Here is a 144179-nt window from a genome sequence, read left to right as displayed (position 1 = left end):
CTCGAGATAACACAGAAGTATTCACAGGATCGAACCACATACATTGCCACGCACATACGCACTCAAACATTTTAACAAATTCAATACTAAGAACATGGCATGTAACTCAAATTATATCTTGTAATCTATATCAAATCATAGTGAATCTCTTGAGGTTGGGTACACAATCCCACTAGCGGTTTTTCCCTATTTACGGGTTTTACGCGTCACCAATCTCTTGTGTCATTAATATTTTTCGTTCTTATTAGTTTAGCTATATTAAATTAATTTATCCTAATAGTCTTTAGCAATTAACCTACTAAATTTGATTATAACAAATTTCTCTTCCAAACATATCCTTACATGCATGGTAGCACAATGCATATGATTTATTCATCTAGTTTGCAGTCTTGGCAGAAAACTTTGTTGGGAAATTGGATTCAAACCTTTTTCATGAACATGATTATTGGATCAATCCACATTTTTAAGCTAAAAGTTCATGAGTTTAATTGAGTACCTTGATATGAAAAAATATTCAAAATTTATGAAACATATTTTTCATGTTATTATTGTAATTTATGAACTTGGTAAGGAGTATATATCTTTTTTTACAAGTTTATTCATAAAATGGTCATTCTCTTAAGCTGTATATAAGTTATGAGCATGCACAAAAATGGTAAAACAAAATTGGTTCCTAAATTTAATTGACGTCATTGGTGAGTTTTATTTTCATTTAACAATATAAAATTCGAAAAATAAAACTTTATAATTAATTTAGTAGCTAATAGTATGCAATTTCTTTTGACATATAAAAATATATTATATATTACATCATTTTAAGTAACACTTTTTTTAAAAACTATTTTAGAAATAATATAGTTACTAGCTTATATCTCACTAGTAACTTTTATATATTTTTGTGTATTTCTGTATTTTTCTCGGTGTCATTTATATATTCTAATTTCAGTATATTTTAAAATAAAAATTCTTATTAAGATTGATTTTAATATAAGTAGGCCCTTGTTTACATTAATATCAATATATTTCAAATCAATTTATTTTAAATTTAACTTTAGTAAAGTATTACACTACATAGTTTTGTTTTGTGTTAGCCTAAACTCATTGTTAGGCCCAAGTTGGGCTTATCCCATTGAATTTTAGTTAGGTTTTAGTATTATAAAACCAATAATATCAATCATTGATTTTATCTTGAGTTTAAGTTCACCCAATGAATTTGTATCTAATAAATAGGTTTTAAAATAGTAGTATAGATAGATATATAAATTAAATATATAGTTAGGTGTTAAAAACCACGGGTGGGACGAGACCCACTCGAAATAATTCTACTATAATGATGTCAAGATGATTACATGTATTTAAACCCAATGGAATAATTAGAAAACATGGCGGAAAACTCTTTCTTAGGGTGCGCAGCTTGAACATGTCGAATGTGTTGTTTGCACATATCGAGTGTGCACCTTCTACTCATCATCTGTACATGTACTTATCGGCTATATAGACCTACTCGTCCGTTGTGTAGACGTACTCGTCGGATGAGAGAGAATATAATATATGTGGTGTTGATAATGATTATAATCAATAAGATACTAGGGAAAATGGTGTAAAACTTCTCGTTTGAGTGTGCAAATTTGATATGAATAGAGAGAGCTTTTTGGAGCTAGCCGTATATAGTATGGGGTAATATTGTGTATAAATATATATAAAGAAATTGAGTAGTAGATTTTTTTAAAGGTGGAAGTATGTAGGTTATGTGCATATAATGATAATAATTATGTATTAATTACACATGAACATAGAAAAGACGAATGGTGTAATTAATAGTGAGAGTGAGTCAATGTAAAAGATGAATTAAAATTATAATCTAAGTAGAAGTAATGTATGTTGCTATCGGCCATGGATGAATTATATAGAATCATCTATAAATTAGAGTGGTTAGGTTGGTAATAAAGAGATTAGTGTAGAAGATGAAGTAGTAGAATCTTAGTCTAGGTTGAAGTGTGTGAGTGTAATTGAAGATAATCAATTAATAGTGTTTTTTTCCTCTCCACCACTTATGTAAAATTTTTATTGTTCTCTCATGTTCTTCACTCATTCCTATAGTTTAGGGATAAGGAATAACCCCCTCCTAGCTTTTAGAACATTTTAAGACTAATTCTTCATGCAGTTCTATTCCTGTCGAGTACCTTCACGTCATGTCTTAACTAAGGCGTCGATCATCAGCTTTGTGTATAGCTTAAATATATCATGTAGAGAATGATTAATTAGCTTATAATATAGTGATATATTACTCCACTAACTTCCATAAGCACGTGCCTTAATTATAGGAGTCATATTCTTTATGATCTAATCTTTTAGGGATAAAATTATTATCACATCCTATTTTTTAGGATGTTTGATGACCAATTCTTGAAGCTGTTACGTTCACGTCCACGAGCTCTGCTTCTATCATGTCCACTGAAGTTGATGTCGAGTATTAACATTTGTGTCCCTTGTGTCAGCAACAACTCTTCATGTCGATTATGTAGTCGTCATGTCTAGAAATCTATATGTCATGACTGATGAAAATCTGGCCACAACAATTGCCCCTAGTTTTATTGGGAGTACTCAACACCCAATGAAATTATATTCATTGTATGTTCATGTGAATTCTGATTTTTATAACATCATCTTCAATGGATAGTTCACTCACAAACATATTTTAGTGGATTTGAATTCAGATTTACTCATTGTCTTACCGGGACGCAAAACACTGCATGTCAAGTCACTTTGAGGTTGACGCGTACAACTTCTATACTTGCTGATTCATAGAGGAATGATGTATTAACTTATTTGGAGGATTCTTGTCTGATCTTGATATTCCATCTATTCGGATTATGGCTCAAGTTGTATGCATTTTTTCTCTATCTATAGTTATAATGCATTGATCTTCTTAGGTCGTGCAGTTGTTGTCTTGATGTACCTTAGTATTAACCTTTTATCCTGATGAAGTAATCGAATCTTGCCGAGTAGATGTGCTTGTTGTTATCTAGTTCATCGTACACAAATTATCCCGCCATTGTACATGTCTCGCTACGATGTGAACATTCTCGGTTGTTTGGAGTTACAAAAAGTTGAATCCAAGTTGTTGTCATATTGCGATGTTTATAAAATCACCATATGTGTGTACTCTTCGGTTCTTCATTTATCACAAATTTTTGGGCATTATACTTGTGGCCTCACTATTATAGTCTGCATGATGTGGTTGATTAATTGTGCTCGTTTTTAGCTTATATATGTATGTTATTCAAGATACTTTACTTGCTCTCCAAGTTCATTAAACTCGTTTGATGGAAGTCATTGCTCTTAAGGTCTAATGTCATTATTGCTGCAACCCAAAGTAGTAAACAATCCTGATAAGATTCGTGTAGTACAAGAGCATGCTTCTTCAATATTGAAGTCAAAAAGAGGAATGGAGATCCTTCTAAATTACACATTGCGCACTTATGATGAAGAGGTCAATGTTATTCCATGAACCATAGCTAGCTTAATTCTCAATTGCAGTCATTATTTTTCCGCATTAGTTTGTCATGTCTTGTTTTTGTTCATTTGTCAAGTCAAAACTTTGTTATACTATTTAACACGTTTACCAGACATAGTATTGTAGTATGATTTAAAGTCCTTGTGGATGTAAGTCAGTTGCAATGTATATGATCTTCAGATTACATACAAACATGGTTTACCAAGAGAAAATACATTTTCATCTAATGGGTATTTTATCGGTATATTCGATTGAATAATTATATCTTAATCAAGTTATCATCTCAAGATAGTGAAATAATTTTCATAGTGAGTCTTGTCTGCTCACTTATGTCGATTGAATTATTATTATGAAGTGTCCTTATTTTCTGTTTTTTCTCATTATGTATTACAACACGTGTCACAAACTGTATGTCAGTTGTATAGTTTGTTACAATATGTCGGTGCATGCCCTCGTGAAGTGGCTAAGAGGCCTTTTCCTCTTGCAGCTCACCTATTATTCATAGTTTCTATGTCAAAAATAAATAAATCAGGATGTTATATCACTTGTTATATTGTATGTAGGTAAGGGTTTGCCCCTGTCAATATATCATTGTAGGATGATCAGTCCTTTATAATAGTAGAGTGAAGATATGATGACCTTCATTTACTATCTGGGGTGTAGTCATATGCGTCATATTCATTCTGTACATAGAGTACTAGACATACTATATTGATATGCAATGCATATTAATTAACTAAATACGACATGTAAAGGAGAAACAATAAGTCTAGCATAAGTATAAAGGTGATGCAGATAAGCTTATCAGACACGTATTATAACAAACACACATAATCAAGCATACTATCACATAAGTCATGAAAACCATATATTTACTTGTAAAGAGGACATCATATAGTATTCGCAAAAATACAATCACGTCGCATACTTATACAAATAAAAACATAGATGAAAATAGTTTAAAGAGGAACATACCATATTAGAGTTATTGAAAAGATGGTGTCACAAGGACATTAAACATCATATGCCTTCAACTAGATCGCATTTCATCTTCCCGTAATTTGGTTCCCGACCATTATTATAAGGTAGTAAGCCCCTATTTTGTTATGGTGTCAATGATGTATGATCCTGTGTGGCTGTGAATTCTTTAACACTTCTGTTGACTATATCTAGGAATACATTTTTTAGGATAAGGTATTCTTGTTGAATCTTCTAATTCGTAAGTTACTGTTGTAAGTTTTTGATACTTGTTGTAGGTACAAGGCCTCTCGTACTTTTTCCATGTCGCAGCATTTGTCAATTACGTCCAAGTTATGGACTAGTTTTACTTTACTATTGTCATCTTTTGTCATGGGGTCATAATAATAAGCTTGTTTTATTTTTAAACATCTTTGTAGGAATTCCGTAGTTGATTTTATTCTTACCACACTTGTTTCATCTTTGTTGATAGGTTGGATGTCATATGTAAAGTAATCTTTGAATTATTGTATTCAAGTTGTCATGTCTTGTAACTTTTTTAATTTCTTCTACGGTGTCATCTCTCTCAACGGTTGGTTTGGAGACGTCTATAGTCGGAATTTTGAACATTTTGAGACGTCTAAATATTTTCCCTATTCCAGATTAGGCATCAAATTGTACGTTAGAACTCTCTTGGAACTTGTCGTATGTCAAATATATGATAATCAACTTGTAGAAAATTAATCTTTTAATTAAGCTAGCTTCTTCCCATCTTTTGTTCTTCACATTTGTTGGAATGATTTATATTTAGTGAAAGATCGTGACTGCGTGTTGTCAACTTTCTGGACTCTTACGGTTCGCAAGCTGATTTTCAAAGTTTCATACATGTCCATGTTGTTCTTCACCTTAAAGTCATGATATATAGAGTTTAATTTGATGTCCCTTGTGGCAAATTTAAGACAAATCTCAATCATGTCCATTGACATTGGCAGCTCTCATGTATTACTTTACTTTTTCATTCAATTGTGTCAAAAGACTTGGATTAAAATGAGCCACGAAATCATCAGGGCTTGTGAGATCATAATTGTCAAGTATTCCTTTAATTGTGTGAAGGCTTCTTCATGTTGCTCCATCCGATGGAATATTTTGTTATGTTGTAGTATATTGTGGAAAAGCCCGCACTTATTTAATAACTTTAAAATAAGTTTTCTCCAAGAAGTTAGTCAACATGTCAATATTTGGACGTCTTTAAATGATGTTGGAGATGTCAACTCAAGAGCTTCAATCAATTATTCAACGTGATCAAACATGTTCCTATAGTTCATGTCTTCATTAACACAACAAGTCATCAAAAAGGTTTGTATGCACTCTTTAGCTTAGATGTTATGGCCATGTGAACATGAACATTTTTATTTGATGTAGTTTAAGACTTCTTTTAGCGAGAAGGTCTCCAAGAAAAATGCCTATCTGCGACCAACTCTATCAGCGACCGCAAATGCGGTAGCTAATGTTTTGAATCAACGACCGCTTGCAGCGACCGAATGCAATATAATCACTAATTAAGAATTAGCGACCGCGCCCCATCACTAAGAAGTTGGGAAAAATATTTTTGCCCAAAAAAAATCGCGGAAATATTGGCGCCAAAGTATTTGCTACTAAATTTTATCAGCGACCGATAGTGGTAGCTAAAAGTTCCATACAGCACTAAAATCAGTGACCGTATCACGTCACTAAACCAGCGACTAAAAATAACCCGGCCACTAAAGGGTATCTGTGACCGCCTGTGGTCGCAGATATGATCTTTTAATTTTCAATCAAATTTAAAACTTTGGTGCTCTTTTGTTAGTGACTAAAGAGTATCTGCGACCGACGCCGTCACAAATACTAAGTTTTAAAAAATACTAATTTTAAATTAAGTTATAAATTGTCTACAAAATTCTCAAAAAACTTGTTTCAGTAGAATGTTCTCTTAATATTCATTTCCTTAATTGGTTATGAAATTTTGGTAATCATTTTAGAACGACCAAATTATAGCAGTAATGGCCGAATCAGTTACAAATGTTATATTTTAAAATTATTAACTTTTTATTCAAAACATTTTTTATTTTAATATAATATTTTTTAATAAATTATTATCATTAATTATTGAAAAACACAAATACTATGTATACTACGTATACTGAATTGATTTATCTACTACGTATACTGAATGTCGTCACATATACTATGTATTAAAAACACAAATTTTTACTGAAAAGTAGTTTATTTTGAAAATTGATTTTTTTAATTAAATGTTAATGTAAATAATTTCTATTTTATTTTAAATATTATATTTGTTAGATATATTTGATAATGTCCTGACTATTATGATTTGTGTTTAGTTTTCAGATCTTACTTAACAGGATAAATCAGTACTTAACTGGAAATCAGTACTTATACTGAAGTCATAACTTAAGATTTCAGAACTTAAGTTGTCAGAACTTAAGTTATCAGGAGATATTTATCAGGAGATAATATCAGGACTTAATGAGACTTTCAGATAAGGAAGGCGGCTGATTGAAAGGAATGAAGATCAAGACAAACGCAAGAAGAGATATGCATGAAAAAGGAATTCTATGAATAATAGAATACTTGGAAGAAAAGATAACTGGTTGATATATTTTAGGAAGCAGAATTATATTCCATATCAATTAGAATTTATCTTGTAAATGTGTAGTATATAAACACAGAAATAGGGTTTACACTATATGTGTTATCATAATCGAAGTTATTATTCATTGTAACCCTAACAGCTCTCGTGATAAGTTGTTCATCACTGAGAGAGGACAGTTCCATATTGTAACAGAGTTTGTTGTGTTAAATAAAATCTATTTTATGTGTTCTTCTATTCGATTTAATTGTGATAAACACTGTATTCAACCCCCTTCTATAGTGTGTGAGACCTAACAAGTGGTATCAGAGTAGATCCGTTAACACACAAACAGTTTAAGATCGAAAAATAATTATGTCTGAAAAAGAACAAACTTCAACCAAGCCCACCAAAACTGAAGAACCTCCAAAGACTCAAATCCATAATCGATATGAGACTATTAGAGTTCCCATACTGAAACCATCTGAATATCCTAAATGGAAGGTGAGGATGTCTATGTTTCTGGAAGCTACAGATCCAGAATACCTTGACAGAATTAATGAATGACCACACAAGCCAACCAAACTCTCTTTTGTAGATGCAGGTGAGCCAGCAAAGTCTGTTCCAAAGGAGAAGAGTGATTACACTGCTGAAGATATCTCATCGATTGCTAATGATGCTATGGTATGACACTTGCTGCATAGTGCCATTGATAATGTCATGTCAAATAGGGTAATTAACTGCAAGAATGCAAAAGAGATATGGGATGCTTTGGAGACAAGATGCCAGGGAACTGATTCAATTAAGAAGAACAGGAAGACTATACTCACTCAAGAGTATGAGCACTTTGACTCAAAACCTGATGAGTCATTGACTAGTTTATATGACAAATTTGTCAAACTCTTGAATGATTCGTCACTAGTTGACAAGGAATATGATCTCGAAGCTTCAAATCTTAAATTCCTGTTAGCTCTTCCTGAAAGTTGGGATTTGAAGGCCACCACTACAAGAGACAACTATAATCTTGAAGAAACAACTCTTGATGAAATTTATGGGATGCTCAAGACTCATGAACTTGATATGGAACAAAGAAGCAAGAGGAATGGAAGAAAATCAAGGACAGTTGCTCTAAAGGCTGAGGAGGAATCCCCCAAAGCAGCTTCCTCAAGAAAAGGCAAAGAAAAAGCTCTCACACAAAGTCTGATACTGAGTCATCAAGTTCTGATAGTGATGATGACTCAGAAACTGAAAGCTTACCTGAGATGGATGCTGAAGAGATGATGAAGCTCTGTGCTCTTATGGTGAAAGGAATCACAAGGATTGTATACAGGAAATTCAGAAAGGGAAAGAAATTTTCCAGGAAAGGTGCAAGTTCTGATAAGAAGGGTTTCAGAAAATCTGAAGGCAAAGGAGGAAAGTCTGACAGAGGAGATTACTCAAATGTCAAGTACTACAACTGTGGTGAGAAAGGCCACATATCTCCTGATTGCAAGAAAGTGAAGAGTGACAAAGGCAAGGCCCTTGTCACAAAGAAGAAAATTTGGACAGACACTTCAGATTCTGAAAGTGAGGTGAACTATGCCTTGATGGCAAATACTGATAGCAGTTCTGATAATGCTGAGTTAAAGGTACCTCAAACTACTTATACCTTTCATACTAATGATATACTGAGTTGAGAAGATATCTTAAAACCAAGTTCATTAGTTATAGAGATCAAACTTTAACATGTGAAAGATTAACTTCTGAAAATTTTGTTTTATAAAAAGAGGAATGATTATTTAGAAAAAGAATTAGTCATGTTCCATCAAACTCAGAAAGATAAAGATGATTCCCTTTATGTTAGGGATGAAGTACTTAAAATAAATAAATCTCTAAAAACTGAGTTAGAAAAGGAAAGAGAGATTATCAGTACTTGGACTAACTCTGGCAGAACAACTCAGAATTTGTTAAGTAGTGGAAACTGGAAAGAAAGCTTAGGTTATGGAGATGATAAGAATGATAAGAGAATTGTAGAAATTGAGCCTATAGTTGTTAAACAAAAGCCAAAGGTAAATCCTGTTAAGTTTGTAGCTGTAGAGTCTAATATTGATAAATCAGAAGTTAAAGAGAAATTAACTTCTGACAAACCAAAACAGGATAAGCCAACTGAAGTTAACATAGGCTTAATGACAAAGAAGCAGCTTAAGCATAAGCTGGAAGATGTTAAGAATATAAACAAGGTAAAGCTCCCTAGGAAAAATAGGAAGGAAAAGGAAGGTGTGAATAAAATTAATGATTATAAGCCTGTTCCTAATGCTCCTAGAAAGAAATGTTATAACTGTGGAAATTCTACCCATCTGGCTTCTTTTTGTAGGAAAAATAAGAACATAAACTCCTTACCTTCAAAGTCAGGAGTTAAGAGTCAGTTTGTTAGATATAGGCCACAAAATCCTTGTTTTCATTGTGGTAGTTTATGGCATTCCATTTATACTTGTAAGGAATATCATAGTTTGTACTATGATTATTATCAAATAAAACCTTCTTTAAAGAAAGTTAGCATTATTCCTTCTAGTGTAAGTTCTGATGCAAAGTCTGATAGTGTAAATGCTGATAAGAAAAATGTTAACATAAACTTTGATGCTAAATCCCCTGCAAATGTTAACAAACTTAATAAGGCCAAAGGATCCAAGCAAATTTGGGTCCTTAAAACTAATCATTAGTGGTCTTTGTGATTGCAGGGCAACAGGAAAAACATCCTAGTTCTGGACAGTGGATGTTCAGGACATATGACTGGAAGTAAAGCCCTGCTATCAGAATTTATGGAGAAAGCTGACCCAAGTGTTTCTTATGGAGATGGCAACATGGGAAAAACTTTGGGATATGGCAATATCAATCTGGGGAATGTCATCATTGAAAAAGTAGCTCTAGTCTCAGGACATAAACACAATTTGCTGAGTGTTAGTCAAATATGTGACAGAGGTTATCATGTGGATTTCTTTAAAGAACACTGTGAAGTTGTTGAAGGGTTTTTAGCACATAAATGCAGCGAAAACATAAACTTAAATCTTAAAAAAATGAAACCCTCCGTAGGATCCATGCGAAAAATAATATTTAATTCGTAGTTCAGTATGTTTACCTTAAAAGCTTTACGTAAATGGAAAGATGGAGGTCTTTAATGGAGCTCCAAAAAATGATGAACGGAGATCCTTAGCAGCCGCTCCTCAAGTGTGAAGCACTCCACCGGTATCCACCAAGAAAACGATGTAATGAAGGAGGAGGAGATGGAGAGAATTAGGGTTTTGTAAATCTTTTTGGTTGAGGCAAAAATAGGGTCTATAATAGTATATTTATAGGCAAAATTTTTAGCTGAAAATTTTTCCATAAAATATTATTATTATTAACCCTTTATTATTCTCACTAATAATTAAAACACCTTTTAATTATTAATCCTTTTTATAACCTCTTTAGAAATAATTCTCTCACTTGATTTAATTTCCAAAAATTAAATTCTTAATTAATAATATTAAGAACCTTTTCTTAATTAATTTATAATCAATTAAATCTCATTTAATCAATTATTAAATTTGTCAATTAATTATTTATTTCATAAATAAATAATTATCAGCCATTATTAATTAATTCATCCACCATTAAATCATTCTCTTTTATGGTGTGACCATGTAGGTTCAATATTAAGCCGGTAGTAGAAATAAATAATAATAAAACTATTTTATCATTATTTATATAAATTCTCTAATTCATTAAATATGATTAATTAATTAATCGTATTTATTCTACATCGTGAGGGATACTTCTCAGCATATCGCGACTATCCGGATAATACGAATTCACTGCTTAGAATACCAAGAACCTATTCACCGAGTAGTTACCGTACAATCAATTCCTTCTACCCTGCAATGTCACGATTAAATACAATGCATGAAACTTGTGTCAAGCCTATCTTATTTAATCACTTGCTTTCCCATTCACTATGCTTAGTTCTATTTAATGTAAATTAGAAACTCCTCTCTAATTTCATTCACTCTGGCCAGAGATTCCTGAACTAGCATAAGTGGATCAGCATTGAACATTCTCTTCCTTCACTGGAAGGGGTAGATCCTTTATTGATCATACACTATCTTCGTGTACAAATTCCTATACCCAGTAGAGCCCTTATAATTGTCCCTTGAGACTAAGAACTAAACCAAAGCAACTAGCATAAGTGGATCAGCATTGAACATTCTCTTCCTTCACTGGAAGGGGTAGATCCTTTATTGATCATACACTATCTTCGTGTACAAATTCCTATACCCAGTAGAGCCCTTATAATTGTCCCTTGAGACAAAGAACTAAACTAAAGCATAGTTCAGTGTAAACAAGATGATTATGATGACCTCAAGTTTAAGGATACTTGTATAACTATCACTATGTGAACAACTGCTGACACATGAGTGAACTCCATCAGTTGTTAATCTATGTGAGTCATGTTCAATGAACTTATTCTATAATAAGCACCTGCATACTAGCTATAGTGTCACCACACAAATGTCTATGAGAACAGATATCCTTCATAATGAAGCAAGCATAGTATGTACCGATCTTTACGGATTATTAATTACTAGTTAGTAATCCTACGACCAGGAACTATTTAAGTTTAGAGTTATCATCTTTTAGGTCTCATTATTATGATCTCATCACAATCCATAAAAAGCTTTACTCTAAACTGTGGTATATCTTATTTAAACATGTAAATAGATAGAGCCCACAATAAAAACAAAACAATTCTTTTATTAATATCAATAAAATCAAAACATATTACATAAAAGTTATTCCTAAATTCTTATACATGATTGGACTTAGGACATATCTCTTTCAATCTCCCACTTGTAGTAAAGCCAATCACTGTTGTATCTAATACCCATCTTGTCTTTATGATGATCAAAGTGACTCTAAAAAAGTGGCTTTGTGAGTGGGTCTGCTACGTTATTATGTGTGTCAACTCTCTCGACGTTGACATCTCCTCTATTTTCAACTCAGATTCACCACCAAAAACATGAAAAATGTCCTGAGTCCTTCGCAAGTACTTAAGGATGTTTTTCACTGCTTTCCAGTGGTCTTCACCTAGATTGGACTGTTATCTGCTCGTCACACTAACTGAATAAGTAACATCAGGCCTTGTACACAATATCACGTACATGATAGATCATATTGCTGAAGCATAAGGAATCTTACTCATACGCTCTCTTTCCTCGAGTGTCTTAGGAGACATTTTTTCAGAAAGGGACACTCCATGGCTCATCGGTATGAGATCTCTTTTGGAGTTTTCCATGCTAAACCTTTTAAGCACTTACAGGATGTATGTACCCTGGGTAAGACCTATCATTCTTCTAGATCTATCTCTATAGATCTTCATACTGAGAATGTAGGATGCTTCTCCCAAGTCCTTCATGGTGAAGTTCTTTGATAGCCATACTTTGACTGATTGTAGCATCGGTATATCATTTCCTATAAGAAGTATGTCATCCCCATACAATACAAGAAATGTTACCGCGCTCCCACTAACCTTCTTGTAGACACATGGTTTATCTATATTTTTGATAAAACCAAACTCTTTGATTGTCTCATCAAAATGGATGTTCCATCTACGAGAAGCTTGCCTTAAACCATATATGGTTCGTAGCAGCTTACACACTAGGTGTTCATTTCCCTTGGAAAGAAAACCCTCTGGCTGTGTCATATACACTTCCTCCTCAAGTTCCCCATTGAGGAAGGCCGTTTTCACGTCCATTTGCCAGATCTCATAGTCGTAGTAAGCAACAATCGCAAGCAAAATCCGAATTGATTTTAACAGGGCTACGGGCGAAAAAGTTTCATCAAAGTCAATCCCTTGTCTTTGTTTAAATCCTTTTGCCACGAGCCTGGCCTTACAGGTCTCCACCTGGCCATCTGCTCTAATCTTTCTCTTGTATACCCACTTGCACCCAATAGGCTTAACACCTTCAGGCGCCTCAACCAGAGTCCATACTTGGTTGGTATACATAGATTCCATTTCGGATTTCATGGCACTATGCCATTTCTCCGAGTCAACACTACTCATAGCCTCATTATAGGTCACAGGGTTGTCATCATGAATGATTGACAACTCATTGTCATTCTCAATGACAAGGCCATAATACCTCTTAGGTTTGCGAGACACTCTCCCTGTCCTATAAATGGGCTGTTCCACAGAAGGTTGTTCAGTCTGAACAGGTGTTTCCACTTGATCCGTAGTAGTTTGTGCTTCTTGAACCTCATCAAGTTCAATTTTGCTCCCACTGTTTCCTTCAAGGATAAACTCCTTTTCCAAGAAGGTAGCATGTCTGGAGACAAATACCCGATGATCGGTGTAAAAGTAATACCCCAAAGTCTCTTTAGGATATCCCATAAAATTACATTTTACGGATTGAGATTCCAGCTTATCTGGGTCAACTTTCTTGACATAAGCTGGACATCCCCAAATCTTAACGTGTTTAAGACTTGGTTTTCTTTCTTTCCATATCTCATATGGTGTTTGAGGAAAAGATTTGGAAGGCACCTTATTCAGTAAATATGCTGAGGTTTCCAATGCATAACCCCATAGGAATACTGGAAGATTCGCATAGCTCATCATGGACCGAATCATGTCTAACAAAGTTTGATTTCTCCTTTCAGATACCCCATTTAACTGTGGAGTATATAGAGGAGTCCACTGGGAGACTATACCATTTTCTTTGAGATAATCTAGAAACTCTCCATTCAAGTACTCACCACCTCGATCTGATCGAAGAGTTATAATACTGTGTTTGGTTTGTTTCTCCACTTCATGTTTATATTCTTTGAACTTTTCAAAGGCTTTAGACTTGTGTTTCATCAAAGACACATATCTGAATCTAGATCTATCATCTATGAAAGTAATGAAGTACGAAAATCCACCCTTGGCTTGCGTAGACATTAGTCCACATACATCTGTGTGTACCAATCCTAGCAAATCTGCAGCCCTCTCTCCATCTCCACTAAATGGAGATTTGGTCATTTTACCCAATAGACAAGACTCGCATGTAGGATATGATTCAAAATCAAAGGGGTCAAGTAACCCTTCCTTATACAATGTCCGCAATCTATTTTCACTTATATGACCTAGCCTACAGTGCCATAAATAGGTCAGATTTTCATCATCTCATTTTCTTTTATTAGTTTGTTCAATCTGAAGTAAATCATGCTCTTTGTCACATACATACAGACCATTATTTAAAAATGCCACGTCCAAAAAGAACATTATCTCTAAGGATAGAACATTCATTATTCTTAATAATAAATGAAAAACCATCAACATCCAACATAGGAATAAAAACAATATTCCTCATAATAGAGGGAAAGTAATAAAAATTATTCAAAATAATAGTCTTGCCCGTAGGCATATGTAAACTAAATGATCCTACAGATATGGCCGCAACCCTTGCTCCATTGCCCATACGTAGAATCACCTCATCTTTTTCAAGAGTCCTACTTCCCTTTAGTCCTTGTAACGAATTGCAAATATGAGAACCACAGGCGGTATCTAATATCCAAGTAGAAATTTGACCTAGTGACATATTAACTTCGATCATGAACATGCCTGAATCAGAAGCGGTAGTCTCACTACCCTGTTTCTTCAATTCTATAAGGTAAATCTTGTAGTTCCTCTTCCAGTGCCCCAACTTGTTATAGTGAAAACAAACAGCTAAATTAGGACCAGTCAACTTGTGAGCATCTAGTATGCTCTGGAGTGATAGTGTAGAAGACATGACGAATATAGTAAATCTGTAAATGATAAACACATAACAACACTTAGCAAATATTCAATTTCATTTCAAAACACTATATGAATCGGGTCTTTATTCATAAGTGTCTCCCACTAGTTTATCTAATTTATTCAACCCTCTAAGTGAAAATTAAGCATTCATAATGCTAGTGGGAATAGGGATCCTACATTCCATCACACAACCTCGGTTGTGGCACGAAACGTCATGTGATGTTCAATAGGAAGACAACTCTTGTCAATTACATCTTATATTATTCCCTAATATAAGTTTAGTCTCTTAAATAATTGAGTCACGGCTGTGGCACGACAAACTCAATATTCTAAGTCAAGTCTAACCCAACATTTCGTACAATTGAATCAGTCTCCAACGACCCACGGCTATAGCACGTACCGACCTTTAGATTCTAATTCAATGTACACATCTCTATGTAATAGACAAGTATTTCTTATTTCGAAATCAAAGCCCTCTGTTGTAGCATGAAACAACAATGATTTAAAAATAAGAACCACTTTCTACCATGTTGGAAGGCTATGACCGACACAAGCCCGTTATGTCATTGGCCAATTACTACTTGATATTATGTAATTTTAGAGGGATTATATTAAATCATAATCATATTATAAAGATATTCTTCCTTTTAAATTAAATATTTCAAATCAATAATCGATAATCAGATGATTCTCAGATCGGGTGGAGCATTGTCAAGAGGCGTCACTTAATAACCCTTTCTTACAAATAGAAATCTGTTGTTGACAGAATCATCCTTTCTCTCAATATTGAAAATTCATATTCAATTACGTGTTTCATAAACACAAGAATCTCATGATCGTATTCATAATATTTATTGTTAAGGCAAGAAACGATTCCTATTCTAGATTTTCTAGAGCACGCCTTATATTGATTTAAGTTCACCTAAATCTATCATCACATGGTAAACATAGGCATATATCTCATATATAAAATTAAATAAACAAGTAAATGTAAAGTGCAATAGAGTAAATATGTTTGGTTATGGCCCCATCCTATGTGATCTTTACCAAACTCATGATAAAGATCAAGGTCAATCTAATATGGTGATGGAAATAAATACAATTACTTATTACATAAGTCTTCTTCATTGTTTAGACTTCTTGTATGCCTCATCTTCTTCTTTGTATCACTTTCATTGGATAGCCTTCTTGAGTCTTCAATTACATTACATGATTGAAAGTAAAACTAATCTAATGAACTTATAAGAATACCTCGAGTTACATTCGAGATTTATGATTACAAAGATTGACGACATGCAAGTCGTATTTAAAACCAAAACCAAAACCATTACACTAAGGTCGAAAGGCCATAACCATCCACCATGCTCATACAACACATAAAAGCATGTTAAAACACATAATCTGATGTTAACATATCATATTATCCATGATCTAATCATAAAAAGAAAATATGACAAAAATCAGAAAAATCATAATCAAATCAGAAAAATAAGAATTACTATTTACGGGCAGTAAACGACGTCAAACGCCTTACAGACGAGTCGTTGATAGCTTTAACTATCAGTTTTGTTCAGACGCTCGTTTACCAATGGAATAGGATATTCGTTTGCGTAAATCGGACACCAGACCCAGATTTCAGCAAATATGCAGCAGCCAATTCATAATCCGTATCTAATATGATTCTCATAATTAGAAAAAATATAAATCATGTATATATCAGTATATATATATCAGTATATATACAGATTACATAATCATCTTATGATTATACAACTCACATGAATATCATATATTAAAAACCATACATATATAAGCATATTATATCAACATCAAATAATGGCGAATCACGTACATGCTCATATATCGAAAATAGTTAAACACATAAACAAATTAAAAACTTTTTGTAAGTAGCTCTGATGCCATTGAAGGGTTTTTAGCACATAAACGCAGCAAAAACGTAAATTTAAATCTTAAAAAAAATGAAACCCTCCGCAGGATCCATGCGAAAAATAATATTTAATTCGTAGTTCAGTATGTTTACCTTAAGAAGTTTTACGTTATTGGAAAGATGGAGGTCTTTAATGGAGATCCAAAAATGATGAACAGAGATCCTTAGCAGCTGCTCCTCAAGTGTGAAGCACTCCACCGGTATCCACCAAGAAAACGATGTAATGACGGAGGAGGAGATGGAGAGAATTAGGGTTTTGTAAATCTTTTTGGTTGAGGCAAAAATAGGGTCTATAATAGTATATTTATAGGCAAAATTTTCAGCTGAAAATTTTCCCATAAAATATTATTATTATTAACCCTTTATTATTCTCACTAATAATTAAAACACCTTTTAATTATTAAGCCTTTTTCAAAACTCTTAATTTCCAATAATTAAATTCTTAATTAATAATATTAAGTACCTTTTCTTAATTAATATATAATCAATTAAATCTCATTTAATCAATTATTAAATTTGCCAATTAATTATTTATTTCATAAATAAATAATTATCAGCCATTATTAATTAATTCCTCCACCATTAAATCATTCTCTTTTATGGTGTGACCCTGTAGGTTTAATATTAAGCCGGTAGTAGAAATAAATAATAATAAAACTATTTTATCAATATTTATATAAATTCTCTAATTCATTAAATATGATTAAATAATTAATCATATTTATTCTACATCGTGAGGGATACTTCTCAGCATATCGCGACTATACGGATAATACGAATTCACTGCTTAGAATACCAAGAACCTATTCAGTGAGTAGTTACCGTATAATCAATTCCTTCTACACTGCAATGTCATGATTAAATACAAGGCATGGAACTTGTGTCAAGCCTATCTTATTTAATCACTTGCTTTCCCATTCACTATGCTTAGTTCTATTTAATGTAAATTAGAAACTCCTTTCTAATTTCATTCACTCTGGCCAGAGATTCCTGAACTAGCATAAGTGGATCAATATTGAACATTCTCTTCCTTCACTGGAAGGGGTAGATCCTTTATTGATCATACACTATCTTCGTGTACAAATTTCTATACCCAGTAGAGCGCTTATAATTGTCCCTTGAGACTAAGAACTAAACCAAAGCATAGTTCAGTGTACACAAGATGACTATGATGACCTCAAGTCTAAGGATACTTGTACAACTATCACTATGTGAACAACTGCCGACACGTGAGTGAACTCCATCAGTTGTTCATCTATGTGAGTCATGTTTAGTAAACTTATTCTATAATAAGCACCTACATACTAGCTATAGTGTCACCACATAAATGTCTATGAGAACAGACATCCTTCATAATGAAGCAAGCATAGTATGTACCGATCTTTGATGATTATTAATTACCAGTTAGTAATCCTACGACCAGGAACTATTTAAGTTTAGAGTTATCATCTTTTAGGTCTCATTATTATGATCTCATCACAATCTATAAAAAGCTTTACTCTAAACTCTGGTATATCTTATTTAAACATTTAAATAGATAGAGCCCGCAATAAAAACAAAACAAGTCTTTTATTAATATCAATGAAATCAAAACAGATTACATAAAAGTTATTCCTAAATTCTCATACATGATTGGACTTAGGACATATCTCTTTCAGTTGTAAGCAAATCTACAGGCAAAGTTGTTCTGAAAGGATATAGGCATGGTAACATTTATGAAGCCAAGCTTTCAACAAGTACTGATGGTTCTGCAATCTGTCTGTTAAGTAGAGCATCAATTGAAGAAAGCTGGAATTGGCACAAGAAACTCTCTCATTTAAATTTCAACAGTATAAATGAACTAGTCAAGAAAGATCTTGTGAGAGGTTTGCCAAAATCAGTATTTGCTCCTGATGGCCTTTGTGATTCCTGTCAAAAGGCAAAAGTAAGAAAATCTTCATTCAAGAGCAAGACTGAATCTTCAATTCTTGAGCCTTATCACCTACTACATGTTGATCTATTTGGTTCAGCGAATGTCATGTCTATTGCAAAGAAAAAATATGTTATGGTCATAGTGGATGAGTTCACCAGATACACATGGGTGTATTTCTTGCACACAAAAATTGAAACTGCATCTATCTTGATTGATCATGTCAAACAACTGGATAAAGTGGTTAAAGACTCTGTGGAAATCATAAGAAGTGATAATGGCACTGAGTTCAAGAATTTGATAATAGAACAGTTCTGCAAAGACCAAGGAATCAAGCAGGAATTCTCTGCCCCTGGAACTCCACAACAAAATGGAGTGGTTGAAAGAAATAATAGAACTCTCATTGAAGCTGCATGAACTATGCTTGATGAGGCAAAGTTACCAACCTATATTTGGGCTGAAGCTGTGCAGACTGCTTGTTTTACTCAAAATGCAACACTCATTAAAAAACATGGGAAAACACCATATGAGATGGTGAAGAAAAAGAAGCCAAATCTGAAGTATTTTCATGTATTTTGATGCAAGTGTTTTGTTCTTAAGACTCATCCTGAACAGCTATCCAAATTTGATCTAAAAGTTGATGAAGGAATTTTTGTTGGATATCCACTTTCCACAATATCCTTCAGTGTCTACAATTTAAGAACAAGGGTTGTCATGAAATCTATCAATATCTCTTTTGATGATAAGAAGATTACAGGACTTGAAGATTTCAATGATCAAGATCAGCTGAGATTTGAGAATGAAGTTTTAAATTCTGATACTGTAAATCCTGACAGTCTAAATCCTGATATTGCAAACTCTGATGGATTAAACTCTGATGTTATTGAAACTGTGGTGACTACGCCAAAGGAAGATGCACCTGTGCAGGGGGAACATATTGAAGATACAACCACATCTCAAGAAGCATCAGAACCTACAACTGGATCTTCAAGTTCTGATTCATCAAGTTTTGATGGGCCAAGTTCTAATAATTCTAGGAACTCCAATTTTGAAGGATCCAACTCAGAGAGCATAATTTCAGGGGGAGCATCAGAAAAGGTTGATGAAGACAACATGGATCATGGGGGAGCATCCAGTTCTAGAGAAAACTTCCCATCTGCAAGGAAGTGGACTAAAGTACATACACCTGACTTAATTATTGGAAATCCTGATGTGGGTGTCACAACTAGAACATCTACATCAAATTAATGTCTCTATCACTCTTTTCTTTCTCATATTGAACCAAAGAAAGTGGAAGAAGCTCTTCAAGATGTTGATTGGGTGCAAGCAATGTAGGAAGAGTTAAATGAATTTGAAAGAAATAAAGTCTGGACCCTAGTGCCAAGTCCAAGGAACAGATCTGTAGTTGGTTCAAAGTGGGTGTTCAGAAACAAAATTGATAGTGATGGCATAATTACAAGGAATAAAGCAAGGCTGGTTGTAAAAGGATATTCTCAACAGAAGGGAATTTATTATGATGAAACATTTGCACCAATTGCTAGATTGGAAGCCATAAGTATTTTTTTTGCTTATGCTGCTCACAAAAAGTTTACAGTCTTTCAAATGGATGTAAAAAGTGCTTTTCTTAATGGAGAATTGGAAGAAGAAGTATATGTTGAACAACCTCCAGGTTTTGTAGATTCAAAATTTGCTAATCATGTCTACAGACTTGACAAAACACTTTATAGCCTTAAGCAAGCTCCAAGAGCATGGTATGAAACATTATCTCAGTTTCTTTTGGAAAGTGGATTTAACAGAGGGACTATTGAAAAAATACTATTTTATCTCAAGCATGGAAAGGACTTACTTTTGGTGCAGATATATGTTGATGATATCATTTTTGGTTCTATAAATGATAGACTTTGTAAAAGGTTTGCCAAGCTAATGCAGTCAAGATATCAAATGAGTATGATGGGAGAACTTAGCTATTTTCTGGGCCTTCAAGTCAAGCAGAATGAAGAAGGAACTTTTATTTGTCAATCTAAGCACACCATAAATTTGTTGAAGAAATTTGGAATGCAAAATTGTTCAAGTGCATCCACTCCTATGGCCACTGCAACAAAATTGGGTAAGGATACTGATACATCAGTAGATATTACTGATTATAGAGGTATGATTGGCTCACTACTCTATCTAACTACAAGGAGACCTGATATCATGTATGCTACATGTCTTTGTGCAAGATTTCAAGAAGATCCAAGAGAACCTCACTTAACAGCTGTGAAAAGAATTTTCAAATACCTTAAGGGTACAGCTGATCTAGGATTGTGTTATCCTAGAGAATCAGACTTTAAGCTAATAGGTTACTCAGATGCAGATTTTGCAGGATGCAAAATTGACAGGAAAAGCACAAGTGGAAGCTGCCAATTTCTTGGAGGCAGATTAGTTTATTGGTTTAGCAAGAAACAGATGTCAATTTCCACATCAACTGCAGAAGCAGAGTACATTGCTGTAGGAAGCTGTTGTGCACACATTCTTTGGATGAAGAATTAGTTACTGGATTATGGGTTAATATATTCTAAAATCTCAATTTACTGTGATAATCAAAGTGTTATCGCTATGACAGGTAATCCAGTTCAACACTCAATAACAAAGCACATCAGCATTAGGTACCATTTCATAAGGGAACATGTGGATGAAGGTACAGTGGAATTGCATTTTGTTCCAACAGATCAACAACTAGTAGATATCTTCACAAACCCGCTATGTGAAGCAACCTTTACAAGATTGGTAAATGAACTTGGAATGGTTTTAGGTTCTTTCTCTAAATCTGCTTAGTTTATGTTCTGATACATCAGACTTTATGATCAGTATTTACAGATATTACTATCTTTGTGAATTATGTGCCTAAATTGAAAATTTGCTTAAATGCTGATTGTTGTCTGAAGTGAATTTCTAAACTCTGATAGTGATATGAATATTTCTGTGACTATTCAATCCAATGAGGATAATTGTGCTAGATGCTGAACTAGTAGTCTTTAATATACTAAAGATCCCATGTCTGAAGTAATTGTTTAGGTGGAAATCTCTTAACACAAGCAAATTGTGATATTGAGCTTAGTTGAAGTTTACTTTGTGTATCTTATTACTAAGTCAAAAACTAGAATAGTGATTCTTATCTGTTAAGTTCTGATGTTAGTAAATCTGATGGATGTACTAAATGCTGATAAGCCTCACTTATCAGTAGAAAAGAAAAGAAATAAAAACCAGGTACTCCTTTGAGATCTAGAGTAAAAAATATGGAAGGGAAGACCCAAGTGCATTGCTGGTATTAAGTAGTATGCATTAGAAAAGCAAAATGAAGTTTTCTTGGTGACTTTTCACATTCTCTGATTACTGGAGAAATACTCTGATAATAGCATAAATTCTGATAAGCAGTTGTGACTCACTTACACTAAGAAGCCACTGTAAAAAAGAATTTCAAAAGATGCATAAAATGAGCACAAAACAGTTGAGGTGGACTCGTGCATGAATTCATTCTATAGTAAACTTTAGAATAATGAAAGATTTTAAGCAAAGTTCTTAGTTATGCCTTATTTCTAAGATCTACTGAAGTGAATCAGACTTTACTCTTTGTCTGATATTTAGCTTAATGCACACACATACACTCCATATGAATGATGAAAATTACCGTGGTGATAAATGTAATTTTGGATGAACAGTTTAAGTGTTAGTTGCATAAATTCTTAGGACAAGTTCTGATAGAAGTTCTGATGATTAAGTTTTGATGTACCCATATCAGTATTTGTGTGAAGAATTACAGGAAGAAAAACATTCACTTTTCGAGTTAAGAAGCCATATCTGATAACTTTTAAATTCTGATAATAATTAAGTTCTGATGCTGACGTGGCAGTATTTATTTACTTGGTTTATTTTTGGTCATTACCTCAATGGTCATATTTTTTTTTCAGAATATTGGTTTATGTGAGATAAAGCCGTACCAATCATTTGTTTAGTGGGAACAGTTTTTTTAAAACTGAACGTGCAAAGTCATAATTGCTTATTTACCGTGCCCATTAACTTTTGCCTTAACTGCTGCATGTTTGACAGGTGTAAAGGTCTGTTCCACTCCTCATTTACTGCTATAACGTGGGTTGTCTAAGTAAAAGAGATAAAAGATTTTCAAATCTTTTATTCATATTTTTATTCTATTTCACTCTCTCTCTTTTCTTATTCTCTCACATTTTCTGACGGTTCACTATACAGACATTTCAACAAACACCTTTCAGGAAAACAAGTTTCTCACTTATTTCTGATGGCGCCCAAGGATTTAATTGTTGATGGAGCCAAGTTTGTACCAAATAACTATGCTGCAATCTTGAACAAGGCTGAAGCTCTATCAGATTTGCACTTTGTGCAAGATTTCTTAGCAAATAGTGAGATTGGGTATGCTTTTACCCAACCTCAAACCATTTCAACCCAACAAGTATTGACATTTTGGCGGACTGGGATTTTTGATGATGGTGGTGCTACTGGTACTCCAAGCATCGTATTTGAAGTAAATAATGTTGAACATGTACTTACTCCTGGGGCAGTTCGCAAAGCTCTCCTGTAACGACCGGGAAATTTACGTTGTATTATATCATATTTATAATAAAATATGTGTATTAGTATGTCATTTATGTGTGATTATCTGTTAAACCCTAATGGTTATGTGTAACGTGTATCCCGTGTCATTTCTGTATTTTTAAGGTATTTTTCAGATATTTTATTTCACATTCATATCTTTCATTTCAAACGTTTTATGACCCAAACAATGGTTTTAAAACCAGTTTTTAAAATATAATAACGGGCCTTATTTTTCATCAAACGGCTTTTACAATCGCATTATTCTGAACATCTAGATATTTTATAAATTTTCCTGGTTTTACGAAAAATGACATTTTTGGGCCCATTGGGTGTTAAAAACCCCACAAAAATCACATTTTTATTTTTATAAAATTATAGGACTTTTATTTATACCATTTCTTTGTATTTTTGTATTATTCACAATTTTTGGGAAATTTTGGCATATATATTGTATATATAAAATATTTATAAATTAAATTTTAATACCCAAATATTATAAAAATTAGGGCCAAATATTTTTATTAGATGTACAATTAGCCCCTTAATTTTATTTACGAGTATTATTTTTCACACTATAAATAGCTTAATTATCAATTAATTAAAATTAATTAATTATTAAAAATTCTGCAATTTTCTGGAAATTCTCTGAAGAACAAGTCGGGTCGGATTTCGGGTCGAGAATCAATCACTGATTTTGAACGTTTCTGAGCACCAAATCGATCGATGTAAGTATCCAAATCGATCCTCTCGAGTTGTTCTTTCGGTTTCTGGTATCAAAAACATGTTTTGGTGTGTTAATTTTCGATTTTAATTTCTAGGGTTTGTACCCGAATTGGTACTTTTTGATTCTGGGATTATTTGTTGAAATTGATGTTATGAATAGCTTTATTTGATTGTTTATGATTGATTCTTGCTAATTAATTTGACTGACGATTGCTAGAATCGATAAATCGATATCTAGGGTTTATGTATTTTTTTAATTGATCATTTTTTATTATACAGATATCTGAGGTATATAGTGATATAGGGGTTTGATTTTGTATGTTTCAAGCTTTATTTTAAGCTATAGAACGTAATTTTTGATGTACAAACTCGTGATTTCGACTTTTGATCGGAAAATCTGGAAATTTGGCCGGAGAATTTGATTCCGGGATTATTAGGAATTCTGGTTCCTGGAATTAGAATGGTGAAGTGATAAGGAATGATTTGGCATCAAAAACCCTGTCAAACGATACCTGGTTAGCCGATATCGGAGCATCGCCGGAGTCCGGGTACTCGCCGGATTCTGGGTTGATTCCGGCAAGTTCATCCCGAACCGGGATGTTCATCCCCAACCCGTTTGACCCGGTTTTTAAACCCGGGTTTGATCCTCTGATACCCAAATCCATTTTCTGAATTGTGTTTTTGACTTTTTAATTATTTATTTATATTTTATAAAATCAAAATCAGTTTTTATTAATTCTGAAAATCAACTAAAAATTAGTTTTAAATACTGTAAAATAATATTATTAATTCCTAAATTATTTTCTTAATTTATAAATTCGAATTTAGTGATTTAATTAAGTATTTAATTATTTATTTAATCATTTATCTATTTATTTATTGATAATTAAGTAATTAATTAGTAGTTAAAGATTAAAAATTATTATCGAGTATTATGAGAAACGATTCGATAAATATGGGAATAAAACGGATAACTCGTAATTATACGGGTAAATAATCGATAAGTTCGGTTATTATAATTAGAACGATAGTTAATTATTCATATAATATAGTAATAATGATTCGTAATAAATAATTAAATACAGATAATTGATTTAAATCATAATGTGTAACAATAATAGTAATGTTTCGATAATTATATGAGAAATAACTCGTAGAAATACGAGTAGCGGATCGTTGAATTGAATTCTGATTCGGATAATAGTTTATTTATTCGATAGTTATTCTATCAGTTGATTGTATCAATTATTTATTTGTAAATAATCGATCTAATCGAATAAATAATGATAAGTGGTAAATATTTGTAATAAATTGTGATTAATCCTAATAATTAGGGATTAATTATTTAAAATTATTAAATAATTATTTATTAATTATTTATTCGTTATTTATTTATATTATATTTAAAAGTGATTAACTATTTCGATAATTAATCACAAAATTTTCAATAAACCATAACTTATTCATTTTAACTCCAAAAATTATAAAAAAATTATTTTTGACTTTGATTTTCCTTAAATAATTATTTAAAAATTATTTTAGGAATTAAAAATTAGCAATAATTATTTATATTAAATTATAAATTGTATTAACAGTGTTTAATTAATAGTAATTAGACCGTTAGTCCGATTTGAGCGAAATGAAAGCCATTTTACTCAGAAAAATGAATTTTTTTCATTAAATATAATATAAAGACCTAATTTCTTCTTGAAATTAGTTGACCTTATTGATTGCTTGATTATCAGTCCAAATACGTGCCGAGACGCATCCGAAAAATTCTAAAAAATTGGGAAATGAAGCAGAAGGTGATCAACGGAGCAATCAACGAGTTTATTTTGTTTCCAAAAATTATTTTAACTATAAAAATGATTATATGCTTATGCGCTTATGTGTATTATGTGGTTAATCGAGTCTTACTTGCTTATATGTAATATACAAGTCGGTCATAAGCGTATGGGTAGATAATAGGAATGAAATGAAGTCGATTTAAGATGCAACTGAAGTACAAAATGACTTAACCGGTCTATTTTGCTAACAGAAGCTAAGCCAGCAAGGCAGGTCGAGTAGGTGATAGACGAAAGTGATTTAATTGCAGTAAGTCGCGCAGAAGGCAAGTTTTTTCCCCTATTCTACTTTCAGAATAGTATGATTCATTTCGAATTCTTATTACGTTTGTACTCCTTTAATTCCTTTATTCATATTTCAGTTCGATTCTTGAATTATTCTCTTCATTTGAATTCATTATTCATATTCCAATTGTTACTCACAATTATTGATATATTCTAGTGATTAGAATATATCAAAGCATACTGATTTGTTCCGGTTGCTATTCCGGGGATTGGATAATACTACTTTTAGGATTAAGTCTACTTAATCCTAAGGACCGGGACATAACCGGATCGTTGAGATGAGACGTAGTACCTGGGTGCCCGACGGGATCTATATAGTAAGATATAGATCTGCACTGTATCATGGCTGATCAGCAGGGTATAGCTGCGAACTTGAGTCCAGTTTAGTTCGTTTGAATTCGTCAGCAATGGCTTTCTTTCTATTCTTGTGTGGTTATATCTTTGCAGATATACCTGGGTTACAGATTCATTTAAATTGATTTAACACTATTTATATGTTGTGGACTTGTTGAGCAATTTTTGGCTCACCCCTTTCGTTGTTATTTACCTTATTGTTTTCAGTTAAAAAGGAATATGAAACCCATCAGGACATTAGTGGTAAAGAAGCGGGTCAATCCTCAGGATCCTCTCATACCCAAGGTGTTGATCCCAATCCAGGAAGAAAGGTTTGAGTTACCCGAGCAGGTGGAATATTGATAGATAGTGTGTGTGTTTGAATAAAAGATGAACTTAGTTTAAAATGAATTAGACAATGGTTTGTAATAAAGAGAGTTTGTGAGATTGTAAAGGTTGGTTTGTAATAAAAGTAGTTAGTGGTTCTTGTTTTCATACTTCAACCTAAAAAGGTCCTGGTTAGTATTAAAGGGGTTTACTTTCATTTTTTTATTATTTATTAATAAGATTGTACAGGTTTGGTGATTAGCTCATAACCCCCAGACTTATACCCCGGGTTTGGAGGGCGTTACATCTCCACTTACCAGAAGGCTGTACATTCTCAACAGTGGAGGACCCTGTTCTACAACAGCTTATGGCCAGTTTGGGTTATGAGAAAAGTTTGGGAAAGCTTGGACAACTGAAAAGAGCAAATATAAGGAAAGAATGGAGCTTTTTCTTTGATTGCATCACTAAGGCATTCGCCAATAAATGCTTCAACTTTGATGTTATTCCAATCATGAGTCATCCAATCGGGTATGCTCTTATTCATCAAACTCACTTTGATTTTGCAAGTGTTGTGCTAGATTTCATAGAGGATAGGATGACAGAGGATAGAAATGTTGTATACTTTGCTAGATTCTGTCAGCTTATATATACTTTTTGTTGTACTGATGAACCCCAACCTACCACTGCTAGATTCTGTCAGCTTATATATACTTTTTGTCAGCTTATTTTTAATTAATTCTGAAAATCAATTAAAAATTAGGTTTAAATACTGTAAAATAATATTATTAATTCCTAAATTATTTTCTTAATTTATAAATTCGAATTTAGTGATTTAATTAAGTATTTAATTATTTATTTAATCATTTATCTATTTATTTATTGATAATTAAGTAATTAATTAGTAGTTAAAGATTAAAAATTATTATCGAATATTATGAGAAACGATTCGATAAATAAGGGAATAAAACGGATAACTCGTAATTATACGGGTAAATAAACGATAAGTTCGGTTATTATAATTCGAACGATAGTTAATTATTCATATAATATAGTAATAATGATTCGTAATAAATAATTAAATACAGATAATTGATTTAAATCGTAACGTGTAATAATAACAGTAATGTTTCGATAATTATATGAGAAATAACTCGTAAATACGAGTAGCGGATCGTTGAATTGAATTCTGATTCGGATAATAGTTTATTTATTCGATAGTTATCATATCAGTTGATTGTATCAATTATTTATTTGTAAATAATCGATCTAATCGAATAAATAATGATAAGTTGTAAATATTTATAATAAATTGTGATTAATCCTAATAATTAGGGATTAATTAATTTAAATTATTAAATGTTTATTTATTAATTATTTATTAGTTATTTATTTATTAAATATGTAAAAGTGATTAACTATTTCGATAATTAATCACATAATTTTCAATAAACCATAACTTATTCATTTTAACTCCAAAAATTATAAAAAAATTATTTTTGACTTTGATTTTCCTTAAATAATTATTTAAAAATTATTTTAGGAATTAAAAATTAGCAATAATTATTTATATTAAATTATAAATTGTATTAACAGTGTTTAATTAATAGTAATTAGACCGTTAGTCCGATTTGAGCGAAATGAAAGCCATTTTACTCAGAAAAATGAATTTTTTTCATTAAATATAATATAAAGACCTAATTTCTTCTTGAAATTAGTTGACCTTATTGATTGCTTGATTATCAGTCCAAATACGTGCCGAGACGCATCCGAAAAATTCTAAAAAATTGGGAAATGAAGCAGAAGGTGATCAACGGAGCAATCAACGAGTTTATTTTGTTTCCAAAAATTATTTTAACTATAAAAATGATTATATGCTTATGCGCTTATGTGTATTATGTGGTTAATCGAGTCTTACTTGCTTATATGTAATATACAAGTCGGTCATAAGCGTATGGGTAGATAATAGGAATGAAATGAAGTCGATTTAAGATGCAACTGAAGTACAAAATGACTTAACCGGTCTATTTTGCTAACAGAAGCTAAGCCAGCAAGGCAGGTCGAGTAGGTGATAGACGAAAGTGATTTAATTGCAGTAAGTCGCGCAGAAGGCAAGTTTTTTCCCCTATTCTACTTTCAGAATAGTATGATTCATTTCGAATTCTTATTACGTTTGTACTCCTTTAATTCCTTTATTCATATTTCAGTTCGATTCTTAAATTATTCTCTTCATTTGAATTCATTATTCATATTCCAATTGTTACTCACAATTATTGATATATTATAGTGATTAGAATATATCAAAGCATACTGATTTGTTCCGGTTGCTATTCCGGGGATTGGATAATACTACTTTTAGGATTAAGTCTACTTAATCCTAAGGACCGGGACATAACCGGATCGTTGAGATGAGACGTAGTACCTGGGTGCCCGACGGGATCTATATAGTAAGATATAGATCCGCACTGTATCATGGCTGATCAGCAGGGTATAGCTGCGAACTTGAGTCCAGTTTAGTTCGTTTGAATTCGTCAGCAATGGCTTTCTTTCTATTCTTGTGTGGTTATATCTTTGCAGATATACCTGGGTTACAGATTCATTTAAATTGATTTAACACTATTTATATGTTGTGGACTTGTTGAGCAATTTTTGGCTCACCCCTTTCGTTGTTATTTACCTTATTGTTTTCAGTTAAAAAGGAATATGAAACCCATCAGGACATTAGTGGTAAAGAAGCGGGTCAATCCTCGGGATCCTCTCATACCCAAGGTGTTGATCCCAATCCAGGAAGAAAGGTTTGAGTTACCCGAGCAGGTGGAATATTGATAGATAGTGTGTGTGTTTGAATAAAAGATGAACTTAGTTTAAAATGAATTAGACAATGGTTTGTAATAAAGAGAGTTTGTGAGATTGTAAAGGTTGGTTTGTAATAAAAGTAGTTAGTGGTTCTTGTTTTCATACTTCAACCTAAAAAGGTCCTGGTTAGTATTAAAGGGGTTTACTTTCATTTTTTTATTATTTATTAATAAGATTGTACAGGTTTGGTGATTAGCTCATAACCCCCAGACTTATACCCCGGGTTTGGAGGGCGTTACATCTCCACTTACCAGAAGGCTGTACATTCTCAACAGTGGAGGACCCTGTTCTACAACAGCTTATGGCCAGTTTGGGTTATGAGAAAAGTTTGGGAAAGCTTGGACAACTGAAAAGAGCAAATATAAGGAAAGAATGGAGCTTTTTCTTTGATTGCATCACTAAGGCATTCGCCAATAAATGCTTCAACTTTGATGTTATTCCAATCATGAGTCATCCAATCGGGTATGCTCTTATTCATCAAACTCACTTTGATTTTGCAAGTGTTGTGCTAGATTTCATAGAGGATAGGATGACAGAGGATAGAAATGTTGTATACTTTGCTAGATTCTGTCAGCTTATATATACTTTTTGTTGTACTGATGAACCCCAACCTACCACTGCTAGATTCTGTCAGCTTATATATACTTTTTGTCAGCTTATTTTTAATTAATTCTGAAAATCAATTAAAAATTAGGTTTAAATACTGTAAAATAATATTATTAATTCCTAAATTATTTTCTTAATTTATAAATTCGAATTTAGTGATTTAATTAAGTATTTAATTATTTATTTAATCATTTATCTATTTATTTATTGATAATTAAGTAATTAATTAGTAGTTAAAGATTAAAAATTATTATCGAATATTATGAGAAACGATTCGATAAATAAGGGAATAAAACGGATAACTCGTAATTATACGGGTAAATAAACGATAAGTTCGGTTATTATAATTCGAACGATAGTTAATTATTCATATAATATAGTAATAATGATTCGTAATAAATAATTAAATACAGATAATTGATTTAAATCGTAACGTGTAATAATAACAGTAATGTTTCGATAATTATATGAGAAATAACTCGTATAAATACGAGTAGCGGATCGTTGAATTGAATTCTGATTCGGATAATAGTTTATTTATTCGATAGTTATCATATCAGTTGATTGTATCAATTATTTATTTGTAAATAATCGATCTAATCGAATAAATAATGATAAGTTGTAAATATTTATAATAAATTGTGATTAATCCTAATAATTAGGGATTAATTAATTTAAATTATTAAATGTTTATTTATTAATTATTTATTAGTTATTTATTTATTAAATATGTAAAAGTGATTAACTATTTCGATAATTAATCACATAATTTTCAATAAACCATAACTTATTCATTTTAACTCCAAAAATTATAAAAAAATTATTTTTGACTTTGATTTTCCTTAAATAATTATTTAAAAATTATTTTAGGAATTAAAAATTAGCAATAATTATTTATATTAAATTATAAATTGTATTAACAGTGTTTAATTAATAGTAATTAGACCGTTAGTCCGATTTGAGCGAAATGAAAGCCATTTTACTCAGAAAAATGAATTTTTTTCATTAAATATAATATAAAGACCTAATTTCTTCTTGAAATTAGTTGACCTTATTGATTGCTTGATTATCAGTCCAAATACGTGCCGAGACGCATCCGAAAAATTCTAAAAAATTGGGAAATGAAGCAGAAGGTGATCAACGGAGCAATCAACGAGTTTATTTTGTTTCCAAAAATTATTTTAACTATAAAAATGATTATATGCTTATGCGCTTATGTGTATTATGTGGTTAATCGAGTCTTACTTGCTTATATGTAATATACAAGTCGGTCATAAGCGTATGGGTAGATAATAGGAATGAAATGAAGTCGATTTAAGATGCAACTGAAGTACAAAATGACTTAACCGGTCTATTTTGCTAACAGAAGCTAAGCCAGCAAGGCAGGTCGAGTAGGTGATAGACGAAAGTGATTTAATTGCAGTAAGTCACGCAGAAGGCAAGTTTTTTCCCCTATTCTACTTTCAGAATAGTATGATTCATTTCGAATTCTTATTACGTTTGTACTCCTTTAATTCCTTTATTCATATTTCAGTTCGATTCTTGAATTATTCTCTTCATTTGAATTCATTATTCATATTCCAATTGTTACTCACAATTATTGATATATTCTAGTGATTAGAATATATCAAAGCATACTGATTTGTTCCGGTTGCTATTCCGGGGATTGGATAATACTACTTTTAGGATTAAGTCTACTTAATCCTAAGGACCGGGACATAACCGGATCGTTGAGATGAGACGTAGTACCTGGGTGCCCGACGGGATCTATATAGTAAGATATAGATCTGCACTGTATCATGGCTGATCAGCAGGGTATAGCTGCGAACTTGAGTCCAGTTTAGTTCGTTTGAATTCGTCAGCAATGGCTTTCTTTCTATTCTTGTGTGGTTATATCTTTGCAGATATACCTGGGTTACAGATTCATTTAAATTGATTTAACACTATTTATATGTTGTGGACTTGTTGAGCAATTTTTGGCTCACCCCTTTCGTTGTTATTTACCTTATTGTTTTCAGTTAAAAAGGAATATGAAACCCATCAGGACATTAGTGGTAAAGAAGCGTCAATCCTCAGGATCCTCTCATACCCAAGGTGTTGATCCCAATCCAGGAAGAAAGGTTTGAGTTACCCGAGCAGGTGGAATATTGATAGATAGTGTGTGTGTTTGAATAAAAGATGAACTTAGTTTAAAATGAATTAGACAATGGTTTGTAATAAAGAGAGTTTGTGAGATTGTAAAGGTTGGTTTGTAATAAAAGTAGTTAGTGGTTCTTGTTTTCATACTTCAACCTAAAAAGGTCCTGGTTAGTATTAAAGGGGTTTACTTTCATTTTTTTATTATTTATTAATAAGATTGTACAGGTTTGGTGATTAGCTCATAACCCCCAGACTTATACCCCGGGTTTGGAGGGCGTTACATCTCCACTTACCAGAAGGCTGTACATTCTCAACAGTGGAGGACCCTGTTCTACAACAGCTTATGGCCAGTTTGGGTTATGAGAAAAGTTTGGGAAAGCTTGGACAACTGAAAAGAGCAAATATAAGGAAAGAATGGAGCTTTTTCTTTGATTGCATCACTAAGGCATTCGCCAATAAATGCTTCAACTTTGATGTTATTCCAATCATGAGTCATCCAATCGGGTATGCTCTTATTCATCAAACTCACTTTGATTTTGCAAGTGTTGTGCTAGATTTCATAGAGGATAGGATGACAGAGGATAGAAATGTTGTATACTTTGCTAGATTATGTCAGCTTATATATACTTTTTGTTGTACTGATGAACCTCAACCTACCACTGCTAGATTCTGTCAGCTTATATATACTTTTTGTCAGCTTATTTTTAATTAATTCTGAAAATCAATTAAAAATTAGGTTTAAATACTGTAAAATAATATTATTAATTCCTAAATTATTTTCTTAATTTATAAATTCGAATTTAGTGATTTAATTAAGTATTTAATTATTTATTTAATCATTTATCTATTTATTTATTGATAATTAAGTAATTAATTAGTAGTTATAGATTAAAAATTATTATCGAATATTATGAGAAACGATTCGATAAATAAGGGAATAAAACGGATAACTCGTAATTATACGGGTAAATAAACGATAAGTTCGGTTATTATAATTCGAACGATAGTTAATTATTCATATAATATAGTAATAATGATTCGTAATAAATAATTAAATACAGATAATTGATTTAAATCGTAACGTGTAATAATAACAGTAATGTTTCTATAATTATATGAGAAATAACTCGTATAAATACGAGTAGCGGATCGTTGAATTGAATTCTGATTCGGATAATAGTTTATTTATTCGATAGTTATCATATCAGTTGATTGTATCAATTATTTATTTGTAAATAATCGATCTAATCGAATAAATAATGATAAGTTGTAAATATTTATAATAAATTGTGATTAATCCTAATAATTAGGGATTAATTATTTTAAATTATTAAATGTTTATTTATTAATTATTTATTAGTTATTTATTTATTAAATATGTAAAAGTGATTAACTATTTCGATAATTAATCACATAATTTTCAATAAACCATAACTTATTCATTTTAACTCCAAAAATTATAAAAAAATTATTTTTGACTTTGATTTTTCTTAAATAATTATTTAAAAATTATTTTAGGATTTAAAAATTAGCAATAATTATTTATATTAAATAATAAATTGGATTACCAGTGTTTAATTAATAGTAATTAGACCGTTAGTCCGATTTGAGCGAAACGAAAGCCATTTTACTCAGAAAAATGAATTCTTTTCATTAAAAATAATATAAAGACCGAATTTCTTCTAGAAATTAGTTGACTTTATTGATTTCTTGATTATCAGTCGAAATACGTGCCGAGACGAATCCGAAAAATTCTGGAAAAATGGGAAACGAAGCAAAAGGTGATCAATGAAGCAATCAGCGAGTCGATTTTGATTTTAAAAATTATTTTAACTATAAAAATGATTATGTGCATATGTGCTTATGTGTATTATATGGTTAATCGAGTCTTACTTGCTTATATATAATATACGAGTCAGTCATAAGGGTATGGGTAGATAATAGGAATGAAATAAAGTCGATTCAAGATACAACTGAAGTACAAAATGACTTAACCAGTCTATTTTGCTAACAGAAGCTAAGCCAGCAAGGCAGGTCGAGTAGGTGATAGACGAAAGTGATTTAATTACAGTAAGTCGCGCAGAAGGCAAGTTTTTTCCCCTATTCTACTTTCAGAATAGTAATATTCATTTCGAATTCTTATTACGTTTGTACTCCTTTAATTCCTTTATTCATATTTCAGTTCGATTCTTGAATTATTCTCTTCATTTGAATTCATTATTCATATTCCAATTGTCACTCACAATTATTGATATATTCTGGTGATTAGAATATATCAAAGCATACTGATTTGTTCCGGTTGCTATTCCGGGGACTGGATAATACTACTTTTAGGATTAAGTCTACTTAATCCTAAGGACCGGGACATAACCGGATCGTTGAGATGGGACGTAGTACCTGGGTGCCCGACGGGATCTATATAGTAAGATATAGATATGCACTGTATCATGGCTGATCAGCAGGGTATAGCTGCGAACTTGAGTCCAGTTTAGTTCATTTGTATTCGTCAGCAATGGCTTTCTTTCTATTCTTGTGAGGTTATATCTTTGCAGATATACCTGGGTTACAGATTCATTTAAATTGATTTAACACTATTTATATGTTGTGGACTTGTTGAGCAATTTTTTGGCTCACCCCTTTTGTTTTTATTTACCTTATTGTTTTCAGTTAAAAAGGAATATGAAACCCATCAGGACACGAGTGGTAAAGAAGCGGGTCAAGCCTCTGGATCCTCTCATACCCAAGATGTTGATCCCAATCCAGGAAGAAAGGTTTGAGTTACCCGAGCAGGTGGAATATTGATAGATAGTGTGTGTGTTTGAATAAAAGATGAACTTAGTTTAAAATGAATTAGACAATGGTTTGTAATAAAGAGAGTTTGTGAGATTTTAAAGGTTGGTTTGTAATAAAAGTAGTTAGTGGTTCTTGTTTTCATACTTCAACCTAAAAAGGTCCTGGTTAGTATTAAAGGGGTTTACTTTCATTTTTTTATTATTTATTAATAAGATTGTACAGGTTTGGTGATTAGCTCGTAACCCCCAGACTTATACCCCGGGTTTGGAGGGCATTACATCTCCACTTACCAGAAGGCTGTATATTCTCAACAGTGGAGGACCCTGTTCTACAACAGCTTATGGCCAGTTTGGGTTATGAGAAAAGTTTGGGAAAGCTTGGAAAACTGAAAAGAGCAAATATAAGGAAAGAATGGAGCTTTTTCTTTGATTGCATCACTAAGGCATTCGTCAATAAATGCTCCAACTTTGATGTTATTCCAATCATGAGTCAGCCAATCGGGTATGCTCTTATTCATCAAACTCACTTTGATTTTGTAAGTGTTGTGCTAGATTTCATAGATGATAGGATGATAGAGGATATGAATGTAGTATACTTTGCTAGATTCTGTAAGCTTATATATACTTTTTGTTGTACTGATGAACCCCAACCTACCACTGCTAGATTCTGTCAGCTTATATATGAAAGGAATATGTCCTAAGTCCAATCATGTATTAGGATTTAGGAATAACTTTTATGTAATCTGTTTTGATTTCATTGATATTAATATAGACTTGTTTTGTTTTTTATTACGGGCTTTATCTGTTTAAGTGTTTAAATAAGATATACCATAGTTTAGAGTAAAGCTTTTTATGGATTATGATGAGATCATAATAGTGAGACCTAAAAAGATGATAACTCTAAACATAAATAGTTCCTGGTTATAGGATTACTAACTGGTAATTAATAATCCGCAAAGATCGGTACATACTATGCTTGCTTCATTATGAAGGATGTCTGTTCTCATAGACATTTGTGTGGTGACACTATAGCTAGTATGTAGGTGCTTATTATGGAATAAGTTTACTGAACATGACTCGCACAGCTGAACAACTGATGGAGTTCAGTCACGTGTCAGCGGTTGTTCGCAGAGTGATAGTTGTACAAGTATCCTTAGACTTGAGGTCATCATAGTCATCTTGTGTACACTGAACTATGCTTTGGTTTAGTTCTTAGTCTCCAGGGACAATTATTAGGGCTCTTCTGGGTATAGGAATTTGTACACGAAGATAGTGTATGATCAATAAAGGATCTACCCCTTCCAGTGAAGGAAGCAAATGTTCAAGGCTGATCCACTTATGATAGTTCAGGAATCTCTGGCCAGAGTGAATGAAATTAGAAAGGAGTTTCTAATTTGCATAGAACTACGCATAGTAAATGGTAAGCAAGTGATTAAATTAGATAGGCTTGACACGAGATCCATGCCTTGTATTTAATCGTGACATTGTAGGGTAGAAGGAGTTTATTGTACAGTAATTATTCACTGACAGGTTCTTGGTATTCTAAGCAGTGAATTCATATTATCCGGATAGTCGTGATATGTTGAGAAGCATCACTCACGATGTAGAATAAATGTGATTAATTAATTAATCATATTTAATAAATTAGAGAATTTATATAAATAATGATAAAATAGTTTTATTATTATTTATTTCTACTACCAGCTTAATATTGAACCTACATGGTCACACCATAAAAAGAGAATGATTTAATGGTGGAGGAATTAATTAATAATGGCTAATAATTATTTATTTGTGAAATAAATAATTAATTGGAAAATTTAATAATTGATTAAATGATATTTAATTGATTAGAAATTAATTAAGAAAAGTTCTTAATATTATTAATTAAAAGATTTAATTTTTGGAAATTAAATCAAGAGAGAGAATTATTTCTAAAGTGTTTAGAAAAAAGATTAATAATTAAAAGGTATTTTAATTATTTTTAAAGGTTAGATTCTATCCCTCGAATTTTTATTCGCGATTTATATGCTTTTATTTGGCTTTTGTATGTGTAAAAGTGTTTTTCCATGACCCCGCTGCGCTAAAAATCCAACAGTGGTATCAGAGCATAGGTTGTATGCATATAGATCTGTGGTAAAAATTTCAGAATTTTTTGTGCTTGTATGAATTAATTATGATTTTTACAAGTTATATCATGGATTAATTTTGTTTGATGAGAAATCGTTTCTCAGAATAATTTTGAATGTTGATCTGGGTTCTACTAGTGTTGTAGATCGTCTGGATATTTTTTTCATATTTTTAGGATGTATAGATTTTTTATTATGAATTTTTGAAGTTCTTACAATTAAATTCGTAAATAAATAAGTAAATATATGTATATATAGTATATATATATATATATATATATATGTTTATATACATCTGCTATGTTTGTACTGCACTTCTGTTTGTCTGCTGCTACACAGAAAGATCGAGAATGTCAGGCTGTCAGGTCTGACTTGCACGAAATTCGAGAAAGGGCGGCGGCGGCTGCTGAAAAAAAAATAGGGGTGTAACGCATTCTGGAAATGCGTTACACACCTGTGGCGCATTCAAGGAATGCCTTACACCCTTTAATGGCTTAAAAGGGGTGTAACGCATCACCGGAATGCGTTACAGGGCTTGTAACGCATTCCTATAATGCGTTACAGCCCGTCTGTTGATTTTAAAATTGATTTTCTGGGAGTTTCGTAACTCCGTTTTGGGCGTGCAATATACCGTTGAATTCGTTTTTCCGAGACGGATCTAATCGAGTGATCAATTTTAGTTTATATAAAAGTTTTGAACTATTTATATTTCCATGAAGTGTTTTAAAGATGTTTTTGACTGTTTTAATTGCTTTTAAATGCTTCATGTGATACATAGAGATGTATAATGCTTAGACTAATGTGCTAGATGATATAACATGCCTACCTTGATGTTTATTCATGTTTATATATATATGATATATGCTTTGTTTATCATGCGATGATAGATTTAGGTGAACTTAAATAAACATAAGGCGTTTGTTAGACAACCTAGTATAGTGAAATTGTTTCATAACCTTAATAATAATATTATGAATACAATCATGAGATTCTTGTGTTTATGAAACACGTAATTGAATATGAATTTTTGATATGAGAGAAAGGATGATTCTGTCAACAACAGATTTCTATCTGTAAGAAAGGGTTATTAAGTGACGCCTCTTGACAATGCTCCACCCGATCTGGGAATCATCTGATTATTGATTATTGATTTGAAATATTTAATTTAAAAGGAAGAATTTCTTTATAATATGATTATGATTGTAATGTAATATAATCCCTCTAAAATTAAATAATATCAAGTAGTAATTGGACAATGATACAACGGGCTTGTGTCGGTCATAGCCTTCCAACATGATAGAAAGTAGTTCTTATTTTTGAATCATTGTCGTTTCATGCCACAGCCAAGGGCTTTGATTTAGAAATAAGAAATACTTGTCTATTACATAGAGATGTATACATTGAATAAGAATCTAAAGGTCGTTACGTGCCACAGCCGTGGGCCTTTGGGGACTGATTCAATTGTACGGAATGTTGGGTTAGACTTGACTTAGAATATTGAGTTTGTCGTGCCACAACCGTGACTCAATTATTCAAGAGGCTAAAGTTTGATTAGGGAATAACATTAGATGTAATTGACAAGAGTTGTCTGCCTATTGAACATTACATGGCGTTTCGTGCCACAGCTGGGGTTGTGTAATGGAATGTAGGATCCCTATTCCCACTAGCATTATGAATGCTTAATTTTTCACGTAGGGGGTTGAATAAATTAGGAAAACTAGTGGGAGCCACTTATGAATAAAGACCCGATTCATATAGTATTTTAAAATGAAATCGAATATTTGCTAAGTGTTGTTATGTGTTTATCATTTACAGATTTACAATATACATTATGTCTTATGCACTATCACTCAGGAGCATACTAGATGCTCACAAATTGAATGGTCCTAATTATGCTGACTGGCTTCGAAACTTGAGAATTGTTCTCAGGATTGAGAAGCTGGAATACGTGATTGACTCACCTAAGCCTACTGAACCTGCTAGTGATGCACATAATGATGAACATGTTGTGTATCGTAAGTGGATAGATGATGCAAATGTTGCTCAATGCATCATGCTAGCTTCCATGAACATTGAGCTACAGAAGAAACATGAGCATATGGATGCTCATACTATCCTCATGCATCTACAAGAGTTGTATGATGTGGAGGGGAGGACAGCTCGATATGAGATATCGAAGGAGCTGTTCGGGTGTAGGATGTCTGAGGGATCATCTGTGAATGACCATGTACTTAAGATGATCAATTTGATTGAACATCTTGGACAACTTGGTTTTGCCATGGATGGGGAGCTGAGCCAAGAATTGGTCTTGCAATCGCTTCCGAGTTCATTCTCGGAGTTTGTTGTGAACTTTCACATGAATAAGTTGGATGTCAGCCTGCCTGAACTCCACAACATGTTGAAGACTGCGGAATCGAATTTTTCGCCTAAGAAGAGTTCTGTTCTTCTAATTGGTGAAGGTTCCAATCCTAAGAAAAGGAAGAGGAACTCTTCCAAGAAGAAGAAAGTAGGTGAGAAAATGCCGGTTCCACCAAAAGCTGAAGACCCCAAGAGCAAAGTTGTTTGCTTTCACTGTAACAAGGTGGGGCACTGGAAGAGGAACTGCAAGGTTTACCTTACAGAATTGAAGAAGAAGAAGGGTTGTGAGACTACCGCTTCTGATTCAGGTATGTTCATGATAGAAGTGAATATGTCATTAAATCAAATTTCTACTTGGGTATTAGATACCGCCTGTGGTTCTCATATCTGCAATTGTTGCAGGGACCAAGGAGAAGTAGGACTCTTGAGGAAGAGGAGGTGATTCTACTGATGGGAAATGGAGCAAGAGTTGCTGCTGAAGATGTAGAATCATTTCATTTATATAGGCCTACGGGCAAGACTATTGTTTGAAATAATTGTTATTTTATTCCCTCGATTGTGAGGAATATTAGTCCCATGTTAGACTTGGATGGATTTTCATTTATTATTGAGAATAATGAATGTTCTATTCTTAGAGATAATATTCTTTATGGACGTGGTACTTTAAATAATGGTCTGTATATATGTGACATAATTTACTTCAGATTGAACAAACTAATAAAAGAAAAGGGATGATGAAAATCTCAATTTATAGTGGCATTGCAGTCTCCATTTAGTAGACATGGAGAGAGGGCTGCAAATTTGCTAGGAATGGTACACACAGATGTATGTGGACCAATGTCTACACAAGCCATGGGTGGATTTTCATACTTTATTACTTTCATAGATGATAGATCTGGATTCGGATATGTGTTTGATGAAACACAAGTCTGAGGCCTTTGAAAAGTTCAAAGAATATAAGTATGAAGTGGAGAAACAACCAAACATAGTATTATAACTCTTCGATCAGATCGAGGTGGTGAATACTTTAATGGAGTGTTTCTAGATTATCTCAAAATAAATGGTATAGTCTCCCAGTGGACTCCTCCAGATTGGTATCTGAAAGGAGAAATCGAACTTTGTTAGACATAGTTCGGTCCATGATGAGCTATGCAAATCTTCCAGTATTCCTATGGGGTTATGCATTGGAAACCTCAGCATATTTACTGAATAAGGTGCCTTCCAAATTTGTTCCTCAAACTCCGTATGAGATATGGAAAGTAAGGAAACCGAGTCTTAAACACGTTATGATTTAGGGATGTCTAGCTTATGTCAAGAAAGTTGACCCAGATAAGCTGGAATATCGATCCGTAAAATGTAGTTTTGTGGGATATCCTAAAGAGACTTTAGGGTATTACTTTTACACCGATCATCGGGTGTTTGTCTCTAGACATGCTACCTTCTTGGAAAAGGAGTTTATCCTTGAAGGAAACAGTGGGAGCAAAATTGAACTTGATGAAGTTCAAGAAGCACAAACTACTACGGATCAAGTGGAAACACCTGTTCTGACTGAACAACCTTTTGTGGAACAGCCCATTCATAGGTCAGGGAGAGTGTCTCGCCAACCTGAGAGGTAATATGGCCTTGTCATTGAGAATGACAATGAGTTGTCGATCATTGATGATGACGACCCTGTGACCTATGAGTAGTGTTGACTCAGAGAAATGGAAAAGTGCCATGAAATCCGGAATGGAATCTATGTATACGGTATACGAAAGAATGATTAGAGCAGATGGCCAGGTGGAGACCTTTAAGGCCAGGCTTGTGGCAAAAGGATTCTAACAAAGGCAATGTATTGAATTTGATGAAACCTTTTACCTATAGCCCTGTTATAATCAGTTCGGATTTTGCTTGCGATTGCTGCTTACTACGACTATGAGATCTGGAAAATAGCCAGATGGTTTTCTTTCCAAGAGAAATGAAAACCTAGTGTGTAAGATACTGCGAACCATATATGGTTTAAAGCAAGATTCTCGAAAGATGGAACATTCGTTTTGATGAGACAATCAAAAAGTTTGAATTTATCAAAAACGAAGATGAACCATGCGTCTACAAAAGGGTTACTGGGAGCGCGGTAACATTTCTTGTATTGTATTGAAATAGAGTTGACACACATAACAACATAGCAGACCCACTCACAAAGCTACTTTCTGAAGTCACTTTGATCGTCATAAAGACAAGATGGGTATTAGATACCAGAGTGATTGGCTTTAGTACAAGTGGGAGATTGAAAGGAATATGTCATAAGTCCAATCATGTATTAGGATTTAGGAATAACTTTTATGTAATCTGTTTTGATTTCATTGATATTAATATAGACTTGTTTTGTTTTTTATTACGGGCTTTATCTATTTAAGTGCTAAATAAGATATACCATAGTTTAGAGTAAAGCTTTTTATGGTTTATGATGAGATCATAATAGTTAGACCTAAAAAGATGATAACTCTAAACTTAAATAGTTCCTGGTCATAGGATTACTAACTGGTAATTAATAATCCGCAAAGATCGGTACATACTATGCTTGCTTCATTATGAAGGATGTCTGTTCTCATAGACATTTGTGTGGTGACACTATAGCTAGTATGTAGGTGCTTATTATGGAATAAGTTCACTGAACATGACTCGCACAGCTGAACAACTGATGGAGTTCACTCACGTGTACAAGTATCCTTAGACTTGAGGTCATCATAGTCATCTTGTGTACACTGAACTATGCTTTGGTTTAGTTCTTAGTCTCCAGGGACAATTATTAGGGCTCTTCTGGGTATAGGAATTTGTACACGAAGATAGTGTATGATCAATAAAGGATCAACCCCTTCCAGTGAAGGAAGCGAATGTTCAAGGCTGATCCACTTATGCTAGTTCAGGAATTTCTGGCCAGAGTGAATGAAATTAGAAAGGAGTTTCTAATTTGCATAGAACTACGCATAGTAAATGGTAAGCAAGTGATTGAATTAGATATGCTTGACACGAGATCCATGCCTTATATTTAATCGGGATATTGTAGGGTAGAAGGAGTTTATTGTACGGTAACTATTCACTGACAGGTTCTTGGTATTCTAAGCAGTGAATTCATATTATCCGGATAGTCGCGATATGTTGAGAAGCATCACTCACGATGTAGAATAAATGTGATTAATTAATTAATCATATTTAATAAATTAGAGAATTTATATAAATAATGATAAAATAGTTTTATTATTATTTATTTCTACTACCGGCTTAATATTGAACCTACAGGGTCACACCATAAAAAGAGAATGATTTAATGGTGGAGGATTTAATTAATAATGGCTAATAATTATTTATTTGTGAAATAAATAATTAATTGGCAAATTTAATAATTGATTAAATGAGATTTAATTGATTATAAATTAATTAATAAAAGTTCTTAATATTATTAATTAAAGGATTTAATTTTTAGAAATTAAATCAAGAGAGGGAATTATTTCTAAAGTGTTTAGAAAAAAGATTAATAATTAAAAGGTATTTTAATTATTAATGAGAATAATAAATGGGATAATAATAATATTATTTATGGGAAAATTTCAGCTGAAAATTTTGCCTATAAATACACTATTATAGACCCTATTTTATTTTAACCCACATCAAACCCGAAAACCCAAAAAGTTTGGAAAACCCAATTCTCTCCACCTCCTTCCTCCTCCTTAACATCGTTTTCTTGGTGGATACCGGTGGAGTGCTTTACACTTGAGGAACATCTGTTAAGGATCTCTGATCGTTGTCTCCGAATTATTTTTAAAGGTTAGATTCGATCCTTCGAATTTTTATTCACGATTTATATGCTTTTATTTGGATTTTGTATGTGTAAAAGTGTTTTGCCATGACCCCGCTGCGTTCAAAATCCAACAATATATACTTTTGTCAGCTTATTTTTAATTAATTCTGATAAAAATTAGTTTTAAATACTATAAAATAATATTATTAATTCCTAAATTATTTTTTTTAATTTATAAATTCGAATTTAGTGATTTAATTAAGTATTTAATTATTTATTTAATCATTTATCTATTTATTTATTGATAATTAAGTAATTAATTAGTAGTTAAAGATTAAAAATTATTATCGAATATTATGAGAAACGATTCGATAAATAAGGGAATAAAACGGATAACTCGTAATTATACGGGTAAATAATCGATAAGTTCGGTTATTATAATTCTAACGATAGTTAATTATTCATATAATATAGTAATAATGATTCGTAATAAATAATTAAATACAGATAATTGATTTAAATCGTAACGTGTAATAATAACAGTAATGTTTCGATAATTATATGAGAAATAACTCGTATAAATACGAGTAGCGGATCGTTGAATTGAATTCTGATTCGAATAATAGTTTATTTATTCGATAGTTATCATATGAGTTGATTGTATCAATTATTTATTTGTAAATAATTGATCTAATCGAATAAATAATGATAAGTGGTAAATATTTGTAATAAATTGTGATTAATCCTAATAATTAGGGATTAATTATTTTAAATTATTAAATATTTATTTATTAATTATTTATTAGTTATTTATTTATTAAATATGTAAAAGTGATTAACTATTTCGATAATTAATCACATAATTTTCAATAAACCATAACTTATTCATTTTAACTCCAAAAATTATAAAAACATTATTTTTGACTTTGATTTTTCTTAAATAATTATTTAAAAATTATTTTAGGATTTACAAATTAGCTATAATTATTTATATTAAATAATAAATTGGATTAACAATGTTTAATTAATAGTAATTAGACCGTTAGTCCGATTTGAGCAAAACGAAAGCCATTTTACTCAGAAAAATGAATTCTTTTCATTAAAAATAATATAAAGACCTATTTTCTTCTAGAAATTAGTTGACTTTATTGATTTCTTGATTATCAGTCAAAATACGTGTCGAGACGAATCCGAAAAATTCCGGAAAAATGGGAAACGAAGTAGAAGGTGATCAACGGAGCAATCAGCGAGTCGATTTTGATTCTAAAAATTATTTTAACTATAAAAATGATTATGTGCATATGTGCTTATGTGTATTATGTGGTTAATCGAGTCTTACTTGCTTATATGTAATGTACGAGTCGGTCATAAGTGTATGGGTACATAATAAGAACGAAATGAAGTCGATTCAAGATACAACTGAAGTACAAAATGACTTAACCAGTCTATTTTGCTAACAGAAGCTAAGCTAGCAAGACAGGTCGAGTAGGTGATAGACGAAAGTGATTTAATTGCAGTAAGTCGCGCAGAAGGCAAGTTTTTTCCCCTATTCTACTTTCAGAATAGTAATATTCATTTCGAATTCTTATTACGTTTGTACTCCTTTAATTCCTTTATTCATATTTCAGTTCGATTCTTGAATTATTTTCTTCATTTGAATTTATTATTCATATTCCAATTGTTACTCACAATTATTGATATATTCTGGTGATTAGAATATATCAAAGCATACCGATTTGTTCCGGTTGCTATTCCAGGGACTGGATAACACTACTTTTGGGATTAAGTCTACTTAATCCTAAGGACCGGGACATAATTGGATCCTTGAGATGGGCCGTAGTGCTTGGGTGCCTGACGGGATCTATATAGTAAGATATAGAGTTGCACTGTATCCTGGTTGATCAGCAGGGCTGATCTGCACTTTAGTTCGTTTGTATTCACCAGCAATGACCTTCTTTCTATTCTTGTGAGGTTATATCTTTGCAGATATACCTGGGTTACAGATTCATTTAAATTGATTTAACACTATTTATATGTTTTGGACTTGTTGAGCAATTTTTGGCTCACCCCTTTTGTTGTTATTCACCTTATTGTTTTCAGTTAAGAAGGAATATGAAACCCATCAGGACATGAGTGGTAAAGAACCGGGTCAAGCCTCCGGATCCTCTCATACCCAAGGTGTTGATCTCAATCCAGGAAGAAAGCATTGAGTTACCCGAGCAGGTGGAATATTGATAGACAGTGTGTCTGTTTGAATAAAAGATGAACTTAGTTTAAAATGAATTAGACAATGGTTTGTAATAAAGAGAGTTTGTGAGATTTTAAAGGTCGGTTTGTAATAAAAGTAGTTAGTGATTCTTGTTTTCATACTTCAACCTAAAAAGGTCATGGTTAGTATTAAAGGAGTTTACTTTTATTTCTTTATTATTTATTAATAAGATTGTACATGTTTGGTGATTAGCTCGTAACCCCCAGACTTATACCCCGGGTTTGGAGGGCGTTACAGTTTGGTATCAGAGCTGTAAGTTTGGTCCCTGAAAACAAGAACATTAGGATTAAGATAAGATAGGGAGATCACATAGGATAGGAATAGTAAATAGGGAGACACTGTTAGGATTTAGGTCAGGTTAGAATAGGGAAATATAAATCTTAAGATTGTCTGGTGACCTTTTCTTTTCTTTGGTATATTATCAGATGGCATCTTCTGGTTATTCTGCATCTTTCGAGAGGACAGTCACTGGGCCAGCAACACCCCTCCAGTATCTGAGTATATGTTTCCTCCTCTACCACCTCCACCACCATTGCCACAGGAGCCGGTACCACAAGTTCAGGGGATAGTTCATGACCCAATAGAGATGTTTGATCCATTTAATTTCTTCGAGCTGATGGTTCCTTTACCAGTTGAGCATCAGTTTATACCGGGTATTGAGCAGGAGTTACCACCACCACCATTGTTACCTCCTATACCAGTGCATGCCCTAGAGCTGGACATAGTTCAGATGATTCCAGTCGGGGGGATGGGAGAGCATAATATGGATCTACAGTTAGGTTTACCACAACAGGGTGCAGGTATTCCGAGGGTTCCTTCACATGAGTCAGTAGGTCAGGTTGCTCAGCCGTATAGGGTACCATACGATGAGTATAGAGTTATGAGGAATGATGTGTAGTATTGGCAGGCACAGTGTCGAGAGATTATGCATCTGTTTGATCAGAGGGACAGAGGACCATTAGCGGCCCTACAGCCAGATTACTATATGAGATAGCGATTGCAGTCAGTTTTGATGAGTGCCACTTGGGAGCTTGATGATTTAACCTATGATGGACCTCCTTCTTTTGCAGAGTTCTATCGGATATTTCGCTTGGCACAGACTTTGGTCCAGGCACTTAGGGATGAGCTTAGGCATATTCCGCCTGGGTTCTGATATAGTGACAATTGAGATAGTAACTCCAGGGTACAGATGTATATAGAGGCAGCATAGTATAACCTAGTGAGTAGTGTATATGCATGTATTAGTAGATTAACCTGTATTAGGATTTTGACCTGTAGCGATAGTATGACTTGTAGCCCCGATGATTTCCAGCAGAGCGAGACTTTTTGTATCAAGCATTTATACTTGAGGCTGGTGTCATATATATAAACTGAACTTTTCAAATTTCTTTTATTTAAATTTCAGTCTTTACAGTTTTACAGCATTTACTTTCAATTTATTGTTTTACAGCTTTCCATATTATAATTCCTGTTGAAAAAAAAGAACAACCATTTTATTTAACTATTTACATTTCCAGTTTTTACATTTAACAACTGTTTTCTTTATATAAATTATGTTAGTAATATAGGATAAATTGTTTTTCTTACATATTGTCAATTATTTATTAAACTGTTAAAAAATATCATTTGTTTTATTATCAGAAGAAGATGGCACCAAAAAGAAAGACTAGGGTTGAGACCTCTAACAACAATTCTGAAGGTCAGACTAATGAGACCATGAACCAAATATTCCATCTGATATAATAACAGATGGAAATGATGCAGCAGCAGATGCAGCATCAACAATAGCAAATCCAACAACAAATGTTACAACAACCACCTCGTCTTGAGCCTCAATTACCACCAGCATTACCTGTTGTTACTTTTAAGCAGTTTCAGGCAGTTAAACCTCCAGAATTTGATGGGTCTACTGATCCTATTAAAGCTACCACCTGGTTAAAAGAAATAGAGAAAGCGTTTGCACTAGTGAAGATAGGTGAGGACCAAAAGATTGATTTTGCTAGTTACTTATTGGAGGGAGAGGCAAATTATTGGTGGGAATCTAAAAAGGCTTTAGAGGGTGAAGATGTTATTGCTTGGGATAGGTTTAAACAGTTGTTTTTAGAGAAGCATTTTCCTCGCTACGTAAGAAATCAGATGTAGATAAAGTTTATAGAGCTGAAGCAGGGAAGTATGTCTGTAACAGAATATGAAGCCAAATTTAATGAATTGGCTAAGTTTGTTCCGGAACAGGTGGACACTGAAGAGAAACGAGTTCAGAGGTTTCAAGAGGGATTACGACCATGGATACGTGGACAAGTTGCAGTTTTTAAATTAACAACATATATCGTTGTAGTTCAGAAAGCCTTGATCATCGAAGGAGAAAGTGAAAGATCTCAACGAGACAGAGGACAATGAAGTTTCCAAGACTGTTCCAACAGGATGCCGGGATTTCAAGCCCGGGCAAATTTGAATTTCAAAAGGATAGGATAAGGTACACAAAAAGTAGGTAATCGTTTCCAAGCCTCCAAACAACAGGGAATTGTTATGGTTCCAGTGCCGTATTGCAAAACTTGTGGACGCAAACATACCGGCGTATGTATTAAAACAGATGTGACATGTTTTATATGCAAGCAGAAAGGTAACTACTATAACGAATGTCCAACAGGAAAAATAGCAGAAATCAATTGCTACCAATGCGGAAAGAAAGGGCATATGGCTATGAATTGTAAAGGACCAGCAATGGCAGCCAGTATCCCAAAAGTATTGGCATTACCTCCGCCACCGCCGCCGAATCAACCCAAAGCAAGGACTTTCAACATGACAATGAAAGAAGCAGTGCAGAGTCCAAGTGTGATCGCATGTACGCTTCTGGTGAATTCCGTAGATTCAAAAGTATTAATTGATTCTAGAGCTACCCGTTCATTTATTTCTGAAAAATTTCTTGATAAATTACATTATGAAATCGAATGGTTGGACGAGACGTTAATTATAAAATTAGGGAATGACGATCATGTTCCAGTAGATCGAGTGTGTCCTGCGTGTGATATAGAAATAGTTGGACATCATTTTTCTGTAGACTTAATTCCTTTTAAGTTAGGAGAATTCGATATTATTTTGGGAATGGATTGGTTAGCATGTCATAATGCTCAGATAGATTGCACGAATAAGAAAAAGTCAAATTGCGAACTACGGAAAATGCAACGGTAATATTCAAGGGCGAAAAACAGCGGAAGAAATTTCTCACCATGATGCAGACCAAACGATTGCTTCGACAAGGTTGTGAAGTGTACATAACTTACGTCTTAGATACTGAAAAAGGAAGTCCTAGAATAGAAGACATTCCAGTTGTATGTGATTTTCCGGACGTCTTTCCAGACGAGCTTCCAAGGTTACCGCCAGATCGAGAAATCGAGTTCATGATTGATCTAGCACCAGGTACAGAACCAGTTTCGAAAGATCCATAACGAATGACTCCAGTTGAAATAAAAGAATTATCAACGCAACTGCAAGATCTGTTAGACCGAGGCATCATACGACCTACTGTATCCCCATGGGGTGCACCAGTATTATTTGTGAAGAAGAAGGACGACAACATGCGATTATGCATCGACTATCGAGAGTTGAATAAGCTCCCTATTAAGAACAATTATCATTTACGAGAATTGACGATTTGTTTGACCAACTAAAAGGAGCTGCATGGTTTTCAAAGATAGATTTGCGATCAGGCTATCATCAATTGAAGATTAAAGCTGAAGATATTCCCAAGACTGCGTTTCGTACGAGATATGGGCATTACGAGTTTCTTGTAATGGCATTCAGTTTGACAAACGTGCCAGCAGCATTCATGGATCTGATGAAAAGAATATTCAAGAAATATTTGGACAAATTCGTGATTATATTCATTGATGACATATTGATTTATTCCAAGACGGAAGGAGAGCATGCAGAACACTTGAGGATAGCTTTGGAAATTCTAAGGAAAGAGCAATTATATACAAAATTCTCAAAATGTGAATTCTGGTTAAGGGAAGTACAATTTCTAGGGCATATCATCAGTAGAGAAGGCATCCAAGTCGATCCGGCGAAGATTAAAGCTGTATTAAATTGGGAACGACCAAAGACACCGACAGAAGTTCGAAATTTCTTGGGATTTGCAGGGTATTATAGAAGATTTGTCAAAGATTTTGCGAAAATAGCAACGCCACTGACCAAATTAACTCGAAAAAGTAAAAAGTTTGTATTGAATGATAAATATGAAGAAAGTTTCCAAGAGTTGAAGAATGTGTTAGTAACCGCACCGGTACTAGTATTGCCAGACGAGCAAGGGAATTTCGTTATTTTCAGCGACGCTTCGTATCGCGGGCTAGGATGTGTATTGATGCAGCACAATAATGTCATCGCATATGCTTCAAGACAACTTAAACACCATGAGCAGAAATATCCTACGCATGATCTGGATTGGCAGCAATCGTATTTGCTTTGAAGCTTTGGAGACATTATCTCTACGGTGAAAAATGTGAAATTTATACAGATCATAAAAGTCTGAAGTATATCTTTACGCAAAAAGAATTGAACATGCGTCAACGTCGATGGCTAGAATTGATAAAGGATTATGATGTCACAATCAGTTATCATCCAGGGAAAGTAAATGTTGTAGCGGATGCGTTGATCAAGAAAGAAAGATTGAATTGGTTAACTTCATACGAAGAATTGGCCAAGGAATTCGACAAATTGGAAATCGAGATTCGTATTCCCAATGAATCTGCAGGAGCTATCTACGTTATGACTTTCCAACCGGAGTTGCTAGAGAAGATTCGTCGTTGTCAAGATGAAATGATGAGTCAAGATGATGACCTAACGGGAGAAGAGATCACAACTCAGAAAGATAATGAAGGAATTTTACGCTTTACATCGAGAATCTGGATCCCTAATATTACAGAATTAAAAGAAGAAATAATGCGAGATGCGCACAGTTTAAAGTATTCCATTCATCCAGGAAGCACAAAAATGTATCGCGATCTGAAGGAAAACTTTTGGTGGCCGAACATGAAGAAGGAAATAGCAGAATGGGTAAGTAAATGCTACACATGCCAGCGAGTTAAAGCGGAACATCAACGTCCGAGCGGATTATTACAACCGTTAGACATTCCAAAATGGAAATGGGAACATCTAGCGATGGATTTTGTAGTAGGACTACCCAGGACTTGGGCAAATTATGATGCGGTATGGGTAATCACTGACAGACTCACGAAGTCGGCACATTTTCTACCAATTAATGAAAGATTTTCACTTGACAAGCTAGTGCATTTGTATCTCAAGGAAATTGTGATGCGACATGGAGTTCCAATATCTATCGTGTCTGATCAAGATCCTCGTTTCAACTCAAGATTTTGGAGACAATTTCAAGAATGCCTTGGAATAAAATTAAACATGAGGACCGCTTATCATCTGCAAACTGACGGGCAAAGTGAAAGAACTATCCAAACGATTGAAGAAATGGTACGAGTTTGTGCGATCGATTTTGAAGGCAGATGGGATGAGCATTTACCTCTAGTGGAATTTTCTTATAATAACAGCTATCACGCCAACATTGGAATGCCACCGTATGAAGCAATATATGGGAGAAAATGCAGATCACCGGTACATTGGGATGAAGTTGGAGAACGCAAGATTTTGGGTCCAGAATTAATCCAACAGACTAAAGAAAAGGTTGAACTTATTCGGAAACGACTCGATGCAGCACAAAACAGACAACGCAAACATGCAGACCAAGCAAGAAAAGATATGGACTATCAGGAAGGAGAACACATATTACTCAAAATTTCGCCATGTAAAGGATTGACCAGATTTAGTAATAAAGGTAAATTGAAGCCACGATACTTCGGACCATTTGAAATTTTGAAGAAAGTAGGAAAAGTTGCGTACGAATTAGCTTTACCGCCTCATATACAGCATATTCATAATGTGTTTCACGTGTCGATGCTTAAGCGATATAATCCTGATTCTAGGCATGTAATAGAGTATGAACCGATAGATATCCAACCTGATTTGACTTTTGTAGAACAGTCGGTAAGAATTCTTGATCGGCGAGAGAAAGTGTTGAGAAATAAGTCTGAATATTTAGTACGAGTGTTGTGGAGAAATCCTATGGTTGAATAATCAACCTGGAAACTTGAAAGTGAGATGTTAGAAAAATACCCTCATTTGTTTTCATAAAAGATTCTGAGGACAGAATCCTATTAAGGGGGGAGAATGTAACGTCCGGGAAATTTACGTTGTATTATATCATATATATAATAAAATTTGTGTATTAGTATGTCATTTATGTGTGATTATCTGTTAGACCCTAATGGTTATGTGTTACGTGTATCCCGTGTCATTTCTGTATTTTTAGGTATTTTTCAGATATTTTATTTCACATTCATAGCTTTCATTTCAAACGTTTTACGACCCAAACAATGGTTTTAAAACCAGTATTTCAAATAAAATAATGGGCCTTATTCATCAAACGGCTTTTACAATCGTATTATTCTGAACATCTAGATATTTTAAAAAAATTCTTGTTTTACGGAAAATGACATTTCTGGGCCCCATTGGGTATTAAAAACCCCACAAAAATCACATTTTTATTTTTATAAAATTATAGGACTTTTATTTATACCATTTCTTTGTATTTTTGCATTATTCACAATTTTTTGGAAATTTTGGCATAAATATTGTATATATAAAATATTTATAAATTAAGTTTTAATACCCAAAAATTATAAAAATTAGGGCCAAATATTTTTATTAGATGTACAATTAGCCCCTTCATTTTATTTAGAAGTATTATTTTTCACACTATAAAAAGCTTAATTATCAGTTAATTAAAATTAATTAATTATTAAAAAATTTGCAATTTTCTGGAAATTCTCTGAAGAACAACTCGGGTCGGATTTCGGGTCAGGAATCAATCACTGATTTTGAACGTTTCTGAGCACCAAATCGATCGATGTAAGTATCCAAATCGATCCTCTCGAATTATTCTTTCGGTTTCTGGTATCAAAAACATGTTTTGATGTGTTAATTTTCGATTTTAATTTCTAGGGTTTATACCCGAATTGGTACTTTTTGATTCTGGGAATATTTGTTGAAATTGATGTTATGAATAGCTTTATTTGATTGTTTATGATTGATTCTTGCTAATTAATTTGACTGACGATTGCTGGAATCGATAAATCGATATCTAGGGTTTATGTATTTTTTAATTGATCGTTTTTTATTATACAAATATCTGAGGTATATAGTGATATAGGGGTTTGATTGTGTATCTTTCAAGCTTTATTTTAAGCTATAGAACGTAATTTTTGATGTACAAACTCGTGATTTCGACTTTTGATCAGAAAATCTGGAAATTTGGCTGGAGAATTTGATTCCGGGATGATTAGGAGTTGTGGTTGCCAGAATTAGAATGGTGAAATGATAAGGAATGATTTGGCATCAAAAAACCTGTCAAACGATACCTGGTTAGCCGATATCGGAGCATCGCCGGAGTCCGGGTACTCGCCGGATTCTGGGTTGATTCCGGCAAGTTCATCCCGACCCGGGATGTTCTTCCCCAACCCGTTTGACCCGGTTTTTAAACCCGGGTTTGATCCCCATTTTCTGAATTGTGTTTTTGACTTTTAATTATTTATTTATATTTTATAAAATCAAAATTAGTTTTTATTAATTCTGAAAATCAATTAAAAATTAGTTTTAAATTCTGTAAAATAATATTAATAATTCCTAAATTATTTTCTTAATTTATAAATTCGAATTTAGTCATTTAATTAAGTATTTAATTATTTATTTAATCATTTATCTATTTATTTATTGATAATTAAGTAATTAATTAGTAGTTAAAGATTAAAAATTATTATCGAATATTACGAGAAATGATTCGATAAGTAAGGGAATAAAACGGATAACTCGTAATTATACGGGTAACTTAATGATAAGTTCGGTTATTATTATTCGGACGATAGTTAATTATTCGTATAATATAGTAATAATGATTCGTAATAAATAATGAAATACAGATAATTGATTTAAATCGTAACTTGTAATAATAACAGTAATGTTCCGATAATTATATGAGAAATAACTCGTAGAAATACGAGGATCGGATCTTTGAATTGAATTCTGATTCGGATAATAGTTTATTTATTCGATAGTTATCATATCAGTTGATTGTATCGATTATTTATCAATTATTTATTTGTAAATAATCGATCTAATCGAATAAATAATTATAAGTTGTAAATATTTGTAATAAATTGTGATTAATCCTAATAATTAGGGATTAATTATTTAAAATTATTAAATGATTATTTATTAATTATTTATTAGTTATTTATTTATATTATATTTAAAAGTGATTAACTATTTCGTTAATTAATCACATAATTTTCAATAAACCATAACTTATTCATTTTAACTCCAAAAATTATAAAAAAATTATTTTTGACTTTGATTTTTCTTAAATAATTATTTAAAAATTATTTTAGGAATTAAAAATTAGCAATAATTATTTATATTAAATAATAAATTGTATTAACAGTGTTTAATTAATAGTAATTAGACCGTTAGTCCGATTTGAGCGAAACGAAAGCCATTTTACTCAGAAAAATGAATTATTTTCATTAAAAATAATATAAAGACCTAATTTCTTCTAGAAATTAGTTGACCTTATTGATTGCTTGATTATCAGTCCAAATACGTGCGGAGACGCATCCGAAAAATTCCGAAAAAATGGGAAATGAAGCAGAAGGTGATCAACGGAGCAATCAACAAGTTTATTTTAATTCTAAAAATTATTTTAACTATAAAAATGGTTATGTGTTTATGCGCTTATGTGTATTATGTGGTTAATCGAGTCTTACTTGCTTATATGTAATATACGAGTCGGTCATAAGCGCATGGGTAGATAATAGGAACGAAATGAAGTCGATTGAAGATGCAACTGAAGTACAAAATGACTTAACCAGTGATAGACGAAAGTGATTTAATTGCAGTAAGTCGCGCAAAAGGCAAGTTTTTTCCCCTATTCTACTTTCAGAATAGTAATATTCATTTCGAATTCTTATTACGTTTGTACTCCTTTAATTCCTTTATTCATATTTCAGTTCGATTCTTGAATTATTCTCTTCATTTGAATTCATTATTCATATTCCAATTGTCACTCACAATTATTGATATATTCTGGTAATTAGAATATATCAAAGCATACTGATTTGTTCCGGTTGCTATTCTGGGGACTGGATAATACTACTTTTAGGATTAAGTCTACTTAATCCTAAGGACCGAGATATAACCGGATCGTTGAGATGGGACGTATTACCTGGGTGCCCGACGGGATCTATATAGTAAGATATAGATATGCACTGTATCATGGCTGATCAGCAGGGTATAACTGCGAACTTGAGTCCAGTTTAGTTCGTTTGTATTCGTCAACAATGGCTTTCTTTCTATTCTTGTGAGGTTATATCTTTGCAGATATACCTGGGTTATAGATTCATTTAAATTGATTTAACACTATTTATATGTTGTGGACTTGTTGAGCAATTTTTGGCTCACCCCTTTTGTTGTTATTTACCTTATTGTTTTCAGTTAAAAAGGAATATGAAACCCATCAGGACACGAGTGGTAAAGAAGCGGGTCAAGCCTCGGGATCCTCTCATACCCAAGGTGTTGATCCCAATCCAGGAAGAAAGGTTTGAGTTACCCGAGCAGGTGGAATATTGATAGATAGTGTGTGTGTTTGAATAAAAGATGAACTTAGTTTAAAATGAATTAGACAATGGTTTGTAATAAAGAGAGTTTGTGAGATTTTAAAGGTTGGTTTGTATTAAAAGTAGTTAGTGGTTCTTGTTTTTATACTTCAACCTAAAAAGGTCCTGGTTTGTATTAAAGGGGTTTACTTTCATTTCTTTATTATTTATTAATAAGATTGTACAGGTTTGGTGATTAGCTCGTAACCCCCAGACTTATATCCCGGGTTTGGAGGGCGTTACATCTCCACTTACCAGAAGGCTGTACATTCTCAACAGTGGAGGACCCTGTTCTACAACAGCTTATGGCCAGTTTGGGTTATGAGAAAAGTTTGGGAAAGCTTGGACAACTAAAAAGAGCAAATATAAGGAAAAAATGGAGCTTTTTCTTTGTTTGCATCACTAAGGCATTCACCAATAAATGCTCCAACTTTGATGTTATTCCAATCATGAGTCAGCCAATCAGGTATGCTCTTATTCATCAAACTCACTTTGATTTTGCAAGTATTGTGCTAGATTTCATAGAGGATTGGATGACAGAGGATAGGAATGTAGTATACTTTGCTAGATTCTGTCAGCTTATATATACTTTTTGTTGTACTGATGAACCCCAACCTACCACTAATTTAATTCCACCCTCTAAGCTTACAAAAGGGCTTTTAATGATTTGTTAAATGCTGACAATAAGAAACAAGTGGTTATACCCTTCCAAATACCTCAGTTAGTGAAACAGATACTGGTTAATGCTGATCCTCAAACCTACACATCTATTTAACCTGATGTTCAACCCACATCCCAGCCACCACAACAGCCATCAGAACATACCACATCTACACAAACACCTCAAACTTCTCAACCTCAACCTACTCAACCCTCAATCAGGACATATTTCAAACCATCACAGTCATCTCAATCTCAACCTTCAGCACATCATGTAAAGCCTTCATCTTCCAAACCCAAGAGGACTAAGACAGTACCTCAGACTGAACAGAAGAGAAGGAAACTTGTTCTGAGAGATGAGTCAGATAATGAGGAATAGGTTCGCATGTCTGAACCTGTTGTAGTAGAAGCTGAGAAAATCTCTTCTCAGAAACACACTATAACTGGGAGTTCCAGGCCTCTCAAAAGGCTTAGAAAGCTAAATCCTGATGATAAAGCTCCTACAGTATCTCCACCCTTGAGGAAAATCAAAAAGCAAAGAGCTCACAGGGACACAGTTGAGTCAGAATCAGAAGATGAGGAAGCAGCTAAGGAAGGGGGTCAGGAATATCTGATCCCAACAGAACCAATTATTATTGAATTACTTCCTTCAACAAAACCAGAAATTGTTCAAGACAGAGTGCCTACTCATCCTATATCACCTATAATTGAACAAGTACATACTGATGACCCAGGTACAAGTGCTGAGTTTGATATTCATAACTTGATTGTGTCTGAGGTTTTGTACTTAGAAGCTCCACCAACTTAAATCACTCCACCAACAACACCAATTTCAGATGCTGATTTTAATGAAGATATTCCTACTACACCAATTCTGAATCTGGATGATGAAAATCAGATTTTAGGTGGGCATCAAGGTTTGGCTGTTGATCAAAACTTAGTTGGAGATCTGCACTTAGAGGATGATGTTGAAGCCTCAATAGCCTCTCATACTATTCTTTTGTCAGAGGATGCTGAGGATGCTGATTATATAAGTTCTGATGCTGCTAATGCTGAACTTACTGGTGAAGCTGCTGGCAATGTAGATGCTCATGCAGCTGGTCCATCAGGACATGCACCTCAACAAGCTCCAAACAAAGCTGAATTAATCAAGAAGTTTGTTAGAGAAGATGCACCAGTACCTTGGAGTGAAACTCCTAAAGGAAGGGAGTGGACTAAGGAATGGAACAAAGTTGATTTTGTTCCTTCTTCAACCATACTTGCTGAGCACTTGACCAAAGCTGATGAGATGCTAGTCAATGATGATTTCAAGACACATCTCAGAGTTACTGCACTAAGTATAAGTCACCTTCAAGGTCAACAATCTGTAACATAGTCCAAGGTAGACAAGATTCAAGAATTCATAAATCAGCAAGATATGCTTGTCAAGCTGGACAAGAAAAGGTTTTTCAAACCTACCTTTGACAAAATTGAGTACACTGAGAAAACTCAGGAGAAGCAACAGGCTCAGATTGATGAAATTTTCAAGAATCAAGCTTCTCATCAAAATCAACTCAATGAGATCCAATCCTCAGTGGAATTGCTTGTCTCTCTTCTTTTACCTACTGATGCCAAAAGGGGGAGAAAGTAATTAAGTCCAAATGCAAAACTGTTAAGACACTGAGGGGAAATGATGATGAAAAAGATGACCAGGGAAACTTTGGAATGGGTGGAGGTCATGGTCAAGGTAAAGGTTTTTCATCAAGCAAAGCTGGAACTACAAGTCAAAGAACAAGTTCTGATACTAGGAGAAGAATAAGTTCTGATACTGGTAAAAGGATAAGTTTTTATGAACATCTGGAACTTGATGAGGAAATTTCAAGACAGTTATATCTAAAAGAAAATCCAGGAATGGACTTTGAGAGTCTAAAGGAAGAAGAAACTAGACTTAAGTTAGAAAAAGTCAACTCTAAACCTAAAGCTTATGTTGTTGAAAAGAAACTTTCTAAGGCTAAAGGCATTATGATAAAAGAAAGGACAAATCCTGAGGCAACTAAATCCAAATCACAAGAGGAGATAGATCCAAGGTCCAAGGGCAAAGAAAAGGTTGATGAACCTGTAAAGGTTTATATGCCATTCGTGGATGAAGAAATATCTGATGAAGATGCTAGTCTTACTTTGATAAAAAGGAAGATTTCTCAAACAACCTCTGACATGGCTCATGTTGTTCAGAGTCAAGATATAGTAAGTTCTGATATGACAGTGAAGCAATCAACCTCTGACTTAGCTCAAGTTGGCTTGATAATAGAAGATAAGGATAAGGAAACCTCTGATATTGCTCATGTTAAACCTTCAAAGTTACTCCTACCAGGATTCACCAAAGCTAAACAGACTCAATCTTTGAAGACTGTAACAAGTGGTTTTGAAGCAAGAGTTGTTACAGGAAAAGAAGCCAGAGATAAATCTGGATTGGGTAGTGCTGATGAAAGAAGAATATATAACACAACCAATGATCCAACTTCTTTAAGTGAACCAGGTGTTGGAGCAACTCCTGAAAGATTGAATCAGCTTGAATCTGTACATATCGTTTACCATACATTTCTGAAAGAACACATATTGTTATATTTTATGATAGATGGAAGGGTATACTATATTAGGCAGAATGCTATACCACTAAAGTATTTTGAGGAACTAGAACATGTTCTATTCTTACTTCAAGTGAAGAACAGATTGACAGATAGTGTTGCAAATTATTTGAAGACTCAAATTCAAAGAAAAAAGAAGCTTTACTCTGTAAAGTCTGATAGCACATACTGTCCCAATTACAGAGATTACAAAGGTGATATTGTCGAGATGAAGCTTAACTCTGCTAAGATTATAACTACTTTTCTGGGTTATAAGGCTGTGAAATTCAATCTTGAGTCTGACAATGCATATTTAATCAGACTAGATCAAGATATAAGGAAAGCTAGAATAAATGATCTCAGGGCTCCTATCTTTCAAATTGGTGAAGATACAGTTGAATTGAAGAATGCTAAAAGGAGGATGGTTTATGAACTTGAATATGCTGAGAGATGTTTGTTAAAGAACTATCTCAGAACAACTCCTGGTATCAAATAGATCAGTAATTGAAGCCAAGTCAAAGATCTACAACTGCTTAGATTCTGATGTGTATACAGACTGAAGCTGTTATCAGACCATGAGGATGGTAAAGCTACAAGGACTGTAAGTTATAGTTATCTAGTCAAATTTTCATGCATTTGTACTTAATGTTTTTGACATCATCAAATATCTGTTAAACTTGTATATTATGCTAATTTACAAGTTGGGGGATATTGTTAGATATATTTGATAATGTCATGACTAATATGATTTATGTTTAGTTTTCAGATCTTACTTAACAGGACAAATCAGTACTTACCTGGAAATCAGTACTTATACTAAAGTCAGTACTTAAGATATCAAAACTTAAGTTGTTAGAACTTAAGTTATCAGGAGAAATTTATCAGGAGATAATATCAGGACTTAAGGAGACTTTTAGATAAGGAAGGCGGCTGATTGAAAGGAATGAAGATCAAGACAAACGCAAGAAGAGATATGCATGAAGAAGGAATTCTATGAAGAATAGAATACTTGGAAGAAAAGATAACTGGTTGACATATTTTAGGAAGTAGAATTGTATTCGATATCAATTATAATTTATCTTGTAACTGTGTAGTATATAAACACATACATAGGGTTTACACTATATGTGTTATCACAAACACCTCAAACTTCTCAACCTCAACCTACTCAACCCTCAATCAAGACATATTTCAAACCATCACAGTCATTTCAATCTCAACCTTCAGCACATCATGTGAAGCCTTCATCTTCCAAACCCAAGAGGACGAAGACAGTAACCCAGACTCAACAGAAGAGAAGGAAACTTGTTCTGAGAGATGAGTCAGACAATGAGGAATAGGTTCCCAAATCTGAACCTGTTGTAGTAGAAGTTGAGAAAATCTCTTCTCAGAAAAACACTGTAACTGGGAGTTATAGGCCTCTCAAAAGGCTTAGATAGCTAAATCCTGATGATAAAGCTCCTACAGTATCTCCACCCTTGAAGAAAATGAAAAAGCAAAGAGCTCACAGGAACACAGTTGAGTCAGAATCATAAGATGGGGAAGCAGCTAAGGAAGGGGGTCAGGAATCTCTGATCCCAACAGAACCAATTGTTATTGAATTACTTCTTTCAACACAACCAGAAACTGCTCAAGATAGAGTGCCTACTCATCATGTGTCACCTATAATTGAACAAGTACATACTGATGACCCAGGTACAAGTGCTAAAATTGATATTCATAACTTGATTGTGCCTGAGGTTTTGTACTTAGAAGCTCCACCAACTCAAATCACTCCACCAACAACACCAATTCTAGATGTTGATTTTAATGCAGATATTCCTACTACACCAATTCTGAATCTAGATGATGAAAATCAGATTTTAGGTGGGCATCAAGGTTTGGTTGTTGATCAGAACTTAGTTGGAGATCAGCACTTAGAGGATGATGTTGAAGCCTCAATAGCCTCTCATACTATTCTTTTGTCAGAGGATGCTGACGATGCTGATTTTATAAGTTCTGATGCTGCTAATGCTGAACTTACTGGTGAAGCTACTGCCAATGTAGATGCTCATGCAGCTGGTCCATCAGGACATGCACCTCAACAAGCTCCAAACAAAGCTGAATTAATCAAGAAGTTTGTTAAAGAAGATGCACCAGTACCTTGGAGTGAAACTCCTAAAGGAAGGGAGTGGACTAAGGAATGGAACAAAGTTGATTTTGTTCCTTCTTCAACCATACTTGCTGAGCACTTGACCAAAGCTGATGAGATGCTAGTCAATGATGATTTCAAGACACATCTCAGAGTTACTGCACTAAGTATAAGTCACCTTCAAGGTCAACAATCTGTAACATAGTCCAAGGTAGACAAGATTCAAGAATCCATAAATCAGCAAGATATGCTTGTCCAGCTGGACAAGAAAAGGTTTTTCAAACCTACCTTTGACAAAATTGAGTACACTGAGAAAACTCAGGAGAAGCAACAGGCTCAGATTGATGAAATTTTGAAGAATCAAGCTTCTCATCAAAATCAACTCAATGTGATCCAATCCTCACTAGAATTGCTTGTCTCTCTTCTTTTACTTGCTGATGCCAAAAAGGGGGAGAAAGTAATTAAGTCCAAATGCAAAACTGTTAAGACACTAAAGGGAAAGGATGACCAGGGAAACTTTAGAATGGGTGGAGGTCATGGTCAAGGTAAAGGTTTTTCATCAAGCAAAGCTGGAACTACAAGTCAAAGAACAAGTTCTGGTAGTGGGAGAAGAATAAGTTCTGATATTGGTAAAAGGATAAGTTCTTATGAACATCTGGAATTTGATGAGGAAATTTCAAGACAGTTATTTCTAAAAGAAAATCCAGGAATGGACTTTGAGAGTCTAAAGGAAGAAGAAGCTAGACTTAAGTTAGAAAAAGTCAACTCCAAATCTAAAGCTTATGTTTTTGAAAAGAAACTTTTTAAGGCTAAAGGCATTGTGATAATAGAAAGGACAAATCCTGAGGCAACTAAATCCAAATCACAAGTGGAGATAGATCCAAGGTCCAAGGGCAAAGAAAAGGTTGATGAACCTGTAAAGGTTTATGTGCCATTCGTGGATGAAGAAAAATCTAATGAAGATGCTAGTCTTACTCTGATAAAAAGGAAGATTTCTCAAACAACCTCTGACATGGCTCATGTTGTTCAGAGTCAAGATATAGTAAGTTCTGATATGAAAGTGAAGCAAGCAACCTCTGACTTAGCTCAAGTTGGCTTGATATTAGAAGATAAGGAAAAGGAAACCTCTGAGATAAATCTGGATTGGGTAGTGCTGATGAAAGAAGAATACATAACACAACCAATGATCCAACTTCTTTAAGTGAACCAGGTGTTGAAGCAATTCTTGAAAGATTGAATCAGCTTGAATCTGTACATATGGTTTACCATACATTTTTGAAAGAACACATATTGTTATATTTTATGATAGATGGAAGGGTATACCATATTAGGCAGAATGATATACCACTGAAGTATTTTGAGGAACTGGAACATGTTCTATTCTTACTTCAAGTGAAGAACAGATTGACAGATAGTGCTGAAATTACTTGAAGACTCAAATTCAAAGACAGAAGAAGCTTTACTCTGTAAAGTCTAATAGCACATACTGTCCCAAGTACAAAGATCATAAAGGTGATATTGTCAAGATAAAGCTTAACTCTGCTAAAATTATAACTACTTTTCTGGTTTATAAGGCTGTGGAATTCAATCTTGAGTCTGACAAGGCATATTTAATCAGACTATATCAGGATATAAGGAAAGCTAGAATAAATGATATCAGGGCTGCTATCTTTCAAATTGGTGAAGATACAGTTGAATTGAAGAATGCTAAAAGGAGGATGGTTAATGAACTTGAATATGCTGTGAGATATTTGGTAAAGAACTATCTCAGAACAACTCCTGATATCAAAGAGATCAGTAATTGAAGCCAAGTCAAAGATCTACAACTGCTTAGATTCTGATGTGTATGCAGACTGAAGCTGTTATCAGACCTTCAGGATGGTAAAGCTACAAGGACTGTAAGTTGTAGTTATCTAGTCAAATTTTCATGCATTTGTACTTAATGTTTTTGACATCATCAAATATCTGTTAAACTTGTACATTATGCTAATTTAGAAGTTGGGGGATATTGTTAGATATATTTGATAATGTCATGACTAATATGATTTGTGTTTAGTTTTCAGATCTTACTTAACAGGACAAATCAGTACTTAACTGGAAATCAGTACTTATACTGAAGTCAAAACTTAAGATATCAAGACTTAAGTTATCAGGAGATATTTATCAGGAGATAATATCAGGAATTAAGGAGACTTTCAGATAAGGAAGACTGCTGATTGAAAGGAATGAAGATCAAGACAAGCGCAAGAAGAAATATGCATGAAGAAGGAATTCTATGAAGAATAGAATACTTGGAAGAAAAGATAACTGGTTGATATATTTTAGGAAGCATAATTATATTCCATATTAATTAGAATTTATCTTGTAACTGTGTAGTATATAAACACAGACATAGGGTTTACACTATATGTGTTATCATAATCGAAGTTATTATTCATTATAACCCTAGCAGCTCTCGTGATAAGTTGTTCATCACTCAGAGAGGACAGTTCCATATTTTGACAGAGTTTGTTGTGTTAAATAAAATCTGTTTTCTATGTTCTTATATTCGATTTGATTGTGATAAACACTGTATTCAACCCCCTTCTACAGTGTGTGAGACCTAACAATATTATTGTAGTGGTGAGGGTAGTCATTTAGGATGTGTCATCTCCCTCTTGTCACACTTGTCCTCACGCCTCGATATGTTCTCTATCAAGTGATAAGTGGCATTTTATACCACTTAGAACGTCTTAAAATGGCTTAAATTGGTGTCTTGAAATCAAGTATTTTGTGTATTTGATGCATTTTTCTAGTGTTTATGCATTTCAGGGTATTAGTTGCATTTCGGAGGAGGAATCATCAAGAATAAGCCTTGGCATGTGTTCACCATTGCGAGAGGAAAAGAACGGGCAGATTACGGCGAAGAAACGGAGCAAACCTGGAAATTTTCTAGTAGGGTCCTGCGTGCCCGCGCAGCAATGCTGAGCGGCCGCACAGCAGCCTTGCGCGGCCGCGCAGAAATGCTGAGCGGCCGCGCAGGGTCGGGGAAAATAATATATTGTTTTAGACTTCTACTTCTGTTTGGCTTCCAACTTCTATGTAATCTGAGTTTTATGGGACTATTATATAAGTAGATTTGAGACATTTTTCACAGAGTATTAAGAGGGGATTATGTTTTAGATTGTGTTTTGCAAGAAGCGAAGGAGATAAGGAAGAAGACCGATTTAGCACACAACAACGAAGAGGAAGCGTATATTCTTGTGATTCTTGTTTCGTTGTAACGTTGGATGCTAGTTTTCTTGCTTTGACTTATTTACTCTTGTGACGTACTCTGTTTTAATATAATTAGTTTAGTTGTTATTTTCTTGTGTTCGTTTATCATAATTTCATATGAACCCATGATGGCGATAAGTTCTATTATGGGCTAATCGTGATCATGGGGTTGCAACGGATTTATTATGGAATTCTTTAGTTAATTGTTTAATACTTTAGTGTGTGATGATTGCATGATATCTAGTATTGGTTGTGCGTATTCGTCTTATGTGCGTCGCGAACATATAAGATATGGTGTTAATCTCTTGTGAAGCGACAGTGGATCTTGAGATTTAGAACTTGCCATGCTAGCATAGGTTCATGTACGTTGTGCATGATTAGTGGGTAACTCTAACAGTTTTATTTGCCCTATGTAATCAAAAGGAATAACTTGTGCTTAAATCGTTGTGTTGTCAATTTCTGTAGACATATAGGAACTCAACATAATTGATGACTATTCAATTTCTATCTTAATTGTGGATGTTTGGTAGAATGATATTAGTACAATGAAAGTTGGCTTTTATCAGTTTTGTGTTATTCGATTAATATCATCACTGTCACATGCTAAAGGTAATAACTATTGCTATAGAAGGAAGTAATAATGAAGTTGTGATCTCATGAGTGTTTTATTATTGATAAATTGCAGTGTTAGTTAAGTGGTTAATTAAGTAGTTAATTATAGTTAATATTTAATCAACAATTTTAAGTGTTATTATCTTAACATTGAGAAGTACTCATACATTGGTGAGTGAGTTAAATTAGACAATAACTTAGTCTGAGTCTCTGAGGGAACGAACTATAAAGTATTCTATATTACTTGCGAACGCGTATACTTGCGTGAATATTAGTGAGTGATTTCGCCCTAACAAGTTTTTGGCGCCGCTGCCGGGGACTCGGCGTATTTGTTTAGTTTATGTACTTACCATCATTGGTCATTAGGACTCAGTGATTAGGACGTAGTAGTTAATTACTCTTTTCGGTTGTGTTTCAGGTACTTTAGTGCGTTTATGCAAACTCGTTCTCGTGCTCGCAAGAGGACCTTAGATACAACTGAGGAGAAAGACGAAGTTCTTGATACACCGGAGAAGTTAGATTTTGAGGATTCGGATTCAGGAACTGAGCAGAAAGAACCAGTAAACATGGGAGATCATATTGTTCAAGCTGATCCAGCTCTTATGGATTTTTCTCGGCCTAAAATTGATGACATTCAGTCAAGCATCCTTCATCCGGCCATTCAAGCTAACACCTTTGAAATCAAGCCGGGCACTATTCAGATGGTGCAGAATTCTGTTTCTTTTGGAGGAGCGGAAACTGAAGACCCCAACATGCACATAAGGAATTTTGTCGAGATCTGCAGCACTTTTAAGTATAATGGCGTGACTGATGAGGCTATCAAGTTGAGGCTTTTCCCATTCTCACTGAGGGATAAGGCTAAAGACTGGTTACATTCTGAACCAGCTGGGTCAATCACTACGTGGCAAGATCTTGCGTAAAAGTTTCTGGTGAAGTTTTATCCAATGGCAAAGACTGCTGCTATGAGGAGTGCTCTTACTCAGTTTGCGCAGCAACCTACAGAATCTATGTGCGAGGCTTGGGAACGCTACAAGGAAATGTTGAGAAAATGTCCACATCATGGAATGCCGGATTGGATGGTAATCACTGGTTTTTATAATGGTTTGGGGGCTCAATCTCGGCCCATGCTCGATGCAGCAGCTGGAGGCGCCTTATGGGCTAAAAGCTATACTGAGGCGTACAATCTTATTGAGACGATGGCTGCAAATGAGCATCAAAACCCAACTTAGAGGATGACATCAGGCAAGGTAGCAGGTATTCTGGAAGTTGACGCAGCCACCGCTATTGCAGCCCAGCTCCAAGCGCTATCAATGAAGGTTGATTCTTTGGCTACGTATGGAGTTAATCAAATAGCTATGGTTTGTGAGCTTTGTGCAGGTTCTCATGCTACGGATCAGTGTTCTCTTGTCAACGAATCTGTTCAGTATGTGAATAATTATCAGCGACAACAGCAGCCTGTGCCAGCGACCTATCATCCTAACAACAGAAATCATCCAAATTTCAGCTGGGGAAATAATCAGAATGCTATTCAGCCACCATATCAGCAAGGAGTGAGTAAACAGTTTAACCCACCTGGATTCCAGCAACCATAGCAGTATGCTACAAGACAATCATATCCTCAACAGGGAAGTGCAGCTGCACCTACTAGTGCTGATTTTGAGGAACTTAAGCTGTTGTGCAAGAGTCAGGCGGTTTCTATCAAGACCTTGGAAAATCAAATCGGTCAATTAGCCAATGCAGTGCTCAATCGTCAACCTGGCACTCTTCCCAGTGACACGAAAGTACCAGGCAGGAAGGAAGCTAAAGAGCAAGTCAAGGTTATTACCTTAAGGTCTGGAAAAGTAGCTGATGCTGAAAAGGCAAAAGAAGTCGAAGCTGAAGTTCGAGATGAAGAATCTAAGCAAAGGGAGAAAGCGGCGGAACCAAGGAAGACTACTGTTGAACACACTCTGCCTGAGGCTAATACAGGGGAGAAACAGCTCTATCCTCCACCACCTTTTCCTAAGAGATTGCAGCAACAAAAGCTGGATAGACAGTTCGGGAAGTTTCTGGAGGTGTTCAAGAAACTTCACATCAATATACCTTTCGCTGAGGCTCTGGAATAAATGCCTAGTTATGCGAAGTTTATGAAGACTATTCTTTCAAGAAAGGTGAAACTGGATGACCTTGAAACCGTTGCTCTCACGGAAGAATGTAGCGCGGTTCTACAACAAAAGTTACCACCAAAACTGAAAGATCCAGGAAGCTTCACCATTCCTTGCACCATTGGCAATCTAACTTTTGACAAGTGCCTTTGTGATTTGGGAGCAAGCATTAATCTGATGCCCTTGTCGATCTTTAAAAAGCTGGACCTACCTGATCCAAAACCCACATACATGTCTCTACAATTGGCGGACCGTTCCATTACTTACCCAAGGGGCATAGTTGAGGATGTGCTCGTCAAGGTGGATAAGCTCTTCTTTCCTGCTGATTTTATTATTCTGGATTTTGAGGAAGATAAAAAGATTCCCATAATCTTGGGGAGGCCTTTCTTGGCAACTGGCCGTACCTTGATAGATGTGCAAAAAGGAGAACTTACTATGCGGGTTCAAGATCAGGATGTGACCTTCAACGTATTCAAGGCAATGAAATTCCCTACAGAAGATGAGGAGTGCTTAAAAGTGGATGTGATTGAATTTGCGGTTACTTCGGTACTCGATCACATGCTAATGTCTGATGCATTGGAAAAGGCCTTAGTGGGGGAATTTGACAGTGATGATGAAGATAGCAACGAGCAATTACAATATCTGAACGCTTCTCCCTGGAAGCGAAAGCTAGATATACCCTTTGAATCTCTTGGTACTTCTGACCTCAAGAATGCTGAAGGGAAGCTCAAACCATCAATAGAGGAAGCGCCTACCTTAAAGCTCAAACCATTACCCGAACACTTGAGGTATGCCTTTTTAGGTGATTCATCTACGTTACCTGTTATTATTTCAGCTGACCTATCAGGTAGTCAGGAAGACAAGCTCTTAAGGATTTTGAGAGAATTCAAATCGGCTATAGGATGGACTATAGCAGACATCAAGGGGATAAGTCCCTCATATTGTATGCATAAAATTCTGTTAGAGGAAGGTAGCAAGCCAGCTGTGGAACAGCAGCGAAGACTGAACCCAATCATGAAGGAGGTGGTGAAGAAAGAAATTCTGAAATGGCTAGATGCAGGCATCATTTATCCTATTTCTGACAGCTCGTGGGTGAGCCCTGTACAATGTGTTCCTAAGAAGGGAGGTATCACTGTGGTCGCAAATGAAAAGAATGAGCTCATCCCTACTCGAACAGTTACAGGATGGAGAGTATGCATGGATTATAGAAAATTGAACAAAGCCACAAGAAAGGATCACTTCCCTCTCCCATTCATTGATCAAATGCTTGACAGATTGGCGGGACAGGAGTATTTTTGTCTTCTGGATGGGTATTCCGGGTATAATCAGATTTGTATTGCACCAGAGGATCAGGAAAAGACTACCTTCACTTGTCCATTTGGCACATTTGCTTTTCGTAGAGTTTTCGTTTGGGTTATGTGGCGCCCCGGCCACCTTTCAGAGATGTATGATGGCTATATTCTCTGACATGATTGGAAATAACATCGAAGTATTCATGGATGATTTCTCCGTCTTTGGACACTCATATGATGAATGCTTACTCAAAAGATGCGTGGAAACTAATTTGGTGCTTAATTGGGAGAAATGTCATTTTATGGTGAAGGCATTATCCTTGGGCATAAGGTCTCTAGCAAAGGTCTGGAGGTGGACAAGGCCAAGGTGGGAGTCATTGAAAATCTTCCCCCACCTAATTCAGTGAAAGGAATCCGTAGTTTTCTCGGTCATGCGGGTTTTTATCGGCGATTCATTAAGGACTTTTCAAAGATATCTAAGCCGTTGTGCAATTTACTTGAGAAAGATGTGCCTTTTAAATTTGATGATGAATGTTTGGCAGCATTCGAGACTCTCAAGGAGAGTTTGATCACGGCACCAGTTATTACAGCACCAGATTGGACAGAACCGTTTGAGATGATGTGTGATGTGAGTGACTATGCGGTAGGTGCAGTTCTAGGACAGCGCAAGAAAAATCTCTTCCATGTGGTCTACTATGCGAGTAAGACTTTAAATGGGGCCCAATTGAACTACACCACTACTGAGAAGGAGCTGTTGGCTATAGTCTTTGGCTTTGAGAAATTTCGATCTTATCTGCTTGGTACGAAAGTGACAGTATTCACTGATCATGCAGCTATTCGCTATCTGGTTTCTAAGAAGGATTCGAAGCCGAGACTCATTCGTTGGGTGCTTTTACTTCAGGAATTTGAGTTAGAGATCAAAGATAGAAAAGGTACCGAGAATCAAGTAGCTGACCATCTCTCTAGGTTGGAGAATCCCGATTCTACTTCACAAGATAGGACGTTAATCAATGAATCTTTTCCGGATGAGCAGTTGTTTGTAATTCAGGAGGAAGAACCATGGTTTGCAGATATTGTAAACTATCTTGTCAGCAATATAATGCCTCCCGATTTGACATCCACGCAAAAGAAGAAGTTTCTGCATGAGGTGAAGTGGTATATGTGGGATGAACCATATTTGTTTAGACAGGGAGCTGACCAGATCATCAGGAGATGTATCCCGTTCTGTGAGACGGAGGGGATATTACGAGACTGTCATTCCACGGTTTATGGTGGACACTATGGAGGTGAGAAAACGGCAGCTCGTATTCTGCAAGCAGGTTTTTTCTGGCCCACCTTGTTCAAGGATGCTCATCAGTTTATTTTAAGGTGTGATCGTTGCCAAAGAGTGGGAAATTTGTCAAGGAAGGATGAGATGCCATTAAATTGATGCTTAAAGTCGAGGTCTTTGATGTATGGGGAATCGATTTCATGGGGCCTTTTATCTCGTCTTGCAATAATCAGTACATTTTGCTGGCAGTCGATTATGTCTCAAAATGGGTCGAAGTTAAAGCTTTACCAACAAATGATGCAAAGGCAGTGCTAAATTTTCTTCATAAGCAAATTTTCACAAGGTTTGGAACACCTCGGGTAATCATAAGTGATGAAGGATTGCATTTTTGCAACCGTAAGTTCACTTCTATGATGCAGCGTTATAATGTGAATCATCGAGTAGCTACTGCCTATCATCCGCAAACAAATGGTCAAGCGAAAGTGTCTAACAGAGAGATAAAGCGCATTCTAGAGAAGGTTGTTTGTCCATCAAGGAAGGATTGGTCTTTAAAGCTCGATGAAGCTGTTTGGGCTTACAGAACAGCATACAAAACTCCACTTGGGATGTCACCGTTTCAGTTGGTGTACGGTAAGGGATGTCATCTACCGGCGGAGCTTGAGCATAAGGCCTACTGGGCATTGAAAAATTGAACCTGAATTTAGATGCAGCTGGTAAGAAAAGAATGCTTCAGCTTAATGAACTTGATGAATTTCGACTTCAAGCGTACGAGAATAACAAAATGTATAAGGAAAAGGTGAAAAGGTGGCATGATAGGAAGCTGCATCCTAAGTTGTTTGTGCCAGGGCAACAAGTTCTGTTATTCAACTCTCGGCTCCGACTTTTTCCTGGGAAGTTGAAATCAAGGTGGTCTGGACCTTTTATTGTCAAAACTGTGTTTCCACATGGAGCGGTGGAAATTTTTGGGAATGATTCGGACCAAGCATTCAAGGTTAACGGTCAGCGGTTGAAGCACTACTATGGGGACATGGTAAACCGAGAGGTGGTTAGTGCCATTTTGTTGACTACGTGAGAAAGGAACGGAACGTCAAGCTAATGACGAAAAAGAAGCGCTGCGTGGGAGGCAACCCATGAATTGTTGTTACAGGAACCCTTAGAAGTTAATAACCTATCCAAAAACACAAAAAAATCAGAAAACAAGGGCTGGAAAATTTTTTTTCCAGAGACCCTCTGCGCGCCCGCGCAGAAATGCTTAGCGGCCGCGCAGGGGTCGAGTTCCAGAAATTTTTTTTACAGTTCAGAAAAAAAAAAACAAAAACACAAAAACCCATTACAGCCCATAAACCCACGAATTCTTTTCCCATTACCCCATGATTTTATCCCTCAACCCCACTCCTAATCTAATTTAACCTACTCCACACCCTATATATACATACACCTTTCCTACATATCTTCCACAACTTCGTACACTTAAACCCTCTCATAAACATCAAAAATCAGTTCTTACACACTTTTATTCACAAATCAATGGCACCCAAGAGAGCACACACTATTGACAGCAGCAGCACAGTGCCTACTGCTGATTCATCAAGGGGTACTGCTGCGAGGCCTCGGTTAACTGACAGAGCCGCGGAGGAGGAGTACACTAGGCTGTTGGGGAAGCCGATTCTGAAGGAGAGGGGGTTTTTACCATCAGGGAGGGATGGTGAGTTGTTGCCCATGATTGCAGAGAAGGGGTAGATAGCTTTTTGTGAGTCACCTGAAGCAGTACCGATGAGTGTTGTTCGCGAGTTCTACGTGAACGCGAAGGCTGAAAAGAATGGGTTTTCTGTAGTTCGGGGGCTGACGGTTGATTATCATCCTGCGGCGATTCGCCGAGTGATTGGCCAGCGAGAGAGGAAGCCCGAGGAGGAGAACTGGAATGAAAAGACTGCTGAGGATTTTGACTTGGATTTGATTTGTGCGACTCTCTGTCGACCGGGCACAGTTTGGAACCGCAGTCCAGCCAATAATGAGTATCGTCACTTTCCGGCGATCGCCATGAACAGGTATGCCCGTGCATGAAACGTATTTATATGTGCTAATATTTTGCCTTCTTCACATGCACACGAGGTCATAGTTGAGAGAGCACAGTTGTTGTGGGGAATTCTGAATGAGGAATACTATGTGGACCTTGGTGAGTTTATCTACCAAGGAATTCTGAAGTTTTTGAGGGGAGCAAAGCATATGAACATCCCTTATGCATCCACGGTTACAAAGCTATGCCGTGCAGTAGGAGTGAACTGGCCGGCTCATGAGCAGTTGCAGTTGCCAGCAGCTCCAATAGATTCTGGCACTCTGAATGGGATGCAGGAGTGGACCGGTGGTGAGCCTGAGGAGCATGGGCTGGGTTATCGTCTTCCAGGAGGGCGTCCAGCACGAGGTGCTACTATGGCCAGGCCAGGGCGTGGTGAGGCTAGTTCTTCGAGAGCTCAGGAGGGTGCTGGGATGGGTGATGCCCAGTATAGGAGGCTTTCACGGCAGATGGATGCCATGTATGAGACGCAGATCAGGTTTGCTCAGGAGCTCACCCTTGCGTTAGGGACTGCTTTTCGAGGCCTTGGAGCTGATATCCAGTGGCCAGTTTTTGGTGAGGACTCTGCATACCCGCCGCCTGATACTCCACCCACTGAGGGTGATGATGATGATGACTTCGAGTAGGTATACCCTGTGTTCCTTTCTACTACCTTCACTGGGGACAGTGAAGATTTTAAGTTTGGGGGTGGTACTTAAGGAATATTTTGTGTGTGTCATATAGTTGCATATTCATGATAGTTAGTTCATATAGTTGCATAATTTTTGCCATATAGTTTTTTTTATATAGCTTTATTTATTGTCATATCATATAGCTCATGCATATACCATGATCCCTTTTGCAATGATTTATCGACTGAATTGTGATATTGATGCGAGTGTAGTGATAGCATTAAAGTGATATTAAGTTGTGTAGGTTGATATGCATGCTAGAAGCACTTGTATTATCACTAAGTCTTAGAGAATGCTGAAGGACTAGATTGTTGTTATGATCTGATTATTTTTTAGGATAATCTATTTATTATGCTTAGAATTTGATAATAGGTTCTTAGTGGTAAAGGCATGAAAAAGAAAAAAAAATGGAGTAAAAATGGAATTTGTTGCTAGTTGTGGCTAGGCGTCAAATGGCTAGTAGCCGGCTCGCATGTTATGCGAGTAGTCTAGGTTTGAGCAAGATGGAGCGAAACGCACTTGCTCAGAGTTAAAAAAAAAAAAAAAATTGGCGTAATTGATCAAGAGTAGGCTCTTTGGTATTCGAGTTATTAAGTTCTTAGGGGACTTTGTGCCTAGTGACCTAAGGCTTTTAGAGTCTGGGATCCGCTAACCTAACGCTCGTTACATGGATACCATTGTATAAGTCTTTTGTGGACCTCACTCACTGCACGGTCAAATAAGCATTTGCGTTGTAAATAAAAAGCACGATTCCGTAGTAAGCTCTAAAGTTCTTGTAGTGTTGTATATCACTTTGTGCCTAGAATTTTTATTCTTTGTATAATCGTAGGATTTCCTTGAGGAAAGTCTAGTCATAGTAATTGGTCTAGTTCCGAAGCATATCTGTTAAGCATTTCCACACACCACGTTTCTGGCGGTATGTCCGTTTGCATGAGTTTCTTGATCTTTAGTGTCTAACTGCATTCGTTGAGACGTGACAATTTGGTTGGTTAATTGTAGTAAGGGGGATCGTTGCATTTTCATATAGATTGCATTCATGTATATTTTTATTTGTTTTTGAGTCTGTGACGCTTGAGGACAAGCATCGATTTAAGTTTGGGGGTGTGATAAGTGGCATTTTATACCACTTAGAACGTCTTAAAATGGCTTAAATTGGTGTCTTGAAATCAAGTATTTTGTGTATTTGATGTGTTTTTCTAGTGTTTATGCATTTCAGGGTATTAGTTGCATTTCGGAGGAGGAATCATCAAGAATAAGCCTTGGCATGTGTTCACCATTGCGAGAGGAAAAGAACGGGCAGATTACGGCGAAGAAACGGAGCAAACCTGGAAATTTTCCAGTAGGGTCCTGCGCGCCCGCGCAGCAATACTGAGCGGCCGCGCAGCAGCCTTGCGCGCCCGCGCAGAGATGCTGAGCGGCCGCGCAGGGTCGGGGAAAATAATATATTGTTTTAGACTTCTACTTCTGTTTGGCTTCCAACTTCTATGTAATCTGAGTTTTATGGGACTATTATATAAGTAGATTTGAGACATTTTTCACAGAGTATTAAGAGGGGATTATGTTTTAGATTGTGTTTTGCAAGAAGCGAAGGAGATAAGGAAGAAGACCGATTTAGCACACAGCAACGAAGAGGAAGCATATATTCTTGTGATTCTTGTTTCGTTGTAACGTTGGATGCTAGTTTTCTTGCTTTGACTTATTTACTCTTGTGACGTACTCTGTTTTAATATAATTAGTTTAGTTGTTATTTTCTTGTGTTCGTTTATCATGATTTCATATGAACCCATGATGGCGATAAGTTCTATTATGGGCTAATCGTGATCATGGGGTTGCAACGGATTTATTATGGAATTCTTTAGTTAATTGTTTAATACTTTAGTGTGTGATGATTGCATGATATCTAGTATTGGTTGTGCGTATTCGTCTTATGTGCGTCGCGAACATATAAGATAGGGTGTTAATCTCTTGTGAAGCGACAGTGGATCTTGAGATTTAGAACTTGCCATGCTAGCATAGGTTCATGTACGTTGTGCATGATTAGTGGGTAACTCTAACAGTTTTATTTGCCCTATGTAATCAAAAGGAATAACTTGTGCTTAAATCGTTGTGTTGTCAATTTCTGTAGACATATAGGAACTCAACATAATTGATGACTATTCAATTTCTATCTTAATTGTGGATGTTTGGTAGAATGGTATTAGTACAATGAAAGTTGGCTTTTATCAGTTTTGTGTTATTCGATTAATATCATCACTGTCACATGCTAAAGGTAATAACTATGGTTATAGAAGGAAGTAATAATAAAGTTGTGATCTTATGAGTGTTTTATTATTGATAAATTGCAGTGTTAGTTAAGTGGTTAATTAAGTAGTTAATTATAGTTAATATTTAATCAACAATTTTAAGTGTTATTATCTTAACATTGAGAAGTAATCATACATTGGTGAGTGAGTTAAATTAGACAATAACTTAGTCTGAGTCTCTGAGGGAACGAACTAGAAAGTATTCTATATTACTTGCGAACGCGTATACTTGCGTGAATATTAGTGCGTGATTTCGCCCTAACATCAAGTAGCCTTTCTTGACGAGTACTTGCATTTTCCTCCTCAATTTTGTGCATTCATGTGTCTAATGTTCATAGTCATCATGATATTAATACTATATTTTGTATTTTGTGTAGGCTCGTGGGTTGTCACTTTTCGGTGACCTCGCACACATCTGACTCATACTTTCTCATATTATTTTATTTAACTACTTGACATTTTGCATGCATTAATTATGCATAGAAACACCATGATGAATTCGTTATAAACACAATATATGTTCGAAGGCATATTACTCATGATAAAACTATTATGCATTGATCGTAAAACAAGTACATTTTGATATGACAAAATAAAGATAACGAAAATGAGAGTAAAAATAATATACAAACATGAAATATGTTCAATCATAATTTGCTTTGATTTGTCAAGTACAAACTAACTTACGTACAGACATAAGGTATTGATTGATTAATACGACAACATTCAATAGCTATTACGTAGTAACAAGAAATTGGGATCGTATGACGTAGACATGACTGTACAACAACTACTTATAAATATAAGGTACAATTGATGTATATTAGATATAAATATTTATGTCACGTTATGTCATGAACATTTAAAATCCTAATACAAGGTTGCACAGTTTGAAGGGAAAAATAACACGAATCAATATGGCATCATGATATGTGAAAAACATTCATGAATGAAATATTTGAAATATAAGTATGTGTACGATATCATGTCAAAATAAAGTAACGAATTCCTCACTCTGTACGAGTGAAACATGAATCAATATATCATAGGAATACATCAACCAAACATCTAACGAAGTTCTTAAAGGAAATAACATGATGACATTATAGGCATCAAATGTATTATATTTAATTCAACATAAAAGATAGTAATTGAAAGTAAGTCTGGGAATTAAAGATAACTAGCATGATTTTTTAATGATTTATCCAAAAGTAACTAAGAATAAAAAAGAAATGACATAAAAGTATGAAAAGAGATTACTTGCAGCATGCTTTCAAATGGAGAAAAATCCGATTTTTTGGAACGTGTTTGCCGTCAATTCTGGAGAACTTGTAGGTCTTTCATCCAATGACATTCATCGATCAAAATGAGTAAGATGACATAATTTTCTTGAATGTGTCCAATTTTAAATCTCTAGGAGTTGTCCCATTGTAGGTCCAATTTCAGTTTTAAACATCTTGTTGACAAGACATTTAAATCTCGCATCGAAATTCATTAGGCCAAACAACATGGCCAAGTAGCAATAGATGCCCTTATTCATTATGAAAGTTATCTTCTCTTCATCTAAAGGATGGACTTGAATCTATTTATAACCATTTATGCATCCAGAAAATATCAAATGTCTGTATGCAGTCGTCGGTCAATCATAATGTCAAGAGTTCATGTCTAGCCGTCATGTCGATCATCATGTCAAAAGTTCGTGTCTAGCCGTCATGTCGATCATCATGTTAAAAGTTCATGTCCAACTGTCACGTTTATCATAACGTCAATTCTATGTGATCTATACAAATCTCCATTTTCCTCATATTTTCCATAGCTTTATTGATTAACTAATCTATGTTCAGTTCCTATTTGACATGTACATCATTTGAATTGTCATGTGTGATCACATTATGGTTGGTACACTTCATGCCGTCATGTTCCAAAATGAAGGCGTCCATTATTTTCGTCAGAAAATCAATCAAGTTGAACTCTATCATTGGTGTCCCACCCTTTCTAATAACGACATTCATGTCCCCCATCATCAAGCAGAAATTGACCAAGTTTTCTAGAATCATCGTAACAAACAGTGGGTGTTTTAAATTTTGTCGTCGAGTTGTTGGTTTCTTCACATGTCAAAGTTGTATTTGAGACAGGTTGGAGCCGTTGGACACCTCCAGAAATGTCACCAAATTATACTCGGTCGTCATATTAATCTTCATTTCAATAAATTGAGGATGTTGGACATCATCTTTGGATGTACATCATGTCAGTATTCGGACATGTCATCAACATATGTTGGATTTGTATAATATTGATATTTCCATCTTATTGTTTGTCACTAAAATAGCATCACTCCCATACTCACAAAAGATAACAACCTTTCGACTTGTGCATTTTCGACGCCTTACCAAAATGATAACAATTTTTAGAATCTTCATGTCCACCTTCTTTAAATCTTATTTGTACATTAGACTTCGCTTGTATGTTGTTCATTGTCGTCATTCCATTTTTGCACTCTCATCTTTTATAGGTTAGGATTCTCAAGATCGTTGATAAGAGTTTCCTCCTCATGGTATTATTTTTCGTCATCATAGATGTCGTCAACGTCTAGTCATTGTACCATACTTTGTATTATCAACCTTTCCATTTTTGATGATTTTATGGAGCCAAGCTTCCTCTTGAGTGCCTCCTTTTCTGAATAAATAAATTCTATGTCATATTGAATCAATTCAATATATGAAACCATGTCCCAATTCATATCCATGTCATCACATTAATTTGTCACTATACCTTAATGTATGGAATTATCATCCATGTTGAAAATCATATTGACTTTTAGCTAATTTCCCACAGATGGTGCCAATTGTTTTTACCAAAATTTGTGGGTTAAAAGCTAACTCTAATAGATTTAATCATGAAAAAATTATAAAATGAAATGTGATCAACATGTACAAAAATTAAATGGACACAAATAATTGGTAACGTGGAAAACCCCATAAAAGGGAAAAAACCGCGGGTGGGATGAAACCCAGCCGAAATAATTCCACTATAATAATGTCAAGATGATTACAAGTAATAAAACAAATGGAATAATAACAAAATATAGTGGAAAACTCCTTTTTAGGGCGTGCTGCTTGAATATGTCGAATGTGTTGTTTGCACGTGTCGAGTGTGCACCTTCTACTCGTCATCTATGCATGTACTTGTTGGCTATGTAGACCTACTCGTCCGCTGTGTAGACCTATTCATCGGCTGAGAGAAAATATAATGTATGTGGTGTTGCTAATGATTATAATCAATAAGATACTAGGGAAAAATGGTGTAAAACTTCTCGTTTTAGTGTGCAAATTTTATATGAATAGAGAGAACTTTTTGGAGGTAGCCGTATATAGTATGGGGTAATATTATGTTTAAATATTTATATATAAAAGTTGAGTAGTAGATTTTTTTGTATAGATGGAAGTATGTAGGTTATGTGTATATATTGATAATAATTTTGTATGAATTACACGTGAATATAGAAAAGGTGAATGGTGTAATAGAGAGAGTGAGTGAGTGTAGAAGATGAATTAGAATTGTAACGACCGAGAAATTACGTTTGTATTACATTTTAATAAAGATAACTTATGTATATTATTATGTGATTAAGAGTGTTAAGTCGTAAAATCCTAACTGTTATGTGCTACGTGTTATCTGTTTTGATCGGAATGTAATTCGAGTAATAGGTTTTATATCAAAATCCGTACAGCTCAAACATTGTTTTAAAAGGCCGTATTTGAAACAAAAGCATTGGCCCTATTTTTCCAAGAACGGCCTATACCATATCGTACTCTGAACATCTAGACGTTTTACAAATTTACCTCTTTCGCGAAAAACAACTTTTCCGGAACCCTTCGGGAGTCAAAAACCCCACAAAAATCACATTTTTATTTTTTATATGATCATGAAATTATTAAACATCTTTTTTTTTGCATTTTTGTAATATTCACATTTTTTGGGAATTTTTGGTATATATTTTGTATTTATTGGATATTTAAAAATTCATAATTAATACCCAAAAATTATAAAAAATTGGGACGAAATATTTTTATTAGATGTGTAATTAGACCTTTAATTTTATTTATAAGTATTATTTTCCATAGTATAAATAGATGGATTATTATTAATTTTTAGTTAATTAATTATTAAAAATCACAATATTCAAGAAATTGAGTTTGTTGGTGAAGAACAATCGGAGAATTAAACTGCAGATTTGAAGGTGATTCTGTTATCCAAATTAATCATGTGAGTAACCAAAATGATCCACTTGATCTCTACTTTCTATTCTTATCATCAATTTCATGTTTCAGTTGTTTGATTTTCAATTTGTTTTCTAGGGTTTATGCTCGAATTAGGGGTTTATGATCGGGGAATCGTTTGATTGTTTTAATGATTTGTATAGCTTTATTTTGAGTTTCGGAATGATTTTACATATTTAATTTGTTCGTATAACCCCTGAAAGATGGTTCCCGAGTTCTTAGCTTTTAATAAATTTTGAATTCATTTTCGTTAATTTACGGATGTTTTTTATTGTTATGGACAGTTGAGTTTGATTAAGGAACTCTATAGCTTCGATTTGATACCGGTTTTGTGAAGTTTCAATTCGTTTTCGGGGGAGGAGTTATTTTCCGATCAACCCACCGGAGAAGGCCGGGTTTTGGCCGGAAATGGTGAAGCAACAGTTGTTGCTGGTTGTTGTTGACGGGGATGAAGTGTGGGAATTGGAATGGAATGGAGACGAAAACCCGAAGAAACCATGCACAAGGACTCTGTTTTTGAATCACCGGATTTTGGTCAGAAATCCCCGCCGGCGCCGATTTCTGGGCAGCCATGGCGGCATTCTTCGCGACCTAGGTTCGACCCGGTTTCAACCCCGCGTAAGACCCGGGTTTGATCTTCAAAACCCTGAACCCATTTCTTAATTCTTGTTTCTGAATGTTTAATTATTTAGTTTTTTTTATAATGTTAGGTCACACACACTGTAGAAGGGGGTTGAATATAGTGTATAATACAATCAAATCGAATTAAGAACACAAGTATGTAACAAAAAATAATCTTATTAATAAAACAGTATTGCAATGGAACCGTTCTCTCTCAGTGATGAACAAATATCACGAGAGCTGCTAGGGTTACAATGAATAATATTCTCGATAATGATAACACTTCTAGTGTCAACCCTATGCTGTGTTTATATACCACACAGTTATAAGATAATCTCTAATTGATATCGAATATAATTTTGTATCCTAAAATATATCAATTAGTTATCTTTTCCTCCAAGTCTTCTATTCTTCATAGAATTCTTCTCCTTGCATATCTCTTATTGTTTTAGTCTTGATCCTCTTTCCCTTCAATCAGCCACCTTCCTTATCTGAAAGTCTTCTTAAGTCCTGATATTATCTCCTGATGAATATCTTCCTATATCTTAAGTTCTGATAACTTAAGTTCTGATATCTTAAGTTCTGACTTTAGTATAAGTACTGATTTCCAGTTAAGTCCTGATTTGTCCTGTTAGTCAAGATCTGAAAACTAAACACAAATCATTATTAGACATGACATCACAAATATATCTAACAATCTCCCCCAACTTGTAAATTAGCATAATATACAAGTTCAATAGATATTTGATGATGTCAAAAACATTCAATACAAATGCATATGAGAATTTGACTAGATAACTACAACTCACAGTCCTTGTAGCTTTTACAATCCTTAAAGTTTGATATCAGCTTTAGCCTGTATATCCTTCAAAATTTAACAGTTGTAGTCCCCGACCTAGCTTCAGTGTTTGATCTCTTGAATGTCAGGAGTTATTCTGAGATAGTTCTTCAAAAGAGTTCTCTCGGCATATTCAAGTTCATTTATCATTCTCCTTTTAGCATCTTTAAGTTCAGTTGTATCTTCTCCTGTCTGAAAGATAGCAGCCCTGAGATCATGAATCTTTGCTTTCCTTATCTTCTGATCCAGTCCGATCAGATAAGCTTTGTCAGACTCCAGATTAAATTCAACACCCTTAATACCCAGAAAAGTAGTGATCTTGGCGGTATTGGGCTTCATCTCAACTAAATCACCATTGTGAGCTCTGTACTTTGGATAGTATGGCTTGTCAGACTTTATAGAGTAAAGTTTCTTCTGCCTCTGAATATCAGATATTAAGTATCTGGCAGCACCATCTGTTGACCTGTTCTTCACTTGAAGTAGAAATAAAACATGTTGTAGTTCTTCATATTACTTCAACCGAATTGCATCCTTTCGTATCTGGAATACTCTCTCATCTGTCATAAAATAAAGCATTATATCTTCTTTCAGCTTGGAGTTGTAGACCATCTGTATAGACTCTAATTGATTTAGTCTTTCTAGAGTTGTCCCTACTCCTGGTTCAGTAAGGGATGTAGGATCTGAGGTAGAGTTGTTTATTCTTTTCTCATCAGGATTACCCAGTCCTTTTTTTATCTCTAGCTTCATTCCCTTGGATTAATCTACCCTGAAAAATATTTGTTGAAGTCTTCATAGGTTTAGCAGATTATTGAGCTTTAGTAAACCCAAGTAGTAGAACTGTTGAAGGTTTAACATGAGCAATGTCATAGGTTTCCTTTTCTTCTGATGTCAAGACAACTTGAGCTCTGTCAGAGGTTGCTTGAATATTCCTGTTCCCCTTCAAAATCGGACTTGTATCTTCATCATTTACTTCCAGATCCATGGTTGGCATATATATCTTTACAAATTCATCAACCTTTTCCTTACCCTTGAATCTAGGATCAACTTCCACCTATGATTTGGACTTGGCCTTAGATGCCTCAGTATTTGTCCTCTCTTTGATCACAATATCCTTAAGCTTAGGTGGTTTCTTTGCTGTGACTTGAGTTTTAGACTTTGACTTAGATTTGTCATTTTCAGCTTTCAGTCTAATCTCTTCTTCCTTCAGACTTTCAATATCCATGCATGGATTGTCCTTTAGGAACAGCCTTTTGGAGATCTCTTCATCCAGTTTCAGAGTTTTTTCATCAGAACTTATCCTTTTAGTATCAGAACTTGTTCTTTGACTTATAGTTCTGGATTCCCTTGAAAAAGAACTCCTGCCTTGACTTAGATCTCTACTCATTTCAGAGTTTCCCTGGTCTTCATTATCATCATCCTTACCCTTCAGTGGTTGATCAGTTATGCATTTGGACTTAATTACTTTCTCCCCCTTTTTGGCATCATCTGGTAGAGGCAGGGAGACAAGCAATTCCGCAGAGTTTTGGATTTCATTGAGTTGGTTTTGTTGAGCAACTTGATTCTTTAAAATATTAGATAGTTGAGCTTGCTGCTTTTCTTGAGTCTTTTCTATATACTCAATGCGGTCAAAGGCCAGTTTAAAAACTTTTTCTTGTCAAATATGACATTCATGGTTTTCTTAGTCATTGTATCTTGAATTTTATCCACCTTGGCTTGAGTTATTGAATGTTGACCTTGAAGGTTCCTGGTACTCAATGCAGTAACTCTGAGCTGTGCTTTGAAGTCATCATTCATCAGCATTTCATCAGTTTTAGCCAGGTGCTCAGCAAGAACATCTGCAGTTGGAACAAAATCAACTTTGTCCCACTCCTTTATCCATTCTCTTCCTCTGTTAGTTTCACTCCAAGGAACCGGTGCATCCTTTCTCACAAACATCTTAATCAAATCAGCTTTACAAACTGTTTGTGGAGGTGCATGTCCAGAAGGACCAGTTGCATCAACCTTTATATTTATAGCAGCTTCACAAGTATTTTCTTCAACATAACTTGCAGAATATTCAGTATCAGCATCTTTTGATAGAATGATTGTATGTGAAGCAATAGAAGATTCATCTTTATGGACATCAGCATTTATCAATGGAGTGGTTGGTGGAGTGTGCTGAGAAAGATGTGAAGTAGATGGAGCTTCTAGATACAAGATCAAAGGCACATCCAAGTTGTTGATATCAATTTCAGCACTTTTTCCTGGGTTGTCAGCATGTACTGGAAAGTTTATTGGAGACGCAGGAGGTGTAGGCATTGGAGTAGTCTCAGGCTCTTGGATTGGAAATTTGTGAGCTTCATGAAGTTCTGGCTCAGCACTTGGAAGAGATTCAACTACAGTAGGTTCTTGTGGGATCAGAGATTCCTGACCCCCTTCCACAGCTGCTGCTTCCATTCCTTCTTCAGAGATTGATTCTTCTATAGCCCTCCTTTCTCTTTGCTTTTTAAGTCTCTTAGCTGGTGGAGAGACTCTGAGAGCTTGATCATTAGAGTTTAGCTTTCTAAGCCTTTTTAGGGGCCTAGAACTCTCAATTTCTTGAGCTGTCTGAGAAGAGACCTTCTCAGTTACTTCAGCAACAGGTTCTGATGGCTGAACCTGTACTTCATCATTAGACTCATCTCTTAAAATCATCTTCCTTCTTTTCTGATGTGCCTGAGGTACTGTCTTAGTCCTCTTTGCTCTAGAAGAAGAAGGCTTCACTTGATTTTGTGCTGATGGATGGTTGGCATGTTCTGATGTGTGTGTTTGTTGAGTGGAAGTAGTAGGTTCTAATGGTTGTTGTGGTTGTGGTTGTTGTTGTTGTTGTGGTTGTTCTATGTGTTCACTTGCTAGTTGTGGTTCATATGATGTACAGTAACTGTAAATTAACTGACAGAACCTAACAAAGTAAACTACATTCCTGTCCTCTTTCATTCTATCTCCTATAAAACATAACACAGTCTTGGCATAATCAAAGTGAGACTGGTTTAGGAGAGCATACCCAATTTGTTGAGTCAGAATCGAAATGGCATCAAAATTTGAGCATTTGTTTGCGAACGCCTTGGTGATGCAATCGAAGAAAAAGCTCCATTCTCTTTGAATATGTGGGCGTTTAAGTTGGCCCAACTTTGCTAAACTCTCCTCATACCCTAAATTAGCCTTCATTTGCTGTAGCAATGGTTCCTCAACAGCAGAACTGAACTGGCAGTTCTCAGGTAGATGTAGATCTTTCCTGACTGTTGCCGGAGTAACAACGTACTCTACCTCCTTTGATGTAAAAATGATGCTTGGAGTCCCATCCTTACCACCATCATCATAAAGTCCTGTTCGCCAGAATGTCAGAACTTGAGTTCCAGATAAAGTGGATGGCTGCGTCAAAGCGAACCCTATTTCACTGTGAGCCAAGAAGTCCTGAACAAAATGAAGTTCCGACGGAGCGTCACTCTTGGTTAGAATGGCAGTGTAGTTGTTGGGGACGAACTTTGCTCCATTAAAGATTAAATCCTTGGGTGCCATTGAAAAAGAAGTGAGAAATAAGAATACCTGAAAGGTGTTTAGTAAATTGCCTGTGTAAAAACCGTCAGTGAATATAGAGAGAATAAGAGAAAAGAGAGAGAGTATTGAATACAAAAGTAGATAAAAGATTTAAAATCTTTTCTATCTTTTACTTATACACGCCACTTGACAACAGTTAAGACGAAATTGAACAGTCTTTACACCTGTCATCCATTCAGTAGTTAAGACAATAGTTAATGGGCACGGGAAATAAGTAATGATTACTATGCACATGCAGTTTTTCAATAAAAAAATTGTTCCCACTAAACAAGTAATTATGACTGTCTTTATCTCACTTAAACCAACATTCTGATAAAATAGAACCATTCAAGTATTGACCAAAAATAATTCAAATAAATAAATGTTGCCACGTAAGCATCAGAACTTGACTATTATCAGAATTTAAAGGTCATCAGAATATGGCTTCTGTACTCAAAAAGTGAATATTTATTTCTGTAATTCTTCACACAAATACTGATATGGTTTCCACAGAACTTAATCATCAGAATTTCCATCAGAACTTGTCCTCAGAATTTATGCAACTGACACTTAAACTATTCATCTAAAACAACATTGATCACCACAATAATTTTCATCATTCATATGGAGTGTAAGTGTGTGCTTTAAGCTAAATATCAAACAAAGAGTAAAGTCTGATTCACTTCAGTACTTCTTAGAAATAAGGCATAACTAAGAACTTTGCTCAAAATCTGCCATTAGTCTGAAGTCTACGATAGAATGAGTTAATGCATGAGTCCACCTCAACTATTTAGTGCTCATTTTATGCATCTTTTGATATTCTTTTTCACAGGAGCTCCTCAGTGTAAGTGAGTCACAACTACTTTTCAGAATTTATACTATTATTAGAGTATTTCTCCAGTAATCAGATAATGTGAAAAGTCACCAAGAAAATTTTATTTTGCTTTTCTAATGCATATTACTTAATACCAGCAATGCACTTGGGTCTTCCCTTCCACATACATTTTTCTCTAGATATCAAAGGAGTACTTGATATTTATTTCTTTTTTTTTACTTTTTTTTATAAGTGAGGCTTATCAGCACTTAGTACATCCATAAGATTTACCAACATCAGAATTTAACAGATAAGAAGCACTATTCTAGTTTTTGACTTAGTAATAAGATACACAAAGTAAACTTAACCAAGCTTGTTAGGAATATGTGTATTAGTTTGATGATAAGTTAAACAAAATACTTAAGTAGAAATCTAGTGTTTGTAACCTCAACGGATAAGACCACTCTGGCTATCCGTTGATGGAGTAGCTTTACTTAGAAATAAGTTTAGTATTGTAGCACATTTCAGTTTCTGTATTTAAGTTATAATTCTTAGAAGTTGTGGGAAATTATAAGTCATGTTGAATACTAGTGGATATGTAAATAGGAGGGCTAATTGTAAATATTTCATGCCTTGTAATTTTGTATAAATGAAGTAGTATCAACTGATAGATTAAGGCCTTCAACGGATGAGAAACAAAGCTTCATCAAATGTCTCTAAAGCTTCAATGGATAACATCCATCAACGGATGAGTGCATCAACGGATAAAACTTCAACTGATAAAGCATCAACGGATAAAGCCATCAACGGATGAAATGTTTCAACGGATGCTCAGTTTAATAACAGTTGACAGTGACAATTCATAAGCTGACAGAGTCACATGGGTTGACAGAGACAATTGGAATGTGGTAGCCTCTTGGAGAAATCAAGAAAATGCAGCATTTCCATTCTGGTGCAAACAAGGAAGTATTCAAAGATTAACATATTATCCTAGATTGCATTGGATAGAGAAATGAAGAAAAAACATGTGAAGAACTATTTTAAAAATTGTATTTTATTTTTTGTCTTCACTTATAAACTTGGTGATATATAAACCAAGTTGCAGCTAGTAATTAGATGATGAATTTTCCAGAGCTGTTTAGAAAAATATAGAGAGAAAATCATCTAGTTTGTACTAGGACGCAGCTGTGATCAATTCTTTGAATCACAGATAATATGAAAAATACATCTTTGGTGGAACAACAAATCCACCAGAAAAGTTTTTAAAGCCTTTGTGTTCTATAAATTTGTGTCTTGAATATATATCTGTCTGCACCTGCTCAAAGCAATTCACACACAACTGTTCATCAAAACACTTAGCCTTTGAAATTGCTCAAAACTTGAAAAAGTTTTGAGATTTACATTCAACTCCCCTTCTGTAAATCTCATTGTTAGTTCCTTGGGAATAACAATTGGTATCAGAGCAAGCTCTTAACATACAAAGAGTTTAAAGATCTATTCTACTAATATCATGAGTAAGAAGGATATTGGAGTAAAGATTCCAATCCTGAAAAGAGATAATTATCATCACTGGAAAGTGAAGATGCATCTACATCTTCTCTCTCAAGATGAAAGCTACATCAACTGCATTGAAAATGGTCCTTACATCCCTCACAAGGTGGCCACAGCAGCCACTGCCACAGTTGCTGTTGGACAGTCTATTCCCAAGCCAAAAGCAGAATGGACTGATGAAGATATTGAAGAGGTTCACAAGGACAAGAAAGCCATGAACATTCTGTTTAATGGCCTAGATCAAGATATGTTTGACAATATCATTAACAGCCAAACTGCTAAGGAAATTTGGGATACCGAGCAACTTATCTATGAAGGTACTGAACAAGTTAGAGAAAACAAAATGCAGCTTCTCATTCAACAGTATGAATATTTTCATTTTGAAGAAAGAGAATCACTGAATGATACCTTCAATAGATTTCAGAAACTGTTGAATGGATTGAAGTTGTATGGCAGAGTGTACCAAGTCATGGATTCCAACTTAAAATTTCTGAGGTCTCTACCAAAGGAAGGGAATCCTATGACTGTTTCACTAAGGAATTCTCAAGATTATAAGGACTTCACACTTGAAAGATTATATGGAATTTTGAAGACCTATGAACTTGAGATGGAGCAAGATGAGCTGTTGGAAAAGGGAAAGGAGCAACTAGCTGAGGTTGAAGATAATTCCAGTCAAGATGACTCTGATGATGTTGATGAACATCTGGCTTTTCTGTCCAGAAGGTTTGCAAAGATGATATTCAAGAAAAATACTAGATTCACTAATACAAACAAAAACATAGTGGACAAATCTAAGTTCAAATGTTATAACTGTGGCATAAGTGGACACTTTGCAAATGAGTGCAGAAATCCAACTTCTGAAAAGAAGAAATTTGAGCAAGTGGATTACAAAAAGAAATATTTCGATTTGCTCAAACAAAAGGAAAGGGCTTTTCTGACTCTGAAAAATGACTGGGCAGCTGATGGAGCCAATGAAGATGATGATATGGAGTATGTCAACCTAGCCCTGATGGCTAATTCTGATGAAAATGAAACCAGTTCATCAAACAACCAGGTAATTACTACTCACCTCTCTCAGCTTTCTAAAAATGAATGCAATGAAGCTATAAATGATATATCCAATGAATTATATCATTTACGTGTTTCCCTTAAATCACTAGCTAAAGAGAACACAAGAATTAAAGAGAATAACTTGTTTTTAAGTGATAGGAATGTTTTGTTAAAGGGTAAGGTAATTGAGCTTGAAAAGATTAAAATCAAATGCTTATCTGTTGAGAGTGAACTAGAAGAGTCTGTTAAGAAAGTAGAAATTCTTTCCAAACAACTAGAATGTGAACAAGAAGTAGTCAAGGCCTGAAAAACATCTAGGGATGTTAGTGCTCAGATTGTCAAGGTTCAGGGAATTAAATCACTCTGTGAGAATGCCTGGAAGAAAAACAAAAAGGAAGTAGAATTAATTGATGGATTGTCAACATATGTGGAATCAACGGATGATGAGAGTTATCCGTTGAAGGAAGAAAAGGAGCATCCGTTGAAGGCTCATCAATTAAAACAGGTAAGTGATTCTAAAAAGGATAATTTGAAAAATCTCAATAAGAAGTTTGGTTCAACTTCCAAGAACTTTGTCAAAGAAGAGGCTAGCACATCCAAAGATGCCAGTAAGGTGAATATAGGACACATGACTTTAGATCAGTTGAAAAATAGGCTTGAGTTGGTTGAGGATAAAAAGGAAACTAAAAGGAAATCTAATAGAAATGGGAAGGTAGGGATTAATAAACGCAACAATTACACACCTGATAAGTATGCTCCTAGAAAAAGTTGTGTGCATTGTAAAAGTGTTAATCATCTATCTGCTAACTGCAAGTCTGTTAAGAATGCTCCCATATCTTTAACTCATTTCATGCCTAACATGTCTATGTCACCTCTGCATGATATGCATGTTATGTCTCAACAGAATCCTCATGCACATTTTGCAAACATGCCATATGTTAATAATCCTTATTTTGCTGCATTCAGTATGCCTCAAATGCCATACAACATGCCTATGTGGAATAACATGTTTGCACAATCTATGCCTTATCAAATTCAACCAAATGTGCTAAATGATTCTGTGACTAACCCTACACTTCAACCAACTACATCTGAGACCAAGGTTGACCCAAAGTTACCTAAGTCAAATGGTGCAGGAAGTATGAAGTCTAGGAAAAAGACTAACAAGGTTGGACCCAAGGAAACTTGGGTACCAAAATCAAATTGATTTGATTTTGTTGTGTGCAGGGAAAAAAAAGGAATCTATGGTACTTGGATAGTGGTTGTTCAAGGCACATGACAATAGAGATTTCACCCTGCTCACAGAGTTCAAGGAGAGAGCTGGCCCTAGCATAACATTTGGAGATGACAACAAAGGGTTCACTATGGGATATGACTTGATTTCAAAGGAAAATGTCATCATTGATGAAGTTGCATTAGTTGATGGTCTCAAACACAATCTATTGAGCATCAGTCAACTATGTGACAGAGCGAATACTGTTACCTTCAATTATGAACCCTGTGTTGTCACAAGTAAGAAGGACAACAAAGTGGTTCTAACTGGAGTTAGAAAAGGGAATGTGTACTTGGCTGACTTCAACTCTACAGATGCAGAATTAATTACTTCTCTTTTCAGCAAAGCAAGTCAAGATGAAAGTTGGTTATGGCACAAGAAGCTGTCCCATTTGAATTTCAAAACAATGAATGATCTAGTCAAAAAGGACTTAGTTAGAGGAATGCCTCTAGTGGAATTCTCAAGGGATGGACTGGGTGATGCTTGTCAGAAAGGAAAGCAAAAGAGAGAATCATTCAGTAAGAAGCTTGAATCTGCAATTGATGAACCATTACAACTGCTACAAATGGATCTTTTTGGACCAGTCAATGTATTGTCAATTTCAAGGAAAAGATATTGCCAAATGATAGTAGATGATTTCTCAAAGTTTTCATGGACCTACTTTTTTGGATCAAAGGATGAATCTAGTGAAATCATTATCAATCATATCAAGCAAGTCAACAATCATCCAGATTTCAAAGTAAGAAATATCAGGAGTGACAATGGGACTGAGTTCAGGAATTCTACAATGAGGTTGTTCTGTGAAGAAAATGGGATCATGCATGAGTTCTCAGCTTCAAGGACTCCACAACAAAATGTTGTGGTGGAAAGAAAGAACAGATCACTAATTGAAGTTGCAAGAACAATGTTTGAAGAGTCAAAACTCCCAACATATTTTTGGGTTGAGGCTGTTAAATGTGCATGTTACACTCAGAATATTTCTCTAATCAATCAGGAAAAAGGCATGACTCCCTATCAATTGTTCAAAAGAAGAAAACCAACCTTAAACTTCCTTCATGTTTTTGGTTGCAAATGCTACATTCTAAGGAACCAACCTGATCACAAAGGAAAGTTTGATGCAAAGGCTGATGAAGGGGTATTTGTTGGTTATTCTGCTGGAAAATCATATAGGGTCTACAATCTAAGAACCAACATTGTTATGGAATCTGTGCATGTTGTGTTTGATGATAAAAAGATTGATGGACTAACAGATGAGGGATATCATGAAGGACTCAAATTTGACAACGTTGAGATATATTGTGATGATAGTGAATATGAAAATGATGGAGAAGACACTTCGAAAAGGATTCAAAGTCTGCCTCTGGATAATGCACAAAATGATGCATCAGTTGAAAGTCATAATTCAGCATCCGTTGAAAGAAGTAATGCAGCATTCGTTGAAAGACAAAGTGCATCATCCGTTGAAGTACATAATGAAGCATCAGTTGATCATAGTCTATCAACGGATAATCAATTTACTTCATCAGTTTATAGAACTCCCAGTTCTTTTCAAAGGATCAGTAACTCAGGGGGAGTTTCAACCAATCAACACTCCATCTCACATCATGACAATACTGAGGCAACATCATCTAGAGCTAATCTACCACCTCAAAGGAAATGGACCAAGAAACATCCTTTTAAACTGATCATTGGTGATGCAACATCTAAGGTGCAAACTAGAAGGGTTACTCAAGATGAATGTCTGTACAGTAGTTTTCTATCACAGGAGGAACCTAAGAGAGTGGAAGAAGCTCTATTGGATCCAGATTGGATTTTAGCAATACAAGAGGAGCTAAACCAATTTGAGAGGAACAAGGTATGGAAGCTGGTACCCAAGCCAAAGAACAAGAGCTCCATTGACAAGATATGGGTATTCAGAAACAAGATGGATGAAAATGGCATTGTCATAAGGAATAAAGCTAGATTGGTTGCCAAGGGGTATTCTCAATAAGAGGGAATAGATTTTGATGAGACATTTGCTCCAGTTGCAAGACTTGAAGCCATCAGAATTTTTCTAGCCTATGCAGCCCATGCCAATTTCAGAGTCTATCAAATGGATGTCAAGAGTGCATTTCTGAATGGATAATTGGAGGAAGAAGTTTATGTGAGCCAACCTCCAGGATTTGAAGATCCAAATTTTCCAGACTATGTGTATTATCTATTGAAAGCACTCTATGGACTAAAGCAAGCACCTAGAGCCTAGTATGAGACTTTGTCAAAATTTCTCCTAGATAATTACTTCACAAGAGGTACTGTTGACAAAACTCTTTTCTTTAGAAATGTTAATGGCTCTACAATACTTGTTCAAATTTATGTAGATGATATTATATTTGGTTTTACAGATGATAAGCTTTGTAAAAAGTTTACTAAGTTAATGCAAAGTAAATATGAAATGGGCATGATGGGAGAGCTAACTTATTTTCTTGGTTTACAAGTTAAACAAGTTAGTGGTGGAATTTTCATTAGTCAAACTAAATATATTTATGATCTTTTAAAGAAGTTTGACTTAATGGAATGTTCATCTGCAAAAACTCCCATGGCCACTGCCACCATGCTTAAATTAAACAAGACTGAAAAGTCTGTGGACATTACAAGTTATAGAGGCATGGTCGGTTCACTTTTATATTTACCTGCTAGTAGACCTACTATAATGTTTTCTACATGTCTTTGTGGTAGATTTCAAGCTGAACCTAAAGAATCTCACTTGGTTGCTATGAAAAGAATTTTCAGATATCTCAAAGGGACTCCAAATCTAGGAATTTGGTACACTAGAGAATCTGGTTTTGATCTAATTAGCTACTCAGATGCAGATTATGTAGGTTGCAAAATAGACTGGAAAAGTACAACTGACACCTGTCAATTTCTAGGGAATAAGCTTGTGTCATGGTTCAGTAAGAAGCAAAATTTTGTTTCTCCATCAACAGCTGAAGTTGAGTACATTGCTGCTGGTAGTTGTTGTGCAGAGATACTATGGATGAGCAATTAACTATTTGACTATGGGCTGAATGTTGACAAAATTCCAATATTCTGTGACAACACAAGTGCCATTGCCATTAATGAAAATCTAGTGCAGCACTCAAGACCCAAGCACATTGACTTCAAGTACCACTTCATAAGGGAACATGTGATGAATGGTACAATGGAACTTTGTTATTCCCAGTGGACTAACAATGAGATTTACAGAAGGGGGGTTGAATGTAAATTTCAAAACTTTTTCATGTTTTGAGCAGTTTCTAAGACTAATTTTTTTGATGAACAAATGTGAGTGAATTGCTTTAAGCTAATACAGACAGATATATATTCAAGCACAAATGTAAAGAACACAAAAAACTTAAAAACTTTTATGGTGGATATGTTGTTCCACCAGAGATGTGTTATTTCAGAAAATCTGTGAATCACAGAATTGATCACAGCTGCGTCCTAGTACAAACTAGATGATTTTCTCTCTGAATTTTTCTAAACAGCTCTGGAAAAATTTACCATCTAATTACTAACTGCTACTTGGTTAATATAACACTAAGTTTACAAGTGAAGACAAAACTGTAGAATACAATTAAAAGATTCTTCACATGTTCCTTCTTCATTTTTCTATCCAATACAATTTAGGTTTAGCTGTGAATCTTTGAATACTTCCTTGTTTGCACCAGAATGGAAATGTTGCTTTTTCTTGATTCCTCCTAGAGGCTGCCACATTTCAGTTTGTCTCTGTCAACCTATGTGCTTCTAACAGCTTATGAATTATCGCTATCAACTGCTATTGAACTTAGCATCCGTTGAAGCTTTTATCCGTTGAAGCATTAGCAGTTGAAGCTTTATCCGTTGATGCACTCATCCGTTGATGGATGTTATCCGTTGAAGCTTTAGAGACATCCGTTGAAACTTTGTTTCTCATCCGTTGAAGGCCTTTAATATCAGTTGATACTACTTCACTTATACAAAATTACAAGGCATGAAATATTTACAATTAGCCCTCCTATTTGCATATCCACTAGTAGTCAACATGACTTATAATTTCCCACAACATCTACGAATTATAACTTAAGTACAGAGAATGAAATGTGCTACAATACTAAACTTATTTTTAAGTAAAGCTACCCTTTCAACGGATAGCCGGAATGGTCTTATCCATTGAGGCTACAAACGCCAGATTTCTACTTAAGTGTTTTGTTGAACTTATCATCAAACTAATACACATATTCCTAACAATCTCTCCATATTTATGTCTACTAGAACTGTAGGCATAAATTTAGGTTTAACTTGATGATAACAAAACACTTAATAAACATATGAACTGAAATAAAGTAGAAATTCAAAAGTGCTGCAAAAGTGTATATACTGAGATAGAATTGAAGAATTACATTGTTTCCATGGGTGCTCCTTTAGCCTGAGCAGATTAATTTCTTTTCCTTTGATCCCTTGTTTTCTTCCCTAGTCTCCTGTCATTCTCCTCTATTTGGAGTTGGAGTTGTCTGTAGAATTCAGCTTCATCTTCTTCATTGATGTCCAACTTAGATTGCATATCCTTGAGAGTTTCATTACTGGAAATCTTGAGCTGATCTTCAAGTCTAAAAAATCTTCTGACTCCTTTATTGTCTCTGAACTCCATCAACCAATGAGGTGATTTATGAACTGTAACTCCATGCTCTGGGATGAGTAATGTTCTAGGCAAGACATTGGACTCCCACCAATTTTTCCTTATGTTGGCAATCTTGTTGAGAATCTCAGTTTCGGCAGTTCTGGTAAAGCCAGAATCCCTTTTGATAGCTGAGTAGACTCTAATCAAGGTAGAATAGCCTTCATCCAGAATTCCGTAAAGAGGCCAAGTCCTTCCCCCAGTTCCTTTATATTTGAACGCTAGTCTTTCTGGAAGCTGTCTGTAGGCATCTATTCCCCTTACTTCCTCCAGCTCATCCAATTAGAGTTCAATGTCTGTAAATTCCTTTATGTCACAAATATGAACATAATCGTCCTTTGAGGCTTCTGGCGTAGGCTTGAGTTTCTGAGTGATTTTGATTGAGGTTAGGGGAGGTGTTGATTTGATTTTTTTTTCTATTTCTTTGATGGTGGAGAAGTGGTTAAGAAGGTGGGAAATTTGATGGTGTCCCAATTAATTGGTTCCTCCTTAGGAGTGATTGTTTCACCATGGATGTTTATGAAGGGGTCAGGCACAATGGGTTCAGGAATAGAAGGTAGTGGTTTAGATTTTGATTGGGTTTCTTCAGTTTCATCTACAATCTTCCTTTTTGCATTGACCTTTTTTCCGTTCCCTTTCTTCCATTCCTTTCTTTCCTCACTTCTTTCTTCCACATTATCACTAAACATGTCCCCCATACCTACATCTTCACCCTTATCTTCAATTTCTTTCTTTTCTTCAGCTTGACTTGACTTTAGCTGTTTTTCAAGCTTTGCTTGTGCTCTTTTGTCAGCCTTTAGCTTTTCAGCTTCTTCCTTCAACCTTCTGGTTTCTTCCCTCTTGGCTATTGAGAATTTGGGATGTCGTTGTATCACACAGATACTCTTTCCCTCTCTGAAGATAATAGCCATGTTCATTCTTTCAACCACATCCTTGGTCTCCTTGTGCTTTATGATATTACCACCTAAAACCTTGTCTTCATCAGGCTTTGGAAGAGGAAAATCCACTCCTTTCAACTGAGCAAGGCTTAGAGGGTTCTTTGTAGAGTCCTTGTTGGATCTGTTCTTGGGCTTGAGAACCATAGGTTTCAGATTCTTTGAAGAAGTCTATCCATCCTTATTTCTCCTTACTGGCTTGAGCTCCATAATGATTGGCTCCACCTTTGTGATATGCTTCATAGATTATGATTTTGAGGTTATAGAGCCAAACACTTGTTGCATCCTTTCATCAATTCTCCTCCTTTGCTCTTTGACTTTCATCTCAGCTGCTGCTATCTGGATTAGATCAATTCCATCAAGCTTTCCTTTTATTTGAGGTGTTGGAGAAGTGGTGATGGCAGGAACTAGCACTTTAGATATTTGAACTTTTATTGATGGCTCTCCTTCCCCTTCCCTTATATTCTCCCCCTTTTTGTTATCATCAAGGATGGGGGTCAAGCCTTGTGCTTTTTCCAGCTGCAATAGTAGACTTGTCTGAGATTGTTGATTTTGAAGAATGGTGACCACAGAGTTTTTAATGACTTGAACTCTGTCTTCCAACTTGGCCAGCCTCTTGTTAGCATCAGATTCTCTCCTCAGTCTCAGCAATAAATCTTGCATTGTATCATAAGGCATGACTGAATCCAACTTCTCAGAACTGTATGATTTCAAGTCAGCAATATCCTTTTTGAGTTCATCCACACTCAGATTATGTCTGATGTGTTGCAACTGCAGGAGATGCAGAGAGTCTAGATGAGCTTGAAGAATAGCCTTGGTACCAGCATCTGTTTGACCAAAGCTACACCAAACTGTCCTGGTGTAGATTTCTTTGTCCATGCCCATTCAGGTAAATTTGGAACATAACTGGGGCCTTCATATCCCCCTAAGTTCATGCTTCGATCCAAAGAAACAGAGTCATCATCATGAGAATTTACTTGAACTTCTTCAGATGGCTCACCAGCTTGAGAAGGCATCCTATTAATAGCAGCTTTATCTCTTTGAAGAGATTTTGAAGTGTGCACTATGTTCAAAGTTTGCTCTGACTCCACATTGCCCTGAGCAGCCAACAGATGATAGGCTGAAACAGGATGAATAAAAGTGTCAGCATCGAAGGAAATGTTATCAATTACATCTTTGTAATGTTGCTGAAATTGTCTTCCCTTTTCAGCATCATCCACAATCATTGACTCACTAGCAATGGCTGGATCCACCCTTATAGCTTCTGTACCTGCTTTTCTCTCATTTTCTCTATATTCTTGCATCAGGGACTCCCCCTGGCTCACACACACCCTCACCATCACCTACTAAGGTGGCACTCCTCTCACTCACTTTTGTCATGCTGGAAGAAATAGCATGCATATTTTGACTCTCAACCTCTACCCAGCCTCTCACTCAAATTATCACTCCCTTCCCTCAATCCTAGAAGTGATTGTACAGTAATTATGTCCTCTACACTTGGAATTGATTCAGATATATGTGTAGAGACTATCAACGGATAGGGAGTATCCGTTGAAGTAGGAACTGACGGTATCAACGGATAACTATTGTTAAGCTTATCCGTCGAAGAACAGCCACTTGTCAACGAATGAGAAATATCCGTTGAAGAAGGAAAAGAAGTAGATATTGAAAGTGACATAAATGTTGAATCTGTGTGGATTGATTTTAAGTGAGGTGACACAGATTCTTCAACTAAGTCTGAAAGAATTGGCTGATGATCCAACAAATCATCTAAAAGATGATGATCACCAGGATTTGAGTGGGATCCTCCATGAGTTTTAAAGAGAGAGAATCAGGAATTGATGTGAATATCATATCCACATCCAGAGATGGTGATGGAGAATTTGGTGATTGATGTGTGGCTATTATGAGAGAATGGGGTTGTGACTCCACATTTGTTGGAGCCACATCAAGCTGAATTTGAGAAGGCAAAGATACAGGTGGATGTATCTGTGCAGTGTGTGCCCCCTGTGTTGAAACTAGGGTTTTAGCCTTCTTTCTTCTTGAAAAGGCTTTGATAGGTGAGTGTGTGGCTTCAGTGTCCCTCCCTCTTTTGTTCTGTGTCCTTGGTTGGGGACTATTTTCAATAGCTGCATCCTTTTGGGAGGATGCAACTAGGGATGTGTTTGAATCCTTTTGAACTACCACAGTCTTTTGAGAGATTGTGGCTTGGCTGGCTAGGGTACCACTCACCCCTCCCACCTTATCCTGGGGGGTTTTTTGATGTTCACCCCTCCCCTCACCACTCACACCCTGTTCACTCCCTTCAGGGTTTATGGTAGTTGTTACAATTGTTGTCTTTTGAGAAATAACAGAGATGGTTTTCTTTGACTTGTGTTTTGGAATTTTAGTTTTGATGGCTTTGGTAGGAATCTGTTGGGACAAAGACACAGATTCTATTTCTACACTAGAAGACAAAGAAACAATGGGGTTGGAAGAAGTAGCAGTTGCAAAAATATTTACCTCACTTACCTGAGGTGCATTCATTATTGGTAAATATACCAATGGCACCTGGCTGTTGAGGTTAATTCTCAAAAGGTCTGCAAGGACCCTTTTCTCTTGTGCCCAGCATTTGAGTTTATTGCTCTCATTAGTTATAACCAAACCTTCAGCAACATGGTTAGCCAATAACATAAAGAATCTAGCATAGTAGATGTTATGAGGTCTATTAGCTTTGTTACCTAATCTAGAACCTAATTCTAGCATGACATAGTTCCTAAAATTAAAGTACCTATCAGAAACTAGCATATAGAGCATATTAACAAGAGATGAAGTTATGGCATCAAAATTGCTAATGTTCCCAGAGAAAACCTTGATAAAGGCATCTCCAAGAAAGCTCCATTCTTTCCTAAGGCCCTTTCTTCTAATGCTCCCTAAGCTAGCAGAATCAAAAGAATAGCCTATGAAATCTAACATAGTAGATACATCATTATCAGTGTGTGATGTCATGGCATTATTCTCAGGTAGCTTAAAGCAAGACTATATATCATCACAGTAAATATAGTAATCCTTACCTTTGAGAGAGAAAACAATGGTCATGTCTGTGGAGTTGAACTCTGCTGTTGTCCAAATCTCCTCAATTACCTCACAGTAGATAGTTGGGGCTTCCAGCATTGCATAGCTTAGTTTGCAGTTTTTGATGAAGTCCATCATCTTGTGATAATCTGAGTGGGCTTCATTCTTTTCCACCAAGGCTACCAATTGTTCTTTTCATAAACAAATCCATACTGAGACATAGTCTTGACTACTGGTGCCATTGTTGTGAGTAGAGGTTGCAGAGAAAGATTGAGAGTTTTGGGAGAGAAAGATAATAAAAGCTTTTGAAAAATAGCAAGAAAGCGTAAAGTGAAAATAAGAATTCAAGGGGGCTTTTATACATTCTTGAATTAAATAGTTCTTTTAAGAAAATTACAGCCGTTTGAGCATAAAATAAACGGTAGAAATTCTTAAAATTGCCTTTAATATAAATACATACAACTGTATATCTATCGACGGTTAAGTAAAAGAATCAGCGGCTGTGACTCATGTAAAAATGACTAATGTGACACTTCAACGGATGAGGTAAATGGTTATCCGTTGAAGATTAACACAGTTTTATCCGTTGAAGGATAAAACTACCAGAAATGTATTTGTCTTTCAACGGATAATGAACATCCGTTGATAGAACAATTTTGGCTTTCAACGGATAGAGAATATCCATTGATGAAATAAACTATATGCAAAGCCAACTTTGTTCTTGCAACAAATTCATTTCAGGCTACAAAACAGATTATGATGAGGACATGAATTTATGAATAATTAAGCATACCTAGCTCACTTACTAATCTTGTGAATGTTGATTCATCAAGTGCCTTGGTAAATATGTCTGCAATCTGCTTTTCACTTAGAACAAAATGAAGTTCCACTGTACCTTTCATCACATGTTCCCTTATGAAGTGATACTTAATGTCAATGTGTTTGGTTCTTGAGTGCTGCACTGGATTTTCAGTAATGGCAATGGCACTTGTATTATCACAGAATATAGGAATTTTATCAACAGTTAGCCCATAATCAAATAGTTGATTCCTCATCCATAGTATCTGTGCACAACAACTACCAGCAACAATGCACTCAGCTTCAACTGTTGATGTAGAAACATAATTTTTCTTCTTGCTGAACCATGACACAAGCTTATTCCCTAGAAATTGACAGGTGCCAGTTGTACTTTTCCTATCTATTTTGCAACCTGCGAAATCTGGATCTGAGTAGCCAATTAGATCAAAACCAGACTCTCTAGGGTACCAAATTCCTAGATTTGGAGTCCCTTTGAGATATCTGAAAATTCTTTTAATAGCCACTAAGTGAGACTCTTTAGGGTCAGCTTGAAATCTAGCACAGAGACATGTAGAAAACATTATATCAGGTCTACTAGCAGTTAAATATAAAAGTGAGTCAACCATGCCTCTATAACTTGAAATATCCACAGACCTTTCAGTCTTGTTTAATTCAAGCTTGGTGGCAGTGGCCATGGGAGTTTTTGCAGATGAACAATCCATTAAGTCAAACTTCTTTAAAAGATCATAAATATATTTAGTTTGACTAATGAAAATTCCACCACTAACTTGTTTAACTTGTAAACCAAGAAAATAAGTTAGCTCTCCCATTATGCTCATTTCATATTTACTTTGCATTAACTTAGCAAACTTTTTACAAAGCTTATCATCTGTAGAACCAAATATAATATCATCTACATAAATTTGAACAAGTATTGTAGAGCCATTAACATTTTTAAAGAAAAGAGTTTTGTCAACAGTAGCTCTTGTGAAGTAATTATCTAGAAGAAATTTTGACAAAGTCTCATACCAGGCTCTAGGTGCTTGTTTAGTCCACAAAGTGCTTTCAACAGATAATACACATAGTCTGGAAAATTTGGATCTTCAAATCCTGGAGGTTGGCTTACATAAACTTCTTCCTCCAATTCTCCATTCAGAAATGCACTCTTGACATCCATTTGATAGACCTTGAAATTGGCATGGGCTGCATAGGCAAGAAAGATTCTGATGGCTTCAAGTCTGGCAACGGGAGTAAATGTCTCATCAAAATCTATTCCCTCTTGTTGAGAATAGCCTTTAGCAACCAATCTGGCTTTATTCCTTTTGACAATGCCATTTTCATCCATCTTGTTTCTGAATACCCATTTTGTGTCAATAGAACTCTTATTCTTTGGCTTGGGTACCAGCTTCCATACTTTGTTCCTCTCAAATTGGTTTAGCTCTTCTTGCATTGCTAAAATCCAATATGGATCTAATAGGGCTTCTTCCACTCTCTTAGGTTCCTCCTGTGATAGAAAACTACTATATAGACATTCATCTAGAGTAGCCCTTCTAGTTTGCACTTTAGATGTAGCATCACCAATGATCAATTCAAAAGGGTGATTTTTGGTCCATTTCCTTTGAGGTGGTAGATTAGCTCTAGATTAGGTTGCCTCAGTATTGTCATGATGTGAGATAGAATGTTGATTGGTTGAAACTCCCCCTGAGTTGCTGATCCTTTGAAAGGAATTGGGTGTTCTATTACTTGATGAAGTGAAATGATTATCCGTTGACAGACTATAATCAACGGATGCTTCATTATGAACTTTAACGGATGATGCACTTTGTCTTTCAACGGATGCTGCATTGCTTCTATCAACGGAAGCTGAATTATGACTTTCAACGGATGCAGCATTCTGTGCATTGTCCAAAGGAAGATTTTGAATTCTTTTTGAGGTGCCTTCTCCATCATTCTCATCTTCACTATCATCACAATATATCTCAATGTTGTCAAATTTGAGTCCTTCATGATGTCCCTCATCTGTTAGTCCATCAATCTTTTTATCATCAAACACAACATGCACAGATTCCATGACAAAGTTGGTTCTTAGATTGTAGACCCTATATGATTTTCCAGCAGAATAACCAACAAATATTCCTTCATCAGCTTTTGCATCAAACTTTTCTTTGTGATCTGGTTGATTCCTTAGAATGTAGCATTTGCAACCAAAGACATGAAGAAAGTTTAAGGTTAGTTTTCTTCTCTTGAACAATTGATAGGGAGTCATGCTTTTTGCTTGATTGATTAGAGAAATATTCTGAGTGTAACATGCCTCAGCCCAAAAGTATGTTGGGAGTTTTAACTCTTCAAGCATTGTTCTTGCAGCTTCAATTAGTACATGTTCTTCCTTTCCACCACACCATTCTGTTGTGGAGCCCTTGGAGCTGAGAACTCATGCATGATCCCATTTTCTTCATAGAACAACTTCATGGTTGAAATCTTGAACTCAATTCCATTGTCACTCCTGATATTCCTTACTTTGAAATCTGGATGATTGTTGACTTGCTTGATATGATTGATAATGATTTCACTAGCTTCATCCTTTGATCCAAGAAAATAAGTCCATGAAAACTTTGAGAAGTCATCTACAATCACTAGGCAATGTATTTTACTTGAAATTGACAATACATTGACTGGTCCAAAAAGATCCATGTGTAGCAGTTGTAATGGTTCATCAATTGCTGATTCAAGATTCTTACTGAATGATACTTTCTTTTGCTTTCCTTTCTGACAAGCATCACACAGTCCATCCCTTGTGAATTCCACTAGAGGCATTCCCCTAACTAAGTCATTTTTGACTAGATCATTCATTGTCTTGAAATTCAATTGGGACAGCTTCTTGTGCCATAGCCAACTTTCAACTGGACTTGCTTTGCTGAAAAGACAAGTAATTGATTCTGCATCTGTAGAGTTGAAGTCAACCAAGTACACATTCCCTTTTCTAACTCCAGTTAGAACCACTTTGTTGTCCTTCTTATTTGTGACAACACAGGGTTCATAATTGAAGGAAACAGTATTCCCTCTGTCACACAGTTGACTGATGCTCAATAGATTGTGTTTGAGACCATCAACTAATGCAACTTCATCAATGATGACATTTTCCTTTGAAATCAAGCCATATCCCATAGTGAACCCTTTGTTGTCATCTCCAAAGGTTATGCTAGGGCCAGCTCTTTCCTTGAACTCTCTGAGCAGGGTGAAATCTCCTGTCATGTGCCTTGAACAACCACTGTCCAAGTACCATTGATTCCTTCTTTTTCCCTGCACACAACAAAATCAATCAAGTTGATTTTGGTACCCAAGTTTCCTTGGGTCCAGCCTTGTTAGTCTTCTTCCTAGACTTCATTCCTCCTGCATCTTTTGACTAGGCAACTTTGGGTCAACCTTGATCTCAGATGCAGTTGGTTGAAGTGTAGGGTTAGTCACAGAATCATTTAGCACATTTGGTTGAATTTAATAAGGCATAGATTGTGCAAACATATTATTCCACATAGGCATATTGTATGGCATTTGTGGCATACTGAATGCAGTAAAATAGGGATTATTAACATATGGCATGTTTGCAAAATGTGCATGAGGATTCTGATGAGACATAACAGGCATAGCATGCAGAGGTGACATAGACATTTTAGGCATGGAAGGAGTTAAGGGCATGGGAGCATTCTTAACAGATTTGCAGTTATCAAATAGATGATTAACACTTTTACAATGCACACAGCTTTTTCTAGGAGCATACTTATCAGGTGTGTAATTGTTGTGTTTGTTAATCCCTACCTTCCCATTTCTATTAGATTTTCTTTTAGTTTCCTTTTTATCCTCAACAAACTTAAGCCTATTTTTCAACTGATCTAGGGTCATGTGTCATATATTCACCTTACTGGCATCTTTGGATGTGATAGCTTCTTCCTTGACAAAGTTCTTGGAAGTTGAACCAAACTTCTTATTGAGATTTTTCAAATTATTCTTTTTAAAATCACTTGCCTGTTTTAATTGATGAGCCTTTAACGGATGCTCTTTTTCTTCCTTCAATGGATAACTTTCATCATCCGTTGATTCCACATCCGTTGAGAATCCATCAATTAATTCAACTTCCTTTTTGGTTTTCTTCCAGGCATTCTCACAGAGTGATTCAATTCCCTGAACCTTAACAATTTGAGCACTAACATGCCTAGATGTTTTCCAGGCCTTGATTACCTCGTGCTCACGTTCTAATTGTTTAGAAAGAATTTCTACTTTCTTAACAGATTCTTCTAGTTCACTCTCAACAGTCAAGTATTGGATTTTAATCTTTTCAAGCTCAATTACCTTACCCTCTAACACAGTATTCCTATCACTTAAAAACACATTATTCTCTTTGATTCTTGTGTTTTCTTTAGCTAGTGATTTAAGGGAAACACGTAAATGATATAATTCATGGGACATATCATGTATGGCTTCATTGCATTCAATATTAGAAAGCTGGGAGAGGTCAGTAGTAATTACCTAGTTGCTTGATGAACTAGTTTCATTTTCATCAGAATTAGCCATCAGGGATAGGTTGACATATTCCATATCATCATCTTCATTGACTCCATCTGCTGCCCAATCATCTTGAGTCAGAAAAGCTCTTTCCTTTTGTTTGAGCAAATCGAAATATTTCTTTTTGTAATCAACTTGCTCAAATTTCTTTTTATCAGAGGATGGCTTTCTGCACTCATTTACAAAGTGTCCACTTATGCCACAGTTATAACATTTGAACTTAGATTTGTCCACCATGTTCTTGTTTAACTTAGTGAATTTTGCATTTTTCTTGAATTTCATCTTTGCAAACCTCCTGGACAGAAAAGCCAGATGTTCATCAATATCATCAGAGTCATCTTGACTGGAATTGTCTTCAGCCTCAGCTACTTGCTCCTTTCCCTTGCTTGATTCTGATTTGCTTGTGCCAATTTTAAGACTTCGCATTGTCTTTTCTTCATTCATGGCTTCAATCTTCTCATTGTCAGCTACAAGTGCAACTGATCCACCTTTTCTTTTTCCCTTTTCCAACAGCTCATCTTGCTCCATCTCAAGTTCATAGGTCTTCAAAATTCCATATAATCTTTCAAGTGTGAAGTCCTTATAATCTTGAGAATTTCTTAGAGAAACAGTCATAGGCTTCCATTCCTTTGGTAGAGACCTCAGAAATTTTAAATTGGAGTCCTTGACTTGGTACACTCTGCTATACAGCTTTAATCCATTCAATAGTTTCTGAAATCTGTTGAAGGTATCATTCAATGATTCTCCTTCTTTAAAATGAAAATATTCATACTGTTGAATGAGAAGCTGCATTTTATTTTCTCTTACTTGCTTAGTACCTTCACAGATAAGTTGCCTAGTATCCCGAATTTCCTTAGCAGTTTGGCTATTAATGACATTGTCAAACATATCTTGATCTAGGCCATTAAACAGAATGTTCATGGCTTTCTTGTCCTTGTGAACCTCTTTAATATCTTCAACAGTCCATTCTGCTTTTGGCTTAGGAATAGACTGTCCAACAGCAACTGTTGCAGTAGCAGTTGTGGCACCCTGTGAGGGATGTAAGGACCTTTTTCAATGCAGTTGATGTAGCTTTCATCTTGAGACAGAAGATGTAAATACGTCATCACTTTCCAGTGATGATAGTAATCTCTTTCCAGGATTGAATCTTTACACCAATATCCTTCTTACTCATGATGTTAGCAGAATAGATCTTTAAACTCTTTGTATGTTAAGAGCTTGCTCTAATACCAATTGTTATTCCCAGTGGACTAACAATGAGATTTACAGAAGGGGGGTTGAATGTAAATCTCAAAACTTTTTCAAGTTTTGAGCAGTTTCTAAGACTAAGTGTTTTGATGAAAAAATGTGTGTGAATTGCTTTAAGCTAATATAGACAGATATATATTCAAGCACAAATGTAAAGAGCACAAAGAACTTAAAAACTTTTCTGGTGGATATGTTGTTCCACCAGAGATATGTTATTTCAGAAAATCTGTGAATCAAAGAATTGATCACAGCTGCGTCCTAGTACAAACAAGATGATTTTCTCTCTGAATTTTTCTAAACAGCTCTGGAAAAATTCACCATCTAATTACTAGCTGCTACTTGGTTCATATAACACCTAGTTTACAAGTGAAGACAAAACTGTAGAATATAATTAAAACATTCTTCACATGTTTCTTCTTCATTTCTTTATCCAATGCAATTTAGGTTTAACTGTGAATCTTTGAATACTTCCTTGTTTGCACCAGAATGGAAAAGCTACTTTTTCTTGATTCCTCCTAGAGGATGCCACATTCAAGTTTGTCTCTGTCAACCCATGTGCCTCTGTCAGCTTATGAATTGTCACTATCAACTGCTATTGAACTTAACATCCATTGAAGTTTTTATCTGTTGATGGCTTTATCCGTTGAAGCATAAGCAGTTGAAGCTTTATCCGTTGATGCACTCATCCATTGATGGATGTTATCCATTGAAGCTTTAGAGACATCCGTTGAAGCTTTGTTTCTCATCCGTTGAAGGCCTTTAATATCAGTTGATACTACTTCACTTATACAAAATTACAAGACATGAAATATTTACAATTAGCCCTCCTATTTACATATCCACTAGTAGTCAACATGACTTATAATTTTCCACAACATCTAAGAATTACAACTTAAGTACGGAGAATGAAATGTGCTACAATACTAAACTTATTTCTAAGTAAAGCTACTCCTTCAATGGATAGCCAGAATGGTCTTATCCGTTGAGGCTACAAACACCAGATTTCTACTTAAGTGTTTTGTTGAACTTATCATCAAACTAATACACATATTCCGAACAACTTCATTTTGTTCCAAGTGAAAAATAGATTACAGACATATTTACCAAGCCACTTGATGAATCAACATTCATAATATTAGTAAGTGAGCTAGGTATGCTTAATTATTCATAAATTCATGTCCTTATTGTAATTTGTTTTGTAGCCTGAAATGAATTTGTTGCAAGAACAAAGTTGGTTTTATGTAAAGTCTATTCTATCAATGGATATTCCCTATCCGTTGAAAGCCAAAATTGTTCTATCAACGGATTTTCATTATTCGTTGAAAGACAAATACATTTCTGGTAATTTTATCCTTCAACGGGTAAAACTGTGTTAATCCTCAACGGATAACTGTTTACCTCATCCGTTGAAGTGTCACATTAGTCATTTTAAGTAAGTCAAAGCCGTTGATTCTTTTTACTTACCCGTTGATACATATATCTATATACAGTTGTATGTATTTGTATTAAAGGCAGTTTTTAGAATACATACAGTTTTCCTTTATTCTCAAACGCCTGTAATTTACTTAAAAATATTGTTTAATCATTCTCTGTATGTTTTAATTTGAGAAAATATAAAAGCCCCTTTGAATTCTTATTTTCACTTTACGCTTTCTTGCAATTTTTCAAAAGCTTTTACTCTCTTTCTCTCCCAAAACTCTCAACTTTTCTCTGCAACCTCTACCCACTACAATGGCACCATTAGTAAAGATAATGTCCCAATCTAGATTTGTCTATGAGAAAAATAATTCCGTAGCTTTGGTGGAAAAGAATGAAGCCCACTCAGATTATCACAAGATGATAGACTTCATCAAAAACTGCAAACTAAGCTATGCAATACAGGAAGCCCCAACGATTTACTGTGAGGTAATTGAGGAGATTTGCACAACTGCAGAGTTCAACCTCACTGATATGACCATCACTTTCTCTCTCAAAGGTAAAGATTAAGGTATTAACTGTGATGATATACACTCCTGTTTCAAACTACCTGAAAACAATGCCATGACACCACGCACTGATAATGATGTATCTAGCATGTTAGATTCCATAGGCTATTCCTTTGATTCTGCTAGTTTAGGAAGTATTAGGAGAAAAGGCCTTTGGAAAGAATTGAGTTTTCTTGGTGATGCCTTTATCAAGGTTTTCTCTGGGAAAATTAGTAATTTTGATGCAATAACTTCATCTCTTGTTAATATGCTCTATATGCTAGTTTCTGATAGGTACTTTAATTTTAGCAATTATGTTATGCTAGAATTGGGTACTAGGTTAGGTAACAAGGCTAATAGACCTCATAACATCTACTATGCTAGATTCTTTATTGTTGTGAATATGTTGAGCACTTGATGATTACCTAAACAAAACATCTAAGTAGATTTTACTTAGTGAAATAATGTAGCACTCGACGGATAAGAATTATAGTCCCGACGGATAACTCATTATAGTCCTGACGGATGATTAACTTATTATCCATCGAGTGAGTAGCTTATGTAATAATAAGTTTGTAGCACAGTGTTGTATGCACCTTTGTATAGAATCTGTAGTAGCATATAAGTCATGTTGACCTTAACTAGATATGCAGAATAGGTTGATTAACTGTACATAAGCAATGTCTTGTAATTCTGTATAAGTGAAATGAAGTCAAGTGCCAAAATGGTTACCAACGGATGATTAACAAAACTTCGACGGATGACCAAAATAGCTACCAACGGATGCTTAACAAAGCTTCAATGGATGATCAAATGACTATCAACGGATGTTAAACATAGCAGTCGATGGATGATCAATTAAGTCATCGACGGATGATCTGAAAGTCGACAGATGATCATATCAAGATTCAAACATCAGTTGAACAGTGAAAGCTGACACACAGCCATTGAGTTGGATACAAGTACACTGTGGAAGCCCATTAACTGGGTAATAGATGACAAAAAGTAGCAAAGATTAAGACTGTTAGATTTTATATTTGTTCAGTTCTTTTGACTTTGTAATCTTGGTAATATATAAACCAAGAGAGTAGCAAATAGAAAGATAATAGAGATAGCTAAGAAACAACAACAGAGAAATCTTTGTAAGCACTATCTTTAGCATTTTCTGTGTTCTTAGCAGTTCTATTTGTGTAAGCAGCTGTGAGCATTTCTGCACACAGAGTCCTCTCGATATATTAAATATATCTCTGGTGGAATTGTTTAAATCCACCAGAAAGTTTTTAAAGACTCTTGTTTTTAATTACTTATGTTTTGATACATTCAAGTTTACATTCCGCATTGTGCTAATCAAAACAAATATATCCATAATCGAGTTGAACATTTTTATTTCAAGAAAAAGGTTCAAGAATTCCATTCAACCCCCCTTCTGTAATTTTTGCTATATTGTTAAGGGACTAACAATTGTTATCAGAGCAAGCTCTTAATCTACAAAGAGTTTAAAGATCAAAACAATTCAGCAAGATGAACAAGAAAGATGTTGGAGTCAAGATTCCTTTTCTTGATAAAGATAATTACCATCATTGGAAGGTAAAGATGCATCGTCATATGCTTTCTAAAGATGAGGCCTATGTGGACTGCATAGAAAGAGGCCCTCATGTTCCTATAAGAGCTGCAACAGGAAATGAACCATCTGTTCCAAAGCCAAGGCAAGAATAGTCTGATCCTGATATTGAACAAGTCAGGAAAGATAAAAAGGCCATGAACATTCTGTTCAATGGTGTTAATGCAGACATGTTTGATAACATCATCAACTGCAAGACTGCCAAGGAAGTTTGGGACACAATACAGATAATCTGTGATGGTACTGAGCAAGTAAGAGAAAATAAAATGCAGCTCCTGATTCAGCAATATGAGCATTTTCACAATGAAGAAAGTGAGTCACTCACTGACATTTTTAGTAGATTCCAAAATCTACTAAATGCTCTTAAATTGCATGGAAGAGTCTATCAGACTAAAGACTCCAATCTGAAATTTCTCAGATCTCTTCCAAAAGAATGGAAACCAATGACAGTCTCATTGAGAAACTCACAAGATTATAAGGAGTTTACTTTGGAGAGACTGTATGGCATTCTGAAGACCTATGAGTTTGAGATAGAGCAGGATGAAAAAATGGAGAGAGGAAAGAAGAAAGGATGATCCATTGCACTAGTGGCTGAACTGGAAAAGGAGAAGGAACTGAAGATGGAAGTTGTGGAATCAACTTCAAAGGCCTGTGAAAGCAAGGGTAAAGGGCTAGCTGCAGAAAGTGAAGATTCATTGAGTCAAGATGATATGGAGGACATTGATGAGCACCTAACATTCCTTTCAAGAAGATTTTCCAAGCTCAAGTTCAAGAAGAACTTTGGAGCTGCCAAGCCAAATAGAAACATGGTGGATAAATCAAAATTCAAGTGTTTCAAATGTGGCTTGGCACGGCATTTTGCAAATGAGTGTAGAAATTCAGATTCCAGTAAGAAAAGATTTGAGTCTGTGGATTATAAGCAAAAATACTTTGATCTACTCAAACAGAAGGAAAGGGCTTCTATTACACAAGAGAATGACTGGGCAGCTGATGATTTGGATGAAGATGAGGATGTCAGCTATGTCAATCTAGCCCTTATGGCCAAGTCTGATGAAACAGAGACAAGTTCCTCAAGCAATCAGGTAATCACTACAAACCTTGCACATTTATCTAAAGCTGAGTGTAATGATGCAATAAATGACATGTCTACAGAATTGTATCATTTGCGTGTTACACTTAAGTCCTTCACTAAAGAAAATGCTAAAATCAAAGAAAACAACTTGTTTTTGAGTGAGAGGAATAATGTGCTTGAGTCTCAGTTTGTTGAGTTTGAGAAACTAAAAATTGAGTGTAGAATTGCCAAGGAGGAATTAACTGAGTCTTTAAAAAAGGAAGAAATTTTAAAGAAGCAGCTCGATCGTGAACAGGAGGTGATTAAAGCATGGAAAACATCCAGAGATGTTCATGCTCAAATCACCAAGGTTTAAGGAATTGAGTCTTTTTGTGATGAAGCCTGGAAAAAGAATAAGGAGAAACTAGAACCTATTTTGGTTGATGGATTGCTGACAGATGTAGACTCGACGGATGATGAGGACTATCCGTCAAATAACAAAAAGTGTTATCCGTCGAATGATAAAAATCCTCATCCGTCGGCTGTGAGCAAACCCATCAGGAAAGCCAAATTAACCAAGCTAAATGAAAAGTATGGGTCTGTTTCCAAGAACTTTGTTTCAGGAGAGTCAAGTCAAGCCAAGAAAGGGAAGAAGGCTAATGTTGGTCACATGACTGTCAAACAGTTAAGTGACAGACTTGAGAAGATAGACGTAATAACAGAGACTAAAAGGAAAAACAATAGGAATGGTAAAGTAGGGATTAACAAACATAATAACTACACCCCTGACAAATATGCTCCTAGAAAAATCTGTGTCAAGTGTGGTAGTGTAAATCATTTGTCTGTTAATTATAAATTTTCCATGCCTACTCCCATGTCTGTTCAGCCTCAATTCTCTATTATGAATGCCATGCCTCCCATGCCTGTTAATGCTATGGCTACACAGAACATGAATGCACGGTTTGCTAACATACCATTTGCACCTAATCCATATTATGCTGCATATAATATGCCTCAAATGCCATTTAGCATGCCTTACTGGAATAACATGTTTGTACCAAGCATGCCATTTTCTGTTAGCCATAACATGCATGATAATTCTGTTGCATCTAGTGGTTTCAAAGGCCCAACCCAAATGACTAAGGAAGAATCTGAAATTTCTAAGTCAAATGAGTTAAGACCTAAGAAACAGAAGAAGAAAGCTAACAAGGCAGGACCCAAGGAAACTTGGGTACCAAAATTAACTTGATTTGATTTTGATGTGTGCATGGAAACAGAAGGAATCTTTGGTACTTGGATAGTGGTTGTTCAAGACACATGACTGGTGATTCTACCCTGCTCACAGAGTTTGAAGAGAGAGCTGACCCAAGTATCACTTTTGGAGATGACAGCAAAGGTTATACTGTGGGATATGGCTTGATTTCAAAGGACAATGTCATCATTGAAGAGGTTGCCTTAGTGGATGGTCTCAAACACAATCTGTTGAGTATCAGCCAACTTTGTGATAAAGGCAACTCAGTAACCTTTAACAAAGAAACCTGTGTTGTGATTAATAATCAAAACAAAAAGTGGTTCTCACTGGTGTGAGAAGAGGAAATGTGTATCTAGCTGACTTCAACTCAACTAAAGCAGAATCTGTAACTTGTCTTCTTAGTAAAGCAAGTCAAGATAAAAGTTGGCTATGACACAAGAAGCTATCCCATTTGAACTTCAAGACCATGAATGAGCTGGTAAAGAAAGAGCTAGTTAGAGGCATTCCTATGGTGGAGTTTACAAAGGATGGACTGTATGATGCCTGCCAAAAAGGGAAGCAGATTAAAACATCATTCAGGAAGAAACTTGATTCAGCAATTGAAGAGCCTCTACAACTGCTTCACATGGATTTGTTTGGACGAGTCAATATATTGTCAATCTCAAAGAAAAGATTTTGCCTAGTAATTGTAGATGATTTCTCAAAGTTCTCTTGGACATATTTCCTAAAGTCCAAAGATGAGGCTAGTGAAATCATCATCAATCACATAAGGCAAGTTAACAATCATCCTGATTTCAAAGTTAGAAGAATCAGGAGTGATAATGGAACTGAGTTCAAGAACTATGTCATGAGAGCATTTTGTGAGGAAAATGGAATCTTGCATGAGTTTTCAGCAGCAAGGACTCCACAACAGAATGGAGTAGTGGAAAGAAAGAATAGATCTCTTATTGAAGCTGCAAGGACAATGCTTGAAGAATCAAAACTACCAACATACTTCTGGGCTGAAGCTGTAAACACGGCATGCTACACTCAAAACATCTCTCTGATTAATCAAGCAAGATGCATGACACCTTATCAATTGTTCAAGAACAAGAAGCCAACTCTGAACTTTCTTCATATCTTTGGCTATAAATGCTATATTCTGAGAAATCAAACTGATCAAAATGGGAAGTTTGATGCTAAAGTAGATGAAGGAATTTTTGTTGGATATGTTGTTGGTAAAGCATATAGAGTCTACAATCTAAGAACCAACATTGTTGTTGAATCTATACATGTTGTGTTTGATGATAAAAAGATTGAAGGACTAATAGATGGAGATTACCATGAGAGCCTCAAATTCGACAATGTTGAGATGGTCAGTGATGAAAGTGATGATGAGAGTGATCAAGAAACAGTGTCTAAGGATAATGCAGACAAATCTACTACAAATGAAGCACAAAACTCAACATCCGTCGAGTTACATAACACTTCATCCGTCGGAAGGCAATCTGTATTATCCGTCGGAAGACAACCTGCCTCATCTGTCAGTACTCAAAATTCACCATCCGTCGGGTTATCAAAAGGAGCAGGAAGTCAAGGCAGATCACCCATAGAAAGAACCCCAATCTCAAATCAAAGATCCACAAACTCAGGGGGAGTTTCTAGCAATGAAAACTCAATCACACATCAAGACAACATTGAGGTCTCTTCATCTAGGGCTAATCTACCTCAACCAAGAAAATGGACAAAAGATCACCCCTTTGAACTGATTATTGGTGATGTTTCTTCCAGAGTTCAAACCAGGAGAGCAACTCAAGAAGAATGTCTATACAGTAGCTTCCTGTCTAAGGAAGAACCAAAGAAGGTAGAAGAAGCCTTGTTAGATCCTGATTGGATTTTAGCTATGCAGGAGGAGCTAAACCAATTTGAAAGGAATAAAGTATGGAAGATGGTACCCAAGCCTACAGGAAAGAATCCAATAGACACCAAATGGGTATCAGAAACAAGATGGATGAAAATGGCATAATAGTAAGGAACAAAGCAAGATTGGTTGCTACAGGCTATTGTCAGCAAGCAGGAATAGATTTTGATGAAACATTTGCTCCTGTTGCAAGACTTGAAGCCATCAGAATCTTCTTAGCCTATGCAGCCCATGCCAATTTCAAGGTCTATTAAATGGATGTCAAAAGTGCCTTTCTGAATGGAGACTTGGAGGAAGAAGTGTATGTAAGTCAACCTCCTGGCTTTGAAAATCCAAATTTCCCAGAGTATGTCTATTATCTACTGAAAGCACTTTATGGACTGAAGCAGGCACCTAGAGCCTGGTATGATACTTTATCAAAGTTTCTTTTGGAAAATCACTTCACAAGAGGTACTGTAGATAAAACTTTATTTTTCAGAAATGTGAATGGCTCTAGCATACTTGTTCAAATTTATGTAGATGATATTATTTTTGGCTCTACAGATGAGAAACTTTGTAAAAAGTTTGCCAAACTGATGCAAAGCAAGTATGAAATGAGTATAATGGGAGAACTAACTTACTTTCTTGGTTTACAAGTTAAGCAAGTTAGTGATGGAATATTCATTAGTCAAACTAAATATATTTTTGATCTTTTAAAGAAGTTTGATCTAATGGATTGCACATCTGCAAAAACTCCCTTGGCCAGTGCAACTAAGCTTGAACTAAACACTACTGAAAAGTCTGTGGATATTTCAAGTTATAGAGGCATGGTTGGCTCACTTTTGTACTTAACAGCTAGTAGGCCAGATATAATGTTTGCTACATGTTTGTGTGCTAGATTTCAGGCTGATCCTAGAGAGTCTCATTTGATAGCTATTAAGAGAATCTTCAGATATCTCAAAGGAACACCAAACCTTGGCATTTGGTATCCTAGAGATTCTGGCTCTGATCTAACTAGTTATTCAGATGCAGATTATGCAGGTTGCAGAATTGATAGAAAAAGCACAACAGGAACCTGTCAATTTTTAGGAGACAAGCTTGTGTCCTGGTTTAGTAAAAAGCAAAATTCAGTTTCTACTTCTACAGCTGAAGCTGAATATATTGTTGCTGGCAGTTGTTGTGCACAGATTTTATGGATGAAAAATCAATTGCTAGACTATGGTTTACAAGTTGAAAGGATTCCTATTTTCTGTGAGAACACAAGTGCAATTGCCATCACTGAAAATCCAGTGCAACATTTAAGGACAAAGCATATAGACATCAAGTACCATTTCATAAGGGAACATGTAATGAATGGTACTGTAGAGTTACATTTTGTTCCAAGTGAGAAGCAACTTGCAGATATTTTTATCAAGTCACTGGATGAATCCACCTTTTCTAGGTTGGTAAGTGAGTTATGTATGCTTAATTACTCTTGAATTTATCTGAATTATTTTGCAAGTTGAAAAGTAGCTAGAAATTTAACTGATTTTTAGTCTTGGATGAAAATTTTGGCTAAGTCAAAATTTGCATCTCGACGGATGACCATTATCCATCGAGTTGAGTCATCCGTCGATATACAAATTGTAAATAAAAATTAATTACTTTTCTGGAGTATTTAAAGCTCGATGGATAACAGCTTATCCTCATCCGTCGAAGTGTCGAAATCTTAACCGTTAATTCCCTGAACATTATCCATCGAGTATACTTACAGTTTGTAAGCATTACACGACGGATAATGGGTAGAATTTTTACAGTTTATTTTAAAACGGCTGTTTTAGGCAATTTCTTCTGGGTAATTTACTTCTCTTTATTATTTTTATCCATTGATTTTGAGTAAAGTATAAAAGCTTATTTCATTCTAATCATTTTCTTTTATCACTCTCAAATTCAACTGTGTTATTTCATTCTCTCTCAAGCAAAAATCATCTTTCTCTTCAAGCTTTTCTTCTCTAACAATGGCACCCGTAGTAAAGATCATGTCACAGTCTGGGTTCATCTATGAGAAGAACAACTTCACTGCTTTGGTCAATAAGGGGATTCAGCAATCTGAAGACTATTATAAGATGATGGACTTCGTGAAAAACTGTAAGTTAAGTTTTGCAATGCTGGAATCACCCACAATTTATTGTGAAGTTGTTGAGGAGATGTGGATAACAGCAATCTACAACTCTGCTGACAAAACAATCACTCTGACCATCAAAGGTAATGATTTATGTATCAATAGTGATGTAATAAAAGCATGTTTCAAGATTCCTGATGATAATGTAACTGCACCACACACTGACACTGATATTGTCCATATGCTCAATTCCATTCATTATGCACTTCCTACTGCAAAACTATGTGAAATTAGAAGACTAGGTCTTAGGAAGGAATGAAGTTACTTGTGTGATGTAGTAACTGAAGTCTTTTCTGGAAAAATCAGTAATTTTGATTCTGTGAACATTTCCATACTTAACATGCTATACATACCAGTTACAGACAAATATTACAATTTCAGTGACCTTGTTGTGTATGAGTTAGGTTTTAAACTAGGTGACTTAGCCAAAAGAGGAAAGAATATTTACTATGCTAGATTTTTTATGCTTTTGGCTAACCATCTTTGTCAAGAGATTGAACTTCAGAACCCAAACAACAAATTAGCTTGTTGAGTTCAAGAGAGAAGAATCATTGCAGACTTGAACAGAGTCAACCATCACAAGGATGTGCCAATGTTCTATTTTCCTGTAATGCTGACACCTCAGGTAAGTGAGGTAAGTTCATCCAGACCCTCAACTATTCCAATCTCTTCTATTTCTTTGACTTCAGGCATAGCTATGGCAACTGTGACAACGACCAAACAGTTGCCTACCAAAGCTGCAAAACAACTGCAATTTCTAAATCCAAATCAAAGAAAACCCCCTCTGTATCTCTCAAAAGGTACCAGTTCAAAAATCTACCAAAACCAAAGAGGGGAGTGTGAAGGAGGGTAAGATAGGTGAGGGAAGGGGTGAACATCAAAGAAACCCCAAGGATAAGGTTGGAGAGTTGAGTGAATCCCAGCTTAGCCACACTGCAGTTTCCCAACAAACTTTAGTGCTTAAAAAGGACAAAAGCTCACTTCTAGCTGCATCCTCCCAAAAGGATGTGGCTATTGAACAAAGCTCTCATCCAAGAGCACAATCCAAGAGGGTTAGGGACACAAGCTCACACCAAACCTACACTAGAAAGAAGAAATCCAAAACAACTGGGGATGCACAGGGCACACACTTAGTGCAAACTGGTGCTAAAGACACAGTCCCTGCACCTTCTCAAATTCAGATTGATGTGGCTCCAATAAATGTGGAGTCACAACCAAAATCTCTCATAATAGAAGCTACAGAAACACAATACTCACCAACTAACTCACTGGAAGTGGACATGATAAACACTTCAATTCCTGATTCCCCTTCTTTAACTCTGCTGGGGAAGCCAAAATCTAGGGCAAGTGAGCATCATCTTTTAGATGATTTGTTGGCTCACTTGCCAATTCTTTCTGATTCTATTGTGACATCTGTGCCTCAAATAACTTCAATCAACACAAAGTCAACAATAGTTTCTCTTCCCACCTCATTCATTTCTACTCTCTCGATGGATATTGCTCATCCGTCGAGTAGTGATTGTGTCCCGACGGATAAGCTTAACAGCAGTTATCCATCGGATAGCTTTACCACTCACCCGACGGATATCACTTATCCGTCGAGTGTCTCTGCACAATTTCAAACTTCAATAATTTCAAGTGCAGAAGATTTGGTGGCAATACAATCACTCTTAGGACTGAGAGAGGAGAGTGCATTGAGTGAGAGGCTGGGTTGCTTCCAGGCAAAAGGAGAGGAAAAGAGTGAATCTCAGCAATCCATTCATTCAGGATTGGCAAAAGTGAGTGAGAGGAGTCCCACCTTAGTAGGTGAAGATGAGGGTGTGAGGGTGGGGAGCCAGGGTGAGACCCTGATGCAACAAAAGAGAGAATATGAGAGAAAGGCAGGTACTGGAGAAATAAGGATGGAACCAGCCATTGCTAGTGAGTCAATGATTGTGGATGATGCTGAAAAGGAAAGACAATTTCAGCAACATTATAAAGCTGTAATTGATAACATTTCCTTGGATGCTGACACTTTTACTCACCCTGTTTCAGCCTATCAACTGTTGGCTGCTCAGGGAAATATGGAGGCAGAGCAGACTTTGAATTTAGTGCACACCACAGAATCTCTTCAAAGAGATTAAGTTGCTATGAACAGAATTCCTTCTCAAGCTGGAGAGCCATCTGAAGAATTTGGAGTAAATTCTGATGATGATGACTCTGGTTCTTTGGATGGAAGCATGAACTTAGGGGGAGCTGAAGGCCCAAGTTCTGCTTTCAGTTTACCTAAATGGGCATGGGCAAAGGAATTTTCACCAGGGCAATTTGAGGTGTCTTTGGTAAAACAAGTAATAGCTATTCAGCAGGCCCTTCAGGAAGCTTCAGATCCTGGTACCAAGGCTGTTCTTCAAGCTCACCTAGACTCTTTACATTTAATGAAGATCCAACACTCAAGACAGAATCTCAGTGTGGATGAATTGAAAAAGGAGATAGCTGACTTAAAGACATATAACTCTGAGAAGCTGGATTCAATAATGCCATATGGTACCATGCATGATCTATTACTAAGATTAAAGAGAGAATCAGATTCTGACAAGAAGATAGCCAAGCTGGAGAACAGAGTTCAGGTTATTGAGAATTCAGTGGCTCTACTTCTTCAAAATTAACAGACTCAGACAAATCTTCTTATGCAACTGGCTAAAGCACAAGGCCTAACTCCTCCACTTGATGATAACAAAAAGGGGGAGAGAGAATCAAGTAAGGGGGAGAAAGGTCCAACTGAGGGGGAGAAACTTCTAGTTCAAATCAGCAAAGTAATTGTACCTTCAATTACTATCTCCAAGCCACCAGTTGTAGATGGTATAGATCTTATAAATGCAGCAGCAGCAAATTTGAAAGATGCTGATAAAGGAGAGTTGACTCTGATCAACTAGAAAAAGATTGATGAGGAAATACAGAAAAAGTTTCAATTAATCAAGGAACCAGATCAGTCAGCCATCCATCACTCTCATGTCAAGCCAATCAATGTGAATGAGATGAGCATGAACTATCTAGAGAAAGGACAATCTTCCTGCATCAAGACTACAAAGGCTGAGATAATTCTTAAACCAAGGGCAAACTATCCAAAGTTATCTTTGAAAAACCCTATGGATTCTGTGTATGAGACACCCAAGCCTAATGAAAAGAAGCTTCTGTCAAAGATCTATTCTCCTCTACAAAGATCCAGCTGATACAGCCTCAAGAAAGAGAATTGCAAAGATATTCAGAAATGGGAAGGAAATTTGTGTGGTAGCTGGACATCCACAATTTGCTCATGCAAAGGAAGAAGAAAAAGCCAGATTAAAGTAGGAAAAGAGGCAAGTTGCTCTAGATGCAAAGAAGTCTAAACAAAAGAAAGAACAGTTTGCTATCTTGGTCAAGCTACAGGCTGTGAATTCTTCTCAACAAATTCCCTCTCAACCATCTCAAGCTACTGAATCAGAGAAGAAGATTGAAGAACAGAAGAAATCCCCAAGAAAGAAAGAACTGGCTAAAAGAACAAAAAGAAAGTTGGATGTTGTTGACAAGGAATTGGAAGATCAATTTCCAAAGGAATCCACTCAAGCTGAAACTCAAGCATCAAAGCCCTCTGTGGTGTTTGAAGACATAAGGTTGGTGGACCCCTACAGGAACATACATGGAGAGCCTATTGTACCAAAGGATGAGCCAATAGAGTGGGATAAATTACCAATTCCTGACTTCAACTTTCCAATTCTTACTAAGCCAAGAAGGACAAAATCAAGGGCAGTCAAGAAAGTAAAGCTGTCACCTCTCAAATCCAAGTCAGTAGTCAAAGCTCAACCCAAGGTCAACAGGGGAGACTACTTGTACTTGTGTGACATCAAAGAATTCTCAGATCTAAACCTTTATCTGGAGGAGCTGGATGAGGTAAGGGCAATTGATGCATACAGAAACCTACCTGAAAGGTTGATGTTCAAGTACAAAGGGGGAAGGGAGATTCAGTGGCCTCTTCACAGGATACTTCAAGAAAGCCAAGCTGTGTTGATCAAAGTCTATTCATCCTTCAAGAAAAACTTTGGGTTCAATGTAACTGCAAGAAGATTAGTATTGAAGAAGATTGAAGAGCTAAGGAGTGTTAGAGCCAAAGATGCACTACCCAAAACTCTTATCATCCCTACACAGGGAGAAGAGTGCATCTAAGGCCCTACTGGCTGATGGAATTCATGGATGACAAGGGTGTGAGAAGATTCTTCAGATTAGAAGACCAATTGAGTATCTCTAGCAATGAGACTCTCTTGGAAATGCAAGAAATGTTAGATCTCTCAGAATCTGATGAATTAGAATTCCACAGACAGCTCCAGAATCAAATTGAAGAAAACAACAGAAAGCTTGGAAGAAGATCCAGACCTTCAAGAATCTAGAAAAATCTGCTCAGACTAGAGGAGCATCTTGAACTGACTGTGAGCCAAACCTTGTACATTTTTGTTTAAATTGAAGCACTTTCAGTTCTATCTACTTATCTTTAAAAATATATGTTAAGGATGTTTTGTTATCATCAAGTATCTCTTAATTTATGGCTACAATTCCAGTAGACATAAATTGGGGGAGATTGTTGTGAATATGTTGAGCACTTGATGATTACCTAAACAAAACATCTAAGTAGATTTTACTTAGTGAAATAATGTAGCACTCGACAGATAAGAATTATAGTCCCGACGGATAACTCATTATAGTCCCGACGGATGATTAACTTATTATCCATCGAGTGAATAGCTTATGTAATGATAAGTTTGTAGCACAGTGTTGTATGCACCTTTGTATAGAATCTGTAGTAGCATATAAGTCATGTTGACTTTAACTAGATATGCAGAATAAGTTGATTAACTGTACATAAGCAATGTCTTGTAATTCTGTAAAAGTGAAATGAAGTCAAGTGCCAAAATGGCTACCAACAGATGATTAACAAAGCTTCGACGGATGACCAAAATAGCTACCAATGGATGCTTAACAAAGCTTTGACGGATGATCAAATGACTATCAATGGATGTTTAACATAACAGTCGACGGATGATCAAATAAGTCATCGACGGATGATCTGAAAGTCGACAGATGATCATATCAAGATTCAAACATCAGTTGAACAGTGAAAGCTGACACACAGCCGTTGAGTTGGATACAAGTACACTGTGGAAGCCCATTAACTGGGTAATAGAGGACAAAAAGCAGCAAAGATCAAGACTGTTAGATTTTATATTTGTTCAGTTCTTTTGACTTTGTAATCTTGGTAATATATAAACCAAAAGAGTAGCAAATAGAAAGATAACAGAGATAGCTAAGAAACAACAACAGAGAAATCTTTGTAAGCACTATCTTTAGCATTTCCTGGGTTCTTAGTAGTTCTATTTGTGTAAGCAGCTGTGAGCATTTCTGCAGACAGAGTCCTCTCGATATATTAAATATATCTCTGGTGGAATTGTTTAAATCCACCAGAAAGTTTTTAAATACTCTTATTTTTAATTACTTATGTTTGATTCATTCAAGTTTACATTCCGCATTGTGCTAATCAAAACAAATATATCCATAATCAAGTTGAACATTTTTATTTCAAGAAAAAGGTTCAAGAATTCCATTCAACCCCCCTTCTGTAATTCTTACTATATTGTTAAGGGACTAACATTTATGTTATTAGCTAACCATGTTGCTGAAGGTTTGGTCATAACCAATGAGAGTAATAAACTCAAATGTTGGGCACAAGAGAAGAGGGTCCTTGCAGACCTTTTGAGAATTAACCTCAACAATCAGGTGCCATTGGTATACTTACCAATCATGAATGCACCTCAGGTAAGTGAGGTAAATACTTCTTCAACTCCTACTACTTCCAACCCCATCATTTCTTTGCCTTCAAGTGTGGCCATGGAATCTGTGTCTTTGTCCCAACAGATTCCTATCAAGGCCAGCAAACCTAAAGTTTCAAAACCAAAGTCAAAGAAAGCCACCTCTGTTATTTCTTAAAAGACAACAGTTGTAACAACTACCATAAACCCCGAGGGGACTGAACAGGGTGTGAGTGCTGAGGGGAGGGGTGAACATCAAGAAAACCCCCAGGATAAGGTAGGAGAATTGAGTGGTACCCCAGCTAGCCAAGCCACAGTTTCTCAAAAGACTGTGTTGGTTGAAAAGGATTCAAACTCATCCTAGTTGCATCCTCCCAAAAGGGTGCAACTATTTAAAATAGTCCCCAACCAGGGACACAGAACAAAAGAGGGAGAGACACTGAAGCCACACACTCACCTGTAAAAGCCTTTACAAGAAGAAAAAGGGTCAAAACCCTAGTTTCCATACAGGGTGCACACACTGCACAGATACACCCACATGTATCTATGCCTTCTCAAATTCAGCTTGATGTGACTTCAACAAATGTGGAGTCACAGCCCCATTATCTCAAAATTGACACACATCAATCACCAAAATTCTCCATCACCATCTCTGGATGTGGACATGATATTCACATCAATTCCTGATTTTCCCTCTTTACAACTCAGGGAGGAGCCCCACTCAAATACTGGTGATCATCATCTTTTAGATGATTTGTTGGATCATCAGCCAATTCTTTCAGACTTAGTTGAAGAATCTGTGTCACCTAAATCAAAATCAATCCACACAGATTCAACAATTATGTCACTTTCAATTTCTACTTCTTATCCTTCTTCAACGGATATCTCTCATCCGTTGACAAGTGGTTGTTCTTCAACGGATAAGCTTAATAGGAGTTATCCGTTGATACCATCAGTCTCCACTTCAACGGATACTTCTTATCCGTTGATAGCCTCTACACAAACAACTGAATTAATTCCAAGTGTAGAAGACATGGTTACTGTACAATCACTTCTAGGATTGAGGGAAGGGAGTGAAAATTTGAGTGAGAGGCTGGGTTGCTCCCAGGCAAAAGGAGAGCTTGAGAGTCTAAATATGCATGCTGTTTCTTCCAGCATGGCAAAAGAAAGTGAGAGGAGTGCCACCTTAGTAGGTGAAGGTGAGGGTGTGAGGAGTGTGAGCCAGGTGGAGCCCCTGATGCAAGAAAAGAGAGAAATTGAGAGAAAAGCAGGTACAAAAGGTATAAGGGTGGATCCAGCCATTGCTCATGAGTCAATGATTGTGGATGCTGCTGAAAAGGAAAGACAATTTCAGCAACATTACAAAGCTGTAATTGATAACATTTCCTTGGATGCTGACACTTTTACTCATCCTGTGTCAACCTATCAACTGTTGGCTACTCAGGGCAATGAGGGGGCAGAGAAGACTTTAAATCTAGTACATACTTCAGAATCTCTACAAAGGGGTAAAGTTGCTATCAATTTGATGCCTTCTACAGCTGGTGAGCCATCTGAAGAATTTGGAGTAAATTCTAATGATGATGACTCTGTTTCATTTAATGGAAGCATGAACTTAGGGGGAGATGAAGGCCCAAGTTCTATTCCAGATTTACTTGAATGGGCATTGACAAAGGAGTCTACACCAGGACAATTCAATGTATCCTTAGTCAAAGAAGTCATGTCTATCCAAAAGGCCATTCAGAACACCTCAAATGCTGGTACCAAGGCTATTCTTCAAGCCCACCTAGATTCTCTACATCTTATGAAGCTACAACAATTAAGACAGAATCTGAGTGTGGATGAACTCAAGAAGGATATAGCTGACTGGAAGTCCTATAATTCTGAGAAGCTGGATTCAATCATGCCCTATGGTACCATGCAGGACCTGTTACTGATACTGAGAAGAGAATCAGATGCTGAAAAGAAGCTGGCCAAATTGGAGGACAGAGTTCAAGTTATTGAAAACTCTGTGGTCACCATTCTTAAAAATGAACAGTCTCAGACCAGTCTTCTAATGCAACTGGCTAAAACACAAGGATTGACTCCTCTCCTTGATGATAACAAAAAGAGGGAAAATAAAGTGGAAGGGGGAGGGGAGCCATCTACAAATATTTTAATATCGAAAGTTCTAGTTCCTGCCATCACTACTTCTCCAACACTTCAAATAAAAGGAAAGCTTGATGGAATTGATCTAATCCAGCTAGCAGCAGCTGAGATGAAGGTGAAAGAGCAAAGGAGAAAAATTGATGAAAGGATGCAACAGGTATTTGGCTCTACAACTACAAAATCCTTATCTGTGAAACATAGCACAAAAGTTGAGAAAATCACAATGAAGCACAAGCCAGTAAGGAGGAATAAGGTTAAAGAAACTTCTTTCAGGAACCTGAAGCCCATGGCACTCAAGCCATCTACTAGATTCAACAAGGACTCTACAAAGAACCCTCTAAACTTTGTTCAACTAACAGAAGTGGATTTTCCTCTTCCAAAGCCTGATGAAGACAAAGTTTTGGGTGGTAACATCATAAAGCACAAAGAGACCAAGGATGTAGTGGAAAGAATGAACATGGCTATCATCTATAGAGAGGGAAAGAGTATCTTTGTGATGCAAGGACATCACAAATTCTCAATAGCCAAGAGGGAAGAAACCATGAGGTTAAAGGAAGAAGCTAAAAAGCTGAAGGCTGACAAAAGAGCACAAGCAAAGCTTGAAAAATAGCTAAAGTCAAGTCAGACTGAAGAAAAGAAGAAGATTGAAGACAAGAGTGAAGAAGATAAGATTGAAAGCAGAAATGTGGATATGGGGAATGTGGTTGATGAGAGTGTGGAGGAAAGAAAGGAATGGCAGAAAGGGAACATAAATAAGGCCAATGCAAAAAGGAATAGTGGAGATGACACTATGGAAACCCAATCAAAATCTAAACCACTACCTTCCATTCCTGAACCTTTTATTGCTGATCCCAGTATAAATGTCCATGGTGAACCAATCATCCCTAAAGAGGAACCTATTGATTGGGACACCATCAACTTGCCTACCTTCCTAACTACCTCTCCACCACCAAAGAAACTGAAAAGAAAATCCAAATTAACACCTCCCCTAACCTCAAGTAAATTCACTCAGAAATATAAACCTAAGCCTAAGCCACAAGCCTCAAAGGATGATTATGTTTACATTTTTGACATAAAATAGTATACAGATATTGAACTCTATCTGGATGAGCTGGAGGAAGTAAGGGGAATAAGTTCCTACAAACAGCTCCCAGAAATGCTAGTGTTCAAGTATAAAGGAAGTGAGGAAAGGACTTGGCCTCTTTAAAGAATTCTAAATGAGGGCTATTCTACCTTGGTTAGAGTCTACTCAGCTATCAAAAGGGATTCTTACTTTACCAGGACTGCCAAAACTAAGATTCTCAACTAGATTGCCAGCATAAGGAAAACTTGGTGGGAGTCTAATTCCTTGCCTAGAACACTACTCATCCCTGAGCATGGAATTATAATTCATAAATCACCTCATTGGTTGATGGAGTTCAGAGAAAATAAAGGAGTCAGAAGATTTTTCAGACTTGAAGACAACTTAAAATTGCCAGTAATGAAACTCTCAAGGACATGCAATCTAAGTTGGATATCCGTGAAGAATATGAAGCTGAATTCTACAAACAACTCCAACTCCAAGTAGAGGAAAATGACAGGAGGCTATGGAAGAAAACAAGGGAACAAAGGAAAATAAAATAATTTGCTCAGTCTAAAGGAGCATCCTTGGAAACAATGTAATTCTTCAATTCTATCTCAGTACATACACTTTTGCAGCACTTTTGAATTTCTACTTGATTTCAGCTCATATATTTGTTAAGTGTTTTGCTACCATCAAGTTAAACCCAAATTTATGCCTATAATTCTAGTAGACATAAATAGGGGGAGATTGATAGGAATATATGTATTAGTTTGATGATAAGTTAAGCAAAACACTTAAGTAGAAATCTAGTATTTGTAACCTCAACGGATAAGACCACTCTGGCTATCCGTTGATGGAGTAGCTTTACTTAATAAGTTTAGTATTGTAGAACATTTTAGTTTCTGTATTTAAGTTATAATTCTTAAAAGTTGTGGGAAATTATAAGTCATGTTGACTACTAGTGGATATGCAAATAGGAGGGCTAATTGTAAATATTTCATGCCTTGTAATTTGGTATAAATGAAGTAGTATCAACTGATAGATTAAGGCCTTCAACAGATGAGAAACAAAGCTTCAACGGATATCTCTAAAGCTTCAACGGATAACATCCATCAACGGATGAGTGCATCAACGGGTAAAGCTTCAACTGATAAAGCATCAACGGATAAAGCCATCAATGGATGAAAAGCTTCAACGGGTGCTCAGTTTAATAGCACTTGACAGTGACAATTTATAAGCTGACAGAGTCACATGGGTTGACAGAGACAATTGGAATGTGGTAGCCTCTTGGAGGAATCAAGAAAATGCAGCATTTCCATTCTGGTGCAAATAAGGAAGTATTCAAAGATTCACAGATTATCCTAGATTGCATTGGATAGAGATACGAAGAAGAAACATGTGAAGAACTATTTTAAAAATTGTATTTTATTTTTTGTCTTCACATGTAAACTTGGTGATATATAAACCAAGTTGCAACTAGTAATTAGATGATGAATTTTCCAGAGCTGTTTAGAAAAATATAGAGAGAAAATCATCTAGTTTGTACTAGGACGCAGCTGTGATCAATTCTTTGAATCACAGATTTTCTGAAATACACATCTCTGGTGGAACAACAAATCCACCAGAAAAGTTTTTAAAGCCTTTGTGTTCTTTACATTTGTGTCTTGAATATATATATGTCTGCACCTGCTCAAAGTAATTCACACACAACTGTTCATCAAAACACTTAGCCTTTGAAACTGCTCAAAACTTGAAAAAGTTTTGAGATTTACATTCAACCCCCCTTCTGTAAATCTCATTGTTAGTTCCTTTGGAATAACAAAGCTCAATATCAGAATTTGCTTGTGTTAAAATATTTCCACATAAACAATTACTTCAAACATGGGATCTTTAGTATATTAGAGACTACTAGGTCAGGATCTAGCAAAGTTATCCTCATTGGCTTGTTAGGTCACAGAAATATTCTTATCACTATCAGAGTTTAGAAATTCATATCAGACAATAATCAACACTTAGGTGAATTTCAATTTAAGCACAAATTACATAAAGATAGTAATATCTGTAAATACTCATCATAAGCTCTGATGTATCAGAACATAAACTAAACAGATTTAGAGAAAGAACCTAAAACCATTCCAAGTTCATTTACCAATCTTGTAAAAGTAGCTTCACACAGTGGTTTTGTGAAGATATCTGCTAGTTGTTGATCTGTTGGAACAAAATATAATTCCACTGTACCTTCCATCACATGTTCCCTTATGAAGTGGTACCTAATGCTGATGTGCTTTGTCATTGAGTGCTGAACTGGATTACCTGTTATAGCAATAACAGTTTGATTATCACAATTAATGGGTATTTTAGAATATGTGAACCCATAATCCAGTAACTAATTCTTCATCCAAAGAATTTGTGCACAACAACTTCCTGCAGCAATGTACTCTGCCTCTGTAGTTGATGTGGAAATTGACTTTTGTTTCTTGCTAAACCAAGAAACTAATCTGCCTCTAAGAAATTGGCAGCTTCTACTTGTGCTTTTCCTGTCAATTTTGCACCCTGCAAAATCTGCATCTGAGTAATCTATTAGCTTAAAGTCTGATTCTCTAGAATACCACAATCCTAGATCAGCCGTAACCTTAAGGTACTTGAAAATTCTTTTCACAGCTGTTAAGTGAGGTTCTCTTGGATATCCTTGAAATCTTGTATAAAGACAGGTAGCAGACATAATATCATGTCTACTTGCAGTTAGATAGAGTAGTGAGCCAATTATACCTCTGTAATCAGTAATATCTGCTCATGTACCAGTATCCTTATCCAATTTTGTTGTAATGGCCATAGGAGTGGATGCAGTTGAACAATCTTGCATTCCAAATTTCTTCAACAAATTTCTGGTGTACTTAGATTGAAAAATAAAAGTTCCTTCTTCATTCTGCTTGACTTGAAGACCCAGAAAATAGCTAAGTTCTCCCATCATACTCATTTGATATCTTGACTGTATTAGCTTGGCAAACCTTTTACAAAGTCTGTCATTTGTAGAACCAAAAATGATATAATCAACATATATCTGCAACAAAAGTAAGTCATTTCCATGGTTGAGATAGAATAAAGTTTTGTCAATAGTCCCTCTATTAAATCCACTTTCCAAAAGAAACTGAGCTAATGTCTCATACCATGCTCTTGGAGCTTGCTTAAGGCCATAAAGTACTTTATCAAGTCTGTAGACATGATAGGAAATTTTGAATCTATAAAACCTGGAGGTTGTTCAACATATACTTCTTCTTCCAATTCTCCATTACGAAAAGCACTTTTTACATCCATTTGAAAGACTTTAAACTTTTTGTGATCAGCATAAGCCAGAAATATCCTTATGGCTTTCAATCTAGTAACTGGTGCAAATGTTTCATCATAATCAATTCCCTCCTGTTGAGAATATCCTTTTGCAACCAACCTTGCTTTATTTCTTGTAATTATGCCATCACTATCAGTTTTATTTCTGAATACCCACTTTGTACCTACAACGGATTTATTCTTTGGTCTTGGCACTAGGGTCCAGACTTTATTTCTTTCAAATTCATTTAACTCTTCCTACATTGCTTGCACCCAATCAGCATCTTGAAGAGCTTCTTACACTTTCTTTGGTTCAGTCTGAGAAAAAAAGAATGATAGAGACATTCATTTGATGTTGTTGTTCTAGTTCTAATACCTGCTTCAGGATTTCCAATAATCAAGTCAGGTGTATGTGCTTTAGTCCACTTTCTTGCAGATGAAAGGTGATCTCTAGAACTGGATGCTCCCCCATGATCCATGCTGTCTCCATCAACATTTTCTAATACCCCCCTGAAATTATGTTCTCTGAGTTGGATCCTTCAGAATTTGAGTTTCCAGAATTATCAGAACTTGGCCCATCAAAACTTGATGAATCAGAACTTGAAGAGACTGTTCTAGGTTCTAATGCTTCTTGAGATGTGGTTGGATCTTCAATATGCTCCCCCTGCACAAGTGCATTTTCCTTTGGCGTAGTCACCACAGTTTCAATAACATCAGAGTTTAACCCATCAGAGTTTGTAGTATCAGGATTTAGACTATCAGAATTTACGAAATCAGAATTTAAAACTTCATTCTCAAATCTCAGCTGATCATGATCATTGAAATCTTCAAGTCCAGCAATCTTCTTATCATCAAAAGAGACATTGATAGATTCCATGACAACCCTTGTTCTTAAATTTTAGACTCTGAAGGTGTTTTTGAAAAGTGGATATCCAACAAAAATTCCTTCATCAGCTTTTAGATCAAATTTGGATAGCTGTTCAGGATGAGTCTTAAGAACAAAACACTTGCATCCAAATACATGAAAGTACTTCAGATTTGGCTTCTTTTTCTTCACCATCTCAAATGGTGTCTTTCCATGCTCGTTGATAAGTGTTACATTCTGAGTAAAACAAGCAGTCTACACAGCTTCAGCCCAAAAGTAGGTTGGTAACTTTGCTTCATCAAGCATAGTTCTTGCAGCTTCAAAAAGAGTTATATTCTTTCTTTCAACAACTCCATTTTGCTGCGGATTTCCAGGAGCGGAAAATTCCTGGTTTATTCCATGGTCTTTGCAGAACTCTTCCATAATCATATTCTTGAACTCAGTTACATTATCACTTCTTATGATTTTCACAGAGTCTTTGACCAATTTATCCAGTTGTTTGACATGATCAATCAAGATAGATGCAGTTTCACTTTTTGTATGCAAGAAATACACACATGTGTATCTGGTAAACTCATTTACTATGACCATAGCATATTTCTTCTTTGCAATAGACATGACATTCACTGGACCAAATAGATCAACATGTAGTAGGTGATAAGGCTCAAGAATTGAAGATTCAGTCTTGCTCTTGAATGAAGATTTTCTTTGTTTTGCCTTTTAACATGAATCATAAAGGCCATCAGGAGCAAATACTTATTTTGGCAGTCCTCTCACAAGATCTTTCTTGATTAGTTATTTATATTGTTAAAATTTAAATGAGAGAGTTTCTTGTGTCAATCCCAGCTTTCTTCAATTGATGCTATGCTTAACAGACAGATTGCCGAACCAACAGAACTTGTTGAAAGCTTGGCTTCATAAATGTTACCATGCCTGTATCCCTTCAGAACAACTTTGCCTGTAGATTTGCTTACAACTTCACAGTGTTCTTCAAATAAATCCACATGATAACCTCTGTCACAGATTTGACTAACACTCAGCAAATTATGTTTAAGTCCTGAGACTAACAGTCTGACTCTTAATTCCTGATTTAGGAGGTAAAGAGTTTGTATCCTTATTCTTCCTGCAAGAAGCAAAATGGTTAGTGTTTCCACAGTTATTGCATTTCTTTCTAGGAGCATTAGGAACAGACTTATAATTATTGTTTTTATTCACACCTTCCTTTCCATGCCTATTTTTCCTAGGTGGCTTTACCTTGTTTACATTCTTAATCTCTTTCAGCTTATACTTAAGCTGCTTCTTTGTCATTAAGCCTATGTTAACTTCAATTGGTTTATCCTGTTTTAATTTGCCAGAAGTTGACTCTGCCTTAACTTCTGTATTAATATCTTTCATCTTTTCATAATCAGACTTTACAGTTTTAGCTACAAACTTGACAAGATTTACCTTTGGCTTAGTAGTCTGTTTAACATTAATTGGCTTAATTTGTTCAGTTCTTATATCACTTTTATCATCTCCACAACCTAAGCCCTCTTTCCAATTTCCACTACTTAGCAAATTCTGAGTTCATCTACCAGAGTTAGTCCAAGTCCTGATAATCTCTCTTTCCTTTTCTAACTCATTTTTTAGAGATTGATCCAATTTTAACACTTAATATCTAACATAAAACATATCATCTCTTTCTTTCTGAGTTTGATGGAGCATAACTAACTCTTAATTTTTCTAAATAGTCATTCATTTTCTTAAAAGCCAGATTTTCAGAAGTTAACCTATCACATGGTAAGGTCTGATCTCTATAGCTAATGAATATGGTTTTAAGATAAGATCTCAACTAAGTAATATCATCAGTATGAAAAACATAAATTGTTTGAGGTACCTTTAACTCAGCAGCATCAGAACTGCTATCAATATTTGCCATCAAGGCATAGTTCATCTCATCTTCAGAATCTAAAGTATCTGTCCAGCTTTTCTTCTTTGTGACAAGGGCCTTCCCTTTATCTCTCTTTCCTTTCTTGCATTCAGGAGATATGTGGCCTCTTTCACCACAATTGTAGTATTTAACATTTGAGTAGTCTCCTCTATCAGACTTTCTTTCTTTTCTTTCAGATTTTCTGAAACTCTTCTTATCAGAACTTCCACTTTTCCTGGAAACCTTCTTTCCCTTTCTGAATTTCCTGTAGGCTATCTTTGTGATACCCTTCACCATAAGAGCACACAATTTCATCATCTCTTCATCAACATCCATCTTTAGATAGATTTTTAGTTTCTGAATCCTCATCATTATCAGAACTTGATGAATCTGAATCAGACTTTGTGATGAGAGCCTTTCCTTTGCCTTTCTTTGAGATAGCCACTTTGGGGAATTCCTCATCGGCCTTAAGAGCTACTGTCCTTGACTTTCTCCCATGCCTCTTGCTTTTTTGATCCATCTCATGTTCATGAGTCTTGAGCATACCATAAATTTCATCAAGAGTAGTTTCATCAAGAGCATATTTGTCTCTTATAGTAGTAGACTTCAAATCCCAACTTTCAGGAAGAGCTAACAGGAATTTTAGATTTGAATCTTCAAGATCATATTCCTTTTCCACCAGTGACAGATCATTCAAGAGTTTGACAAACCTGTCATATAATCCAGTTAATGACTCATCAGCTTTTGAGTCGAAGTGCTCATACTCTTGAGTGAGTATCGTCTTCATGTTTTTCTTGATTGCATCAGTTCCCTGACACCTTGTTAATTACCCTGTTTAACATGACATTATCAATAGAACTATGCAGTAAATGCCTTACCTTTGCATCCTTGGCAATAGATGAGATATCTTCTGCTGTATACTCACTTTTCTCCTTTGGTATGGTCTCTGCTGGTTGATCTGCAACTACAACAGAGAGCTTGGTTGGCTTATGTGGTCCTTCATAAATTCTGTCAAAGTATTCTGGATCTGTAGCTTCCAGAAATATAGCCATCTTTACTTTTCATATGGGATACTCAGAAGGTCTCAGCATGGGAACCCTTACAGTCTCATATCGACTGTGGATTTGAGTCTTTGGAGTTTCTTTAGTTTTGGTGGGCTTGGTTGGAGTTTGTTCTTCTTCAGACATGATTGATTTGGATATTTATTGTATGTGTGTTAACAGATAGGCTCTGATACCACTTGTTAGGTCACACACACTATAGAAGGGGGTTGAATACAGTGTATAATGCAATCAAATCGAATTAAGAACACAAGTATGTAACAAAGAATAATTTTATTAATAAAACAATATTGCAATGAAACCGTTCTCTCTCAGTGATGAACAAATATCACGAGAGCTGCTAGGGTTACAATGAATAATATTCTCGATAATGATAACACTTCTATTGTAAATCCTATGTTGTGTTTATATACCACACAGTTACAAGATAATCTCTCATTGATATCGAATATAATTCTGTATCCTAAAATATATCAATTAGTTATCTTTTCCTCCAAATCTTCTATTCTTCATAGAATTCTTCTCCATGCATATCTCTTCTTGTTTTAGTCTTGAGCTTCTTTCCCTTCAATCAGCCGCCTTCCTTATCTGAAAGTCTTCTTAAGTCCTGATATTATCTCCTGATGAATATCATCTGATATCATAAGTTCTGACTTTAGTATAAGTACTAATTTTCTGTTAAGTCCTGATTTGTCCTGTAGTCAATATTTGAAAACTAAACACGAATCATTATTAGACATGACATCAAAAATATATCTAACATATAAAATCAAAAAAATCAGTTTTTAATAATTCCAAAAAATAATTAAAAATCAGTTTTAAAATCTGAAAAATATTATAAATAATTTCTGAATTATTTTATTATTTAGAAATTCGAAATTAATTATTTATTATATTATCTATTATTTAATAATTAAGTAATTAATTAATAAATAAGGTTAAATGTATCGAATAATGTTATTAATAATTCTATAATTGATCGAATAATAGGAATAACTCGTAATTATACGAGTAGTAGTTCGATAAGTTGGAATTAGTATTCGAGCGTTCATTTACTTGTGCCATTAGAGTTGTAATATTTATTCGTATCGAATAATTAGTTATTAATAATCGATTTAATTGCATAAATTGTAATAATTCGTAATTAAGTGTAATAATTTATAATTATTTCTAAAAATTAGGGATTAATTATTTTAAAAATAAAATAATTCTTAAATAATTATTTAGAAATATAATTAAGGTTTAACTAATTGTGATTAATTAATTATAATTGATTTATAATTAATTAAATCTTGTTTATTGCGTAATTAAATCGTTAGTCCGATTCGAGTGAAACGAATACCCTTAGACTTAGAAAATGACCTGATTCCATTAAAAATAATTATAAATCATAATTTCTTTCAGAAGTGAGTCGTCTTACGTTGATTAATTGTTCATATACCCTATTAGGGGTAGAATTGAGTCTAATAAATCCTAAAAAATTATGAAACGAACCAGATAGTGTTAGTTAATGCGACTATAAGTCTAGTATCGATTCTAAAAATAATTACAAGTCTAAAAATCAATTATATGCCTTATGTGCTATGTGCTTTACGTGATTATGTGAACCTTATGTGTTATATTATACATGCGAGTCTGATAGAATCGTATGGGTAGACGATTAGGGCTACGTGATATCAATTCGAGATACGCGTATGAGATAAGTTATCTAAACGAATATATTTCCTTGATAGATTCTATACGAACAAGGTGAATCAAGCAAGAAACAGAAGGCAGTGAATCGTACGAGGTGAAGTGCACATCAGGCAAGTCTTTCCCCTATTATAAGTTTAAAATAGTGAAATATATCCAACTTTCCATATCAGTTATACCTTGATAATTATTGTTCATATATATTGATACACAATTATTGATCCTTGTTTCTATTTCATTTCGATTCTTCATTTCTCCCAATTTATTGAATCCTCTATTCATATTCCAATATTGATACCCTTACTTACATATACTCTGATATATCCTGATGTTGGGATACATCAAAAGTATATCGATTGTTCCGGATGCTAAGCTATGGCCATGATGGTTATGATGCGGGTCGGGTATTAACCGGACCCTTGATGATTAGGATATATTTGCCTGGGTACCCCTTATGTTGGTTGGTCTATGTAGTTGGGTATAGATCTGCACTTTATCCTGACTGATCAGCAGGTTATAGTGCATATGTTGGCTCTTGTTTCCAGTCTCATTCATTTGGCACTCGCCAGTAATGGTAATTTATTATTCTTACAGAAACAAATGGTTGTTCAAACCAGCAGATCACTGATTCATTTATTCTTCTCTCTTTATACTATATATATTATTGCAGGCTTGTTGAGCAATTTTGGCTCACCCTCTTTTATTGTTGTTCACCTTGTTTTTCAGTTAAGGTAGAGAATGAAACCCATCAGAACTCGAGTAGTCAAGAAGCGAGTAAAGCAGCAGGACCCTCTAATATCAAGGGTGTTTGTCCCTATCCCAGAAGAGAGCTTTGAATTGCCAGATCAAGTGTAGCAGAATGAGTAATAGTTTTAGTTTGAATAAAAGATGCTTAGTTTAAAATGTGAATAGAATATTGTTTTGTAATAAAGAGAGTTCTTGAGACAGGTTGTTTAAATTGGTTTGTAATAAAGTTGGTTAGTCGTTCTTATTTTTAATCCTTAACCTTGAAAAGATCCTGAGTAGTAGTAGTTCGGGGTAATTATTTTATTTATATTATGCTTGTACAGGTTTAATGAGTAGTTAGTATTAATAATGCCCCAAATCTATACCCCAGATTTGGAGGGTATTATAGTTGGCATCACAGCTTAGGTTTTGGCGCTTGAAAACAAGAACATTAGAGTTAAGATAAGATAGGAAAATCACATAAGATAGGAATAATGGTAATAGGGTTGTTTGTTTATTAGATTAGGAGTTTGTGAGTTTCAGGGATGTGTTTTGATCTTTTCTTGTGTTATGGTTATTCTATTAGATGGCTTCATCAGCATCATCCTCAGAGCGGACAGCTTCAGACCCAGTGGTTCCACCAGCATCGATTCAGGCATTTCCACCATTGCCACCACCACCACCATTACCCCAGGGACCACCACCAGAGCAGTTTCCAGTACCCTCTGTACCAGAGGTGACTGACTTTACTGATTATTTTCCTTATTTTGAGCCTGAGGTACCTGATTTTCCGCCGTTGGAGTTTCCGATATTTGACATTCCTAATATGGTTGACATCCCTCAGTGGGAGGAGTTAGAGCCGCAGATCCCAGCACCATAGCCAGAGATCCCACAATAGCAGCCAGAGCCACCGATGTTTGCACCCCCAGAGCAGCCTGTATTATTTCCTGCACAATTGGCTGTTTATGCACCTGTTCCTGGAATATACTAGTTTCCTCAGCAGGAGTTCATGGTTGAGATAGTTATTGACCATCCATTACCTACCCGAGGTTCCCAAAATGATCTTCGTGAGCCCCATATGGTATCTTACCAGCAGTTCCAGAGTGAGAGAGAGGAGAGGCTGAGATGGCATGACCAGTACCGAGAGATCCTTGGGTTGTTCGAGACTAGAGAGGATGGACCAGTCAGAGCACTTCAGCCGAATTATATATTGAGGGAGAGACTCCATCAGATACTTAGGGCAGGATCTCAAGTGATGGTTTATTTGAAACAACATGATGTGCGCACCGAGGCCGTATAGCATAGAGCGATGAGACTGACTGAGGCCGTACTAGAGGCGTTACAGCAAGAGTTTGGCCGAGTGTCACCCGAATTTTGATTTCCGCTGACAGTAGGATGTTGTACCATATATATTATATGTAGATAGATGCATCATAGTATAGTAGACTATTTTGTATGCGAGTAGCCATTAGTTTTGAATGGTAGTAATAGCAGGATGACTGAACTGATGTAGACCTTTTTCTATATCAAGCACTAACACCTGCAGCTGGTGTTATACCTAAATATATAAAATGAACATTTTCACGTTTTCTTTTATTTTCAAGTTTTTTAAGCATTTACCTTTATTTTACTGTTTTACCGTTGCATATTTTAAAATGCTATTTTCATTCATGACCATGTTGTATCATTTATTTCGCCCAAATTTCTCAATTTTTTTCCAAAAGATTTACTTAAATATTAAACTGTTTTAATTACTTGTTTTAGATATTTTGTAAATTATTTTTCTTTCCAATATCAACTGTTTAAATTTTTTTTAATACCATACAAATTGTTTCTTTATTCAAATAATCTGTTTAATAAACTGTTATTAAAAGAACCAATTATTTTATTATTAGAAATATGACACCTAAAAGAAAAACAAAAAACTGAGTCATCTAATGGAAATACCGCGGGTCAAAATAATAATAACCCCATGGACCAGATGTTCCACCAACAAATTATGATGATGCAGCAGTAATAGCAGCAATTTCAACAACAAATGCTACAACAAGATGTTCATCCAGAGCAAGAAGCACCACCAGCAGCACTGGTAGTTACTTTTAAGCAATTGCAGTCGGTGAAGCCTCCAGAATTCGAAGGTTCCACAGATCCTACAAAGGCGAGAGCTTGGTTAAAACAAATGGGGAAGGCTTTTGCATTGGTTAAAATTGAGGAAGATCAGAAAATGCTAGTTACTTTCTAAAAGGTCAGGCCAATTACCGTTGGGAATTGAAGAAGGCTTTAGAGGGCGAAGATGTAGTAACTTTGGATAGATTTAATGATCTTTGCTGGAAAAGTATTTTCCTCGTTACATGAAGAATCAGATGGAGGTTAAGTTCCAGGAGTTGAAGCAGGGTAATTTGTCGGTCACAGATTATGAAGCCAAGTTCACTGAATTAGCCAGATTTGTTCCTGAGCAGGTAGATACTGAGGAAAAGTGAGTCAAGAGGTTTCAGCAGGGATTGAAGCCATGGATCCGTAGCAGGGTAGTAGTTTTCGAGATGATAAATTATACAACCGTTATTCCAAAGGCCATGATTATTGAAGGGGAGAGTGAAGCGTCTCGGAAAGAATAGGGACCAGGAAGTTTTTAGAACCGCTCCAATAGAAGGTCGGGATTCCAAGCATGGGGAAGTGTAAATTTCAGAAGAACAGAGCAGGGCAACCAGAGGACGGGTAACTGACTCCCAGCCCCAAACCAGTAGAAACTTATCCGACCACCTATACTTGATTGCAGAATATGTAAGAAGAAGCATACCGGGATTTATAATAAGACAAATATCACGTGTTTCAAGTGCAAGAAAAAGGGACACTACTCTGGAGAATGTCCGATAGAGAAGGCAGAAGTCACTTGTTTCCAATATTGAAGAAAATGACACATTGTCAAGGACTGTATAGGAGAAGCATTGGCCGCCAGCAGTCCAAGGGTTTTAGCATTACCTCCGCCACCACCACAGAGTCAGCCCAGGGAAAGGACTTTCAATATGTCAATGAAAGAAACTGTACAAAGTCCGAATATGGTTACAGGTACGCTTCCTGTGAATTATATAAATGTTCAAGTACTGATTGATTCTGGAGCTATGAGGTCTTTTATTTCCGAAGAGTTTATTTCTAAGATATATTGTGAGATTCAGTGGTTAAACGAAGTGTTAATTATAAAAATAGCAAATGATGATCATATTGTGGTAGATCGAGTGTGTCTAGGTTGTGATATTGAGATAGCGATACATCATTTCTCAGTTGACTTGATACCTTTCAAGTTAGGAGAATTTGATGTTATTTTAGGAATAGATTGGTTAGACAGTAATATTGTGCAAGACATGCCTATATCATAATAAGACTAAGTAATTCTGACAACCCTGAGATTAGTTATACTGTAACCTTAATCTGTAATTTATACTTGTAACATTTAATGTCTGTAAAATGTAAATGGAGCAGACTGGAGCATTTTTCTCTAAACAGTGGCAAGCCTAAGAATTCTATCTAGAAGAAGATCAAGAAGGTCATGCCTCAGAAGAATTATGAAGAAGCTTGGAGTTGAATAATTATGTTTGGTAAAAAACATTCTAAGTCAAGATCTCTACAAGTCACAGAATTAGTGTTATAGAGAAGTCATTCGAGAACTTAGGAATTGCCCATCGAGAACTTAGGAATTGTCTATCAAGAACTCAGGAAATGCTATTGGAGATATCGATAAGTCAGATACCCATTCGAGAACTCAGAGATATCGACAAGTATACATTCATTAGAGAACTCTGAGTTATCGATAAGCCAAAGTCCATTAGAGAACTCTGAGTTATCGATAAACCAAAATTCACTAGAGAACTCAGAGTTGTCGATAAGTCAAGTCAATAATGAAGTTTCAGAGATATCGACAAGACAACATGCCTATTGAAATGTCGAGTTCTCTACAGCTTAATTGGAGATCTCGAAGTGAAGAAATTTCTCTAAGTACAGAATTGCAGAACAGTTTAATATCCAAGGTTGCAAATCAATAAACAATTCACATAGCTGGATTGACAAGTCTACAAAAAGCAGCTTGAGAGATGTGCAAGATCAATGGCAAAGATTAACTGACAGAGGAGATTAAAGTAAACACGGGATGCTAAAGATATGCTAAGCCAGAAATGGAAGATTTGCTTTTCTATAAATAGAAATGACAAGTGACAGTTTAGAAAATCTAACAACACGTTTATTATCCTCTATGTAAACCAGCAGTTAACTGAGTTATAAAGTTAACACTGGTCCTCTAGTCAGTAGTAACAATCTAGATAGAAAATCATGTATTCTCTCTCAAGAAATGAGGTAAGTTCTAAAACAAGAACTTAGAGATTTTGAAGCAAAACACTGCTTGATTTTTTAATATAAAATTAAGTGAGTTTTGAAGATCTTTGTTTTACATATTTGCACAGTTATTTATGTTTAACATCTATTCTACTAAATCATTGATAACAACCAACTGCTAAAGTCTAAGTCGATCAAAAATCAAACATTTAAGATAAAACACATTCACCCCTCTCCCCATGTGTTGTATTCATACCTAACAAGTGCTATCCGAGCAAAATCTGAAAGTAAACAGATTAGATCTTGGAAAACTGAATACACAGCAAATCAGTAGTATCAAGATTCCTCCATTTGATAAGGCCAACTATACTTTATGGAAAAAGAAAATATTGCTGTTAATAAGAATGGCCAATCATCTTTATATTGGTATCCTCAAGAATGGGCCCTTCACTCCTGTAGTTAGTGCTTTGCAACTGATACCACATATGGAGTTATGGTTATTCCAGCTCATTATGCTCCCAAGGATCCCTCTGAGTATACTGAACCTGAAAGAGAGAAAGTTTCCTTAGACAGTGCTTTGCAACTGATACTAATTGAGTCACTTGACAATGTAATGTATAATAACATTGTCAACTATGACACTGCTAAACAGATCTGGGAAAAGATTGAAATACTTTGTGAAGGAACTGAGGAGGTTAGGTAAAATCAAAGAAGGAAATTGATTTCTCAGTATGAGGGTTTTATGGCTAAACCAAATGAGGGTATTACTGATGTGTTTGAAAGGTTTAATAAGATGATAAATGACTTGCAGCTTCATGATAAATTTTATGATGTTGAAGAAGTGAATCTGAAGTTCTTTCTTACTCTCCATGATCATTTGGAACAAAAGATCTCTGCAATCAGAGAAGGAAAGGATTTGAGTAGAATCACATTGGAAGTGCTCTATGGGGTTCTGAAAACTTATGAACTTGAAATGATTCAAAAGAAATCATTAAGGGCTAGTCAAGGATATGTACTGGACGACTCAAGTGCACTTATTGTGAAAGATGGCCAGACCTCTAATGATGAGCAAAGATCCCAAACTCCAGAAATTTCTACAAGTGAGAAAAGAGTCAATGACACTAAAGAGCAAGTCATACTGGAATTAGATGAAGAAGATGAGTTCTACACTGTTGATGAGATTGATGAGCTAGAGAAATCAATGGCTTACTTGGCTAGAAAATTCTCTAACATTAGAGTGAAGAAACCAAGATTTTTCAAGAGCAAAGGACAGTTCTTCAACAAAAACAGCAGCTGGACAGGAAAAGGGAAGTACACTCCTAATAGAAAAATTGGCTACAAAACTGGATATGTTGATAGATCAAACATATGGTACTTTAACTGTAATGAGATCAAACAGAATATAGGAAACCCAAGAAGGCAAGGAAAGACAATGCATATCTTGAATTGGAAGCAAAGTATGATGCTCTTCTAAAGAAGCAACAAGGGAAAGCTTTTATTGCTGAGGGCAAGGGCTGGGATGATTCCGATAATGATGAAGATGAAGAAGTTGGAAATTATGCACTCATGGCCTTGGAGCAAGGAGACTCTTCATCATCTAAATTGCAAGTACCAACTTTTACTACAATTGATTTAAATGTGAGTCGATATAAGGAAACTGTTGAAAAGATGAGCACAGAAATGTTCCACATTCATACAAGCATGGTTGCTACAAATGAGGAAGTTAGCAGATTGAAAAAGATCAATAAAAAACTTGAGAGTGAAAAACAAGAGACTGAGTTGTTGTTGGTTGAGCTTGATGCTGCTAGGCAAGAAAATGCGTACTTAAAGAACAAATTAAAGTGTGTAAGTGAAATTGAAGCAGTATTGAGAGAAAGGCTAGAGAAGAATGAAGTGAAGCTGAAATCCTTCAAAAATGCTTCTGATTTGATTGGCCAATATCATGAAAAGAACAAGCCATGTGCAAACATTGCCATTGGTCTTGATTATGAGGGTTTGAACAATAAAAAGAAGTCTGTCAGTGACAAAGGAAAAATAACTGAAACTGAGGATGTTCCAATTATTTTGAAGAAATTTCAATCACCTTTGTTCAAGGCATGTGAAGTGAACTTCAGTGAAGAAGAGTTGATCATCAAACAGGAGATAGCCGATGAGGACAAGGAAAAGAAAAATAATGAGACAACTCAGTCTTCCATCCTTGTTGAAACACCAAAGGCCAATCAAGAAACTAAGGAGCCTGTGAAGGAGATTAAAGCTGAACAGGTTAAAAAGAAAAAGAAGAATAGAAATGGAAAGATTGGGATAAACAAAAGCAATTGCTTATGTTGTAGATGCTCCCAGAAAGAGGTGTGAGAATTGTGGATCAATGAATAACCTAACTCATCTTTGTAAAAAGACTGTTAGCAATACACCTGAAGGAGTCTGCAAGTATAGTGAAGCTAAGGCTAATGATCCCTATTCATTCTGTGACAAGTTTGACTGCATTCCCTGCAACATGAAAGTGATGAAGAGTTGCCACAAATTGAGAATTGATCTCATAGAATCAAAAAGTGGTTCTGTATCTGAAAGGGAGAATGCTCAATAGTCTATGAATTCCATTTTATCTCAAAATTCACATTCTACTTCTGCAAAATCAGTTAACAAGAAGAAAGTGCCCAACACAACTTGGGTAGCTAAACACAATTAATCCTCATTGTTTGCAGGGTAAAGGAAAGAAGGTCATATGGATCATTGATAGTGGATGTTGCAGGCATATGACAGGTGATAAGGCCCTGCTATCACAATTTGAGGAGATGGATGGCCCCTTGGTGACCTTTGGACACAACAGCAAATGATTCACAATGGGATATAGCAAGATTGTTTCTGGAAATGTTGTCATTGAAGATGTAGCACTAGTTGCTGGATTAGAAGTAAATCTTCTAAGTGTTAGTCAATTTGTAGAAAGAGGTTTTCAAGTTATTTTCAACAAAGAAGATTGTGCTTTTATTAGCAAAAAGACTGGTGAAATTGCTCTTAAAGGAGTAAGAAAGGGAAGCTTGTTTGTTGAAGACTTAGACTCAACAAATAAGGATGGAGTGTGTTGTTTCTACACCAAGTCATCAGAAGAGCAAAGCAAATTATGGCATAGTAAGCTATCTCACTTCAATTTCAAAGCAATCAACACCTTAGTCAAGAAGGAGCTTATGAGAGACATGCCCAGTCTGGAAGTTCGTGAAGCTTGTCAGAAAGGAAAGATGAAAAGATCAAGTCACAAGTCAAAATCTGTGAATTCTATAAGTGCACCTCTGCAACTTATTCACATGGACTTGTTTGGGCCAGTAAATGTCTTGTCCATTTCAAGGAACAAATATGCCCTTGTCATGGTTGATGATTTTTCAAGATACACTTGGGTAGAGTTCATGTACTCTAAAAATGAAACTCCAAACATTATAATTGAGCACATCAAGAAAATTGAGAAGCAAGCTGAAGGAGAAGTTACTGTGAAAAGATTGAGGAGTGATAATGGAACAGAATTCAGAAACTCAACATTAAGTGAATTCTGCAAAAGCAAGGGCATTGTTCAAGAATTTTCAGCAGCTAGAACACCTGAACAAAATGGAGTAGTTGAGAGGAAAAATAGAACATTGGTTGAAGCTGCTAGAACTTTGCTACAAGATGCTCAGTTGCCAACTAGTTTTTGGGAAGAGCCTGTTAATACTGCATGCTACACTCAAAACAGATATCTCATAAACAAAGCTCATGGCAAATCACCTTACTCAATCATGTCTAACAGGAAGCCTACAGTGAAGCATCTATATGTGTTTGGAAGCAAGTGTTATATTCTAAAAGACAACTCTGAATATATGGGAAAATTTGACTCTAAAGTTTTTGAAGCAATTTTTCTGGGATATTCATTGGAAAGAACAGCCTACAAAGTTTATGTGATTGATCAAAAGAAAATTATGGAAAGCACAGATGTGACTTTTGATGATGACAAGTGTCCAGACTTGGAATGCCTTGATGTAAATGATGCTGAACCCTTGTATTTGAAAATCTAACCATTGATAGTGATTCTGATGAGGAAGATGAAGTTGTGGCACAACAAGTGACAAATAAAGAGACCTCTGAACAAAATCATGGGCATGAAAGCTCTCTTCAGACACCTGAATTTGATGGCACAAACTCAGGGGGAGAAAGGGAAAATGGAAATGACAGTCATAGTAATACTGAAGAAAATTATGATGGCACTAGTCAATAGATCCACACTAGAAAGTGGGATATGAGTCATACAGTAGAAGCTACTATTGGTGATCCCTTAGCTGGTGTGAGAACTAGAAGTGCAACTGCTAATGAATGCCTACATGCATGTTTTCTATCTCAAGTAGAGCCCAAGAAAACTGAAGAAGCCCTATTGGATCCTGATTGGATATGTGTTATGCAGGAGGAGCTGGATTAGTTTGAGAGAAACAAAGTTTGGAAATTACTTCCTGCACCAAAGAATAGAAGCATAATTGGAACTAAGTGGGTGTACAGGAACAAAATGGATGAATATGGAATTTTTACTAGAAACAAAGCAAGGCTGGTTGCTAAAGGCTACTCACAAGAAGAGGTAATTGACTATGATGAGACTTTTGCTCCTGTTGCAAGACTAGAAGTAATAAGAATTTTTCTGGCATTTGCTGCACACTCAAATTTCAAGGTGTATCAAATGGACGTCAAAAGTGCTTTTCTTAATGGTGAACTAGAAGAAGAAGTTTATGTGCAACAGCCACCTGGCTTTGAAGATCCAGAATTCCCTTACTTTGTTTAAACATTACTCAAGGCTTTATATGGATTAAAACAGGCACCAAGAGCCTGGTATGACACACTGTCAGAATTCCTACTCAAACATGACTTTACCAGAGGTACTATTGATAAGACTCTCTTTTGTAAGAAGCATGGTGAAGATATGATCCTAGTTCAAATCTATGTGGATGATATCATCTTTGGATCTACAAATGAAAAGCTTTGTCAAAGATTCTCTAGGCTAATGCAGAGTATGAAATGAGTATGATGGGAGAATTGAGTTACTTCCTTGGCCTTCAAGTTAGTCAAAGAATTGATGGTATTTTCATCAGCCAAACCAAATATGTGAATGACTTATTGAAGAAATTTGGTATGATGGATAGCTCACCTGCATCTACACCAATGTCTACTGCAACCAAGTTGGATGAAGACATGAAAGGCAAGAGTGTGGATATATCAAGCTACAGAGGGATGATTGGATCATTGCTTTATTTAACTGCTAGTAGACCAGACATTATGTTTGCTACTTATCTATGTGCCAGATTTCAAGCCAATCTAAAGGAATCACATTTGATGGCTGTAAAAAGGATTTTCAGATACTTAAAGGGAACTCCAAACTTGGGATTATGGTATCCTAGGGTAACTGGTTTTGAAGCTGTTGGATATACAGATGCAGATTTTGCTGGATGCAGAGTTGATAGGAAAAGTACTAGTGGAACCTGTCAATTTCTTGGTCAAAGACTTGTATCCTGGTATAGTAAGAAATAACAATATGTGTTAACTTCCATAGCTGAAGCTGAATATATAGCTGCTGGAAGTTATTGTGCTCAGGTGCTTTGGATTAAAAATCAGCTAATGGACTATGGTCTAGTGTTACACAAAATTCTTATTATGTGTGACAATACTAGTGCCATATCTATACTAGCTAATCCAGTTAATCATTCTAGAACAAAGCATATTGATGTTAGGTACCATTTTATCAGGGAACATGCTGCAAATGGTACCATTGAGCTCATTTTTGTTCCAACAGAGAAACAATTAACTGACATTTTTACTAAACCTTTGGATGAAGCAACCTTCACTAGACTTGTGAGTGAAATTGGAATGCTCAATTCTTCATCCCAAGGCAAGAACTCAGCTAAGTGTGTTGTAGTAGATTAATTTCTAATAAATCAACCTAGTTTGATTTAATTGGAAATTAACTGAAATATGAATTATCACTACTAGAAATAGTAGAATAGACATCGCCTCTTAAACATCGGTTGTTATGTGCACCGATGTAAAAGGTGCTTTTTACATCAGTTTTAATCAACCGATGTCTCTTTGTAAGATACACATTGGTTTTTTAGACTAACCGATGTTATAAGTATATTTTAAAAAAATTTATCAAGCGCGCCTCCATGTTTCCCCCCCTTAACCAAATAATTCATTCCCTCTTGAAAATTTCCCCCTTATTTTTCAACTTAGAAAAATTTCAAGTCAATAAAACATAAAACATAAACCATAAAATCAAACAAATCAAAACTCTCATCTCTCTCCTCTCTCACTTTATAGTCGACTGAAGAACAGCTCTGGATCTCTCTCTCTCTGCTCAACTGTGCTCTCCATCTCTCTGTCTCTGTTCGAATATTCTCTCTCTCCGCATTCTCTCTCTATCCCTCTCTCTCTTTTTCTCTCTCTCTCTCTCTCTCTCTCTCTCTCTCTCTCTTTATGTTCTCATCGAAGTTAAATGGGTCGTAGGAGGTTGTTCACGTAGGAGTTTCAAGTTAAGTTTAAAGCTAAGATGGAGGTTAAATCTAAGTTGGTGGTCAAAACTTGTATTGGGTAAGCTTCAAACCCTAATTTTACAATTGGGGATTTAAATTTGAAACCCAAATTTTGTATTTTTTTAATTAGTTTAGTGATTGCTTTAATTGAGTATTTCTAATGCTATATTTTGACAGCTATGGTTGTGAATCCGTTGAGTGTGAATTTGACGTTTAATACTATTCAGAAGACGATTGGGTGGACGGACTGGGCTAAAGCGGCCATTTGTCGGGTTTGGTGTCGTTGATTGTTGTTCCTTTATTGTTGTATGTTATTTATCCACCGATTATTTCAATCTTGATGATTTTTATTTTTTACAAAGCAGTTTTACTATGTTTATATTTTGATACTTGTTACAAACACTACCCTCTATGGGTCATCTGTATTACATTAATGGCTTACTAAACACCAGTCAAATACTAATTTGTTGATGACTTGATGTGCATAATCGATCATAGTTTAGTTTGATGAACATTGTAAATAAATCTGGATTTGAATTTGTGATATATCCCTGTTCATGTCTTTTGTGAATAGAGCTACTTTTCGATTTTCCAGTGTATAGTATAGACTACTACCACAGTGAATCTTTGATTGGGTGGATGAAACTTAATATGGCTTGACTATTATGAACTGAACCAATATATTTATAGGAGTTGGATGAATCCCAAAGAAAGCTGAACCAATCTGAAGCTCAGACAATAGGTACATTACTAATAAAAATGTTTTTCCCTCTATTATGAACTGAAAGATCTGATATCATAACTGTCTATTGACAACCAGGAAGCAAACAAAGGGACTTGTCTATTTGTGGTGGTGTTCGCTCAATCGGATCAGATCTTACTCGCACATGATAGGCAAATATGACACATATCAGAACGGATCCATCAGGAGTGACCATACTGTTGGAACATTGAAAGAGCCTCGGACCCCCAC

General features: G+C 35.4%; 1 non-coding gene and 1 pseudogene across 1 annotated transcript; one reads left to right on the top strand and one right to left on the bottom strand.

Annotated features, from left to right (window-relative positions):
• Positions 1-65786: 65786 nt before the first annotated feature.
• Positions 65787-65893, bottom strand: LOC141698901 (small nucleolar RNA R71). The gene has a single exon (XR_012565398.1). It is a non-coding gene; the product is annotated as a small nucleolar RNA R71 (small nucleolar RNA).
• Positions 65894-69943: 4050 nt separating this feature from the next.
• Positions 69944-133233, top strand: LOC141696308 (uncharacterized; annotated as a pseudogene).
• Positions 133234-144179: the final 10946 nt, after the last annotated feature.

Source organism: Apium graveolens, chromosome 11, assembly GCF_009905375.1.
Source record: "Apium graveolens cultivar Ventura chromosome 11, ASM990537v1, whole genome shotgun sequence".
In the NCBI taxonomy this organism is placed as follows: Eukaryota; Viridiplantae; Streptophyta; class Magnoliopsida; order Apiales; family Apiaceae; genus Apium; species Apium graveolens.
This window is presented reverse-complemented; position numbering and strand designations above follow the sequence as displayed.